This window comes from Gopherus evgoodei, chromosome 5 (genome assembly GCF_007399415.2).
Source record: "Gopherus evgoodei ecotype Sinaloan lineage chromosome 5, rGopEvg1_v1.p, whole genome shotgun sequence".
Lineage (NCBI taxonomy): Eukaryota > Metazoa > Chordata > Testudines > Testudinidae > Gopherus > Gopherus evgoodei.
Genome location: NC_044326.1, coordinates 127,278,681 through 127,388,671, shown reverse-complemented (window position 1 = coordinate 127,388,671; position 109,991 = coordinate 127,278,681). Strand labels below are relative to the sequence as shown.

The following is a 109,991-nucleotide window of genomic DNA, read 5'->3' as shown; positions in this document are numbered from 1 at the left end:
GAGCCACCACTGTAAACAGATCAATGGCATTATCCAGTTTAATAAGCTGGGTTTTCAAGGAGCAGAGTAGATATTGGTGAAGAAGGAAAAAAGTCTGAAAAAGGATGCTGATGTTGATGTTTTGGAGACTTTGTGGGATTTCACGGATGGTTCATGCATAGCTCTAGAGTAGAAGGAAAAAACCCCAACCCTACTTCTAGGAAGGCTTTCTTCACCAGTGGATAGTCATTGTAATGGCTAGCCAAACCTGGCATTACAATAAGAATATCATCTGCAAAAATTATTGTAAGGCAAGCAGGTTAATCAGTCCATATGCAGTCAAGATTGCAAGTGATCAAAAGTTATCAGCTGATTACTCATTTGTCTATGTAAAATGAACTGATGATGGAAGTTCAATATCATAATTGACATTCTTTATCAGAAAAGATGAGTGACAAAACCTGGAGAGGGCCGTTCTGTAACAAGGGCACATTGGGTTGGAAAAAGAAATGAGCTTGTCTCTGCCCATGCTGCACTAATTTTAGTTGAATAGACTTCTGTAACATTTCTGTCCTACCTTAATCTAGAGGAGATGATTCTGTGCTGGCTTCATTATGGTGACTTTGTGCTTTACCTAGGAATAAAACCAGGGTCCTATTTTCCCTCTGCTTGGAAACCCAATTTATTGAACTGGATAATGCCATTGATCTATTTACAATATAAGGTTGATAAAGAGTTGTAACTGACATTAAGACTGACACCCACTATACATTTAAAACTAAAAAATAACTTTGTAAAAATGTGTCTCAGTCAGGATGGAGTGCCCTGTGTGGGTGTCTAACTAGCTCAAGGTCACAGACTCACAGCTATCCTATATTAGTTATTTTAAATAATATTTCTGATTATCTGACAATTTAAACAGTTATTTCTTTACAAAACAAAACAAAACCACCCTTATAAGTTATGTCAAATCAAAAACAACTTTCTGGGTCACAAAAAAGAAAATGAAAAGATGAAATAGAATTAGCTATACAAGCACCGAAGGGTTCTGTACTTAAGTTTGTACGTCATGAAAACAAAGTTGCTCAAGCTCATCAAGTAACTGCCAAAGAAAAATGTTATGCAGATGAAGTTCAAGAAACTCAACAAAACATGGATCATTTGAAACAGATGCAGACACAAAACAAGAAATTACAACAGTTGAAACTGATTAGCATGGGATATAGATGACATTGGTGCATGGCTACAATCTTTAAACAACAAATTACGCAACATTATACTTGAGAAAGGCCCTGTGAGAAAAGAAGTTCTCAAATATCCTAAAGACATTAGAGGTAGGAAATTCACAGAAAACAATTACTACAAAAGACTTTCTAACTGTGAAATTGTCAACAGACAATGGCTTGTGTACGCTAAATGCGAGGATGCTGTATTTTGTTTCCCATGCAAGATTTTCAACAGTTGCAATTTTAACATAGCAACCATGGGTATTAATGATTGGCAAAATCTTAGTCAGGCATTACTGCAACGTGAAAAGGCACACCACCACATTGAAAGTATACACAAATGGTGTGAGCTGAGTGTAAGGTTAAAAAAATCAGACAACTCTCGATTCCCAAAAATCAAAGATTGCTGGAGTCAGAGAAGCACCATTGATGTCATGTTCTTGAACGTCTATTATCTATTGTTGAATATCTATTGACAAACAATCTTACTTTTAGAGGAAGCATTGACAAATTATACCAGCCCAAAAACGGCAAATTTTTTGGGCCTTGTACAACTGCTGGGAAAATTTGACACAGTGATGAACGAACATCTCCGAAGAATAACTGAAAATGAAATAATTAACCACTATTTGGGACCAAGAATTCAAAATAAACTGATCATGCTAATGAGTGGTAAAGTGAGACACAAAATTGTTTCATTGGTTTCTTTGGCAAAATATTTTACTGTAATTCTAGACTGCACTCCGGACATAAGTCATTAAGAACAGATGTTGTTAGTAGTAAGATTTGTCGACATTAGTGATTCAGCACAGATTCCAGCTAAGGAATCATTTATCACATTTTTTAAAGTAGAGGACACTACAGATTTTGCACTTCTTCAAGCTCTCCATGATGAACTAAAATGAATGGTATTGTCCGTAATGAACATTAGAGGACAAGGCTACGATAATGGCGCCAATATGAGAGGATGTATTTCTGGTGTGAAAGCTAGATTGCTGGTGGAAAATCCATGAGCTTTTTTTGTTCCATGTGCATGCCACAGCCTTAATTTGATTTTGATATGGGCAAGTCTTCTGTAGAAGCTATTTCTTTTTTTGGTTTGCTGCAACACATTTACCTGCTCTTTTCAGCTTCCATTCAACTATAGCAAATATTCAAAGCAAGTCAGTGGTATTATTGTTAAGCCCCTATCCAAGACACGCCGGGAAAGCAGAATAGAAAGTGTAAAAACATTGAGATATCAATCTGAGGAAGTTTACAAAGCCAGAGATCCAAAAGCTAAAAGTGAAGCCCCTGAAATATCCAGCTTCCAGTTTCTAACATCTGTCATGATCTAGTATGACATTCTTGTTAAAATCTCAAATGTAAGCAAAATAATGCAGAATCCAATGATGCAGCTTGATTCAACACTTACCTCACTAAACACACAGGACTTTAGTGAAATACAGACAAACTGGTTTCAAAGAAGCACAGGTTACAGCAAGATAGTTTGCAGAGGATCTCTGCAACCAAAATTTCCATATCCCAACGTGACAAGAGTTTTGAGATAAAAATGGCAAGTGGAATATGAAGGAGCAGATGAGCCCATAGAAGATCCTGAAAAGAAATTTGAGGTTGAATTTTTTAACATTGTGATGGATAAAGCAATATCTGCTGTTGATGAAAGGATTAATACCTTACGAGCACACCATGAACAGTTTGGATTTCTGTAGGACATAACTAAATTAACAAAATAGGAAAACAAGATCAGCTAATGACAAAGTGCAAAACACTAGAGAGCCTTTTGAACCATTGTGATAGTTTTGATTTAAATGGACTTGAAATGTATGAAGAATTGAGTACATTGTCATCAATGTTGCCACATACAAATTCAGCTGTGGGCATTTTTTCAGTTTATTCATATCAGCAAACTTGTTGATATATATCTTAATGTGTACATTGCCACTCATATTCTACTGACAATTCCTGTAACAGTAGCATCAGGAGAATGGAGTTTCTCAAAACTGAAGCTCTTTAAAAACTCTTTCTGCTCTACAATGAGTCAGGAACGCTTGCCTGATCTTGTTATTCTTGCAATCAAACAAGACATCACTTGGTATTTGTCATTTGATGACATTATTACTGATTTTGCAGCCAAAAAAGCCAGAAAGATTTCTTTTAATTAAAAACAAATCCTTGTTTCAATATCTCTTCAAAGTAATTTCCAATAAATGTTGACAAATTAAAAAAATTATATTATTTACATCATTCTGTCAATAAATCAGATTTTTTTCTATAGGGCTACTTCTTTACTGCAAATATAATCCATTGGCATTATAGTGTGCTTAATTTGTTTAAACTGTTTTTAATAAAGTGCATGTGGCAAGTTTTCCAATACTGTAAGCTTATGTTTGTGTTGCTAAGAGCAAGTCGGACATAGGGCACCAGTTTAATAATGCTGCGTAGGGCCCCATAAATCCTAAGGATGGCCTTGCTGAGATGCCTACATTCTGGTAGTTGTGGGACCAGCTGCCTGAGCTAGGGTTTTCTGTCGAGCTATGACTTATCTGGGGACACTAACATCACTGGTAAACGTGGCTTGATTTTTTGGAAAGAGGTACTATACAGATCAAGTTCAGTTACAAGAAAATCAGTTCATTAGTGTAGAAGGTACTCTAAAGCAGTGATTCTCAAACTAGGGCCGCCGCTTGTTCAGCGAAAGCCCCTGGCGGGCTGGGACCTTTTGTTTACCCGCCATATCTGCATGTTTGGCCTATCGCGGCTCCCACTGGCCGCGGTTTGCCACTCCAGTCCAATGGGGGTTGCAGGGCCAACGGATGTGCTGGCCGCTCTTCCTGCAGCCCCTATTGGCCTAGAGCGGCAAACTGCGGCCAGTGGGAGCCGCGATCAGCCAAACCTGCGGACGCGGCAGGTAAACAAACCTTCCCGGCCCATCAGAGGCTTTCCCTGAACAAGAAGCGGCCCTAGTTTGAGAACCACTGCTCCAAAGTCAGTAAATGTAAGACCAGTGTCATCCCAGAAAAAAGGAAGTACATGAGGAATTCAGCGAAATGATGATGAGTGGAAAAATGATTCACTACTTCCACACAAAGAAATTGAAGTAGGTGGCTAATTATTAGAATTAATTAGCTTTGCTGGAAGCTCCAAAAATCCCTAGATTGTGTCAGGCCCAACTGAAAAACAATTTTTTAAAAATTTCCAGCAAATCAAAAAGAGTCCAGAAAAATTGGTTTGGGGTCAAACAAGAGGTTTTGTTGCAACAAACATTTCATTTTGATTTCAATTATTTTAAAATGTTTTTGATTTTTTTTAAACAACATTGAGGAAATTTTGAAGTGAAAAATCATTTTGAATTTAAAAATCAAAACTTCTTGTTTCAGAAGTGTCCAAATAATCAAAACATTTCTTCTCTGAACTTTTTATTTTTAAGTCTTCTTTTAAAAATCACACAGCTTGGCAAAAACCAACACAAATTTATGAAATATTATTGCAACTTGTTATATGGAAGGGCCAATGAGTTCTGTGTAGGTACAACTCACAGCAGGATAAGGACCTCATGCTGTATAAGAAATTTCATATTGTATGATTATAACTCATGGAAATTCATTAAATATATCATTTCAAATTAACCATATTTTAAAAGCTTCAACATGGGAGCACAATTCAGCCTTAATTCTGCATATCCTGACTCATGAGTGCTTGTTTTCTTATCCTTAAAAGCTAAAGAAACAGAAAATAAGAGGGTTTTTGTGCTTCTTTGTGGTATATGTAAGAGGCCTAAAAGTCTGCCTCCCCTTCCCCAAAAAACAAACCCAAAGACACTTTATTCTGCTTGTTTTTTTGCATTAGAAATTTAGATCTTGTCCACACCCTTTTTTTTCCTGGAAGACTATACAGATAGCTAGAGAATTAGTAGTAGGCTTATGATAAAATAGATACCATGGATGTGAAACCTGATTAATTGCAGGCAAATGATTTTTACTCAGGCTATTCAAAATTGCGTTTGTTTTAATTAACATTTATTTAATTCAAATGCCTAAGAACAGTTGGGAGAAAAGCTCTCTTGTTTAAAATTTAACACATCAGCCCATTCAGTTAAGTACTGAGTGAGAACCCATTCCATAGATCTGGGTCCTCTGCTGAAGTCCTCCAACTAGGCAGAGAGGGAAAGAGGACTGAGGGCCTGATTACCTGCACTTATTTTACAGCAGTGCAAAGTAGGTATAAAATGAAGCCATTCAGATTTGGTGGTGTTTTATGTTCACTTTGCACTGATGTGAATGGCTGTACATCAGGGATTCTCAAACTGGGGGTCAGGACCCCTCAGTGCATTGCAAGGTTCTTACATGGAGGGTTGTGAGCTGTCAGCCTCCACCCCAAACCCCGCTTTGCCTCCAGCATTTATAATGGTGTTAAATATATTTAAAAGTGTTTTTAATTTATAAGCAGCAAGGAATCCTGTGGCACCTTATAGACTAACAGATGTTTTGGAGCATGAGCTTTCGTGGTTGAATACCCACTTCGTCAGATTAATTTATAAGGGGGGGCGGGTCTTACTCAGAGACTTGCTATGTGAAAGGGGTCACAAAAGTACAAAAGTTTGAGAACCACTGTTGTACATGGTGCAGGCCAGGAAAGGATCAGTCCCTTGATATTTCTAAGGAAAGGACAAGCAAAATAAAACAAGAAAGCTCATAGGCCTTCTGCATACATGATAAAACAGAAAGGGCACATGCCTAATTTATTTTAAATCTTCTCCAGGTCATCTTTGCCATTGTGTCAATTTTACTTTCATTCCTGTGGAATATATTTATTAAAAGATAGCTTTAACCACCTGACTTTTATGTCAGGTTCCCTCCTCTAGAAAAACACAGCCAAGTCTGGAAAAAATTGGCCAGCCAGCAACTCTAAAATAACAACATCCTGGTGTGTGTTACATCCTCATATGGCTGCCAGTAAAGCCTATCGTTTATGGTCTAGTGCAACTCCTGCTGAAGTTTGTGGAAAGTTTCCATTTGACTTCAATGGATGTTGGATCAGGTCTTTAGAGTGTACCCTATACAGGGCAGGCCTTCTATGTACCGTGTGTGAAGAGCTTCGCTCTATCCGAGAGAGAAAATCGCATTTGATTTCTACCCTCCCCTCGTATTTATTGGCTTTTCTATGGCACTTAGGACCATAGAATCTGAGGTGCTCAGTCATTAATTAATTTATCCTCATAACTGCCCTGTGAAAAAGGTGAGATTGTTCCATTTTATAGACAGGCAAACTAAACTGCAAGGATATTAAGGCCTACTACAGGAGTGAGTGGGCAAGGTTCTGCGACCTGCAATCTGCAGGAGGTCAGACTAGATGATCATGATCGTCCCTTCTGACCTTAAAGCCTGTGAGTCTAAAAGATTTTGAAAGGTATTGGTGTGTAACTCCTACTGAATTCAATGGGAGTTAAGTACCTAAATGCCTTTGGGGATCTGTATCTAAGGAACTCATCCAAGGTCACAGAGGAAGTTTGTGGCAAAGCAGGGAACTGAGTCCAACTCTCCTGAGTCTTAATGCAGGGCTTTCATCACAAGACCATCATTATTCTTTTACAGTTCTTTTCTAAGCTTGTAAGATTTTGCTGTGCTATAATGTCTTTTCTGTAAGCGTCCTCCTGTTTTCACACAGGCTTTTTTCCTTCGTATCTAAATCTTTCCCCAGAGATGCACTTTCTGCAAATGAGGAGAAAAGGTCTCACATGAGAACAGTTGACAATTGTCTCTCAGAGAGTTCAGTTGCATTTGGATGACCACTCAATTTCTATATTAGTTTCCTGGTGCGTGTCCTATCTCTTCCATAACACATTTGCTATTATCAAAAACAGACTGTTGATCAAATACATTAAGACTGTTTACAGTTCAAACACTTTTTTTTTAACTTGTCACATAAATTTTAAACCTTGATTTCCGTGGGACAATTATATCTCAGAAATGAGCAAAACACACTACATTTTATCAGGTCATTTGGCATATGCTTTTCTAATTCTTTACTGATGTAGTTTTCTGGAAGGTGGGGCATTGTTAAAGAAAAACAAACCCAGCCCAACTACTATAAAACAGTCTTAGCTAGTAATTTTACTTGGACTAAGTCTCATGCAATTTTTTTTCAATCTTCATGTAACTAGAAGTATTAATCTCAGTGTCTTCTTATGATTCCTTCTTTTCAGATCAGGTTCTATGGGAACAGTTGTCAAGGAAACCCACACCACGTGACTTTTCTAGTAAAGGGTTCATTCTGTTAGTCCCCAGTATAGACAGCATCACTCTTCTGTTTTTATCTTTGTCGCTTATTACAGTTTTTTCCCTTTATCTAATACAGCAAGAGTATAGAGGCTACTTGACAAAAAGATATATCCCTGTTTTGACAGTGCTTTAAAAAAAATCTACCTGTTATTTTTCTGTGACTGCATTTTAATAGATGCATCATCTAACCATTATTTTCATAATCCTTGTTTCTCTGTTATAAAGCATTCCTTTGCAAAATTGTGTTTCACTGTAATAATGAAATCCAAGACAAAACTGTGAGAAATAACAGGATTGCAAATACTTAGCACTAAGATAGGCCACCATTTTCAGCAGTGGACATTTGCTTTCACTGGTAGGTAGATCAGAACTGGGGTGCCCTGCCCAGTTAGAGACATGTTCGGCCTAATTGTCAGAACTATGACCCCTGCAACCCAACTCCCATTGGCTCCACTTGGTATTTGGGCTCTCCACGCTTCTGAAAGTAAGCCCTAAGACTAAGACCCTGAGATCCTCAAAGGTATTTTGGTGCCTAAATCCCATTAAACTCCATGGAGGTTAGATGTCTAAATATCTTTGAGAATCTGGAGGTAAGTGTCTCAAAAAACCAAAACCAGTGATTTCTTGAAATCATTGACATTTTCAGTGCATTCAGCTCCTAAAGGATGATCCTGCATCACTGAATTCATTGGATGCAAATTTCAGCTCCTACTGAGGGTGCTGGGAGTTCAGGGCATTCAGCCCATTGGGGACCCAGACCTGCAGGATGCTGGACAGAGATTGGCGCAATTCCTAGATGTATTTACTCATGTGAATAATAACAATCCTGTCTGGGGCGGGGGGGTCCTAATTTGTAAAAACAGCATGCCAAGGCACCTTGTTTTATAATATTATTACAGCAGAACCAAGAGGACTCAACTGATATAGGTGCTCCACTATGCTCGGTGCTGTACAGGCACAAAGATAAGAGGCAGACCACCCCAAAGAATTTACTATCTAAACAGACAAAAGGCTGGAGGGGATACAATCACAGTTGAAGTGCCTTGTCCAACATCAGATGACCAGAAGCAGAGCAGGATAACATAAGAATGGCCATACTGGGTCAGACCAATGGTCCATCTAGCAGTCTCCTGTTATGAGAGAATGTACCCGTGTTCACACCCTATGGTACAAAGTACATCTTATAAGGTATCATTTGAAAACTCAATTTACTAGTCATTATTGTCCTGGTAAAATGTGTGTGGCAACATTGTATGTTCAGTTATAAAATTCCACGGTATGGTGTTATTAACACATGTTCCAAACCACACAACCCTGCCCAAATTGAAGTTTGCAAACAGGTCTGTCCTAAACAAAGGAATGTGTGCTCTGCTTAATTTGCATTTAAGCAGTAAACTGAGTCATCAAGCAGGGAGGGAAACAGAAGCTCAAACAGGTGAGAAAAAAGGAGCAGGGGACATCCTTCCACATAGATTCAGTCTCCGATGCCCAGCTAGAAATATTTTTCAAGAAGGAAACTAAAACTATACAGGATGGACAAACACCCCAAGTGAACCCTATGTATAGTTGGGATTATGTTTTCCAACGTACATTACTTCGCATTTATCAACATTGAAATTCATCTGCCATTTCATTGCCCAATCACCCAATTTTGCGAGATCCCTTTGTAACTCTTCGCAGTCTGCCTGGGACTTAACTATCTTGAGTAGTTTTGTATCATCTGCCAATTTTGCCACCTCACTTTTCACCCCTTTTTCCAGATCATTCATTTATTAGAACCAAGATTTGGATTCCCAGTCCTGCACTTTATCCACTAAACTACACGGCCTTTCCTATTGGTATTTGCCAAATAGCCAACAGTTAGCCTTGATGCTCAGAGACTACAGAACAAGTATTTGATCCTACAGTGTGGCCTCTATACCCAAATGGAATCCCATTGACTTTAATCCTTTTGCAGAGCTGGAGCCTATGGCCACAGAATAAGTTATGAAGAGCAGAAGAATTTGAGGAAGATAGACTGCTAAAACCAGGCATGGGTAGCATATGTTAAGAAGGGATCTCTGGCCATTAGAAAGGTAGGTAGCAGCATGGAGCTAGTGTAGTGGGAGAAATTAAGTGCCCAGTCCCACACATTTTTCTGTATGGGGTTATTTATTAGAATAAAGGTTTGCAGGATCACACCCTGAGAAAGGCTGGTAGTTGGGAACTGGGCTAGGGAGATCTGGTGATGAGTGTCTCTTGGATGGGGTGAGAGATAATGCAAGGGGCTTCTGAGACTGGTAACACTGCACAATCCTGTGCTATTAACACTGTAGAGCACACCTGGCTTCTGACATGCTGTGCTATGGGGGCTATTTTAGTTATTTCGTATTTGTAACAGGTTTTAATGCATTTGAATCCACAAATACTGGTGGTTTGCTAGTTTGTGTATGAAACAGATCTAACGCACAGTTCCCATGCGATTTGGATAAGGATAATGTTCTTGCTGTTATCTGTCCATATTGCTTTATGTCCTTGCCATAAAGCACACAATATTCGGTTACCTTTGTCCGGTGAGATCCAAGAATATACTGTATTTGCAACATCTCTGTACACAGTTATGCTCCGGAGCAGCCCTTTTTCATTAGACTTTCTTTAATATAAAACTGACAATTTAAAATGCTATAAGAAATGAGCACATGTGACTCCATTAGCCTGCTACTGGGAAGTACTGAAATAAAAACGGAAATGAATCAGAGACTGAAGAAGCAGCAGTTTACAGTAATTACTAAAACATGTCCTAACTCTTTCCAGGATTCCCCTTGAGACCTTGGAAACATTATTACATACATACATATACTCCTATCCATTCCCTAGCTTTAAACTTTGAATCTCAGCCCTGGAATGGCTATAGCAGACCATCCCCTCTCTTCTATATATTTGTTTGCCATATCTTTTCTTAACTATATAATGAAGTGCTGATCTCAGCGGTGAGAACTTAGAGAAATGCTATACCACTTCCTATTTCTGGGAATTTCACAAATAGTTCATTGGTTGCAAAAGGCAACGCTAGTCACAGTTCCAACAAAAATCATATCATAAGCGAAAGTGTCAAACATAGCTGCTTAGACTTCTCTTTCTGCCCCAGCAGCTGGGAAGCTTGTGCAGTACTGTAGGCCTCACATGGCTTTCCCCACGCCCACTTCTACACCATTCAATCTAACTTAGCCCCAAGTTTAGGCTTCAGGAGAACAAAATAGTTCCATAACCAATAAAAATGCTGCTAAGGACTTTTAAAGCCTTCAGTGAAAGCTTTGTAAACTAACATACTTTCAGATCACACTTTATAACCCAACACTGCAGGTCTGAGAACCTGAAAATAAACCCCACTAAAATATGAAAACAACTTGATTGATTTTCCTCACACCAGCTATTTAAACAATCATACTATTGAACTGAAACTTCACACACACTGACGGACGTGATTTGTCTTCTTAGAGTCAGCCAGGCTGTCTACTGGTGTAAAGGTTGACAGGATCAAGCTCTTTGGTTACAAAATAGGAGTTAAAAGGGACTCTGTTCTCTTCAATAACCCCGAGAAGTGCTAGAAGTCAGAGCCCGCATCTTTCATGCTGAAACCACATCCTCTTTTTTTAAAGGTTTTTCTAATTCATCTACTGGTGCATCTGTCACATTTCCCTTCTATTGATTATATTTGATCTGTTATCCCATGACTACTGTCTTCCCTTTCCAACTCTCACTTCTCTCTCTTTAATTGCCTTTGTAGCCGGGGGATTGAGTATCAGGGTGGATTAGTTCAGCAGCTAGGGAGTGGATAACACTATGCAAATGGCTTTCGGGCCAGGCTGTTAAGATAACATTTTTAACAATGCACGGAAGAGCCAGCTAAGAGACTCCAAAATCAGCAAGGCAAAGCTGGAATAGCAGCAACAGAGGCCGTAACCTGATTTCCCGTTCGTAGGTGCTGGAACCAGGGGTGCTACCGCACCCCCTAGCTTGAAGTGATTTCCATTATGTACAGGGTTTACACTTTAGCTGAATGTCTCTCAGCACCCACACTATAAAAATTGTTCCAGCTCCCCTGTTCCCATGATTTGAGGAGACTGAGACATTTCGTATTGCTGAGGCCACAATTTGCAGTACCATATGCACTGCAGGTGCTGTTTTAGTTCTTGATAAAACCATGGAAACCCATGCCTTAGGGGTTTTTAAACAAACAAACCAACTAACCAACTCTTACCGGAGGATCAGAGCCCAAAACAAGGAAGAATGCACCCCCTTTGAGTTGCTCCTTATTACTGTTTTAAACTGGACACTAGGAAGTTTAGACTTGAAATTAGACGAAGGTTTCTAACCATTAGAGGAGTAAAGTTCTGGAACAGCCTTTCAAGGGGAGTAGTGGGGACAAAAGACATATCTGGCTTTAAGACTAAGCTTGATAAGTTTATGGAGGGGATGGTATGATGGGATAGCCTAATTTTGGCACTTAATTTGGCAATTGATCTTTGATTATCAGCAGGTAAGTATGCCCAGGATCTGAGTTACTACAAAGAATTCTTTCCTGGGTGCTGGCTGGTGAGTCTTGCCCACATGCTCAGGGTTTAACTGATTGCCATATTTGGGGTCGGGAAGGAATTTTCCTCCAGGGCAGACTGGCAGAGGCCTTGGAGGTTTTTCGCCTTCCTCTGCAGCATGCTGGAGGATTCTCTGCAGCTTGAGGTCTTCAAACAAAAATTTGAGGACTTCAATAACTCAGACATAAGTTAGGGGTTTGTTATAGGAGTGGATGGGTGAGATTCTGTGGCCTGCATTGTGCAGGAGGTCAGACTAGATGGTCATAATGGTCCCTTCTGACCTTAAAATCTAGGAGTCTATGAGATGCAGTTGTAGCCAGGTCCCTGGATAGTAGCAAAACAAGGTGCATGAGGCAATATATCTTAGTGGATCAAACATCTGTTGGTGAGAAAGACAAACTTTCAAGCCACACAGCAAGCGCTCTTCTTCAGGTCTGGAAAAGGTACAGCTAAGTGCACGATGGAACAGATTGTTTAGCATAAGTAGCTGGCACATTTCAATACTTTCCCAGACCTGAAACAGAAATTGGTCCAATAAAAGATATTACCTCACTCACCTTGCCTCTCTCTTTTATTAGATTTGGTTGGTTTCAGCTTCTCTCAGCATTGCACACAGTGGATGAAATTCTGGCCCCAGTGAAGTCAATGGGAGATCTTTCCTTTGATCAGGAGGTCTGTGGTACAGCCCTTAGTGTGTTTGCATTTTTATTAATCGGTATTTGTGTCCATACATCTACTCAGAAGTTTTCTCATTAGATTTTATAAGTCTTTTAGGTGCAGTTCTGTACCCTCACTCCTATGGTATAATCTGTCCTCCTTGTGTACTTTATTACCAGCATTTTTAGTATTCCATCAAGAAAGTTTAGTGTCAAGTACAGATTAAGAGTGATTCCATTAAGAATATGCCCCCAGAGAATGCTGCACAAGTGGGTCAGGCCACTGCAAATTAGTTTAGTTCCAGAGTACTCCCTCTGACCATGAGAGTAATGCTACTGGTCTTGCAAAAAAACCAACATCTTCCATTGTCCAATAACCCAGAACTTCCAAGCCTTAATAATACTGTGTGGGCAAACTTAGGGTATTTGTGACTCTTGCCTATGTCCCATTTATTCCTTTGTGACAGATTTACAGCTTGGTGTTTATTTGATGATAATCTAGACAAGCCAATATCCTGTAGCATTTCTCAGGCAGCTATCTTGTGTTGAAGGATCTGTTCACACTATGCCAAACAACAATACTTACCCAGCTGAAATAGCAGGGGAATTTATGTAGGAAGAATGTGATTACCTGAGTTGGAATTTGGCCTGAATAGCATTCCTACATTCGCAAGTTGTTTAATGAGATTTGTGTTCACCATAGTGGCCAGAATCTCATCTTTCAAAACACAACATCACAATGTCGCTCCAGCAGCAGAATGCCCTATGACATGTTGGAGCACCAAGGGAAGAGCACCACTTACTGCACCACCATAGTACAAATAAGTGATGGTCACGTTAACACCACCCAATACCTAAAACCCACCGACCGCTCTGCCTACCTTCATGCCTCCAGCTTCCACCCCGGACACACCACACGATCCATCATCTACAGCCAAGCGCTGAGGTACAACCACATTTGCTCCAATCCCTTAGAGAGAGACCAAACACCTACAAGATCTTCACAAAGCATTCTCAAAACCACGACACTCGTACAAGGAAATAAGGAAACGAATCAGCAGAGCCAGACGTGTATCCAGAAGCCTCCTGCTACAAGACAAGCCCAAGAAAGAAACCAACAGATCTCCATTGGCCATCACCTACAGTTCTCAGCTTAAAACCTCTCCAACACATCATCAGGGATCTACACCCATCCTGGACAATGGTCCCAAACTTTCACAGGCCTTGGGAGGCAGGCCAGTCCTTGCTCACAGACAACCTGTAACCTTAAGCATATTTTCATCAGCAACTACACACTGCACTATAACAACTCTTACTCAGGAACCAATCCATGCAACAAACCTTGATGCCAACTCTGCCCACATATCTACACCAGTGACACCATCACAGGACCTAACCAGATCAGCTATATCACTGGTTCGTTCACTTGCACGTCCACCCGTGTTATATACGCCATCATGTGCCAGCAATGCCCCTCTTCTATGAACATCGGCCAAACTGGACAGTCCCTACGTAAAAGGATAAATGGACACAAGTCAGATATTAAGAACATCATTATACAAAAACCTGTAGAACACTTCAACCTCCCTGGCCACACAATAGCAGATGTAAAGGTAGCCATCTTACAGCAAAAAAAACTTCAGGACCAGACTTCAAAGAGAAACTGCTGAGCTTCAGTTCATTTGCAAATTTGACACCAATGGCTAGCCAACTACAAAAGCAGTTTCTCCTCCCTTGGTGTTTACACCTTAACTGTTAGAAGAGGGCCTCATCCTCCCTGATTGAACTAACCTCTTTATCGCCAGACTGATTATTGCCTGCATATTCATACCTGCCTCTGGAAATTTCCATTACATGCATCTGACAAAGTGGGTACTCACCCACGAAAGCTTATGCTCCAATACATCTGTTAGTCTTTAAGGTGCCACAGGACTCTTTGTTGCTTTTAGCAGTATTATCCCTAGAGGTCTTGTCTCTACCGTGAGGCCTGATCTGGTCACAACACTCTTTTGCTTTGGAGCATCCACCCACTTACGGCTCAAGTTTCTTAGATGTGAGTTCAGATTTGTGTGCTTGTGTGACTGGTGTTCCTGATGAACCACTAAGAAACACTGAGACAATATCCTCAGTCCTTTTGTGACACTAAAAATAAGGCTTTGCTAATATGCTCTTAAAGCTATGACTCTTTTTGGCACTTTTCCTGTCAAATAAATTCTCTTCCACTCCGGAATGAAAACTCAAGTCCATCTGACACCACTTAGACTTGAATTCATCCAGGCAACAGAGTAAGAAAGATATTAGTTTAATGGGGCTGGCAGAAAGCTCAGCTCAGTTAGTAGTCCTTCTCTCTGGCATTCAGCAGAGCTACTAAACTAGTCTTCTACAAAGGGGCAGGGACTGTGTTACTGGAACACATATTAAACAATGCAAACTAGCACCCATAGGGATTCATCGATTAGACAATTTCCAATAGAAATGTGTGCTGTTTCAAGGCTGCTTCAATAGTTTAAGTGGTGGTGAAGTAGTCAGTCATATAAGGTCAACTACCTTCCTTCGGGAGACCTCCCAGAGATTCATAATTTGTGAAGTACAAATGTTTATTAATATTACTAGGTCCTGGTGATATTAGTGCTAGAAGCAGGTATCTAGGTACCCAGAGGTTTATTAGTGGTTGAATTTTAGACATTTGTATTTGAACATTGGCCTGATATTATTAGAGAGGCATGTTCTAGTGGGGTGAATGGAGGACTGGCAGCCAGGAACTCTCTATTTCTAAGAGCAGCTCTAACACAGACTCCCTCTTGACCTTGGACTGGTCACTTAGACCCAGATCCTCAAAGATATTTAGGCACATCCCTTCCAGTGAAATCAGTGGAGTACCTTGAAGACCTGGGCCTTAAGGCCTTTAAAATAAATCATGTTGAAGAGACTGGTTACAGGATGATTGTCCCCCAGCACATTTAATGCACCGTTCCGTGCTGCAGTATAGATAAGACCTGTGTTTCCCTGCAGCCTTGAACCTTGCTACAGAGCTGTATGTGTGTGGAGATATAGGTCCCAATTATACTGCAAGACAGAGCCGGACTTTAACCCTGTTAGGTTACAAAGGTGGAGGCAGAATAGGGGGTGGAAGAATTGAGGACAGGAATTTTCAGAATTGCTGAAAAAACAGAGGACAAAAGAAGTTCTGCAAGCTGCAGTTGTTCCCAGAGGTCCGGGCAGAAAACTAGAAACAAAAAAAGTAGTTTTATCTGCAGGATAGCCGGCCAGTGACTGATCGGCAAACTACCTCTACCACAGAAACAGGCTGCCCTGGAGGTCAGATAACACTTATTAGAAAGCTTTGCCTCATGCCCATGTGTGTCCATATGACACGGTCGCATTTACTTAGAAATGGTAAGGGAAAAAACTGCCTTCTAAAGTGTTCCTTGTAAGAGATTTAACTCCCCTTTTAAAACTGGGTGCTGAATCTCTTAGTTATTAAGCATGATCTAAACTGGATCCATAAAGTGTGCTCTTGTGTGTCTTTCACAAATGACAGGGTCTATACCACCACCAGAGGAAGGCAGTGTCTGCACTGAAGCACCTAGCCTATGACCAAACTGGCAGTTTTCCAGAGCACTAAAAAAATAAAAAAAAATTGAAAGTTCAGAACAAGCTGCAACCAGCAATTTAGCTCACAGGTACTTCCCAGAACTAGCCACTCCTTGCTGGTGCTAGTCAGTCTTTGTTGTTTTCGAATATCAGAGCTGTGCCCTTGAACAGTAAATTAAGAGAAAAGACATTTTTAATCAGGTACTTTCCAAGCTCAACTATAGTTTTACAGTATCTTGAAACTTTTCCTTCCTTTTCTCCATGATGTTTAAAGTCATTAGTCCACACTAGCTTCTCTCAGTCCTGCTAGAGGAGGATAGGAAAGACATGAGTGAAAGAGTCTTAGAGTTATAGACGCTACATGTTCTTGGTCAGAAAAAAGAAAAAACAACCCACAAACTTTTGATCATAATAAAGTATGACGTTTTCTTCATAAAGCTGAAAGAGTGTGAGGGAGTGGGAGTCCTGAGGGAACCCTGGAAACAAAAATATCGCTCTGTACAATTTCCTTCCTAAAGGAAGGAAAAGGAAGTCTCAGAATTCTTTGCTTGAAGCGCAGCTATGCCTTTGTTCAGTGCATCCTTTGCTCCAACACTGGGAATGTTTTTTTAATATTATCTTAGTGACAGCAGTAGCATGTGACTCAAGCCACATTAGAAAGGAGCTCTGCGATTGCCTCTACAAATGTATCTATATTGCCCGTACAGGAATTATACAAAACAGGACCCATCTTGCCATGATAATAATCAAGCACTGAAATGCAGGTTTTGAGGTCATGTTCTGGGTTCAGACACGTGCACAAGGTGCTGATTGCCTTCAAACGAAGCGCTTACTGACATATCCAAATCCAGAGATGGACTCACGATATATCCTGTGAGTCCAGATGTGAACTTGAATGTTGGTCCATCTCGATATTTTACAAAAGACTGTGTTCTATTCTCTTTGCACTAATTGCTTATTAGACGATACTGGGAGCGAGGACAACCTAAGCCTTGTCCACGCTATAGCATCTGCTGCTACTAGCACCAAAGGGGTGGCAGGCACCAGAGGTCAGCTTTGCTAGAGCACATAAACCCAGACTGGTGGAGTTCTCAACCCCACCAGTCCCCTCCAGAGTTTAACTATGGAGAAAACTGGTCATTCGTTTTCCACATGACTGACTTTTTAGATATTGCACATCTCATTTGAACTGTTCTCTCTCTCATTCAAATTCTCCCAGACACACAAGCTCTTTTAGATCAGATATTAGTTAAGGGGAAAGTCACAGATTTTCTAATACAATACCTACAGATTGAACTGAAGCAAAATTGTTAGTATTACTTTAAAAAAGCAGTGTCACAAATTGCAGATTTCTGGATTTGAAAAGCAATCAATACTGCAGAAGCCAGAGGTGATGGGTTCAGTTTGCATTGTTCTTGCTAGCTGCACAGGGAGATTCTAGATGTGGGTATCACCAATCATGTTTAAGACAGGAATGACAGGACTTTTGAAATGAATAGGAACTGGAGGTAATCTGCAGTGTGCTTTTACCTACCAAATAACTGATTGCTCTTCAGGGCAGTTTCCACAAAGTAATTCATCACTGTGATCCATTGCTTTAAAACATCTCTGAACAACATTACTCACAATGGGCCTGATCCTGCATCCTTTGCATGCCCATAGGTGCCACCAGAGTCAGGGGGAGGTTTGGGTGCAGAGAGACTGCAGGCTAAAACCCCATATCTAATTGCAAAGAAGAGTCAAATCACTAAGAAGCATTTGGGAGCCTTGGCTATATGTAACAGACATGAAGCCTTCACCTTGAGAACCCTAACTATGGAAGATAGCACTGAAAGGGGTGGCTTTCCTGTTACAAAGCATGGACAGTCAACTCATCCAAATTGTAATACAAGTGCTGCAATTTAGATTTGTGTGTGTCTGTCACTTAATAGCCATTAAACTGATTGTTCAATTAACCCAACAGTTTTAAATTCCAGAGTTTGCTTTAAAGAGTTTCTAATTCCTGCTATTTTTGAATTGCAAGTCCATTCCATTTATTAATTATTTGTATTCCAGTATTGCCCAGAGGCCTCAGTGAAGAATGTACATATGGCAGGAAACCAGCTCTGCCCCAACAAGTTTACAATCCAGGGTACTGACCCTGCAAAGTTAAGACCATGTATAATCCCTTGTACACTCAGGGTCTAAAGTGACTGATAGCGGGTGGTAGAAAGGAAGTATTACTCCCATTTTATACATAGGAAACTGAAGTAAGAAATGTCCCTGCCCGCAGGTATATGGGATCTTGGGGAGCAATTACCACACAGGTGGGGTGCCAATTAATTTCTTTATTAAAGGAAAAGGGAAGTGGTGTGAATTTAACAATGAAATACGATGGGATGGGGTGTAAAGGGTGTTCACAATAGACAATGACGGGGGGGTTCTTCTTATTGAACAGTGTAGGGCGTTCTAACAGTGGGGTGCAGTAAGTGGGGTTCAGCACAATGGGATACAGTACAGTCAATAAGCAACTCAACTTCATATAGGAACAACTCTAGATACAGTGTGGAATGCAAAATGTACCAAAAAGAAATGCAAAGTAAAATGGTAGCTTCTATATGAAACGGTCAGCAATCTCAGATAGAAAGCATTAAGTGGTTAATAGCTATATATATATATATATATAATGTAACACAGTGACATCAATGCAAATACAAAGTATATCAGAAAAGTGGAGGCGACCAATGGGGTGTTATAACCACAAGTAAGATGTCAATCACAGTGCAATGATACAATATGGGTGATAAGTGAAATTATGCAATGTAACAGCATAGAAGAAAATTAATAACTTAATTTGTGAGGTTGTAATAGCAGATAATCTGCAAGAGTGTACCTAAAGGCTGAGTCAAGAAACAGGAGTGGGGAGGGGAGTGAATGATCAGTGGTAACTGATGAGAGGAGAGTGCAGCTGCAAGCAGTGAGAGACTCTGAAGCCCTGCGGGGTGAAGCCCAGAGCAGCAGTCTTCAGGAGCCTGCGAGCTGGAGGTACGGGAGACAAGAGCAGCTGGAGCGCACTTAAGGGGAGTCTGGGAGCAGCAAGAGGGGAGGGCGCTGAACGTGCAAGCGATGGGAAGGCACGTGGAGAATGGGGGAGAGGCTGAGGGAAGAAGCAGGTTGCAGCAGCGGAGAGCACTTCAGGGAAGTTGCGGAGCAGCGGGGTGAAGACAAACGGAGCAGTGTGATGGCGATCGTCGGTAGGGGAGGGGCAGCGGAGAAGCGGGGGCACGAACACAGGGGATACAGGGAGAAGCAGCAGACAGGTGTAAGGAAGGGCTGGAGGGACACCCAAAAAAAAAAAGGGAGAGAAGCAGCAAAGGGTTTGGGAGGTTACAGAGGGGGAGAAGCAGCAAGGGGTTACAACAGGGAGACACGGGGAAGTACACAGAGGGAGAGATTGGAGCGGGGGAAAAACAGACACGGGAAAGTTCAGGGAGAGATTGGGACAGCGGGAAGACGAATTCAAACAGCAAAAACCTTATCTATCGTCTAACTTAATCAAATTTATATAAAATGACAAGCAGCTTATACAAAGTAACAAAACAGGTACAGAATATGACCAGGCAATGGTTTCTTAAATCTGTCTTAACCAATGACTAGGAAAAACAACAAATATCACAATTCTAAGCAAACTATAACAAGCAACTATAAAGAGCAACAAAATAGCAACTACAGCAAGGCAGGTGAAACTTACAAGCACTACAATCTTAGCAAACTATGACTTATTAAACTAAAAGCAAAACCTATGGTGCACCTTATGCTATGGGGAGGTCATAGAGGGCAGAGTAGTATGTGCCCAGGATACAGCTCCCAAGGCAGAACCCCAAGGAAGCCAAGGGATGGTGGCTGCAGCAGTGGATATGGCTGAAAGCAGTGAGCCCCGAAGCAAAGCCCATAGGAGCAGAGCTTAGCGGCGGCACAAACTTATTTTTAGCAGCAAAGCGCTGCGGAGTTTAAGAGAGGTTTTAAGACACAGACCAAGGTTTAGCTTGAGTCTGTGTGCTGGGGAAACAGAGCCAGCAGCTAAAATAATAAAATAAAAGTATAGAAAGTTTCACAGAGGGATTCTTACCAGTCCCCAAGGTAGCAGCAAAGGCAGAAACAGCAACAACATCAGAAGAAGCAAGGAGGGCTCGGTACGGTCTCGATAAAAAGGAGATCTCTCAGGCAGCAATTTGTTCTTCATGGGGGGGTTTAAAAAACGGGGGTACGCTCAAAAATAAAACAAGAGCAGAGAAAGGACCCCCCAGAACCCCTGGCTGATCAGACCAGGCAGCAATGCAGGAACCTTTCCGATGTTTGTTTTAAATATGCCTGTCTTTAAAGGCAGACACAGGCAGTTTCCTGCCAGTAATCCTGATAGGCTCCCTCTGTCACAGGGGAGGAGACCCAGGGAAAAACTGCAGGTGAGCACAGAGACGTACCTGGGCAGAGTCCTGAACAATAGGTGTGAGTTCACACCTCAGGACTCAAAAGCACATGAGGCCTTTGACTCATGCCCAGGATCTTTAAAACACATTAGGTCTTGCAGCTCTGGACATTGCCTACCCTACACAAAGCCCAGGTTTAACAAGGTGATAACAGGACCAACCCTTTGAACAGGGCAGTGGTCCCACTTAGCACGCAGCACAAGTGGCCATCCCTTTGAGAAGGGCAGTGGCCCTGGTAAACAACTTAACAGCCAGGGAGGGGCAGCCACAGGAGGAGAACAAAAACAAAATGGAGTATGGGGACAGCTGTAAGAAACAAAATGGAGTACAGGGATAGCTGTAACAGACAAGAAGTTAAGTAACTTGCCCACAGGGAGTGCCACCAAGCCAGGAAGTGAACCAAAATATCCTGAGTTCCAATCCAGTGCCTTAGCCACAGGGTCAACCTTCCTCTCATTCAGTTCTATTTTATATTATCAACAGGGGCATCTACTGGAAAGCATCACCGCTAAGGTGATAGTCCTAATAAAAGGTAGCTCCCCTATTCACTGAATGAGCTGCTGAAACACTGCTGGGAAGGTTTGAGGGGGGTTTTAATGAGTGCACTGATACAGCGGACACAGCAGCACTTATGCTGGCTACGTGTTTCCATTCCACTCCTTTGGTTTCTTTCACTTAATTTCTTGAAGACTTTCAAAATTGGATCTGAAATTTTCAATATGATTTTATGAAAAGTATGCTGATGAGTTTGAATATAATGTAACTAAAATGTGCTTCATGCAAAAGGTCTCTTGTAAGGCATCATTACAAAGCTTATAATCTACTGAGTGTGGTCATCCTATTTGTATAAATGTATCACTTGTATCTGAAACTAGAAATATTAAATATAACTCTGAGATCCTATTGTAGTTATACTCAGGGCTTCCGGGGGGAGGGGGGGAGAAGGGGAAGGACAAGTGGGGCAATTTGCCCCAGGTCCCCACAAGAATATAGTATTCTATAGTATTGCAACTTTTTTTTGTGAAAAGAGCCCTGAAATTGCATTGCCCCAGGCCCCCTGAATCCTCTAGGTGGCCCTGGTTATACTAAGTGTGGGCCATTAATGGTGGTTTGGAATCTTAATGGCTACCATTAAACAGGACAATTGACTGTAGATGGCTCCGTTTTACTTGTAAGTCTTCCTGTATACATGTGTGCTGGCAAGTGGATAATGAAGGCTTACAGTGAATGGAATCCATCTTTAACCTGGTGTCTTTCCATTGAGAAGGAGCGGTGGGAACCCAGAGGGACAAAGGATTCCAACCTTTTGCAAAAGATATGTAAGTGGGTGGAACAGAAAAAAAGGGAGCAGCCATCATGAGAAATCCCCTAGCTACCACCTGAGTTGGAACAAGGGCTGTACCAGGGGAAAGGATTATGTTCTGACAAGAAAGGCATCCAGTCTGTGAAAGAAACTTATTGAAATATCTCTGAGGGTGAGATTTTATCTGTATTCAGTTTTATTACCGTGCTAGGCTTAGACTTGCATGTTTGATTTTATTTTGCTTGGTAATTCACTTTGTTCTGTCTATCACTACTTGGAACCACTTAAATCCTACTTTCTGTATTTAATAAAATCACTTTTTACTTATTAACCCAGAGTATGTATTAATACCAGGAGTGGGAGGCAGCAAACAGCTGTGCCTCTCTCTCTCTCTCTCAGTGTTATAGAGGGCAAACAATGAGTTTACCCTGCATATGCTTTATCCAGGGTAAAATTGATTTATTTGGGGTTTGGACTCCATTGGGAGTTGGGCATCTGAGTATTAAAGACAAGAACACTTTTCAAGTTGCTTTCAGTTAAGTCTTTCGTTTTGGGGCATGTGCTTCATACCCTGGGTCTGTGTTGGAGGAGATGGGCTCAGCAAGACAGGATGCTGGAGTCCCAAGCTGGCAGGGAAAGTAGGGACAGAAGTCATCTTGGCACATCAGTTGGCAGCCCCAAGGGGGTTTCTGTGATCCAACCCATCCCAGGTCCCACCCAGAGATACATTATAAATCTGATCAAAAATAGATTCACAGTTTGAGATGGGGGGGAGCCACATATGTTTTTCCATTGAAAGATTCTTGCAACCTTTCTTGAAGTACTCTGGAGCCCAAACAGCTAAAATTAGATAGCTCAAGTGTAATAGAGAAACAAGCCATAGTGAGAAAAAGTGCTTTTGAACATTTTGGGGAAGATTTGGGTTTAATTCAACTGTTAGAACAGTAGTGAAGACACAGCAATTAATCTTAACTCAGGTTAGCAGCTGGAGTAAAAGCTTATAGGGATCTTGGGGTTGAACTTGAGCTACTAACCCAAGTTACCATGTTTTCACTGCCATTAGAACTCAAGTTAGCTAACCAAAGTGAAAAATACACACTTTTGTTTATTTAAATATTTAGTGCAGTGGAGGCATATTCAAAGTTATGAGCCTTTGGGAAAATAGGTCACATTTGATACATGCTTAATACAACCTTTTAGCCTTGTCTGGGGTGCAGACAGGAGAGTCTGTTCACACCTGGCTAATTTACTAACCACTCTCAGCCAGGAGCAGCGCTAGGGTTTTTGGTGCCCTAGGTGAGGGTCCTTCCGCGCTCCAGGTCATTGGTGGCAATTCTGCAGCAGGGGGTTCTTCCGCGGCTCCCAGTCTTCAGGGCACTTTGGTGGCGGGTCCCGGAGCAAGTGAAGGACCCACCTCAGAATTGCCGCTGAAGACCCGGAGCGCAGAAGGACCCCCCGCTGCCAAATTGCCACCGAGGGCCACAAAATGCTGCCCCCCCCCAAATCCTGGTGCCATAGGCGACCGCCTAGGTCTCCTAAATGGAAGTGCCGGCCCTGCTCTCAGCCAGTCATCTTCTCTTGAAGAAAGGCACCAAGCCTTCACTGGGGGTTCACAGGTAGATGCTTCTGTCTCATCTTGCTTCATTCACATCCATCTTCCTTCTTTGTTCCAATTAAAGGGGCATCTGCTGGGGTCTGCAGCCCATTGTAACAAAAGCCAAAGGACAAGGGGCCACTTATATCAGGTTGCCATGAATAGAAGAGTCAGTAAACAAGCTCATCAATGCTACGTACCACCTACCCCACTCCATCAGTTGATATACCCTCACCCCGTACCTTGAAACCTCTCACATACAACTCCCTAGCAGAGCCCTGCCAACTCCCCAGCCCACCCTAGTGCTTTGGGAGCAAAACCCATCTGTAAGTACAAGAGCTATACATGAGCCCAGCTGGTCCATCTCCTACCACTCCTTGGTCTTGCATTAACTCCTTCCTTATCCTCAGGGAGCATGGGATTCATACAGCCCCTCCTGGGCACACTGCAGCATTTAGTCCAGGTGCAGAGTGAATAAACCGGGGCTCTGCAGGAGTCCTTGCCTCATTCAGTGCATATTTGTTTGTAGGACAGTTAGCAAAGGGCTCACTGCTGTGGCAGGAGCAGGGATAGAGCGTTCCAGTGGTGTTTATCCAAATCAATCAATAGCATAGAATTGCTGATTCCTTTAAAACAAAAACCTACCAAGCCCACCTCCATAAAACTGCACTAAGAGGATGTCAGGGCAGTTAGTGAGCAACTCAAGAGCAAGGAAATGACAAGGCCTGCAACAGGTCTATGTACATGCATCATACTAAGCGTTGGCTTAAGCCCTGGCAGGATCAGGACCAGGGCAAGGCCTATCACACTAGGGTGGTCCCCATAGAATCCTTTCCAGCCTCTATCACTCACCACAACAACTCCAGATCACTGTCACCACCATCACCTTTTATTGAAGTCTTCCAGCAGGCCACAGACTGTAGTGTTAGTAATATGTATTTACCCATTTGCTGCTAAGAAAGGGAATCATACTAACAGTATCTAAACCTGTCTATGCCAGGCTCCCTTCCTGTCTGTTTGCATAATCCTAGCTGCTACAATGGGTGGGGAGGGTCCTTCCCCCTCAATTAGCCCTTCAGTGGTAGCTCTACTCAGTTAATTGACACCCTCTGTCAACTATCTGTCTTTGAATTAGGTCCTAATTACTATAGTCTGGTGGGTATTAGAGAGTACAGGGTGCTGATTTAACTCCTGATTTAGCACCCCCCACCCCGGTAGCAAGGACCCAATCCTGCAAGCTGGTGCTGCAGGGCCAGGAGCTCATGCAGAGCTAATTACAGGATGAGGCAGGGCCTATGTTTGCATTAGACCTGAGCAAAAATTTGATGTTTTTGGTTTGGGGGCTGAACCAAAATGTCTGAAAAATAAAAAATTGGTTCTGCTCAAACCAAAAGTGAGGCGGGTTTCTTCCAGAGTCTCAGCAAAACAAAACAGTTTGGTTTTGGATCAAACAAAATATTTTATTTGACCCCCAAACAGTTTTTTGTTTGTTTGTTTAGTTTTGGGACATTTTTAGATTTTTTTTCCTTTTAAAAAATAGCTACATTTCAAAATGAAACACTATTTCTGAACTAAAAGTTGAAACAAAACATTTCAAAATGGCTGGGATGAAACATTTCAACTTTATCAAAACACAAAGTATTATATTTGTTCAGCCTAAACTGTTGACCGAATTCAACCTGAATTCATGAGTCAGGTCAGTGCCCGACAAAATGAATATTTTGACAAATTTACTGTTCCCTGAAAAAATTTCCTCAGCTCTACTTTGCACTTGCAACATTGCACATTGTGTGTGTGCATTATGATTTGGGCCCTGATCCTGCACTGAGTGGTAGCTGGGTGGACCCCCTGTGCCCATGCACAGCCCCACGACTTCAATGGGACACTGTGTAAATCCAGAGTCTGTCCTTGCAGAACTCATTGCAGGATCAGGGCCAAAGCAATTCAATATGACACCATTTGTTTCCCTTACAAACTTCAGTGCAGTTTTCTAGCAGCGTGAAACATGGGCTCCATATGCCAGACAAATACAGCCATAAGAGTCAAGCACACAGTAGACTGTGCTGATACAACGTGTAACACAGACTAAGCAGAACAACATAGGCCTGAGCTACACAAGGTCAGTTTTTGACAACATTCCTACTCTTGTTTGCGGGTGAACTAGAATTAGCAATGGTGAGCAACTGCTCCAATATTTCCCTAGTATAGCCAAGGCCCCAGGGTAATGGAGGAAATGTGCAGATAGTCAAAATCCATGTTAGCTTGCCGATTAGTTATCTGCATACTTAGCTGGTTCATCTCTTGCGTGGCCACTAAAGAAGGCCGTGCTGCTGGTTAATAAGAGAATGTGTAGTGCACAGGTCCCAAGCCTGCAGCGAACTCCAGCTGGGGGACTTCATTGCAAAACCAGGCCAATGTTACAGAATAAAACAGAGGTTAGAAAAGTTATCAGAACAATTCTGTCTAGAAATCTAGTGTGGAACACTGCGACAATAGAATAGAGTGACCTCAAAAGGATGCAAAACGTGTCAAGCTGTCGCTCCTGTATTTAGGGTGGTAGAAAAATCCTGTCTCATAGCGCATTATCTAATAGGCCTAAACTTGCAAAAGTGACTGATTTGGGGTGCTCAGCCCGCGATACTTGAAGGGGCCCTAAACACTGAGCAGCTGCCCTCTGAAAATCAGCCCCCTTTCAAATGTCTGAGGGTGGACAACCTGAAGTTGAAGTACAAAAATCATTAGCCAGTTTTGCAAATGCAGGCCGCAGTGTGTAATCATGTAATGAAATGATTTGTTACTGTATGCAGAGCCCCATTTTGGTGTTTAGTTATTACAGACAGTATGAATTATTTCAAGAGCACAGCGAAACCTGCCTCACCCGCTAACCAGTCCCTCTGCCCTAACAGCCTGTAAGAGCTCAGGCCATCCAGATTAATTGCATCCCGCAATGCAGCCAATTATATGGCCAAAATAACTGCAGTGGCTGTTTTTCCACTGTTAGATCTAAGTGGCGAATGCAGTTGGGCCTACGGTGCTCCATTCGTCGTGGTGTACACAGTGCAAAGTGAGTGTATCTGACCACACAATTATGAGGCGATGGCCACTTGGGCCAATGGGTCTTCTCTTTAAAGTATTTTATTTCTCTATGTTTGCCCTTTCCCCTCCCAATGTGTTGATCTGTTAATAAATTGCAATATGTATGACATATGTCATAGCAGAGGTGTGTGTACAATCTGTCTGTCAAGCATAAGGTATTATAAGCATAATCCTGTCTGCCTGCAGATCTAAGCAAACAGAGTAAGCTGCTTACTGAGAGACCTGGGAGTTGAACTGCAGACCCACGGATCTCTCTCTTGCTGGGGTAAGTTGGCATAGCTCCACTGAAGTGGCTAAGGGATCTGGCCCGCAGTTTATGAGCTTGTGAGGAAGTCTGGCTGCCCAAACAGCATCTGGTATAGAGAGGAAACCATCAGAAAGGATGTTTGTAACAGGGTAGGCTGTTAACATGATCTCGGGTAAGACTGTGCTCTTAGCCACTCAGCTGTATAGCAGGCATAACTCACTTGAAATCCAGAGAGTTACTCTGGGTTTCTGATGGTGTAATTGAGAGCAGAATCTGGCCCTATGGCTCTGAACTACATGTGGGGGCCAGATTCTCAGCTTGCATCAATCAGCATCACTCCAATGAACTCCATTGAAGAAGCAGCAAAGGACTAGGTCTTTCGAAAATCAGGCACTCAGCATGAACATTGTATGAATACCAGGGGATAGTGGCCTGAATGAAGTCTATTGGAGAGATGGGGAAAATAAGAGGTTTAGGGATATGATTTGGGTGACTATATTTTAAAACAGAAAGCCCCATTGCCATTCCCTCCTAGGTTCTGCCTACCAGCATATTTTTCACCCTGTTCCCCCATACTCCTTTTTTGCTCTTCATCTCATCTCACCTCAAGTCAAGTCCTACCTTCCTCCTTGCTGCTCTGCTCCAGGCTTCTGCCTTTGAAGTTCAGTCCTAGCGGGCTGCATCACTGTTTCCACAGTGGCTCAGTAAGTCTAGTATGATGAATATTCAGGGGCACCCGGGGGGGGGGGGGGGCAAGTGGGGCAATTTACCTCAGGCCTCACTGGGGTCCCCACAAGAGTTTTTCCTTCCGCTCCGGGACCTGCCGCCGAAGCATCCCAAAGACCCGCAGCGGGGGGTCCTTCCACCCCAGGACCCACTGCTGAAGTGCCAGGTCTTCTGCAGAAATTCGGCAACAGGGGCCCCCCGGCCACTGAAGACCCCAGGCCCCCTGAATCCTCTGGGTGGCCCTGTGAATATTACAGGCCCCAGTTGAGGAATAAGGAATCTGCCACCAAGGGAGGAGATTTCTGTCTGGTATGACGTGTAGATAAAGCTTGCTCCTGCTCCTTGATCTGACCAAGTACGGCCGTTCTTATGTTTTTAATAGGAAGTAGTGAAGTTTTGCTCTGTAGATGTGCTTGGTGAGAAACGAACTCAATACAGTCCAGGGGTAGTGCTGGTATAATTCTGAGATCTTTTATTCCTAAGATTAACTGAAAGTTATAAACCCAGGTTTAGCTTTCCATTACATTCATGTTATTTCCCCAACTGGTAAACCGCCATAACAACAGGACTTTTTATAAAGGGATGAATCATTTGAGAGGTATATATCTCCCTTGCCACACTCCCTCACATACACCATCACTTCCAAACCCACCGGCCAGCTACATTTTGGACATGTGGGTTCCTAATCATTTTAGCCACTCTTTGTTGGGCCCAACTCAAGGAAGCAGGTGATGATCTTGTAGTTAAGACCCTGGACCAGGACTCATGAGATTTGGGTTTTGTTCCTGGCTCTGATACTAATGTCCTGTGCGAACTTGAACAAGTCACTTCCCATAGCTGTGCCTCAGTTTCCCCACTTGTCAAATAGGGATGATGTGAGGATGAATTCATTAATGTTTTGAGGTGGTAGATATTATGGCAATGGGGGGAGCCATGTTCAGACCTAGGTGAGACTTCACAAAGGATTGGAGTAACCACTGGTGACAGAGCAAGAGTGTAATATTTTTGATCATTCATTCATAAAACCACGATTTAATGAAAGATCTTCAAATAAGAACCAGGCCACAGGCTAATTCATAGCTGTTTATTGTAAATCACTCATGAGTTTACATGTCATTAATGGCAAATTAACACTGTTAAACACCTGCTGGATGAAGTACAGAATAAGGACAATTCTTTTATATTGGCATCATTTGAAAAACAAAACTAAAGAAAACCCGAACAAACCCCAAAGAACTGAGTTTGGTTTTAAAATTGTACATCTTTCCTGAAAATAACTGGTCCTGATTCTCATTTATATTAAGACCTTCTTTCCCTTCCTCCCTTTGCAGTGTAAATGGCCGTGAAAGTGGGCATATGCACATATGCATAGGGCAAAGGGAATCTCAGGCCTGGGCTACACTAGAAAATTAAACTGGTTTAACTATGTGAAAAATCCACACACCCCCAGAGCATAGTTAAGCCGACCAAAGCTCCCATGTAGCCAGTGCCAGGATGATAGAAGAATTCTTCCATCCTCGGAGAGGTGGAGTACACTATCTAACCCCTCCCATCAGTATAGGCAGTGTCTACACTCAAGCGATGCAGCTGTAGCATTTTAAGAGTAGGCAACCCTTAATGTAAATGAGAATCAGGCCCCCTGTCTTCAAAAGTGCTCCAGTGCAGACAACAAAGTCTTTCTCCTGCACTGATTACCATCTAACACAAAGGTCCCAAGGTTGTAGGTCCCAAGACATGCTGCTTTTAAAAGGCAACTGTTAAATCCAGAAGCTACATAACTTTTTTTATATATATTTTGCTCTGAAACCAGTAGAGGCTACATGCAGTTGTAACAGTAGGAAAGAAACTGTGATCTAGATAAAGGCCAGGTTTTAAAGACCTGATAGGGAAAGCTGGAAAAAAAAATGAAGATACGTACTTTGCAGAAGTAGCTAAAATATGCATGCAGCAGTGGCTGTGACCTGTTAGAATATAAATTAGGTCTCCAAACATTTAAAATCGAAGCTTTTTTTGGTTTAAGACATAGTTGAGCAGTATATCTTTACAAATTACAATGTTTGTGTGACAATGAATGAATCCGCTAAGCATGGCATCAGTTTGTATTTTGACTTGTATAATGTGTAGCTTTTAACACAATAGCCTGCTTGGCAATAAATGAATTTATATAAACAAAGACAGTGGAGCAAGGGTCTTGCAAACAAAAAGAAGAAAACAGATTTTCAGACAAACATCTTTTTTTAAAACTGATTTTTCCCCAGTATAGGGGATTTTTAAACATTCTTTTCTCTTTGTTTTTGTAACAGCATATCAGGCCCTATCCCGAACCACCCCCCCCCCCACAAATTATGTCTCAAAGCATGTTTGGTTGACTAGTAAAAACAAACAAACATTCACCTGAACCGCACTTTGAAAGGATAGTTAATTCCTCCATCTTGCCAGGGCTAACACGAACAAGCATATTACAGTGTACACAGGATTTAAACTAGAATGACTAAAATTAAAGATCTAGGATGTTTAACGCTAATATTAAATAATATTCAATATTTTTTACACTTAATAGTCTGGGATGCAGACATAAGACAGCTAATAGGAGAAAAAAATGGGACTAAATTCACCTCTGACATAAAGCCACTAAAGTCAACAGAGTTATGCCAGGGATTAAATTTAGCCCATTTTATCTGAAAAAAAACTGCTTTTCCCCAAGAAAAAATGCACACGCACACACATACATACACACACGACAGCGTAGATTTACACAGAAATGTTACATTTTCAAGCACTGCCATCACCAGTCCTCTCTTTGCGGGCTAAGATCATCTCCTTGGGAGCCTGTTTTCGGTCAGTAACCAGCCCCAACCAAAACATGAAGTCAATGAACCATGTGGTTGGGTTGAATTTCAAGCCAAGCTCGCTGGCTGAATAATCAAATGGAAAGGTATGATGGTAATTGTGGAAGCCTTCACCTGGAAAAACAAAAAGAGATTTTAAGTGCAGTGGTCAACATATGTCTTGTGATTAGATAGATTAGGTAGGTAGATAGAAGATACTTGATCCTATAACATGTTCTACTTTGGTATAACCCCACCAGGTGCATCATTGATTTAAAATGCAGAGAGAAAAAGTTGCAGGATCATGGCCTCATCTATCTATCTATGGCTTCCCTATATGCAAAAGTTGCACCAGTTTCACAAATATTGGCTTTTACGTTTATTTAGTTAAACTGGGCAAACTTGCGATGTGGATACTCATCTCAATTTACAACTGGTTTACATTGATGTAGCCTCATGTGAACTGAATTAAGCTACATCTATATCTATGCGAGATTTCTGTAGCAAACTTGGTCATCACATCAATAAAAGTGCATTGTGGTTTTGCTTCCACCATTGAGAGAGGATAGCAAAGACATTCGACAAACAATCCCCTATTGCTAAACCACATGATGGAAAACAAGAAGGGAATGGGGTGCCTACTTCACACAAGGTCTGAGTAGAGAGGAAGGGGCAATTAACCCTGAGACAGGCTGCACAGGGAGGTGGAGGGGAGAAGAATCAGGGCTGAAACTTTTAGTAGATGAAGCCCAGCTGAGCAAGAGGCAGGCTAAGCTGCTCTAAATCCAGGAATTAGAAAATAAGAAGGGGGCTGCAGTAACTTTCTGGGCTTAGAGAGGGAAAGGAACAAATGGGAGGGAGAGCTTAGAAGCCCTGGGATCTTAGCCCTGAGGGAAGGAAGTACGCAGATGAGGGTGGAGAAGGAGCCAGACAGAGGTGAAGTAGGATCCAGCTCAGGGAAACAGCAGCAAGGTCTGGACAGTGCAAACCTTGCCTGCTGGTTGTAGAGTCCCTGGGTTGGAACCTGGAGTAGTAGAGGGCGAGTCTGGGTTCTCCTACCAGCCACTGGGAAGTGGCACAGACTGGGCAGTGGAGCAGAAGACTGCTTGAGACAGTTTGTCCAGTAGGGCTTTCAGACCTCAGAAAGGAAGGACTACAATGACCTGGCAAGAGGACCAAGCCATGAAGAGAGAGCACCCTGAGGGGTGGAGGAGCAGTAACCTGACTCCAGAGAGAGAGAGAGAGAGAGAGAGACCATGGGGTGAGAAACTGAAGGAGGGGGCATCAGACTGGTCATGAGCTAACTCCCAGTTGTGGCCACAGGGAGGTGCTCCCGCAAACCCCATGACAGGAGTGATCCAACATGATTTTACAAGGATGCCCCCAGATGAGAATGACTGAAGAAGTTCCCTTTTGGCCCTATCACACAGGAGAAATGGCCTATTCCAAGGCTGTCACAAATGAATCAGATGGACCCACTGTTGAAAACAGCTTGACTGCTAGTGTAGACAAAACAAATCTTTTTTCAGCTCAACTGAGGCTTGAGGCTCAACCAGGCCTCTGTAACAGGGCAGTGCAAGGTTTTTGTCTCACACACACTAGAAGCTAAACTGGTTTCAATCCTGGTTTCAGCCTCCCATTCCTGACAGCCTTTGGCAGCATCCAGCCCAGCTATTAGACAGCACATGCTACCGTCAGCCAGAGCCCCACACATGTATCTGAAGCAGAACATTGGGGGTTGGACAAGATGACCTCCAGAGGTCTCTTCCAACCTGAATCTTCTATCATTCTATGAGCCCAAAAGAATAAGTTTAGCATTCTGAGAGCAATAGCTCAGGTTCCCCGTCAAATATCTCATTGCTGAATGGATGTTTCAGTTAAGGTAACAGAGAGGAGTGTAACAGGGCTTGAGTCATTTGTTGGTAGAACTCTTAAGACAGTTATAAGAGAGAGGGTTAAAAACTGTGCAGCAGCAGGGAGCCGAGAAAACCTGCTGTGAGAGAGAGTCAGGCTGAGGTGAGAGCAGAGATAAGCTCCCTAACTTCCTTCCTATTACAGAAAAAAATTGTACATCCCCTGTGGCAGCTAATAACCCTTCCTATCCATTTCATTGCAGCACTTGTTCAAGAGGAACATGGCCAGGCCCTGACATTTGCATTCAAGGGTGTCTGACATTCACGCGGTATTTACGTGTGGCAACGGTGTGACTGACTGTCAAAATAGCCACTACGTCTATTCAAATAATAGGGGAAGAGGATAATCGTATGGCGTGAGGCTTCAGGTAATGCTGGGTTAGCCCTGGGAAGTGGGAAATATCCATTTTTATTTTAGAGTAGCAGGTCAGAGCTTTAGTTTTGGGACACAGGTGTGTGCCGTCCAGTAGGCAAATTATTGTGATTAAAAGGGAAGGCGGAGGAGATGATAGATGGTCACAAGCTCAGCAGCACTGATAGCGGAAAGAGCAGAAGTCAGGTTCAGTTATGTATGATGAATATAGAGGCTAAGATGGTCCAAAGTAGGTACCTCATAGGAGCCTAAATCCATACTTGGAATCTAAGGGTGGAATTTTTAATGACTTCCCAACCTGTGCCAACCTCTACATCACCTATTACTGTTCTAATTGGGAGGAACTGTCCAAGGAAACAGAAAAAAGAAACCTGATTTTAGACATTTAACGCCGATACACTGTACAGGACCCCTACCTAGGCGGGCACCAGAAGCAGGCAACACAAACTAAAGTTGAGGATGATCAACGCAAGATTTGCTGCTAACAAATAATATACAACCTCATCAGTGACAAAGCACACAATATAGCCTGCATCCTCAAGACCTGGCTGGATGATATTGCAGCAAGCCCTGTGCTAGTGCACCTTGTTCCCCCAGGATTCTCGGTACATCACAGATCTAGACAGGACAAGAAGGCAGACAGCCCTGCATTCCTCTTCTCAGCAAACATCCAATGCAAGGAGATGTGCCTCACATAAGACAATTTCATTTGAATTGATGCATCTGGCAGTCGAAACCAGACCCAAAGCTAACACAGGTTTTATGCTCATTTACAAACTACCACAGATTAAATGATCCATAAAGTTGCTCATCGACCCCTTGTCAGTGATGGGGGTGAAATGCCGCTGACTTGTCATCCTGGGAGATTTCACCACACATATTTGACAAGGCCACTGATGCCAAAGCCCCATCTTCTCATTTGCCACCCTAGGATGTAAAAAGTTCACCTCTGATCCAACCCACGCGGCTGGTCACACCTTGGACCTGTTTTTTGGCCTAGCTGTCAAAATGGAGGACATCACAACCCAGCCACTGTCTTAAACGGATGATCACGTCACGAAGGCAGTGGTCAGAGACCTTCCAGCACCCCGGCAACAAGAAGATCCAGTGATGCTGATTCAACCACGAACACTCATGGACTCCAACCAGTTTCAAAGCCTGCCAAAGGACAATAGCACTCCATCCACAGGACAAGGGTTGAGAACCTAGTTACCATTCTACAGTCAGCCACTGACACACTGGCCCCCACATGACCCCTTCCTCCACATTGCTCACACAGATCTCTGTGGCTACTTGCACCTTACGCTGGGTGAAGAGAAAGGAATGGAAATTTGAGCACTGATAGAAGAAAACAAAGGCTGATTCAGAGAGGATAAAACAAATTCCTCAAAGTCTAGGCAGAGGCTATATTACAGGCCAAGAGAACCTTCCTATCAGCCTCCACTGTGGCTGCCAAATCCCTCCCCAGGCAGTTATCCAGAATGGTAAACAGCTTCATTAATCCTGAATGACGATGGCCTGCTGTGGAGCTGAGCACCAAGTGCTGTGAAGATCTATCATCCTACTTCACTGAAAACATCACGCACCGTTAGGAAGCCTTCTCAAACAGCTAGGATCCACTCCACCTCCACCCGCCAACCAAACAGCTCACCTGTATTTCCAGTGTTCATTCGTCAAGAAGATCTCGACACCTTAAAGGAGTCTTAACCCAAGAGCTGTGAATCCGGCCCATGCCCATCCTGACTTGTGAAAGAGTCAGGAACAACTAGTTCCACTCCTGACTGAAATGACCAATGCCTCATTCACAGAAGGAAACTTCCCTTCCTCCTTCAAACACACACTAGCCTAACCAGTGCTGAAGTAACCCACTCTGGATGCTTCGGTCCTAGCCAACTACCATCCACTGTCAGACCTCTCATTCCAAGCTCATAGACAAGCTAGCAAAAGGTGAACGACAAGCTCATTTAACTGAAGCCAACATCCTAGACCATCTCATTCTGGATTCAGGCCAGGACAAAACCAAAACTGCCCTAGTGGCACTTTTGGATGATCTCCTCCTGCCAGCGGATAGAGGAGAGAGATCCATTCTCATCCTCCTGGATCTTTTGGCAGGATTCCACAATGTTGCCTGAGATTCTCTTGTCTCACTTGAGAGAGATGGCAGGGATCCAGGGTAACATGCTAAACTGTCTTAAGCTCTTTCTGGAGGGATGCATCCAACAAGTAGTGCAGGGAAACTGCACCTCTAATACCAGACTACTCACATGTGGAGTTCCACAAGGATCAGTTCTCTCTCCAATCCTCTTCAACATCTACATACAGCCACATTCACACATATGACCACAGCACTACCACCAAGAGGGCCTAGGGCTTGGATAAGATCAGCTCACAGGTGAAGAGTAGCTAGCTGAAGCTGACCCCAAGCAAGACAGAGGTGATGCTAATGGGCAGAGGAAAGTATCTTGAAGAGCTTTCAGCTCTGGTACAGTCTTCATTGGTTGAAGATACACACCCACTCCTGCCAAGACTATAATAATTGTTTCATAACTGAGTGCCATGGGAGTGCCTGGCCAGTTGGTGAAATTGATTTAGTTTAATGCCCCTTTGTGAGAGGAGAGAGACAAGGCTCTGGTGTAATTAACACACAAGGAATCTTTACTTAGGATGCTAGGTACTCATGGCCCACTGTCTGGATCACAGACTGTGCAGCACAGAATTACTGCAGACAGACTCTCTAAATCCTGGCCAGGATTAAGCACACAAGGAATGGATTGCTGATCATCCTTTGTGCATGGTTCTGTTTGCAGTGAAAGGAAATCCCACTTCTAGCTAGAGCTCGGCAATGCACAAAGTAACCCAGGGTAAAGCTTCAGAGATACATTTTGTTTGGTACTCACCAATTGCTCCTAAAGTGACAAATGCATTCTGCCGGGGGCTGATGTACTTGTCATAGGGTCGATTGCCGTACATGTGAGCTGCACTGTTGACCAGCCAGGTAACGTTGAGAGAGATGGTGTAACGAAGGATGGAAGCAAGGAAGTAGGAATTCCACAGACTCTCCCCCCAGATGTACCAGGGCACCAGGGTGGGGATCACAAAGCACATTAGCACTACCGAACTCTTATAGTACCTACAGAGAGAGAAAGGGACAGGAGTAACATTACTGTGACAGGAGGAGGAGCTGCATGGTTACTGAACTGGACTAGGATTCAGGATACTTGGGTTCAATTTCTGTCTCTGCTACAGACGCCCTATGTGGCTCCCTGTGTAGCAGGTCATTTCATCTCTCTGTCTGTAAAATGGGAATAATAGTACTTCATTTGTCCTAGCAGTCTATTTAGAGGATAAGCTTTCTGGGGCAGGGGCTTTCTGTTGCTATGTGTGTACACAGTGGCTAGCATGATGGGACCCTGAGCTCATTCAAAGTCTCTCGGTGTTACTGTAATATAAATATTATTATTATTATTATTATTATTATATGAAAAATATATTTTAAATGAAAATCTGGCATGCAGTTCCTGTAACTCCTCCTTTTTCCCTAAGCCTTGTACAGAGCTATTTATTGGGAGATTTATTTTCTTTAAAAAGAACATCTGTATATTTCACCGGCTATTGGGCAGTTTACTCACTTGGTGCTGAACCATGGAGTTTTAACTCATTTCTGATAGCCATATGTGCTACCGTTGCCTAGTGGACAGAGCATAGGAGTAGCATTAAAGTGGTCTTGGGTTAGTCCAAGCTTTGCCACTGGCTTTCTGTATGACCTTGGACAAGTCACTTCACCACTCCATGCCTCAGTTTCCCCATGTGTAAAGTGGAGGTAAGATGCTCTATGGATGAGAAGCCTTATGTAAAAGGCAGGTATTATCATTATTATGCCAAAGAAAGTTCACTGGAACAGAACTGCAACAGAAGAGGAGCCCTGCAGATCATCAACTCACTCCAGCAGGGGAAAAAGTCTAAAATGTAACTCGTTTTCCAAACTGAAAAAAATAGCATTAGAGCAGATATTCGCTGCATTCAGCCATTTAGACCTTAATTTGTTTTTGCACAAAAAAAACCGGTGCTGACTTAAAGTAAAGTAAATGCAATCTGCCCTCAGTTGTACCTTCAAGTGCAGATTTCTGCTTTATTAACACATTTTTAAACCATTATTCGGAATACTCCGAAACAACTGCCAGCAACAATCATGCATTAGGAAGGTAACAAACAATTTTTCATTCTTAAAAGCTTGTTTCCTCCCTCCCTTTCTCCCCACCTTTGTGGTTATGTTTCCAACAGCCCGCTTCAAAACTAAAGTGTGAAGATTAATTACTCATGAGCGGTAAGGCCAATACAGCGCTTGTTAAATGTCAGGAGCTGTTCTGTTCCTCCACAAGAATGTTCGTAGTGGAGTGTTTGGTAGTTTCGTTTCAGCTCTCTCCTTGCCTATTTGTCAGCTGCTGTCAATAGGCTACATGGAAGACGTATCGGCTTTTAATGGTAAATTGCGCAGGCTGACTAAAAGAGGAATAATTAAAAGACTTTGCTGAAGGGAAAAAAATTACCATAAAATTGCAGCTGTTTTCTGTCAGAGTGAAAATTGCATTCAACATTAATCTGTCTACGGGGAAAAGACAAGTAATGTTGGCTAAGCCGGGGGAAGGCTGAACGCAGCAGGGGAAGCTCCAGATATGCATAACTCGCTTGTTGTGTGTTTCAAGGGGAAAAGGACTATGATTCAAGGTTCTATGACTGAGTATTTAAAGCTGTAAATTACAACTGATCAAAATAGAGATCAAACTGTACAGCGCAACCCCCCTGTCTGAACACCTTGGAACTTTGCGAAAGTTCCATTTTGGCTGCAAACTTTGCAACTGGGGCCTGTCTTTATGACATGCACCAAAGACCATTTGCCCTATGTCCCAGAATGGCAATTAAGGTATATCAGCTGGGCTGGACTGCCCAACTATGTGTGTGTGTGTCTAATGCGCTATTATCCTACAGCTAGTGAAGATTCTTCTTGAGCACCATCAGTAGGAAACTCTGGTTTTGGAGCTGGGATATTGGCGTTCTCTCCCCACTGCTGCATGAAGCACCAAACGACTGCAGCAGCAGAGTGAAAACAGCCATGAATAAAATTCCTAAGAGGCTACAGGTCTGTTACAATACATATGAAAGTTCTTTCTAGGCACATTGAGCCCTGATTAATTTCCCTAGTAAATCACAACTTGCACTGGCAGCGGTCCCATGCCCTTAGGTCTGCCAATCACTTTGATGGACTGAGATCTTTGATGCTAAGGAATTAGCACAGATTCAAAGAGAGGAGAATGATCATGCAGTTTCACGTTTCTCTATATTTTGGTATTGAAGCACACTGAGCATGTTGGCCATTGGCACGGTTTTTATTTTCACTTCCACTACTCAGATCGCAAAGGCCCAAACTCCTCCATGAAGGAAGAAGAAAATGAGAAGATGTGCTCTAGCTCAAGCAGAAGTAGAGGGCAAGAATGACTAGGAGAGGTTCTATGGCCTACGTTATAAGTCAGCCCAGACCATAATGGTTCCTTCTGGCTTCAAAATCTGACTGAAAATTCTGTCATTTAAGTGGGTAACACAGATGTAACTGCAAGAAGATTTTAGCCTTTTTACTTTTGGTTTTAAAATAATCTTCTGGCATCTAAGTTGATTTGATTGGGCACCAAGTCTCCATCACAGAACAAACCGCATTGGGCCTGAATTTGCCTTCCAGATACAGACCAAGTTTATGAAGGTGCAATTCCAGTGAAGGCCAGGGGTTCACACCCATTTACTTTCAATCAAGCCCCAAAATCTATAAGCAGCTGTAACTCTGACCGATCTATTTCTTCCTCAGAATTTCATGAGGGAAAGTAGTTTACAAAGCTCTGAAATGTAACAACTTGCTCCAACAGTTCAGCCAAGTTTGTATGATCAAATGTGGGGACTGGGGAAGGGGAACAAGACACACACACACACACACACACAGATGGAGGAAATAAAGCTGAATAGTGCAAAAGGCAAAAAGAAAGGGAGAGCAGGATGATAAGTGAAGCAGAATGCTAAACTAAGCCAGGTGGCAAAAAGGTGGTGGCGGGGGTTGAGAGAAAGGAGTAGGGTTCCCAACTTTCTGATTGCCGAAAACCAAACATCCTTGCCTTGCCCCTTCCCCCAAGGCCCCACCCCTGCCCTGCCCCTTCTCCAAGGCCCCGCCACTGCTCACTCCATCCCCTCTCCCTCTGTCGCTTGCTCCACTCCACTCTTGCTCAGGCGCTCATTTTCACCAGGCTGGGGCAGGTGGTTGTGGTGCAGAAGTGGGTGAGGGGTCCAGCTGGGAGTGCGGGCTCTGGGATGTGCCTGGGAATGAGGGGTCCAGAGTGTGGGAGGGGCTCAGGGATGGGGCAGGGGTTTGGAGCATGAGAGAGGGTTCTGGGCTGGGTCAGGGGGGTTGGGGCACAGGAAGAGGTGAGGGATGCAAGCTCTGGGCAGCGCTTACGGCAGGCGGCTCCCGGAAGCAGTCACCATATTCAGCTGCTAGGTGGAGGTGTGGCCAAGAGGTCTCCATGTGCTGCCCTCACAGCACCTCGTGGTTCCCGGCCAATGGGACTGCGGAGCCGGCACCTGGGGTGGGGGTAGCGTGCAGAGCCCCTATGGCTGCCCCCCAGCTGGAGGGACATGTCGTCACTTCTGGGAGCCACATGGAACCGAGTAGAGATGGAAGCCTGCCTGCCCTGCTGCATGCCAGTCAGACATTTAACGGCCTGGTCGGCAGTGCTGACCGAAGCCACCAGGATCCCTTTTCAACCGGGCATTTCAGTCAAAAACTGAACACCTGGTAACCCTAGAAAGGAGGGTGAATGGCAGAACGATTATGTGACAAAAGGAGGTAGCAAGCCATGTGGAATGATTCAACAGGGAGAGGAGCAAAGAGGCACAAGAGGTGGGGAAGATGAAGAGAGACAGATAGAAGATAATGCACAATAAGATGGAGAACAGGCCAAGAATAGCTGGATAGTCTGAAGATAAAACAAAATCAGGGGCAGGCAAGAGAATGTAAAGGTGCCACAGGCAAGCAGGGTAACGCTGTGTCGCACAAGGGCTCAGCCCTGGAGAATGAGAGATAATTTATCCTCTAACTGACAGGCAGAGAAAGCCCTGGCTCAGCATCCCTTGGTGCTTAAAATTGTGGGAGGAGAGTTGCAAGGGGTCACACACAGACCTGGCAAAAAACAATTTAAAAAAACAAGATGGGTCATTGAGGAGAACTCTACAGTCTTACCAAAGTTGCTGCTCCCAGATTATGACACACACAAAAACTTTTTTCAGGCCACTTTAAGCACTAGTATCCCTCTTAACTGGGCCTCATCAGACAGGGCACCTCTTATTTTTAACCCAAATTTACCCCCGTCCATGCTGATCTCACAATATCTTGCTTTCATTACTGTAAAACAGTGGCGCCAGAAATGCAGCTGTCACTGAGGCAATATTATTGTTAGACCAGGTCCAAAATTAAAATAAAGAAAAACATTTCAAAGTTGTTTTTATTTTGCCAAGATCATTTTTAATTTTTGTGGGTTTCTCGTTTGTTGGTTTATCAAGATGGCTATCAAAATGTTGATAGAAGCTTTTTATTTATCAACAATTTAGGTTTCAGCAAATGGAATGTGCCACTACACATTTCAACAAAAAATGCAATTAAATTTTCAGTTTAAAAAACCCCCACAAAAGTTTTAGGAAAGAGTTAAAAAAATTCAGTAATGGGGACAGTTTTTTGCAAAAAACATGGTTTAAAGTCAGCCATTTTACAAGGAAAAAAAGTTCTTACTCGAAATCTTTCGGTCAACTCTAATGATTACTTGTGCAAAATAAGTGAACCTCCCTTTTCTGCAATAGTGGAGCTTGATTGTGTGTGTGTGTGAATCCTTCATTCTGAGCTTTTGTCCCATGATGTGCTGTTAAGGGCCAGAGATTGTTGTACCTTTACTCACACAGAATTGTACGTTACACCAGGAGTTCTTAACCTTTTTCTTTCTGAAGCCCCCCAGCAGGCTATAAAAACTCCACAGCCCACCTATGCCACAATAACTGTTGTTTTGCATATAAAAGCCAGGGCCAGTGTTAAGGGGTAGCAAGCAGGGGAATTGCTCGGGGCACCACACCACTGGGGGCACTGTAAAGCTAAGTTGCTCAGGCTTTGGCTTCAGCCCTGGGTGGTGGGGCCCGGGACCCTGGGCTGCAGTCCTGTGCGGTGGGGCTTTCTGCACTGGACTCTAGTGAGTCTAACATCAGCCATGCTAGGTGGACCCCCTGAAACCTGCTTCAGCTCCCTAGGGGGCCCTGAACCTCTGGTTGAGAACCACTGAGTAGTTTCATTGCAGTTAATGGAGTTGATTATTCATGGACTAAGGTACTTCTCAATAGGCCAAGTTCTGCTCTCTGCTACACTAATGTAAATGTAGAGAAGCTCCATTGAAATTAACGGTTTTACTCCAGTTTTACATTAATGTAACTGACAATGGAATTGGACCCAGAGTGAGTAAGGATGTCACCTAATCTGGTCCTAAGAAATCCGCTATGGAGGTACAATTCAATATTACCACCACCAATCAGACTTCTTTGTTTTTCCAGGGAGTAAATAATAAGCTTCTGTTCTTACAACAATGTGGTGTCGATATAAACAGGTGCATGTTCCTGAGAAAAAGAAAATTTAAACTCTAAATTCACTAGACTAAAAATAGTCCAAAACTCAACTGTCCAATTCAGAGCAACATCACTTGCTAAGACAATCTTCCCTGCACAGAAATGTACCTTATGCCACAGTTATATAAGCACTACAAGAAATGCCTGTCTGAGACGGGATATGATTCACTCATGCAAAGGTGAGAAGACCGTGACGGAAGCTCAAACACACTGCAAAGGAGACTTTGCAAAATCCTGAGGAATTCTCCACTGCTCTCCAAAAAGCAACTAAAACAACTAGACCAATGCATTGCATCAGTTTCATCTCTGGTCCAGTCCCATTGACCAGCTATTAGTTCAGCCCTTCCTGGGGATTTTTGCAATGCAAAGACAGGCATAACTGCATTCTCTTCCCAGCAGAGTCCAAAAATAACACTCTGCTTACCAAACAGAATTGATCCAATCTGGCTTTTAGAACCCTCCTGTGCACAGATTCAATGCTGGGAATAGTGCCTACACCTGGGCAGGAACTACTCATCATAGAAAATATTATAATTTTAATATAGGTGGAAACATCCAGATCCGTATCCCCTACCATAGTGATGATAATGGACTGGGGAAGGCTGCAGTCTGGTCTGTACTAACCCAGCGGGCCAAGCTTACGACAACTTGTTTTATGCAGGAATTAAGGTACTAGGAGAGGCAGCAGTTCAGCTCAATTGGGCCCTGTAGGCCGGGTTGGTGATCGTCAGATAATTCAGACAGAGGGATATGTTTTATTCCCCACTGAGGCTGTTAATGATCATGTTTATTGCATTAATTGATATAATCCAATTAGAGATCCAGATGCAGACTTTTCTCCCTCCCCCATGACTACATGCCCTAGTGTTTTTGAAAGAGGGGAAGGTAAGAAAGGGGCACTTTGTTCCGGCAAGGGGGCCTGGAAGTAAGAGCTTGCAGGACTGATCTTCTGATACCCAACAGGTTACCACTGCATGGGGTGGGCTCTACTATTTCCAGACAAGTTTAGGGAAGGGCAAGTTGGGGAGGAAAGAAAAGGAAGTATAAAATAATGTATCAAAAATAGACTAAGTGGAACCCTCCCCATAACTCTCGTTCCCCCCAAAACTTCTGCTCAGATCCCCCCTTGGGAGCAGTTCCAGAGCTTTCACTTACTTTCTTTGAAACCGCACAACGGGGTCATCCAGCAGGTCAGTGAAATCCAGTTTCCTGCCTTTTTCTATGACATCGCGGTGCTTGCGGACAAAGAGCCAGCCGATGTGGGAGAAGAAGAAGCCACGACATGCATTGTGGGGGTCAGCATCCGTCTCCGAGTACTTGTGATGCACCCGGTGGTCTCGACACCACTCAAAAATGTCATTCTGTGCATACAGCCAGGGATGGGTGAGAGATACAGACTTGGCATAATGACTTTGGTAACACCTTATCTCACTCCCTCCACCCTCCAACCACACCCTAATATATTTGAACCACAGAATGATTCTCTGAATCGGTTAAGAAAAATAAATCACGTCAGATTAAATCAGGGATTGAAATCACTAGGGGAAATGTGTGTTTATATACACAGAGGGCTGGCACTCGTTTAGCCAGACCCTGCTGTTTCCTAGAATCATAGAAGATTAGGGTTGGTAGAGACCTCAGAAGGTCATCTAGTCCAGCCCCCTGCTCAAAGCAGGACTAACACCAACTAAATCATCCCAGCCAGGATTTTGTCAAACTGGGCCTTACAAACCTCTAAGGATGGAGATTCCATCACCTCCCTAGGTAACCCATTCCAGTGCTTCACCACCCTCCTAGCAAAATAGTTTTTCCTAATATCTAATCTAAGCCTCCCCCACTTCAAATTGAGACCATTGCTCCTTGTTCTGTCATCTGCCACCACGGAGAACAGCCTAGCTAAAACCTCTTCAGAACCCCCCGTCAGGTAGTTGAAGGCTGCTATCAAATTCCCCCTCACTCTTCTCTTCTGCAAACTAAATAAGCCCAGTTCCCTCAGCCTTTCCTCATAAGTCATGTGCCTGAGCCCCCTAATCATTTTTTTGCCTTCTGCTGGGCTCTCTCCAATTTGTCCACATCCTTTCTGTAGAGGGGGTCCCAAAACTGGACACAATACTCCAGATGTGCCCTCACCAGTGCCAAATAGAGGGGAATAATCAGTTCCCTCCATCTGCTGGCAATGCTCCTACTAATACAGTCCAATATGCCATTAGCCTTCTTGGCAACAAGGGCACACTGTTGACTTCATCCAGCTTCTTGTCCACTGTAATCCCCAGGTCCTTTTCTGCAGACAGTCACAGCTGCAGCAGGCCCACAATACTACATCTCTTTCATCATGGGCATTTTTCTTTCCCAGGATGCAGATTCACTGCCCTAGGAAGAAACCAGTGTTTGCAAGACCCGGAGCTGAAAGAAATCCGATTCACTTTCACAGGGGTTACTGCAGACCAGTGGCCTAACTGGAGCTCATATCCATGAGAGAGCTCAGAGGATATTTTCTGAAGATGTTTTTTCCTGCAGGTCTCTAAGTCAACAGCATCTGGCCTGGAAACAGGTAATCCTCACTCTAAAAAAACCATACTGCTGGAGGAGATGCAGTTGGGAGGATGTCTTATTTCTGAGTTCTGGTTTAGTTTGCTCCGCAATGGGGTCAATGTCACTGTACTGTCCACAAACCAAACAATGGTACTTATTCATTACCATCCCACACATTAGCCACTGCCTACAGCTCACGATCATCATCAACTTCTCTAGGGATGAACGCAGCACAGAAAATGGGTCAGATCTTTTGAGGTGCCAACTACCTTCTTCTCCCATTGAACTTAACAGAAGTTCAGCACCCTACAAGAGTGGGCCCAATATGTGACAACGGGCCAAAAAGACCTGGGAGAAGGAACAAACATCAGTGGCCTATCCCTAGGCCAAAACACAGCTTCAACAGAATTTTAAACTCCTTAGCTATCCGTAGCTTCAGCACCAACAAAAACCTGCCCATAGATATGCTGGAAAATTAAGGCTCAGAAAAGCCAAAGATGATTTTCACTCACTGTACTTTTGTCACTAGTTTTATTTTTATCTTGAGGTCTTTGTGAAAGCGACTTGGGAAGTCAGCTGTAATGATGGTTGTTGGAGGGAGAAGGTAGGGAGTGTACCCAGTTAGAGATTAGAGTGCCTTTGTTCTAGGATCTGGTTCCTTCATGGGCAAATGGGCCAGGACAAAAACCTGAGATCCAAAAACCCTCTGAAATTGGATCTCAGGTCAGGATCCAAATTACAGGTCAGGCTCATGTCTGCTCAAGCTGCCATGAGATATGAAGGTCATTTAAAAGTCTGATGGCAAAGAATGGCTGTTAACAAGCATACCTGTCCCATGGTCAGTCATAAATTCTAGAACCACAGTTTTCAAGAGTGGGTACTTAAAATGAGTCACTTGAAGGGACTGAAATACCATAAGTGGTCTGATTTTCAGTGGTCCTGAGTGTCCATTGTCTGAATGTCTCTGAAAATCAGGCCACTTATTTAGATGCCTAACTATAAATTTGGGCTCCTAACTTTAGGCCCCCGCATTTCAAGATGTTAGCCTGCGCTCTCATCTATAGCAGTGTGTTAAGCGAAAACCATTCAGCAGAGTGGCCTTTTCTTCCTTCCCCTCTTGGCATGACATGGAAGGCAATGCAGCATACGCCATCCAAAGCGGCAAGTGTTTCAGGAAGGGCAATAGAATCATTACTGTTAGCTGCAGCAACTTTCTTTTCAGCAGGAGAAGAGAGCAGACAGACACCTGGGCTTTTTTGTGAAACATCCAGAGAGTGAGGCAATAACAAAGACAGAGTGTATGTTTCACCATTATTGATGAAGAATGCAGTAAGTCCAAGAAGACAATTGCGTAGGTCCACATTTTGTGAACTGGGTAGCTTTTGTTGCCAGAGTTGGTAGACATCCACTGCCCTGTATATCAGCTGCCGACTTCTGAGAGACTTTATGGCGTGAATGATTAGTATTGCTGAGGGAGACTGAGCCACAGAACCAAAGAACCTGCCTCAAATCTGTAAATGAGGAAAATTTCATCATCCTAAACTTGTATCTGGAAGACTTCCAGGACTGCACATAAATAACTCTTTTCAATCTCCATTCTAGCGGAGAATTATAGAACAAAGAGACACTGGAAAAAACTCAGCTAGACTATTGTCCCCACACTATAGTAAGGTGAGACTAAGTGACATTTGTATGGGAATGTTAATGTAACAGTAACCACTGGAGTCCTGATTCCTGTCATGTGACAAGGGGATTAGTTTTTTTATAACATTAACCCAGACAAGTCTTGTTCCAGCATTCCTGTCTGTCACACCTTTATTATATGATATCAGAAGAAAACTAAAGCTTTGCTCAAAATGAAGCATATGAAGTCACCTGAATCTCAGACTGGGTGAGAACTATTGGAGATAGTTGCAGTGCTTCCAAATCAGTCAGGAAGCAAGTAGCATTGCAGAGAAACCACAGAGGCTGAAATCCTCCGTAATGCTACAGGGGGCAGGTCCAGAGGCACTGGAATTTTACATTACGCTCCAGTGGGAGCAGGACATGGCCTGAGGAGTGCTAGACAAAGTTATTTACAAATGATAAGAATGTGACTTGGGAAAGGCACCTATTCTTTACCAAATGAAACTATTGATCATTATGGGTACGTCCAGACTACCCACCGTATCAGGGGTTGGCGATCGATTTATCACGTCTCATCTAGACGCGCTATATCGTTCCCCGAACGCACTCTCGTCTTTTCTGGAACTCCACCAGAGCGAGCGGCAGTAGCGGAGTTGACAGGGGAGACGCAGCCATCAATCCCGTGCCTTGAGGAAGGGAAGTAAGTTGAAATAAGATACATCGACTTCAGCTACGGTATTCCCATAGCTGAAGTTGCGTATCTTACATCAACCCCCCTGCAGTGTAGACCAGGCCTCTGTTAGAAGCCTACATAATAAAGCTAGTTGTGGGTTAACCAACAACTAGGTCAAAGCAATGTTAGTGCAAGAAATTAACTTGGCTTTTCAAAGACCAATGGATATTTGCAGGGTTAGTGAAAAATGTGCTTCCCCAAATGAAAGTGTTAGTGAGCTGCAAAAGAGCTGAAGTGCATCTAATTAAAAAAAATGCATAATGACAGAATAAAAGGGCAAATAAAACAGCAGAGACCAGAACTGTTTGTAACAAATACTGAGGCAATCACAACGTGATATGTAAACGTGTCAGACACGAGGAGTGTGGTATCATACATGTAATAGCAGGAAACATTAGCACACATTTGAAGTAAATGCAAGAGTAAAACACATAAATGAACATATAGCTAGAAGACAAAGCCATGAGGAAGATGCAGACCAGATGTCTTTGTTGGATCTCTTAAAAAGCTTGCAAAGCGAGGTTTTCTAACACGCTGCTTTGTGACATAGGAAATAAATGAACTAAACTGAAATTCCAGACAGATACTGCAGCTGAGTTCAAGGTAATCAGAGCAAAAGATTAGTGACTGCCTGATGTTAAGTTCAAAACCAGCTTGTTTCATACAGTAGACACAAAATAAACTCATGCGGAGTCACAATGGCACATCTCAGTAAGAATAGATATCACTCAGTAGGATTTGACATAGGGAAAGAAAGGAGCTGAGGAACAGGAGTGTGAAGTAAATATGACTCAGCTACTTCCCCATTTCTGAAACAAAAAGGTGATTCAACCTTACAAGAGCTTGAGAAAGTAACTCTAGATGGATGGTCAAGAGAAAGAGTTCAGGTACCGCCAAGCATAAAAATCTATTAGGACTATAGAGATGAAATCGCTGCATCTGATAGGATTTGTGCAGGAGACATCATGCCACAATGGCACACAGTGTGAAGTATAATCCACAGTGCCTGTTGAGACCTGCTTATACTGAGATATTGGACATGGTGGGATGCTGTAGCTCCTCCAAAGCCAAAATAAGGCAATGGTCAGCAGTCATGGCAACCACAATAATAGTCCTGTCACTGGTTGGCTGACTCTTTAAGGGGAGTAGGGCTCAGCCTGGCCTCATCAGCTACCCCTCCGCCCCAGACATTTGATCCTGATTGGTTAGGGATCAAATGGCCCTGTCCAGTTATCAGTCCCAGCTGGGAAGTGGTCATGCAATGCCTACAAAGGGTTGTGAGAGCTCAGCTGGATGGCAGGGAGTTGTAGAAGGGTGGCTGGTTCCTCCGGGTAAGCCCTGGAGAAGGGACTCCCAAGCATGCCTGGGGAAAGATTAAGGAGGGCTGCATGAGGAAGGCTGGCTCCTGTGACGGCCGGGCTCTGGAAGAAGGGAAATTCCCAGAGTGGGGAGAAGCCCAGAGTCACTGCTCTGTAGGAGAATGGGGAAGAGCTGAGAGCTGAGCCAGGAGGAGAAGTAGACTCTTGTTTATGTTGCACATGGGGCTAGTGTCTAAGTTTGTTACGAGCGCTTCACCAGTGGTGCTGAGGGAGACCACTGCTGGGGGTGTGTGTGGCCAAGGCAGGGTGAGTAGTGTAGTGGCAAGTAGGGTGACCAGATTTCCCGATTTTATAGGGACAGTCCCAATTTTTGGGTCTGTTTCTTATATAGGCTTCTATTATCATTCCCATCCTGATTTTTCACACTTGCTTGTCTGGTCACCTAGTGGCAAGCCACATGTGGGTGCTGTGGAGGCTGACCCTGCCACAGGCCCCCCACAGCTGAAGTGAATTAGAACAGCCCTCAGGCTAGTATAACTTAAACTGGGTGACCTGGATGGTGCCATTGTGACTAACGAGAGGTGCAAAGGCAGTGCAAAGCCACTTTTAGGCACCCCACTTATCTGGATTTGCACTGTACGCTCCTCAGCCATCACTGATGACTGAGGCCAACGTATCCAAGTGGGAAATCTGCAGGAACACAGGAAGCAGAATTCAAAAGAACCACAACAATCCTGATCACCCGGATCCAAGGTGGAAGCAAGTCTACAGCAATTAACTGGGGAAGTTTTCTTCTGAATAGTGGCCAACTGTTGCATTGATTCTTTGTTGATTGTTCATTGATTCAACTTAAAAGTTGAACTGTTGTTCAACACACCAAGCAGCAATGTCATGACACTTTGCAGGGCTGCTTCGCATCAGTGGAGTGGCAGAAAACAGCCAGTGCTCATACAGGGAGCGAGGGCAGTATGATCAAGTCAAACATATCCTAAACTGCTTTAAAACAACAGCTCTGCTGTGCTCTTTTGTAATGAGAGGAGAGATTAAGATTAGTGCTATCTAGTTTAGAGAGCAGGATGAATAAGAGAGGTATACAAAATAATGAATGGTATAGATAGAGTTTAGTAGGGTGCTGTGATTCACCCTCTCTCATAATGCAAGAAGTAGAAAGTGGCCAATCCAAATGAAAGGAAACAGGCTGAAAGTATAACTTAACCTGTGGGACTCAGTGCCTCAAGATGTTATTGAAGCTGACAGTTATTTATATTAGTAATAAGATTATTTACAGTTACACTAAAGAAAGAAATTTAAGTGATACTATGTTGCCTAGTGGATAATGCACTGCACTAGGATTCAGGAGATCTGGGTTCTATTCCCAGATCTGCTACTTGCCTGCTGTGTGACCTTGAACAGATCACTTCATATTCCTGGGCCTCAGTTCCCCCCCCCTTCTGTAATATGGGGCTAATTATACCTCCTTTGTAAATCTGCTGTAGAAAACCACAGCATGTTGTTGTTTTATTAACTAAGACAAAAATATGCTTAAATGATATCATAAGCCAATCTCTAGTGGCCTGGTTTTAGGAAGAAACTTTATTATATGGGCATGGTAGCATGTAATTGTCCTCAGAAGCATTGGTACTGAGCACTTTCAGAGTTAGGGTACTGGACTACATGGACCATCGCTCTGATCAGGTTTTCCCTTGCACTGGATGGTGTGTACAAATAAAGAGGTGATCACTGCAGCCCTGCTTTCGCACAGTACAGAAACAGGTGGACATTTGGGTTTACTTAGAATTTTTAGTAGCTGGCCTCTCTTCACATACGAGACCCTTGACTGGCCTGGAGAGAACACTGCACAAAGACTGAAGGTCACACCTGACAACCTCATCCCTACCTGAAAAGCCATGGAGTTGGCGGCAGCCAGGAACATCCTCAAAGGCAGCTTGGCTTTGTAGGACCTGTGACTCCATAAACGATGTGCACCAGCTGTCACCCCCAGAGCCGTCATTAGGAAACACAGATATGCTGAAAGACATAAGCATATATAAATAGTGGATGTCAAGTGTCTGTTTTTATTCTTTTCCTTGGTAAAAAATTCCTTCTGCTGTCTATTCAACCCTACAGGGAGAGATAGTGTTACCTAGTAGAAAGGGCATGTTATGTCAGACTGGAGACTCAGGACAACTGGATTCTACTCCCAGCTCTGCCAGGTGCCTGCTGTGTGATGTGGGGCAAGTCATGTCACCTGTCTCTCTTCTCCCACCCTTTGTCCATATAGACTGTAAGCTCTTCTGGGCAGGGACCGTCCACACTGCCTAGCACAACAGGCTGACAACGTTGGTTGGGACCCCCGGATGCTACTGTAATTTAAATGGCATCTAAGAAAAGTGGATTAATCTAATGCATTCTATACTGCACTAGAGAAGCCATTAAGTTCCCTTCATTATGTTATGTCAGAAGGGAGGCAGCCACCTTTTTGATGGGCACCATCCTCCACACCCCATCCAGGTCTTTTGTTGAGTCTAATTTGTCAGCTAATTGAACAGGTGCCATTCACACCTCTGAGTTCCCATTATACAACCCACTATACTCAAAGCTTTATAACTTGGCAATAAAAATTCACTCTCTGCTGAAGCTAGGCATTCAAGGACTCTTAGCTTGCAGGTATTTTCTTCTCCCCCTTCAAAACTCTTCTGTATGCATTTTCCACTTCTGGCCCAGACAGCAACAAAATGGTCAATTTTAAAGTTTGATTTATTTTTTTTAAGCATCTGAAACAAACATTAATTTCAATGCTTTTCCTTTTTTTCCCTGGGGTAGGGGATTTTTCCTTTGTCTCTGGGCTCTGTCAAACTCTCTGTTTTCTTATATTTTCCATTATGGAAGAGGCATATGGCATTTCCCCTCACGCCTTTGACTATTTCGATTATAAACTCATTGGGCAGAGACTATCCACCTAGCACAATGGGGCCTTGAAATTTATTTTGGTCTCTGGATGATAGTGCCATACAAACAAAAATAAAAGTAGGAATAAGACAAGTGCTGAATAAAAACACATCCCTGCCCCTGCCAGTCCTGGAAGCAAGAGACCAACCTGCACACTTAACCATTAACATACTGCCTTAAATCATCACAGTAGTCGTCCTTTCTTCCTGAGGGGTCAGGCGTAAAGTTAGGCACATAAGTACAGTAGTCAGTGTTTACACACATCTTACCTGCTCGGCACCTAGCAGGATTGAGCCAAAAGCAGGTTAGGCTCTATGAGTTATAAAAGAGCCCCAGCTCTGCATCTTTTCTTTTCTTTTTTTTTGGTTAATTTAACAAATGTTTCATGTTGATTTCCCTGCCATTGCGAGAGCAAGCTGCAGCTGTGTACAGCGTATATGCTAATGGACCACAGTAGCAGATTTGTTTTCCAGGTAACAAGAAATATACAACAAATTTTCATCTGAAATGCCTAATTTCAAAGAGTTAATTTAATTTCCAACAGCACAGTTGTACTTGGTTGAAGTCACTTTTTAATAATTGTGTGTAGCGACTATTTCAGACTCCTGAAACAGGAAAGGGCCCTTTCTTGTGTCAGTTTGATTCATTTACTCATTCGTCCCCTGATGCCATACGCTTTGATGATCTTGTTATTAGCCCCAGTATTTCTGAATTCATTTGTAACAAACACTGCATAGACTGGGTTGTTTTGTTTTATAACAAAAGAGGGAAAAAAAGTCTGTGAGAATAATAATACAGCTGCACTGCTCATCTGCCGGGAGGAAGCTGGGGAAAACGCTATTATATACAATGCATACAAATTGGACCAGTGCTCAAAAGCAAAATCCACTTAAACCTTCAAAATTCAAAACTACCCTACTGTCACAATCTATGGCAAGTCTGTCTTTCTTAAACAGGAGACACTTATTGCACAAAACAATTTCAAAGTGTAGACTCAAACAGGCTTCCACACAGTTCCAGCATTGTCTGTGTTGTTCAGCAAGGACCTCACCATGCTGGGAATACATACGTGTCTGGTGATTATATATGCCTATTTCAGTTTCTGAATAATATTATTCAAGGAAAAAGAAAACCGATTCCATCTGCAAGAGATGTCTGGTATTAAGAATTTTAATTTTCCCTTTCAACATGGAATGTTAGACGTCAGTATGTCATGCATTTCTTCTCACCTGGAGTAAACACACATCGCTGAGGTTTCCTGTCTATTTGTGTTTATATCACACCCAACAGCAACTCCTGAGTGTGGTTGCAAGGAAATGATGTGAAATATTGGTGAAACTGATTAACTGCAAAACAGCAAAGGTTTGCACACACAACCTGAAAAAGATTGCAAAAGTATCTATGAATTCTATAATCACAGTGGGTGAAACTGTAGCATCAAAAGTTGTGACACTGCTCAGGGCTCCGGGGCTGTAAGTCATCTTATTGCCATCCACCTCCAGGGCAAGACTGTCTTGCCTTTGCCAGGTGGATGTTAACTCCCTAACACAACCAACCCATCAGCCACTCAGGTGTACCAGCCCAACCTTTGCCCTGCAGGTTGAAAATAGATGCATCCCGGCCCCTTCAAAGTGTCTCTTTGTGATGTCCAGTGTCTTCCCCCACCTATGACATAGTGTATCTGTTTTTTGCCTTTATTCACAGACATGCCACTCCCTCACGGTCATATTATTCCTTTTCACATCCAAGGGGTTTCAATGTTTATAGCTTGTCTTTAATGGCTTTCCATTGACTTTTCTGGGTTGTTGGAATGGGGGATGATTGAGCAACACATTACATAATCAGCTAGTCAAGGAGGGTTAACAATTCCCTCATGCTTGAATGGGCCATTACCAAGACATGATTTCCTGGTGACTCACTTTCACTCCAAGACCCTAAAGGTACGACTGTCAATACTGTTACATTAGTCCTTAAATATATTACCCGTACACACATCTCATAAAGATTATGAGTATCTATGAGTCACAGACTTTCAGTAGAGACCAAACATGCTACCCTTGATGGATAAATACCATGAAAGTGGTGTATTAGGTGGAATGAGTTTGTCAGGTCTGAGATAGGAGTTGCTTGTTAAGAACTCTGAACCCTTTGCCATTTGGCACTAATGGGCCTGTGTCATAAAGGTAAATTGCAATAAAAAACTTAATTTGCCAAAATGCTTTCAGATTCTTGTGCTGATTATCACCCAGGTAGCCCCATTGAAGTCAAAGGACCAAACAGACTTCAGAGGTATCACACCAACAATGGATTTAGCTCAATTTATATGCCCACTGTGAGTCACCATCATACTGAATTTGGCCCTAAATTAGTTCCATTTTCCATGTACCAAACCAACATAAGAGAAAGCAAGCAGAGTTTTTGGGCAAAGGGGGAAAGCTGGCAGCAGGGAGAGGGTGTTGAATATCTGAGGATACACTGCAGGGAGTACTGAGGACTGGACTACGATATTGAGACAGTGACACCCTAGCTGACTTTCAGACATCCTCTAATGGGGCCTAACCTGAAGTCAACTGGAAAACTCCCTATAGATGAGCTTTGGATCAGGTTCGCGATGCGTAAAGCTCTCTCTGGGCAGCAACAGTAGATAGTGCTGCAACTGTCTTCTAGACTACAGGGCAATCCCTGGTGCACCCTTCCCCTCGTCTAGCCTGTGCTCGCGTCGTAGGATTCATTGAGGGCTGACACTTGTTCAGTGGCCTCTTACCAAGGTTTGGTGGGCACTGTTGGCAGCAATGGTTTGGACCTCTAAGATGGGGTGGCAGCTGCTGCGGTGACTCAGGGCTCTTTGAAGGCCCTGATTCTGCAAGGTTCTTAAGCATGTGCCTATCTTTAAAGGCATTAGCAGTTCTGTTGGCTTCAATGCTCAAACTAGGGGTCATCCAATGAAATTACTAGGCAGCAAATTTAAAACAAACAAAAGGAAGTATTTCTTCACACAACACAGTCAACCTATGGAACTCCTTGCCAGAGGATGTTGTGAAGACCAAGACTGTAACAGGGTTCAAAAAATAACTAGATACGTTCATGGAGAATAGGTCCATCCATGGCTATTAGCCAGGATGGGCAGGAATGGTGTCCCTAGCATCTGTTTGCAAGGAATGGGCAAGAGGGGATAGATCACTTCATTACCTGTTCTGTTCATTCCCTCTAGGGCACCTGGCATTGGCCACTGTCGGAAGACAGGATGCTGAGCTGGATGGACCTTTGGTCTGACCCAGTATGGCCGTTCTTATGTTAAAATCAGGCACATGCTTAAGTATATTGCTGAATTCAGCCTGTCCTCTGATTCCTGAGAATGGGATTCAAATATTAATTGAAACTCCTATTATCCTTCCCACACCTCATTGTAATGAGAATAGCTGCAAAGTATCAGGTAAGGAAAGATGACAATGTGAAAAAGAATCCAGACTCTAATTCTCACTCTAGCTTCTTTGAAGCTGGCTCTCCAGCCTCATTCTAATTCTTTGCACAAGGCTTTTTTAAATGAAAGGACTGGGATGCCTATCAAATTAGAAAATTCATTCTGTTATTGATCATGTATCAATCTGACAGAGCTTAGTATCCAAAAAAAGGAAAGCCTGGCACAAGTGTCTCTAAAAGGCAGCCTTCCAAATTGCTCCAAAATGCAATTTTGAGAACAAATGTGTAACGAACCAGGACATATGGCATATCCAGTTTATACAATAAATAATAATATGTTGCACAGGATTGTGTGGCCCTTGTATCATTGCGAAAAGATATTGGACAAGGGTTTTTGGACATGAGTGTTTGGTTCAGCCCTTTCTACAAGAGAGGCTAGTCACGAAATTTGGATCTAGATCCAACTTCTGAAATAAGAGCCATGGCCCTCCACATTTCAAGATCAGTTGACTTGGTGTTTTTGTTTGGACCTGCCTCTAGTATGTCATTCATGGGGGCAGAGGTATTGCTGAAAGCAGTAGCTACTGGGACCTCTATCTAACACAAAGAAGGGTTCCCACAATTGCAGAGGATCAGATCATTTCTGTATCCAAGAGCAACATCTTAATGCTGCTCAGTTGTACAAAATTAGAATGAAAGATAACTGGGTTCAGAGGGAATAAATTCGTTACACTAAAGGATCACTGATTTTCCTTGTCAATTAACTATTTATTTCCCTTTCTGTCCTGGGTACTGGGGCAGAGGGAGGGAGTGAGGAGAGACAGATAGAGAAACAGAGACTAGACCAGATTCTTAAATGGTGTGTATTGAAGTAGTTCCATTTAAATCAAGCGGTCTGCACCAGCTGGAAATCTGGCCCTTAGACTTTATTTGACACAGGGGTAGCCAGCAGCAGGGGCCCTGAAGAATGTATGTGATGCTGAAACGTGACCAAGAACATGAATTTTGAAGCTGAAAGAATGCAAACATAGCGCTTGTTTGTTTTAATGTGGGAAGTGCCATCAACATGCTTGGGCACTGTCCATCCCTTTATACGGTGGCTTCCATTTGGATAGTCACCAAAATACTTAAAAGCTATCGGCCTCATTCCTTTCCCAGTTTACACCCAAATGACTTCAGTAAGAGCCAATGGGTATAAATGAGAGAAAGATTTAGCCTTAACATTTTTCAGGAATTACTTTACCCACCAGAACGTGGCATCTCTGGAGCAGTGACTAGCAAGGCTACACAGCAGGAAAGGACAGGAAGTGGCTAATGTAGTATCCAGCTGAAACTCTAAGGGGCATTTTTAGGTAGTTTCACAGGCAGGGATTTAGCCAGGACCCTCAGACTCTTAAGACGTGCCATGGGATCTTTAGTAGTCACAAATGGTCAGGACTTCACTTTAATCTGTCATCTGAGTTGTCAAAGAAAAAAAATGTGCATTAAGGGCATGATCCTGACAGGTGCTCAGAGCCCATATCTCCCAGGGACATCTATGGTGGTTGAAGGCCGACAGCACCTATCAAAGTTGCTCAGCACCTTCCAGGAACAGGCTGTGACAGAGTCCAGTTCTTGGTCAGCTGAACCAATTGGAGATTTCCTATTGGCTTGACTGGGACCAGGATTTGTCCCTACAAAAAGTAGCCCGGGAAAAGCAACCTTTTTTCTCTCTCCCTTTTCAAGCTCCACAAGGAGCTCTCCAACGTGTAACCCGCAACCTCCCATCCCCAGCGATTAGAACAGCTGATGAGAACTGAAGGGTGAGATGGAGGAACTATCTGTACTGGGGATACAGGTAACGATATATAGGTGTAGTGGCTATGATGGAGCAAATCCAGTCTTACACCTATACAGCCCATCTACCCTGTGGGATTTGCAGTGGGGCAGCTACACCAGCATAAATATTCTATACATAAGCCTGAGAGCTGAAATAGCCCAGCTAAAAGTCCCCAACAGCTCTGGGACCAGAGCGAAAGCAAATCTTTTCAATCAAATGTATTTCACGGTGAGATTAGATGTGATACTTGTGGGAAATCAGTTCCTTGCAAATTTTACTTCACCACAGCCATCTCCTGATTTATAAATAGCTAATAAATCATCGCAGTTCTACAGTGAGAAGACTCTAATCCTCAGCTTTCCTCTGCAGAATAAATTACAAACTCAATTTCAATTAGTTCACCAACTATTTGATTTTAAATGAACTACCTAAAATAATCAGAGTTGCCACAGTAATTACATGAGTAGATAGCGGCCATTTATATTCCTGGCTCGTTTTCAGAGCACGACTGTTCTGACCTATAAAAGGATTACTTTTAGAGCAAACCTCTCCTACTAGCAATTCCCCTGTATTCCAGAAGCTCCGTTCTGGATGTGTAATTGACAAGATCACATAAGCAGCAGCTAACAGTAAGGTCATATGCTTGAGTAAGGAAAAGAGCTGGCCACTGCCCAAAACACCTGGAATAAAATGATCACCAAAACATTAATGCTGTGATCATTTTATTTTAATGGATCTGTTAGTGCCTGGCACATGGTTTAGCTCAGAATGCTGGCAATGAACTACCTAAAATAATCATAGTTGCAAGTTGGCCTTTCATGTTTATTTTACTGAGCTAACTTCTGAAATGCCCTGTGCTGATTTACAAAGCAAAGCTATATATATATATATATATATATATATATATATATATATATATATATATATCCCACAAGAATGTGCAAAGTAGAGAGAGTGAGCTAGCACAGCTGGATTTACTGATACTAGGTTAAACTGATATTTAGAGTTTAATCTAATATGAGAAAATCCAATGGTGCACTCTCTCTGCTTCACACATTATTGCAGGTCATCCCCAGTATTGGAGATTCTGGAATCAGAGCACGGACGACAATTTTATAGACAGTGCATAAAACACGAGAGCCCAGCTGGACTGGCACTGCAGTGCTTGGAGCAGTAAAACACAATAGGCGATTGCAATGAAGGGGGCAGCTTGTCACCAAATGAAGATGATGGAGAACAGGCAATAGCAAGTGGTCATAAACACACTTTGGGCCATCCTCTCTCCCACCTCTGGGGGAAAAAAAACCTGAACAGAAGGAAGGATTTATTTTCAAAAGATGCACAATTCCCAGGCAGAGCCTTTTCCAACACACTGTGCTAACTGGGAGGGAGAACCAGGAGTGGCACTGAATAAGCTGGGAGCATTGCCTGTGAAACAAGCAGAGGTCAATGATCCTGGAGGTTTGCAGAGGACAAACCAATGAATCTTGGGCCACCACTACTCCAGACCCTGCTGCCAGGCCAGCCCGCTACTAGGCAGCCTTCCTTCTTACCAGGCATGTGTAACACTGACAGACCCTGGTCATCAGCAAGATCCAACCTGGGACCTCCAGAGCTTAATGCATGAGCCTCTACCGTGTGAGCTAAAAGCCAGCTGGCCGGTAGCTAAGGCTGTAGAGCAGACTCATTCATTCATATTCTCTCTCCCTCCCAGCCATATGGGACAGAACACCACACCACACCCCGGTGGTGTGTGGGTTACACATGCACGTCCCTCTCATGGTAAATGTGGAGAAAGCTGGGCTGGGGGGAGTGGTGTGACATCCCTGAAATCAGCAATCACATATGATGCATATTGCACTGTAAATTATCCTGCCATATGAGAGGAACATATGCACTGGGAGCTAGATTCTTCCACACAGTTCAGTATCCCCAATCGGGCCCGGCCAGAGGTTCGAAAAGCACTCTACTCCCTTTAGACACCTAAATAAGTGACTTGGCACGTTGGATGCTGAGCACTTGGAAATCCAGGCTTGTGTGGCTCTTCCATCATTCTTCATCCCATCTGGCAGGCAGAGGGCAGGGACAGAGGTGGCTATGTACAGGGCCGGCGCTTGCATTTAGACGGCTTAGGCAATCGCCTAGGGCGCCAGCATTATTAGGGGGCGGTATTTTGCCGGAGGGGACAGCAGGCGGCTCCGGTGGAGCTGCCGCAGTCGTGCCTGCGGACGGTTGGCTGCTCGCACGGCTGCGGTGGATCTCCCGCAGGCACAACTGCAGCAGCTCCATCGGAGCCACAGGAGCAGCCGACCGTCGGCAGGCAGGACTGCGGGCCTGGGGCACCAGCGCTCAGGGCAGCGAAATGCCCGTGCGCCTAGGGCACTCAAACCCCTAGCGCCGGTCCTGGCTATGTAGAGCAGTGTTTCTCAAACTAGGGTTGTCGCTTGTGCAGGGAAAGCTCCTGGTGGGCCAGGCTGGTTTACCTGTCTTGTTCGCTGCTCCAGGCCAATGGGAGCTGTGGGAAACAGCGCAGGCGGAGGGACATACTGACCGCCGCTTCCAGCAGCTCCCATTGGCCTGCAGCGGTGAACCACGGCCAATGGGAGCTGCGATCGGCCGGACCTGCGGATGGGGCAGGTAAACAAACCGGCCCAGCCCACCAGAGGCTTTCCCTGCACAAGCAGCACCCCAATTTGAGAAACATTGATGTAGAGGATGGGGAGGAGCTAGTGCTGTGAAGCTGCCTTTCCCCTCCAAAGAACCCCACCACCAACCCCATTTGTGTGGCACTTCTGTGCTTCCTCTCCACGCAGAGCCCTTCACCCCAAACCACTTCATTCATCTACCTCCAACAAGACATTTCCTCTATTCACCAGCCTTCCAAGACCCCTCTCCTTCTCTCACATGCACTCTGCAGCACACAGCCCTTCTCACCAGCTGGAGAAGGAAATGAAGCAATGAATATAAAGCCCTTCCCAAGATGAAGATACGGTCAACCTGAGTTCGTGAAGCACTCCAAGGCATCAATAATACCACTTACTCCACGGGTGTGGCAGGTGATGAAACCTTCCCTTTCTGCAATCAACAGCAGCTGCAGTCTCAAAGCCTCATAATCAAAAATCAGTGTTTTAAATCTGCCTTAAGTCTTGCCTGCTTTCTACTAGTGCTGTGCAGATGATATCCTCATCCTGATCAACAAAAATGATGGACTGAGGAATTAACATACAGATTTGATGGAATTAACATACAGATTTGCAGAGATCACCGTTACTGTAGAGAAGGGGGATGAGGGTGGGGAATAAAGAGACACAGATCCAAGGCTCCCTTTCTGGAACACCTAAGTTTCTCTGCAACTTATTGAGATGGGCAGTGCTTCAGATGAATGAACGTCAGTGAGCGCTCAATATCCCTCCTGGCTCTCCTCTCATGCACAGTTCAAGTGGAATATCTGCTGTGGTAAGAGTTTGTTTTAAAGAGGTGACAGGCAAATTTGTTATAAATTATCACTATCCAAGGACAACATCTAAGTCATGGTATCAAATAGCAAAGGAATTCAGCCCTGAGGGATGAACCTGCCTTGGCATTTTGTTCCCTGTGTTTCACTGAGCTTCGGGCGGGCTTCATCTCTGTGTTTGAGCTCACTTTGGTATTGCTAGGGACATGTCTCACTTCAGAAGTGTTGGGCTGAGATAACCGGGAAGACTAATGAGCTAGGGGATGGGGATAGCTCAGTGGTGTGAGCATTGGCCTGCTACACCCAAGGTTGAGAGTTCAATCCTTGAGGGGGCTATTTCAGGGATCTGGGGCAAAAATCTGTCTGGGGATGGGTTGTGTTTTGACCAGATGACCTCCTGAGGTCCCTTCCAATCCTAGTATTCTATGACATCAGGAACCCTCTATGACTTGTCTCAAGGCAACTACTGCTCTGCTGGAGACTTCATCCCTCTCTTTGGGGTCAGGGGGTGCAGTTACAACAGGCCTGAATTATATCATCACAAGGGGGGAATTTTTTAACTAACAGTCATATTTTCTAGAGCAGCCTTTGGTTTTGCATGCACAGTGCGAAAACAACTGACGTCAAGTTTTCAGACGAATTGAAGACACACAACTCCCATCAACTTCCTCAGCACCTCTGATTATTGGGTAAGGTGTTTAAATATGAATAGAGAGTACTCCAGTAAAAGAAACAATGAATTCACACGGCTGTGACTCTTTTCACTAATTTGGCTCCTGAACCACCGACGTCTGAGTATCACTGATCTAAAGCAAGTTTAGGTGCTTATCTCCTAATGAAAGTCAATAGGAGTGAGGTGCCTGGGTACTTTTGAAAAATCCCACCAGGGGCCCATCTGGATTTTTAGGCACCTAAATACCTTTGTGAATCTGGCCTTTAGTCTCTCTGTGCGTCAGTGCCCCATTTGTAAATGGGGGTAACAGCACTGCCCCGCCTCTCAGGGGTGTTGTGAGGTTAATGCTTTAAAGATAGTGAGGTCCTCAGGTACAATAGTGGTGGGTGCTATGTAGATAGGCCAAACCCTGCAGGCTTACTCAAGGAGTTGGAGTTTGCCTGAAAAAATAAAGTTAAAGAAGGTCTTTTAGATTTGAGCCACACGCAAAAGAATGAATGGAGATTACATAACTGGTTTTTGAAGGTGGGAAGAACAGGCAATGACCCATGTTTTTATGCAGTTAGACAATGAGTTTAAAAGGGCTCCCAGGATCTTCTCACTAGTCACAGGACTGATGCTGAGGAGAAGCTGACAAATGAGCAGGATGAAACGCAAAAGTCAAGGTGTGAGAATGCCAGGAAGCCAAGGCCTTGACGTTTCAGACCTGGCCTAATCCATAGCACAGCAACCAAAGCAGGAGCTTTGAAGCCATCGGACAATGGGTTGTCTCTTGCCAAGATTCAAGTCTACACACAAAGGATTTAAAAGGATGTGAGTGTAGGGGAGAAGAGATGCTGGGAAAAGATGTCTGAAAAGAAATCAGGGGAGAGAGTAGGAAACATTCATATGCCTTGATCAGTGAGCAAAGGGCCTTGTTTTGTTCTATGCAGGAGGCAATGGCACATATAGGCATGCTGAAGAACAGCTTTGCCGGGGAGGGAGAGATACCTGTGTGTGGGGATGAGGGTGATGAAACAGTCTTCCTTTAGTGCAGTGAAATGAAACACCAAGCCAGGCAGCTACCAGTGTAATGTTATTAAGGCCAGGGGAAGAGAAGAAAGATTCCCAAAGCCATTTCCCAAGAGCTGGCATTAGCTCAGAGGAGTGCTCGCTTTGATCGTGGATTCAAAGCTGCAGGCTGCATCTGGTTCACTCAGTCTTTGGCATGGCGCCAGGCCTCAGGCTCTGGCATAGAGGGAAAGTGTGTTACTGTGGCTGTGAACGCAGCCTAGCATTCACCCCAGCCTGAAAACTGTGCCCAACTGCAGCAGATTTTTCTTCTGCCTTCGTATGGAAACCCAGCAAGCCATCCAAAAGGAAGACTCTTCCTAACTCCAGGCTCCGTTAGTAGCTGGCTTGTGCACTGAAGCATAAGAGTTTATATCCATTCTGTGGAACTATAAATGTATTCATTATCAGTCATATAAACATCCAAGCCTTTTTAAAAAAACCCCACCTGTAAGCTCTTTGGACCCAATGACATGTGAGTTTCACAGGTTTATAATGCATGTTGGGTCAAGGTAGGGATTGTTTTACTCTCCTGTGTCACAGGATAGCTATTTTTGATAGAAGGCCTTCACAATAAAGATTAGATTACCTTCCTGGGGGAAAGAGCCCTTGCTTAGGGGCTGTTTCTGTGTGAACACCGAAGTGCTGTGTGCCATGTTTGGTGGTTCTCCAGATCAGTAGTTTGCTTGGGGCTGTGTAATGCAGATAGACCCCGGTTGTCAGTGGGCAGGATTGAACTTGGAGCCTCTGGAGTTTAGTGCATGAGCCTGTACTGCATGAGCTAAAAGCCAACTAACTGGCTGTTTAATGGATCTGATCTACAGTGTGTGTGTGCGCGCGCGTGTGCGCGTGCGTGCACGCCACTAGATGGAACAGACACCAGAAGGTATGTGGGTTACATCTGCAAGCCTGTGCAGGCTCTGCGATTATACAGGCCTGATCTAAGATAATGAGATTAAAATGGCTTGTTCGACCTTGGATATTCATACTGTTGTGTGTTGAGTTAAACCCTGTTGGTGGTGTAATTCTCACCCTTCATTTAAGATAGTTGTAAGACACCACTAAACTCCTCTGTGAAAACCAGGGCCTCCAGCCAAAACACAGGCACATGGGAGGCTGCTCAGGAATGTGAGCTGTATGGGTGAAGGGGCTTTGCTGGGTATTGTTTTGAATAGAGGTGTTCGCCTGCATCAGAGAGGAGATCAAGACCAAGACCATGAGCATAGATGCTGAGAGAAAAGCAGCTGAAAGCAAAGGACACAACCTGGGCAAACCCTGGCAGCACGGCCCTGAGGAAAATCCTAGAGTAAGAGCTTTTGAGGCGGAGAGCTGACTGAAAGAGGCTTGGAGCTCTGAGCAAAGATACGATTTCCTCTTCGATTCCTGCTGCTTTGTTCAGAAAACCAGGACTTAATATGTTCTAAATAAACAGGATTGTGCCAAAGAAATACCCAATTCAATCACCAATTTCTTTTTCTGCCTGGAACAACGCACAAGATCCCAAATTTCTGCCTAACTGCTCGGGTCAAAAGCAGGATTTATACATTTAAAGTGGAGGGGGCAGGTGACAATTCCAGGCTGCTCTTGCTTCACCCCAATGCCCTTTTGCTGCTAGCAGAACACTCTTTAGGGGTCTCCTCTTCAATTATTTTAACAAGGTTATGGCCTCCGGACCGCCCCTTTACATAATCTGGTACCTGTCCACATTAGCCCTGCCCTCTGCAAATATTTACAGCATTAGCACAGTTCTGGCTCTCCGTATCCCTGCTGTAGGTCACCAGCCACAGAGCCTGTCTGCCATAGCACGCACATGAGGTTCTCCAGCACCTGCTCTTCATTCCCGTCAGGCAGTTGCATGGTGTTTGTGCTGCTCCATCTATGTGTGCAAGAAAAGGCTGCAGCTACCAGTGCTGCTGGTGATAGATCCTACCAAAAAGTGCAGGACCTGGTTAGCTCTTCAGCCCTCAGCAGCAGGGCAATAGAGCAGTATTGCTGTTGTAGGCAGTGCCGTAAGGCTCACTCTTACTAAAGTCTTCCTTTTCTTCCCTCTCCACATTTTTGTGTCTTTCATTTTCATGACCCCTCATTGATCCCTGAGTGATGGAACTACCACATAGCTCCTTGCCAGGGAGGCTTGGGAGCGGGGTTGTAATATACCTCCATATGACCCATTATGGGTTTGGCTACCAGGGGATCTCTCAGCAGTTGCTGTGACTGCAGGCACCACGAGCCTTCTGTGCTCATAGAACTGGAAGGGATCTTGAGAGGTCATCTAGTCCAGTCCCCTGCACTCGTGGCAGGACTAAGTATTATCTAAACCATCCCTAACAGGTGTTTGCTTCTTGTCCTGTCCTCAGAGGTTAAGAACAACAATTTTTCTCCCTCCTCCTTGTAACAATCTTTATGTACTTGAAAACTGTTATGTCCCTTCTCAGTCTTCTCTTCTCCAGACTAAACAAACCCAATTTTTTTCAATCTTCCCCCATAGCTCACGTTTTCTAGACCTTTAATCATGTGTTGCTCCTCTCTGGACTGTCTCCAATTTGTCCACATCTTTCCTGAAATGTAGCGCCCAGAACTGGACACAATACTCCAGCTGAGGACTAAATCAGCACAGAGTAGAGAGGAAGAATTACTGCTTGTGTCTTGCTTACAATACTCCTGCTAATACATCCCAAAATAACGTTCACTTTTTTTTTTGCAACAGTGTTACACTGTTGACTCATATTTAGCTTGTGATCCGCTATGACCCCCCAGATCCCTTTCCGCAGTACTCGTTCCTAGGCAGTCATTTCCCATTTTGTATGTGTGCAACTGATCGTTCCTTCCTAAATGGAGTACTTGACTTTTGTCCATATTGAATTTCATCCTATTTACTTCAGACCATTTATCCAGTTTGTCCAGATCATTTTGAATTTTAATCCAATCCTCTAAAGCACTTGCAACCCCTCCCAGATTGGTATCGTCCGCAAACTTTAAAAGTGTACTCTCTATGCCATTATCTAAATTATTGATGAAGATATTGAACAGAACCGGACCCAGAACTGATCCCTGTGGGACCCCACTCTTTTGCCCTTCCAGCATGATTGTGAACCACTGATAAGTACTCTCTGGAAATGATTTTCCAACCAGTTATGCACTCACCTTATAGTAGCTTCATCTAGGTTGCATTTCCCTAGTTTGTTTATGAGAAGGTCATGTGAGACCGTATCAAAAGCCTTACTAAAGTCAAGATATACCATATCTACCGCTTCCTCCCTATCCACAAGGCTTGTTACCTTGTAAAAGAAAGCTATCAGGTTGGTTTGACATGATTTGTTCTTGACAAATCCATGCTGACTGTTAATTATCACCTCATTATCTTCTAGGTGTTTGCAAATTGATTTCTTAATTATTTGCTCCATTATCTTTCATCATCATCGTCTGTCAGTCAGTCTTCCTCACGATCATGGCACGTACCAGTTGTCTCCACTTATTGTTGAATACGTACAGGCCACTTTGAGCCCAGCTTAGCCAGGGGTACAGTAGCTAGTTTGTTGTGCTTTCATTGTGGTGAAGCAGTTCAGGGGCCGTCCGCCTGTGATTGCATTTCAAAGGCATGGTAGCCTATTTCAGCCAATTAAAATGAGCACTTTTATGCTGAGAAGCGAGACTGAAGGCTCTGTGCAAACAGCTCTTTGCTCTGGAGTGTTTAAACGCTGTGATCTAGTGCTGCCTTTGTTTGGTTTTCTTTCAGTCTAGATTTTCAGAGGGGAAAAACAGCCATGAATATAAGCTACTAGGATGCAGTTTCAGTTGGAATCCTCGGGCCCTCTATTTATTTTATTTCCTCTCTTTTTTTGAGGAATTGCAACAGCTCTTTCCTCTTAGACAGGGATGTTGGGCTAGGTCCACACATAGTTTTAGGTACTTACCTGCCAGTTTAGATACCTGCATTCAAAATTTAGATCCTCAAAACCTCCGCGAAGTTGCCATCTAACACTAAATTCTCTACGCTCCTAAATTTCCACTAGTTAAGTCCCCACATTTCTGCTAGTGGGCATGTGCAGAGCTGCCTGTGTCCTCAGCCGCTCCGCACCTCACACCTAAACTCCAGGGAGATTCTCAAACTAGGCACCCCACACCTAATTCAACCACAGGGCCTGATCCGGTAGGCGTGCTCCAAGCATGCCTAACCCACACAAAAGACAACCCCTTGCATCCCGGTGGTTACAGCACCTGAGATGTGGATAACACAAACAACACTCTGCCTAAGCAGGTACCCAAACCCAGGTCTCCCACCTGAGTGCCCTAATCACTGGGCTATAGGGCAAGTCTCCCTCCAGTTCTCCCACTTTATATAAGCTACTTAAACATTCCTTGGAGCAGGGACTGGAACTTGAGTTTCCCTCAGGAGTGCAAATGCACGAACCACTGGACTACGGAGTAAATCTTACCTCACTTGCTAGCCCAAGGTTGGTGGCTTAGGCCCTGCCCCTCAAAGGGCTTAGTATTTCCTACTGGCTAGTTTAGGCAGATTCCTGCTCGGCATGCTGGCGTCTGAGTTAGGCACCTAACCCACCCAGTGCGTTGTACAGGAACCTGAGTGCCTCAAGCTTGAGCTGTGGATTCCACTGGCACCTAAGCCAATCAGACACTGCAATGCTGAGCCTACGGTCTCTTTGTGGATTTAGCCCTGTGTCTTTCTACAGCACTGTTTTAAAGCTACTATAGTATACAGACTTGATGCTAATGGAAGAAATTGGTGCTAGATTACGGCAATGGGGCTTTGGGCTACAGTCCTGCCATGTTGTCCTTGCGGCTGGAGCCTTATGCCCACATGGGTATAAGTCAGTGCACAAGTATAGTGACAAATTGCAGGATTTCAAACCAATTGCAGGATCACATACGGTTGCCCTAGATGGCTTCCAAACCAAAAGTCCGGTTGTCATGGGATGGGAGGAAGTGCCAGATCATGAACCCACGCCAACTGCTGCTCAGCCGGGGCAGCTTCCTACCTGTAGGCAGGCTCCTAGAGAGGATCCAGGGAGCAACAGTGGAGGATGGGAAGAGGTGCAAGCAACAGGGGTGGAGCCTTGGGGAAAAGAGGCGGGGCAGGGCGCTGGAAGGAGGAAGAGATGGGGCAGGGGGAGGAATCATAGGGGGGTCCCGTTACCAGCAATTAGAAAGGCGGCAACACTGGGATCACAGCCTTACTGTCTAAAATGCCTTTAAATGGTAGCAGAGGGAGAGGCTTCCTTAAGGGACATACCAAGAGGGGAGACAGGGGAAATGCTGAGATGGAGAGATGTCAGCCAGCTGTTACACATGGCAGAAGCTGAAAGAACATTCTTGCACCAACAAGTAGTGACACTGTGCAAAGGCAAAGAGGAGAATAGTGGTACACAAGGAAAGGGAAGTGGGAGAGGATGAGAGAGAGTTTAATTTCCAGGATCTTTCCTAATATGCAAACCAGAAGCCAGTGACTTGCCAGGCTCTGAGTTATGTTGTGCATGTGTGCAGATGCTATTTATGGGAATATTCCACAATCAATAGACAAAGTGTTTTTGTTTTAACATCTTTGTTAACAATCTAGAACAAAATTAAATGACATACGAATTAATAACTACAGAAGATGCTGAATTTGGAGGTGTTTTAACAGCAGGGAGGACAGAGAAACGCAAAGGAACTTGGGCAGGATAGGAACATAGATAATGAAGAATAAAATGAGATTTAGTCTGAAAACAGAAAGCAAGGTAATGCATCGGGGAAAATAACCCCAGACTGGGATATTCAATGGGGAAAAGAAACCTGGGAAGCAGCAGCAGCCTGGAAGAAGGCTGAGGGATGATCATTGACAGCAACTAAAATATTCTGAGCTTGCAATGTGATACAGCAACAAAAGACATCCATGCAATTTCGAGCTGCAGACATAGGGCTATCATGTCACACACCTGGAGAAGCAGCATAAACCAGATCAGGTGAGTCCTTTAAAAATGGAGTGGATTGGAGGTGAATAGCCTAAAACATTAGGGCCATATATTTCAGGGGGTTGAGTGCCCATGATCAAGGCCTGATTTTCAAATGAGCTCAGTATATTGGGCATGGGGCTCTTAGAGTTATAGATTCATAGAAGTGGAAGGGACCTCGAGATGCCATCTAGTCCAGTCCCCTGCACTCAGGGCAGGACTATGTAATCTGGTGTTGTGTCCACTGAGTTGGGTGCCAAGCATTTGCAAAAACCTGGGGTGAAATCCAGGTTCCACCAAAGTCCAGAGCAAAATTCCTACTGACTCCAGTGGGCCCAAGATTTTACCCCTGGCCCTTAAGTAGTTGCCTGAATGGAAGCGGAGCTCTTTTGAAACAAATCTGGCCTCTTTTGTGGGTACTGATCTCCTAAACTTCTGACCCTGGGCTCTTCTGAAAAATCTGTCCCCACCTTGTCCAGTTAATAGGCATTTAGTATTGGCTGAACCTGAACATTACACAATGAATGTAATGAACATTACACATCAATTGGGATCGTTAACCTAGTTCTAAAATAAGCTGGATAAAAATGTTAGTGCTTTCACCATTCTACCCTATGCCAAAATGGACAAGTATCAACTATGCTGGCTCCTGAAACAGATGAAATACCTGAACATCCTTCTTAACAGAGGATTACAAAACACTGTAACAGATAACATCAATCCACGCACTGCCAAGAATCAAACATAACCTAGTTACGTGGAGGAAACCGCAATTCTCTCTCCAAGGGGCAAAACATAGAAGTTATAAAAATAGGAGTTGTGAGACAACCCAATTATGCATTCACAATGTTGCCATTGATAATCTGTAAAACATGTTTTAAAATAATGAGTAATGTCATGTGATCTTTCCTGTGGGATGGTAAGAAGCCAAGGCTGCATTAACTATACATCAATTGCCTGCAAACTCCCTCTTCTGCTGAAAGATACAAGTTTGCAGATGCTACAATAGGAAGATACGGAATATCAGTACAGGAAAACAGCATCAGAACCTGCTCACCCACTCCCATGACTCTCTTTGATAATGTTTTAACAGCTAGATCAGTGGTCTTAACCTTTTCCGGGTGGTGGGCACCAGATGACGAGCCACTGAGGACTGTGGCCAGTGGACAAGCATCTGCCGAAATGCCGTCGAGAAGCAGCAACGTCAAGAGGCATTGTCGCCAAAAATCAGCAGCATTTTGGCGGCAACGCCTCTTGGTAATGCCGCTTTTTGGCAGCATTTTGGCGGATGCTTGTCCGCTGGCCAGTACACAGGAGCACATAGATGCCCTGGCGGGCGCCCTGGAGCTCATGGACACCGTGTTGGGGAACACTGAGCTAGATAATAACCCTAATGTTGCAGTACTACAAAGGGAGTGGGTAATATTTTCAAAGCATCTAAGCCACAAGAGGCACCAGTCCCATTTTCAGCACTTCAACTCCCTAGTCCCAAGGAGTTGAACTGTATGCTTGGCATTCAAAAGTGATTGCAGCACAATCCCATTTTCAAAGGCGACTTAGGCCATGTATACATCTAAAATTTTGCAGCGCTGGTTGTTACAGCTGTATTAGTACAGCTGTATAGGGCCAGCGCTGCAGAGTGGCCACACTTACAGCAACCAGTGGTGTTAGATGTGGCCACACTGCAGCGCTGTTGGGCGGCTTCAATGGGGGTTTGGGGAACGAGAGAGCAAACCGGGAAAGGAGACCAGCTTCGCCGTGGTTTGCTCTTGCGTTCCCCGAACCACCCTGCAAACCGCAGGGAAGGAGACCTGCTTGCTCGGGGGTTCGGGGAACGAGAGAGCAAACTGGGAAAGGAGACCAGCTTCGCTGCGGTTTGCTCTCGCGTTCCCCGAACCACCCCGCAAACCGCAGGGAAGGAGACCTGCTTGCTCGGGGGTTCGGGGAACGAGAGAGCAAGCCGGGGAAGGAGACCAGCTTGATTACCAGAGGCTTCCTCAGGTATGCTGGGATACCTGCTTATTCCACGGAGGTCAAGAAAAGCGCTGGTAAGTGTCTATACTTGATTACCAGCGCTGGATCCTCTACACCCGAGACAAAACGGGAGTACGGCCAGCGCTGCAAACAGGGAGTTGCAGCGCTGGTGGTGCCCTGCAGATGTGTACACCTCCTAAGTTGCAGCGCTGTAACTCCCTCACCAGCGCTGCAACTTTCTGATGTAGACAAGCCCTTAGGCACTTCTGAAAGTATTACCTGGTAAGTTTATATTAGGAAATTGAACAACTATCTTTTAGGCTCTGATTCAGTGAAGCACTTAAGCATATGCTTAGTTTTAAGCACATAAAATAAAGTCAAATTACTTTAAATCCTAGCTAGCCAGAGATTACATATTATTTATTATGGAAAAATGAAATAAACTCACTTTAATCAAATGGGAAGAAAGATTAGAGGAACAAAAACAAATAAAGGCTTATTAGAGAACTGGAGACCCTCCCTTCCTAACGCTGCACACAATTAGCATCCAAAGCAGCAAAATGTAGCAGAAAACAAATCAGTGCAGAGGCTAAGGATTAATTACTGAAGGCATTCACAGTAGCAAGGCAGACATTAGCTTTTCTGAATATGATAGTTATTTATAGGAGTAACTGAACTGCATAATTTTAAAATGCCAAGCACACAGTTCAGCTCTTAAGAAAAAATGTCATTTCTTGACACAAATCCAGTTAAGTGAATCTTTAAAGCTCTGAAACGGACTCTACCATGTAAAGGGTAAGGAGGTGGGAGAATGCTCTATGATCTTTCCTGAGGTCGCTGGTTTATGGAGAAAGGGAGCTATCTGTCCAAAGGAAAGTGTACTCAGGAGGCAGAGAATATTTTTCACATTGGAATCCACAGCACTGACATATATTTCAGGCACAGGCACATGACAAATCTTTTGGAACATGCAGCGTCATGAAATTGGACAGGAGTACAGCATGTCTGATGCACAGAGAGAAACTGACAGACAAACCTTCGCTATATGGCATGAAGCTTATGGCTAAAGCCAGGAGATGCAAAGGTAAGGCTCCCACTCTCATCCTTTTGAGCCCTGTTACAGCACAGGCAGTACATTGTGGGAAGGGCCTCAGATCAAAACACACCTGAAGCAGGCTCAGAGCTTTCGCACTAAAACCTCTGGCTTTTATCAGTGGGTGGGAATTTCTTTTTTTGATCAAAACTGCTTAAAATAAAATAAAAAATAAAGAGAATAATTCCTCACAACTGATCTCGCCTTAGGAGCCATTGACAGTCCCTTGTTTCAATCATTACAATAGGCTTTAAAAACAAACCAAGGACCAGGCATATGCATGCGGGAGATTGAAAACCACACAGTGGGGACAGAGGAGCTGTTATGCCATCATAGAAGTCCAGTGGCTGCTGCACTCACCACTGATTTGAAATACCCAAACCTACTGACCTGGAGGGTATGCTGCAAACCACGGGCTTGTGGGACCTGGGCCACAATGCAGGGGGCAAGTGCGGCAATTTGCCCCAGGCCCCCATGAGAATATAATATTGCAACTTTTTTTTTTAATGGAAGAGGCCCCCAAAATTGCTTTGCCCCAGGCCCCCTGAATCCTCTGGGTAGCCCTGCCTCAATGAGCGTTGGTCAAGGTGGTTTTTTTTTCACTGATAGGTGTTCTTAAGGGTTAATTGTGATGGGGGAGGGGTGGAATTGGTGAGCTGGATTTGCTTCTGTTTAAAATACAATCCATGTAAACACACTCACATTCCCCCTTTCCCTAAGGGGAGAGGCAGTGAATAATTTCACCTGCCATCCTTTGTCTGTCTTATCTATTGAGCCTGTCATTTCTCTGGGGGCAGAAACTGTCTTTTACTGTGGTGCCAATCACCACCTCAGTTCATTGACTTCTCCCCACTCCCAAGCCTTCACCTGCTTTTGTGCAGAGCCCCATGGGCAGCTTTGCCATTTACACCAGTGGGAGCAGGATCTGGCCCATTTCCCACGCATACCAGAGGGAGCGGCACACGCCTTAAAAATCAATGTAAATTGTAAGGTGCCTGCTGCAGAGGCCCTTCTCAAGGGCAGCCGTGAAGATAAACATCAGTTCATTAGCTTGCTGCTGCAGACTGCACCACAGAATGCAGTTCTGTTACTGAGAATGAGAAATACACAGTGCCATCTACCACTGTCATCTGACCCAGTTATATTACACCGCTCCAGCCCTACGAGTCTGTCTCACACATCCCCCGCAGGGCTGGATTACCCAACAGGCAGACTAAGCAGGTGCTTAGGGCACCAACAAAGCAGGGGGCACCAAAAAAAAGAAGGGTTTTCTTAAACAGTTATTGAGTTATTAGCGTTACAGCTAGCCTAACTCTTGCTAACATATACTGTTATGCATTAAAAACCCCTGCAGATCCCAGTCAGTTCTTTCTCTACTTCCACAATGTGATATTTGATATTTCAAAAAAGCACGGAAGTAGTCATCATGGGAAAAATCAGAACTTTGTTAGACTTCCTTACACTCCACTACACACTCTTTCCCCATTTTTCCGTTTTCTTTTTTATTACTTATCCCCATCTACACCTGGGGGCATTCTACTAGCGTAGATCAAAATAATGTGAGGAAATCAGATCCTGTCATGTATTGCAATAAATTTATGTTTTATTATTGATATATTCTAGTATTGCTTTTATTTTGAATTACGTATGGGGGTGCACCATAATCTTTTCAGTGCTTAAGGTCTCTAAAGGTCTTAATCCGGCCCTGCCCCCGCACGCACCCCGCTACTTCATCTAAAGCTTTTCAGCTTTGAGGACCTGATTCTCCTTTACTCTAGTACCCCTGGCACTGCTCTCGCAGCATCGAGGAGGGTCGTTAAAGTGTCTATCAATGAGATCCTGATGCCCAGCTTCCCACTGAAGCACCGTTCCTGTTTTCCCCTCCCCGTGCAGCTCATGATCAGACAGCGACTTCAAAACACGGCAATGCATTCAGAGGACAGCGCTGTCTATGGTCAGGGCACAGGCACAGAAGTGAGGGCACCTGGGTTTACTCCCATCTTTGCTGCTGAATCTGTGACACCTTGGTCAAGTTACTGAACTTCACTGTCTCTGTTTCCCCACCTGTAAAATGGAGATAGTAATGTTATATATACACCTACCTCGCATTGGAGTTGCAAGGGTTAGTTAATTAATGCTTCTAAAGTGCTTTGAGATCCCCTGGTTAAAAATAAAGACTATTTAATGCACAGTTGGAAAGCTTAGGTGGCTATTCCTCAAACAGGATGTAAATACCTGCCTGTGTGGCATTTTGTGCACCATTCAACACTAGGGGGTGCTACCACACAGGTGCACAGTGTTAGTTTTAATTCCTGCTGGACAACTTTAAAAGAATGAAAATGATGACTAGCAACACCTAATGTTTATACGGCACCATTCATCTCAAATACTACTACTACTACCTAGTTCTTACAGAGCACCTTTCCTCCATAGATCTCAAAGCACTTTACACAAAAGGTCAGTATCATTATTCCCACTTCACAGAGGGGGGAAACTGAGGCACAAAGTGATTTGCCCAAGGTCACCCAGCATGGCAGTGGCAAAGCTGTGAATAGAACCCAGGTCTTGAGTCCCAGCTTAGTGCTCTATCCATCAGGCAACACTGCCCAAAAGGATCTCAACACACTGTGGAGCCTGGGTGAGATTTTGTGGTGTGACACCTTCAAGGCCCAGTACAAAACTGGCAGCCTGAGCATATACCTGCCATGTTTTGTGCCACTCCATGGGACTTTTCATTCCAATTATTTGTAAATGTGCAAAATATCCCACGAAATAATAGGGATATTTGCACATAATTTGTATGAGGCCATAAACTTAAAGGTCAATACTCTCTGCCCCAAACAGTTGCGGGGTCAGGGCATAGAGCTGCCCCAAACCTGGAAGCTGTAGCAGGTGGCTAGGGAGTGGGAGGGCACTGTCAGGGGAGCTGCATTTGTGAGGGGTGTCCGGGCAAAAGATGGGTGTAGTTGGGGGGTTGCTGGATGGAGCAGGTGCATGGAGGTGGCTGGGGAGAGCTAGGTTTGTGGGGTGTACAGGATGCATGGAGGGGAGGAGATTAAGCAAGTTCAATGGCTGAGGGAAGCAATGAACAGCTCATGTGCGGGAGGGCGGTGCGGGGGGCAGGCTGGGCAGTACCTAGGGTTGGTAGTAGGGTAGCTTGATGGAGAAAAGTGGGTCCGTGGAGGCTCCCAGGAGGACAATTGGGGCAGGTGGGTGAAGGGTCTCTGGGCTGGGCGCAGGCTGGCAGGTTTCTGGAGCCAGTAATGGCCATGTCCCTATTGCCTCCTCAACTAGCAGCTGCTCACTTACTCCTGCCAGCTGCATTTTCCCTGCTCAGAGCCAGCAGGGAGAGCAGATGCCATGGTGACCACTGGCAGCAGAGCCCCACAACTCTAGTAGCCCATTCCTGTAGCCCACTCAAAGCATGACATCGAGTCCGGGCACTGGGAATGCAGGAGTGGTGGCCTGGACAGGTGACCCTGCCATGCCTGCAAGGATGGGGAGGACTAAGGCAGCTTTGGGCCCTCTCAACTCTGGGCTGCTTTAGAGACCAAAATGGCCTCCAGACATCTTGGGGGTTGCTTTAAGTTACAGCAGCACCATCCTGAGCAGCCTGTGGGCAGGAGCACCACCCAGAATCCCCACTGTGCCAGTTGCTATGGCCCCCAGCTTACAGTAGCCCAGTGCAATGCCTAAGCTTGGGAAATCTCCTCTTCCCCCCGCCTTCTGGTTGGCTTTGACAGCTCCCACATGTCACCACAGCAGCATATAGCCACCGGAGCACCAACACAGCTCTGCGAAGTCCCACTCATGAGCAATATGCAAAATTCCTCCCTTGCTTGGTATGTCAGTTTATGAAAAAATATTCAATTTTTTTTCCTAGGCAGCCATCCTGATAAAGGGCAGACAAGTCATTTTTCTGGCTAGGCCAGTACATTTTTTGAAGAGTTTCACAGGGCTGCAGCACCTGTGTTTTACCGGAAGTCTCACCTCCAAATGACAACAGGCCCAACTGTGCTTCGCTTATGAGATCTGATGCAGACACAGCTCCAGGCAATACAGCTGCAGGCATAGATTTCATAAAGGATAGTGTTTCCTATCCAACACTGTAGGACTCTAACCATTCATTTGAACTGCTAACGCCTCTAGTAGTTCAAGGATCAGGAGGTGAGATCCCATGAGTAAGAGACAGAGCAGCTATTTATTTTGCTTCTTATGAATAAAAAAGTTCTTGATACATATAGAACCATGAAAGATTATCTTCCAGCTCTGAATGATGATATTGAAAAAAAAAAAAAAAAAAACGACACATCCAGGGGTTACACTTCACTTGTAATGATAAAAGCGACATCTGTAACCTTTTATACAAGACACCAACCGAACACAACGTTAGTGCTGTTCTAGGCAGAAATTGTTCCTATGCTTTACTTTGTTTTGATGGACAACTGCAATGGCAATTCAGGCATGATTTTAATAAGAAATTTTATTTTTTTTCAGTTCTAGGAGCTGTAGATGGAACCATATATAGGATGTCTTGAGTAAACCTTAGTACGATGAATCATTTCAAGAGATTTGTGCCTTCATCACAAGACCATCCTTCCCCACCATTTATGAGAAGCCTAAGTAGTTACATGTGTAAACGGTAGGGGTAGGGATGCAATCATTTTAATTTGTAAACACCAGTGGGGGTTGTGTGTACATCTTTGTAGATTCACCTGTCGACATATTACCTCTACTCATAGAGCCAGAGCAAAATTGCTTGCCCATGAGTTCTGAAAACGTAATCTGTAAAGTTCTTGCTTTTGAGTCAGGCTAGAAGAGTTGTATTAAACATGACTTTTCTAAGGACAAAACAACATCTCAAAGGTGATTGAGACAACCATATCTTCATTTTGAGCCTTCTTTTTCTAAATCAAAGGGTAGTGTAACCTGTATCCCCCTCAAAAATAAGCTTCTAGACAGATTTTTTTGGAGGGGGGGAGGGTTGAGTTTATGGCTCATGAAATGTACAAGATTATTTGACCCAGGTGGAGGCAAGAAGGGGCTTTCCAGAAGTGCTCAGTATTGGCCTAACTCTGCTCCCTCTAAAGATGATGGAGTATTTTACCAGGGACTTTACTGACGGCAGAGTTAGGTGAACTGTGAATGCTTTTGAAGCTCTCTCTTGACTTTAGAGGGAGGAGAGTTAAGCCAGCATTTTTGAAAATCCACCCAAAATGTACTGACGGAGATCAAATGCCAAGTTAATAGCAGAGCCAAGACTAGAACCTAGATCTTCTCTACCCAAGTCTGATATGCCACCTGCCACACCAAGCTGCCTCCCTCCAGGCTTGTTCTGGCTGGGGAAGGAATTTTCCTCCGGGGCAGATTGGCAGAGGCCCTGGAGGTTTTTCGCCTTCCTCTGCAGCACGGGGCATGGGTCACTTGCTGGAGGATTCTCTGCAGCTTGAGATCTTCAAACCACGATTTGAAGACTTCAGTGAGTCGGACATGGGTTGGGGGTTTGTTGCAGGAGTGGGTGAGTGAGATTCTGTGGCCTGCATTGTGCAGGAGGTCGAACTAGATGATCATGGTGGTCCCTTCTGACCTTAAAGTCTGTGAGACTATGAAACCCTCTACCTGAAGAGCAGGTGGACGATGGGTAATATAGTGCAAGCTTCTTCACACTGTCCTACCAATAAGCCTCACCTGGAAGTAGCAGTTCTAGGGAGTATTGGGTAGTTCAGTCTCCAGGCCCCATTTAGTGTTTGGTTTGCTGTGAGATTGCTGGCCAAAAAGAAAAAAAAAAAAATCAAGTGGGTTCTAGTTAACATGGTGATTCTTGTGATGAACACATGTTGCCGCTAGCAAATGGATTGAGGTGACTGACCTATTTCACATAGGCCACTGCACAGCCACCAAAGAACAGCAAACATTGACATCAAGGTGACTTTGAACTGAGTTCAGACTAGCAACCGAGAGGCAGAAGGCATCATCCTATCCTAGTAGCACCCACTCACTCCCACCTACTTCCTATGTCTCAAAAGGAAAAAGCATATTTGTTTGCAGGCCAAATGCATGAAATATCAGAAAGAAATCGATTGAATCTAAAAGGAGATCTAAACATTCTTTGAACAGCTCTAAATTAAGCTCTGAGAGACAGAAGTCACAGCACATCAAAGCAGAATGGGAAGCAGAATTTCAGACAACAACAAAAGAGGATTCTACTGCAATTCCTGAATTCCAAAGAGAAGCAATCACACACTTCTTCTGCCCCAGCAATCACCAGCTAAATGAAATTGAACAGTCCTAGTCTCTGTGCACACACGCTTTCTGGAATGGTCCACAGATCAAAGCCTTTTGGTTGCACATACATAAAAGCTTATGGCAGATCCCAGGGCAGGAATAGTAAGATGTCTTAAGTTGAAGATGAGTCATGATTCTAAATTCATCAAGCCAAATGGGGAAAATATCATGGGGACAGAATAATTTTCGGTATCCATTGGTTCAGGTTCCTTCTCCACTTTGAAAGAAAATGTCAGGATCCGGGAAGGTGACTCCTGCACTTACTTCTGCATTCCCTGCTGAAAGGACCGTATGGGGAATGGACACGGGTGCCGAGTTCTAGGGCCAACCCATGTCTTCCACTCAAGAGTCTCAGAGATTTTCATGGGAGTTGGGTCCCTAACTCCTTAGGCCCCTTTGAAAAGCCCAGCCGTAATAAATTCCTACATTTCACAACCCTCATGGAACAAAGGAGGGATGATATTACTTCCCATTTTCCAGTCAGGCCAACTTTAACACAGAGGGCCAGATTCTGATCTCAGTTACTCCAGTGTAAATCCAAATGAATTCCACTGAAGTCAGTGGGAGATGCTCCATATTTCTACTGGCATACCTGGCATCAGAAACTGGCCCAGATGCCATTAGCAACATACCAAAGGAAGTTAGGGACAGGGGCAGAAACAGAATCTTCCTGATATTTTTTTTAAAAGGCTAAACCACACTGACAACTAGAATTTGCTCCAAAATGTTGACCAATGTAAGGATTTTTGAGGTTACAAAAAGCAAGGCATGAACATTTTCTAATTTCTCTCAAGTTTCCAATGTTCCCTTCTCTCAGTTCAATAAAATAACTCCCCAAAACACCGAACACACAGGACATGGATTTTACTGATTCCTCAGCCTCACTTGTCCTTAACCAGTGCTAAAACACCACAGTGACAAGTACTTTATAAATGCCGATAGGTAGGTGAATTAGGTCCTGATACTGGCTCATGCCACCAGCCATTTTCAAGGGTAGAAGGAAAGACGGTCTTGTGGTTAAGGCATTAGACTGGGACTGTGCAGACCCACATTTAATTCCCAGCTCTACTAAGGCCTCTGTTTGTGACCTTGGGCAAGTAACTTAATTCACCTGGTGATTTCAGGGGTAATTCTGTGTTGCCTTGCTCTATGTGAGGTATTTGTGAATGTCCCGCTTGCTTTGCACAGGTGCAAATGACAGCATGAGGTGGAGGGCCCTGGAGAACCAGTTCCATATATTAAACGTCATTACTTCTTACATCATTTGTCTTTTTAGACTGTAAGCCTTCCTGGGCAGGGATTGGCTCTCACTCGGTCTATGTACAGTGCCGAGCACTGGGCACTACCGTAACTGACGAGGGAAAAGTAGAGGTTGGTCTCGAGCCATTATTAGCTCGCCCAGTGCCCCTCGCTCCAGCCTATTAATTTAAAATACATGTCTTCATACACAACATAACAAATGAAATTTGTAACAAAAACAAAAAAACCCACCAAAACTAATCCTGGAAAAATATACGCACACACTCTTGAGGTTGCTAAGTAATGGCCATGTAGCCATCTACCGTATCATTTACAGAACCCAAACCCTTCACAACCATAAAGGAAATCATTAAAGGCATTATCAAGCTGACACTAGCCACATGATAAACAGAAACACAATGGATAGATTCTGTGCTGCATCTTCTGACAGGCACAGCACAGAAGGCTAATGAGGGTGGGGCAGTGGGGGTCACTTTACACCACCTTTGGGCCACATGGATTACGCCTGCACCAAAGATGAACATAGCTCCCCCCACCCAACAGCTGCTGTGATTTGCAGAAGTTCCCGATGGTTGCCCATGGGCTGCTCTGCAGCCAAGAATGCCAGTAGTGCTGAATGCTACAGTTGTTCCTCCTCCCCTGCCCCCCAGCACTCACCCTTCCACATCTGACTCCATACCTGGCATAAACCCTGGAGTGGAATATGCCAGCGTGTGTACGAACCAAGATGCAGTGCAGTATCTTCCCAGTCATGCTGATCTGTTGTCACTTAGCAACCTAACTGTTTTTTGTTTTTTTAATTCAGGGGTTTTAGGTTTTGAGCTATTTTTATATCTAACAATATAGCACCCAGGTCCTTCCCTCTGTGGGAGGACCGCACACCTAAAACCTGTAAGCCTACCTGTGTATTTTACATACATAGTGTATTTACCTCCCTCGGAAACAGAGCCAACAGATGAAAAAGGCAGCTCTAAGCTGCTTATTTGCAAGATTTCCTATCTTCGAGGAGAACTTCTGACACAAATGGGGTCTCCCACTTCTCCATCCTTTTGCTCTTTTATCCTAACAGACAAACTCAGCACGATCTCACTCATAAAAAATTGAAGCTGCAGCCTTTCACCCAGAGTTGAATGCGTATCAAGCAAGGCCTATGGTAAATTACACTGAGCCATCGCATGTAAGAAGATTAGAGAACAGAAGAACTCTTTTGTCTTAAACATAAAAGCCAGCCCACAGAAGCCGAGAAAGCTGAAACAGTGAGTGCTGGAGTTAAGTTTGCAGCATGGTTTCAGATATAAAGCCATTGTCCCTTGCTCATAACTTTCTGAAGCACTCCCCTTTGAGCCTGTCATAAACAGATAGTTAAGGGTTAATGTCTCTTTTACCTGTAAAGGGTTAAGAAGCTCAGTAAACCTGGCTGACATCTGACCAGAGGACCAATAGGGGGACAAGATACTTTCAAATCTTGGTGGAGGGAAGTCTTTGTTTGTGCTCTTTGTTTTGAGAGTTGTTCGCTCTTGGGACTAAGAGAGATCAGACTACAATCCAGGCTCTACAAATCTTTCTAAACCAGTCTCTCATGTTTCGAAATTGTAAGTAACAGTCAGGCAAGACGGATTAGTTTTATTTTTGTTTTCTCAACTTGTAAATGTCCTTTTTTGCTGAGAGGATTTTACCTCTGTTTGCTGTAACTTTGAACCTAAGGCTAGAGGGGGTTCCTCTGGGCTATACGAATTTGATTACCCTGTAAAGTATTTTCCATCCTGATTTTACAGAGATGATTTTTACCTTTCTTCTTTAATTAAAAGCTCTCTTTTTAAGAACCTGATTGATTTTTCCTTGTTTTAAGATCCAAGGGGATTGGATCTGGATTCACCAGGGAATGGTGGGGGAAAGGAGGGGGGATGGTTAATTTCTCCTTGTTTTAAGATCCAAGGGGATTGGATCTGGATTCACCAGGGAATGGTGGGGGAAAGGAGGGGGGATGGTTAATTTCTCCTTATTTTAAGATCCAAGGGGATTGGATCTGGACTCACCAGGGAATGGTGGGGGAAAGGAGGGGGGATGGTTAATTTCTCCTTGTTTTAAGATCCAAGGGGATTGGATCTGGATTCACCAGGGAATGGTGGGGGAAAGGAGGGGGGATGGTTAATTTCTCCTTATTTTAAGATCCAAGGGGATTGGATCTGGACTCACCAGGGAATTGGTGAAGTCCCTCAAAGCCACCCAGGGAAGGGAGAGTTTTGGGGGGACAGGAAGTGCTCCAGACACTGACTTCTGGATGGTGGCAGTGTACCAGATCTAAGCTAGTAATTAAGCTTAGAAGTGTCCATGCAGGTCCCCACATTTGTACCCTAAAGTTCAGAGTGGGAAAGGAACCTTGACAGAGCTGAAATTGTCAAAGCTTGAATCCTGATGCATTGCAGTGCGTTATGAGTGGGTGCACAGCTCAGTGCAGGATCAGGACCTCAGACTCCACCAGTGGGTGGATTTTAATGTTTTTGAGGGGGGCAGAAAATTTGAGCATATGATGTTCAGCCATCTCAGTACACAGAATGCATGAATGGGCCCAGTTTTACATGTGTAGTAAAAGGCAACAGCCAGTCTGCCTATGACTGACTTAAACACATGCTTAAGCCTATCAATAGTTTAGCAACGGTCTGATCCAAAGCCAAGTGCAGACAATGGGAGCCTTCAGCAGGCTTTGGATCAGGCCCCAAAACACTCACGTACCTAGAATCATAGACTATCAGAATTGGAACGGACCTCATGAGGTCATCTAGTCCAATCCCCTGCTAAAAGAAGGGTCAATCCCCAGATGGATTTTTGCCCCAGATTCCTAACTGGCCCTTTCAAGGACTGAACTCACAACCCTGGGTTTAGCAGGCCAATGCTCAAACCACTGAGCTATCCCTCCCCCCTGCTTTACTTTAACTACATGCTGTAGTTCTAGTCACTTTAACAGAGCAGGAGCAGGCCAATGATAAAAAATTCATCCTACGGCGCTTGCTACTAATTTAAACTTGTATTTCTTTATTTTTTAAATATCATATTTCCATACTGAGAGCCAAATGAGCACTTTGAAGAAGTTATGACAAATCTAGTAGAGTTGACTGAATTCTTTTTTTTTTCCTTCAAAAATACACGTTTTTCTACAGAACACATGGAAAGTTTCCCACAGATTTTTCCATGGGAAATTTTCCAACTCGTACTATCATCTAGGTACATATATGGCTTTTATCACCAGTGTTTGACTAACATTTGCATACTTATCCTCACATCACCCTGTGAGGTAGAAAATAGAGTGCTTGAACAATAGCAGTTAGTTTCTGTATTAGGAAGAGAGCCTGAGACATAAGGTCTTGCATCAGAGGCCTGGTCTGAGGCAGGACCTGCTCACACAATCTGGCAAGAATAGGGTTGATATTGCAGAAATACACATTCCTAAGAAGGGCTAGTCACAGAGTATGCACACAAACACATCCCAATGTCAAGAGATACCAGAACATCTCAATATCAAGAATGGTACAGAAACATTCCCCCAAGGATAGCAGGAACACGCTGACCCCTCCTAAAAGATAAGGTCAGGATGACAGTATGTAATAGAGATGTTTTGATTGAACCAAGGTGATAACTAGCCACACCAGTGGGCAGTACTAACTTGTTTGTATCAGAGTATAAAGATGTATCTCAGAGGGATTATCTTTGTCCAGCCAAGGCGGGAATGGAAAGTCCCACCATTCACTGATCTGGTCCACTGTCATGGGCATTCATGTCTTAGTATCCTCATAGAGGATGCCAGGTGCTATTACCGTGCTTTGTTGACAATAAACTTGACCTTCTTACCTTAACGGATCTTGTGGTCATTGGGCGGTTCGCTCAAGGTTTGCTGTGCTGGTTGTCTGTGCAGAGCTGAGGCAGCACACAGGGAGCACACACACACACACACACGCAGCTGAAAGTCTAACCACAGTTTCCATGAATAATTTCAAAGGAAAAGAAAAATTTTCAAATGCCATAAAGTTTCATTGAATTTTTCAATGTTTTGTTTAAATTTGAATCAAAATTAAAAGTGATGGGGTTTGGTTTCCTTTTTTCGTTTTTTCCCCCACTGCTTTCTTGCCTCCTCTCTCCTCCTTTCCTCACAGGATATAACTGGAGGGCATGGAAAGAGACATGCCAGCAGAATGAAAATCCAAATCTTAAAGTTTAATTTGAACACACAAACCAAACTTTTTCATTTCAAACTGAATCAAAACGTTCCTTTCTGTGAAATACCAGAAATTTTCAAAGAATGCAAACTGTTTTCATGAATTTCAAGAAGCCATGTCAATGATTTTTGGCAGCAAAAAGTCTTATAATCTCCATTTCACAAATAGGCAAGAGAGACGAAGTGATTTGTCTTCTGCCACATAGTAGGTCTGCAGCAGAAGCAGGATTTGAACCCAAGTCTCCTGACTAGTGCTTTAACGACAAAGCCATCCTCCCCCTTGTTAAATATACCCCCACCTCCTACTTCAGTGAAATATTATAGCTGGGGCAATGTCTACACTTGGTGCTAGGGATGCGATTCCCAGGTCGCATACCTCTACTCCCTGTCACTCTCATGGAGCTAGCATGCTAAAAATAGCAGCGTAGCCATGGTAAGAGAGACAGCAGCTAGCCGCCTTGAGTACAAGCCCACCTTGATCCTGTAGGTACATAGGACAGTTAGCTCATGCTGCTGCTCATGTTACCATGGCTACAATACTAGTGCACTAGGTGGATGAAAGCTAGAGGGAGTATGTCTATGCCAGGTGGGAATTACACCCCCAGCTCTAAAGTGTAGACACAACTTAAGAGTCCTACTTCAAAATGAATGACTCAGGCTAAAAAGTTACTATCCGGCTTCCGCAGAGTTCATTGAATTCTCAGTCATAATTCTCAGATATGATTTTTCTCATTCTATGGCAGCCTCAGTTACAAAACTTACACATGGAAGAGGTGACGCATGTGTCTGTTAGAAAAGCAGGATTTTCCCTCTGCCTAGGAAAAGGCCCATAATTGCTTTATGTAGTTCACTACTGCCTGGGCAAGGAAAGAAAATGCAAGATTTTTCCAGTCCAAGGAATGGTCTTCTTAGTGGAGCTTCCAGGATTAATCAACAGACTATTCCCAGGTACGAGTCTTCATCTAAAAACTATTAAATATTAGCTCAGTCAAGCAAGCCTGCAATAGACTGGCTAAAATAACAATCCCAGCCCTGCGAGCAAGGTTGACATCGCCTTACCTTGGAAGGAGATTATAGCATTTAAGACGAAGATACAGTGTTATTGCTGCTTCTCATAATAATGGACCACATCTCCACCATGAGTTATGCCAGAGGTGAACTTATAAAAACTCGTTATAAGTACAGCAGGCCAGCAGACTAGTCCAGTACCTCACGTGTCACAAGGATGGGCACTAGGGAAAAATCTGAGCTAGACCAGAACAAACAGGCAAACTGAAGGAGAACAGAATACCTGCCTCTGTTGTTATTTGCACAGTAAGATCAGGGCTCCAGCGTGCCAGGCACTGACAGTACATATCTGCCACAGAGATCTTACAGTCTAATAAATGAAGGGTGGGAGGGGAAGAGGAGGTGTAGAAAGGCAAAATGACCTGCCCAATGTCACACACCACATCATTGGCAGACTCAGGATTGGAACTCACAGCTCCCAACTGTAAGTCTAAGGTCTGGTGTGCTAGGCCCCATGGCAGGGCTTTGATACTAGTTCTTTTTGAGTACACATGTTTACTGCCAGTCCTGAGTGCTTAGAGAATGTGCCTCCACCCCACCCCCCTTGAAGCTGCTCTCCATGTAGGGTGCACCTCCTCCACCCTCAGAATGGCTTCCCTTCCCTTCAAGCAGCTCCTTTCATTGGCGAGGGATACCCCTTTCCCCTCAATATGGCTCATCCTCCAAAACAACTTTATAAGTGGGGAATGTGGGAGAGACACACTGCACATCCCAAAATGGCTTCCCAAATAGCTCGGTGCATAGATTACTCTCTCCACTCCCACTCGACTCCCCTTTCCAAAAGATAGATAGATAGGTGACTGATTGATTGTTTTTCTTAACTGTAAAAACCTCATGATTTTAAAGCAGGCGGCGCTCCAACTCCTCACTCAATAACAGCTCACCTGAGCATTCACACCCCACTGATTCCGAGACTCTTCTTAACTGCCTAATTCCTGAGAGAGACAAGATGGGGAAGGGAATCTATTTAATTGGACCAACTTCCTTTGGTGAGAGAGACAAGCCTTTCCATCCACACAGAGCTCTCCTCCTTCTTCTGTGTGGCTCAAGAAAACTTGTCTCTTGCCAACTGAAGTTGGTTCAATAGAAGATACTACGACATCCTGGCACCCCCTTATTCACCACTGTCACATAATTAGGATATGTTTTGTACAAAGCGTGCCTTGTGAGGGATCATTCTGAAAGTCTCAATCTGCTAGATAGTAATATCTCATTGGATGGTATGTGCTATTGGCGCATGTGAAGTTAGGCTATGTTTGCGTTACTGAAGCATGTTGTAAGGTTAAAAACCACCCACAACCAGCCTTTCAGGTACAAGAGTAAAAAGGCTAAACAATGTTAACAGCTTACTGAGGAAATGCACACAAGCACCCGGATTACCCCAGGAACTATGTGCACTAGAAACCTCTCAGAGATAGCACTACACAGTGGGAACTGTTTGACCCAGGTCACATAAAAAGAGCTTTCCAGCAAGTGGAAAGAAGATATAAAAGGGGGGAAATGACATCATTATGATACCTCACTCTCCCTACAACCACACACCTGGAAACACCTGAGGAATAAAGACTGAACAGGGGTGAAAGTGATGGACCCAGGCCCGAGTATGAAACCTGGGAAACCCAAGCTGCAAAACCAAGGCATCTTGTGCCTTAAGAATCTGCCATCCTGTTTATCGCTCAGGGTGAGAATCTGAAAATTCATACCCTACCTATCTAATATGTTAAGCTCAGTTTGCATTTTTGTTTATTTTCTAGGTAATCTGTGTTGATCTGTTTGCTACCACTTATAATCACTTAAAACCTATCCTTTTGTAGTTAATAAACTTGTTTTATGTTTTAATCCAAACCAGTATACATTTGACTAAGGTGTCTGGGGAACATCTCAGCTTGGTTACCACAAGTGTATATGGTCCTCTTCACATTGAGGGAGAGGCAAACTAGGTGTTAAACCCACATACTGGCTAGATTTGACCAGGGCATGAGAGTGCTGCTCTAGGGTCCTAGGCTGGGAAGCTGGTGGTCAGAGATCCTGCATGTAACTGCAACTGGGTGTGTCCCTACCTATGTGAATGCTGGTGAAAGTGCAAGCTTGGAGGGCTTTGCAACTTGTCACAGCAGCAAAGAGAGAGAGAGAGCGCCCAGGCTAGTGGGTCAGAGGACTCAGTGGTATCCTAGTTCCAGATGGGACCCCAGGGGGAACCTGTCACAGTTACCTCACCCACCTTGTCTCTCTAATATCCTGGGATCGAGATGGCTACAACTAGTGTGTGGAAGGACAGAGAGTCAGGTCTCTAAGTGCTGTGTAACCAGGATAGTTTTAGGGGCTGAGGTGGGGGGGTCACAAGCTAAATCTGGAAGTGAAAACCCCTGACTAGGCAGCTGGCCAGTCATCCATTTAATTACTGACTCCATCTAATTCAATTCTGGTCCATTCGCAAGCAACATCTGCAAGGGTCAGTCGTCTAAGGATGGATGGAAAGTGCTCCTTGTTCTAGGATTCCTTTTGTTACTAAGGGTGAGGTTCACTTGGAAAACAAGAATAGTATATCCGTTTCCTGATGCCAGCATCTGACAGATATGCTTCTCCTTCACGCGTGCCCTGGCGCTGTAAAGCTGTCTGTGATATCTGCTTTGGCTCTCAAGCAGCTACATTAACTGTGTGTGTGCTGGCCAACACGCCTCAGGTAGGTGGGACAGAACTCAGGCCAGGTGCTGCTTCATGTAGCGGAGTCAGGTTGACGTGGCAACTTTCCAGTGGAGCAGGGCATTATACGGTTAGCCTGGATAGTAGAAAATAAGATCTACTGATTGCTCATCTTTAATTATGACATCAATGTTAGTTACAAGTGCAATTGTAATTGCAGGGAAGGAAGCTCCAGCCCCATGGCTAGGGGGACACATGCTGAATCCTATTGATTGAAGCAGACCTTTTGCATCCCAGTGCTTTGGTTGTAGTTGAGGGTAGACAGCTATTCCTCCCCTTACTCCTACCCCAGAGCATCTGCCAAGTCTAGAACAGCAGCACAGCTCCAAGCACCAGGCAACCTGAATCCACACTGCCTCCACCTGGCGGAGGAGTCAAATATTGCTCCTTTTATCATTAGTTGCATGAGAATCTGCCTAATGCTGATAGACCCAGGTACAAATAAACCCTCTTCTCTGGCTGAGAGTCCCTTTCCAGTCTCACTGCTGGAGGTTCGAGGTACAAGGGATAAGCTTTGGTCAAATCGCCCTGCCCCTCATAGCTGGTCAAAGCCAATGGGGAGAACTTGGGTCCGTTATTGGTGGGAATTGTTTATGCCTCTTTCCATGAGGGCAATTTGCCTACCATCCTAAAGCAAAAGTGATGGTTAAACCCTTGCTTTAGGAACCACCTCTTGTCACTTCTGCCTATGTCCAGCCTCTCTGAATCTCTGCCTCTTTCAGGAAGGTTATTGGGAGTTGATGGAGAAGAAAAAAATAAAATAAATATATATGGATCTATACTTATCTCATAGCACTGGAAAGGACCCCCTGTCTTCACTAGCAGGACCAAGTACTGATTTTGCCCAAGATTCCCTAAGTGACCCCCTCAAGGGCTGAACTCACAACCCTAGGTTTAGCAGACCCATGCTCAAACCACTGAGCTATCCCTCCCACCCTGCACCAACTCTACTGTGGGATGCCTCTCACTCTGGTGTTAGCACCTGCCATGGTACAGAGATGGACAGAGGTCTAAGGCTGATATTACTAGATTTCTTAGCAGCCTTTAGGGCTGTTGACATTACTGACCCTCTTTGAGAACATCTGCTTAATATCACCAAGAAAGAAATGTGCTCTGGTGGTGTAAACACAGCCCTAGGAGCCAGGATCACTCCACCTGGAACACTGCTTCCCTCTCTGGTCTGAGACAACTCACGTAACCATTTTGCCTCAGTTTCCCCATCTGTAAGATGGATTCTGAGAATATCTACTTACCCACTTTACAGTGGTATTGAAGCTTAAATAGCATGTGTATGAAAAGCTTATGAAAGTGCCCAAAGATTGATATTCGTAGCTGGCTGAGGGCACATTTAATGTGCTTCAGGTTTCAACAGGTAGCAGCTAAGTTAAAACTGAGGGGACTCAGATGAAACCCAGCCACCCCCAGATCCCATTTTGGATCAGCAAAAACATTTTAAAAACAATGAGTCTCCTTTTTAAGTTTGAAAGAGGCGCTTTGTCTGGAAGGATCTATCACAGAATCACATGCCATAGAGCTACCACCAGCTGAGCACATCTAGTCACAGATCACCACGAGGCACCAGTGCTATGGAGGATTCTAAATGCTGCTTGCCAGGCATGAAGCATCGCCCATTGAGTGGCTGAATTAGATAGGTGGGCAACAGTGGCTGGGACACCTACATTTGTGGGAAGCAAAATTTAAAGGAGGAAAAAAGCAAAATGTCACCATCTCTTCTCTTGCTGTTATAACAATGAGCTCTCTTCCCACCCTTCCTTTTCTTGCATCATGTAATTACCTTCCATTGTTTCCCTGCAGGAGCACAGCATCTGGGGTCAGGGGATTTGTGGAGAGGAAAAGAGGGGGCAGGTCACTGACCTGCAAGGGTTGCAGACTAATTATCCCCTGCCTCCCCACCACACACCCCCTACCTATTGCGCTGCTGCTGCCCCCCATCTTTTATAGTGTCAATAAAGCCTGAAGTGTTGATTCACAAAGGTGAGGTTCAATATCACATCACATGCAGCTCCCTGCGCTTCTCTTTTTCTCCGGTCTCCTCTGCTGGATCTTTGGCAGGGAGAGGGAGAGCGAGAGAGAGAGCGTGCATGCTCTGCAGGAGGCCTAGAATGTTACTATCCAGCTGCTGCTGAGGTCATCCCTACTTTCGAATGAGGGGGCATGTCTTTGAGAGATTGGTGTTTGGGCTCCAGGGGAAGGAGCTGAGATTCTCAGAACTGCAGCCAGCTCAGTGGGAACATGGCAGGCACTTGCCATGCCCACCTTCTCAGAACTGCTATAGAAAAATGGCAGCAATAATGAGACCCATATAGTGGACTGATGTCCTTGCTGCAGGAGGACGTTTGCTGTCGGATATGTGGGACTGCAGGATTATTAGCAAACGTGTTCCTCCTGCTCATTACCCAGAGGATATGATCTTTAAAGGAGGCTTCCAAAGGAAAACAAATCATTGTGTGTCCTTTGGTGCCGCTTTATGACAGAGGAAAGCCTGAAAGTCTTGGCTGGGTTCTTTTGAAGTTATTTCTGCTCATTTTTACATTGGAAGCTCAGAGCTTGCCTGCCCAGTTTTTATTGCAAGAATCTGTGGATCACTAAAGAGCCAGGCAGACTGTGACCTCAGAGAGACCTTGCAAGTGAAAACTGATGAGGGGCTTGATCCAAACCCCACAGAAATCAATGGAGAGATTCCTATTGACTTCAGTGGGCTTCAAATCAGGTACTAGCTGAGAGAGGGAGTGATTTCATTCATACTGTTGAAAACCTAGTTCCAACATCTGCCTGAGCTGCACTTGGCACAGGACCAGAGGTCAATGGCAAAGATGGCTTTATGGTCTTAGCTCTGTTTTGTTTAATGTGTCCCAGCTAGATTGGGAGGTGGGCATTCCCGTATGAGAAAGGTTGAGGATCACTGGTCAAGATAGCTTATAGTAATAGCAGCAAAGAATCCTGTGGCACTTTATAGACTAACAGACGTTTTGGAGCATGAGCTTTCGTGGGTGAATACATGCATCCGACGAAGTGGGTATTCACCCACGAAAGCTCATGCTCCAAAACTTCTGTTAGTCTATAAGGTGCCACAGGATTCTTTGCTGCTTTTGCAGATCCAGACTAACACGGCTACCCCTCTGATATCTATAGTAATAGATATTCCATCCCCAACTTTAGCGTTCTGATTTCCCCAAGCTCTATCCGTAGGGATAAAACCAATATGGAGACCTATGAAATTACACACACGGAGTTTGATCTTGCTCCTGTTCACAAAAGGAGCTTTGCTATTGATTACAGAGGGAGCAGGAACAGGCCTTATATCCACATGTATCTGTTAGGCAAAGACCTGTCACACAGCCTTTTGAATTAGACAAAGGTTGAGAAAAGCCTAAATAGTCCTAGTTGTGGGCAAAATTCAGTCCTGGCATAACAGACACTATGGAGTTGTGACCACTTATCACAGGGGTGAATCTGGCCCCTTAGTTTTCAGATTTCAGTTGGCTTCTCTGCTGAGCTCTAGTAGAGATAAGAACCTTGTTTGGCCCTGGGTCAGTCGAGTCTGTGACTAATGAGACTGGCCTTGTTATATGCTTGTAAGTGCACAGCGTCACTTCAGGGCACCCCTGTGCCTCAACACAGTATTGCAGGGAACTTCACCTCTCACACACACCTTGGTGGCCAGCCCAGACCACATCTTCTCCCACCTCCTGCCCTGGGTCTTCCCTGGCTCAGCTCTCCAGCCAAGTCCCATAACAGTTCCCTCCCCTTGCAGTGTAACTAGAGGTCCCACATAAAGTTAACAAACAATGTCCACACTTACAGTTCTTCTGCCCTTCTCAGGCTTGACTGAAATCCGCTGCTTCCTGGTCCCTGCAGAGATTTTCTTAAACCACTTCTTCCCCAGCAGGATTCCCCCCTACTTCCCAACAACTCTAGTAGTTTAGCTCTGAGGAGCTCAGTGCTCATTATGAGCCCTATCTCACAGCCCCCAGAAGCCTACCCTGCTTCCTGTGGGTAACACAGCCTGACTCCCCTTGTTTCTCTCTCCAGAGTTCTCTTCCTTCTACTGCCTTTGCAGCCCTGTTTCAGCAGTGCTCTTGCTGCTTCACTGCCACAGCTGGGCTCAGTCTTTCTAATTAAGCCCAATTACATCCAGTGGGGCTCACTAATTGACCCTTCTATTGCCAGCTCATCCTTGAGGCTGAGGGATACCTACTAAATCATAGGCAAGACTGAGCCTAGCTTGGCTCAGAGGGCCAGTTTGCCAGCCCAGGACAATGCTGCACAATCATGGCAGCTTTTGCTCAACACTGATTATTGCAGTGGTGTTAGTGACCCTTCTGGGACCTGACTGACAAGAGAAGACCTGCACTGAGACTAAGGGCTGGTCTACACTGAACAGTTACATCAGCATCACTACATCTATCAGGGGAGCAAAAAATCCACACCACTCAGAGACACAGTTAAGCCGACATAACCCCTGGTGTGGACAGCACTAAGTCATCAAAAGAATTCTTCCATCAACCTAGCTGCCCCATCTTGGGATTAACTACAGTGATGTGAGAACCCCCACAGGGATGTGCTGGCCACCACTTCCCGCAGCTTCCATTGGCCACTGGGAGCTGCAAGGGGCCATGCCTGCCGTCGGTCATCGTAAACTAAATGTCTCGCGGCCCGCCAGTGGATTACCCTGATGGGCCACGTGCCGAAGGTTGCCAACCCCTGGTCCACACTGAAGTGCTGCAGCTCTGCTGCTGTAGCCTTCTCAGTGTAGGTGTAACCTAAGTTTGATTAAACCCTCCTACTGTACATTTCTGGAGTGTGTGGATAAGTCCGAAAAGTACTATCAACAGAAAGCATTTGTCACCAGTCTCCTGCCCTCAAGTGTGCGTGAAACCCAAAAGCCTGTACAATGGTCATTTGAATCCTTTTGCACTGATGGAACCATGGTCAGATCCTTTTTGCAGTGACAGTTAGGGTGTTGGAAGGGGAAAGGTTTAGCCAAGTGCCTGTTATATTGCCCTTCTTCACAGACAGGAAGGATGGTCCTGTGATTAAGGGTCCTAGGTTAGGACTCAGGGGATCTGGGCTCAACTCTTGGTTCAGGCACAGGTCTTCTGTGACTTTGCACAAGTCAATTATCTCCCTAGACTTCAGATCCACATCTGTAAAATGGAAATATTTCTTCTCTCGTTCCTCATTGCGCGTCTTGTCTATTTAGACTGAAAGTCTAGGGGGATGGACAGTCTTTTCCCCTGGATATGTTCAGCATCTAGTGTTACAGGAGTGCTCAAAACATACATATACTATATAGTTGGTAGATTAAAATGCCAGTAGATGGCACTGAAGAATACACAGCATAGTTCCTGGGTTTTATCAGACCAATACAATACAGCTCGTTGTTGTGTACGGCAAATTGTTTTGCATCTGCAGCTTTTAACACTGAGCTCTTAATTCCTGGTACCATCAGGGCCATATCTTGGTTGTGGCCTCTAGGCACTATTGTAACACAAATAATAATGCTGCAGTTAATTTAATCTGTTTTATAGACAGATCCAAGCAAGAGTTTGGCTCCAGACCTGAACTCTCTCGAAGTTCAAAAGTGCTTAGCTGCTGGGTTTTAGCTCAAATGCTGTTGGGCATGTCCATCAGTCAGGCTGAACTCCCAGGCCTGCTCTGCACCTAAACCTTAGGTCAACCTAGTTACATCGCTCGGGGCTGTGAAAAATGTCACACTCTATGCAACGTAGTTAGGTCGACCTAACCCCCACCATAAACTCAGCTAGGTTGATGGATGAATTCTTCTGCCAACTAATTTCCACTTCTGAAGGAGGTGGATTTACTATAGTGATGGAAAAATCCCCTGTGGTGTAGCGGCACTGCAGCTGTAGCCAGGGGCGGCTCTAGACATTTCGCCATCCCAAGCACAGCGGCATGCCGTGGGGGTCACTCTGCCAATCGCCGGTTCTGTGGCTCCGGTGGACCTCCCGCAGGCCTGCCTGCGGAAGGTCCGCTGGTCCCGCAGCTCCACCGAAGCCCTGCCTGAGGGCTCCACCAAAGCCCTGCGGGAGGTCCACCGGAGCCCTGCCTGCCACCCTGCTGGTGACCGGCAGAGCGCCCCCCGCGGCATGCCGACCCAAGCACGCGCTTGGCGTGCTAGGGCCTGGAGCCGCCTCTGGCTGTAGCACTTGTAGTGTAGACTTGAAGTGAGTTGGGAGAGCTGAGTGGGAAGGCCTGGAATGGCACAGGCCCTGCTTAGAGCGAGCGCTATCCATCTATCCCTTTCAAGAGCACTAACATGCCTCCTAAATATGGTTAAAACAAAAGCAACCTCCCACCTACACAGGCATTTTTATAACAATGAGGTTATTCTAACGATTCTGGGGTCTAACTACAGAAATAATCACTTGGGCTGAAGTCCACTCGGCCAGGAAACATTCTTGTGCTGTAAGCTGTTAGGAGTCTGCACATCCTTAACTGTGAGAAGGGTGCCTGTCTGCCAGATAGAGCTGTGACAGGATTGAAAATGGAAGATTTTAGTATTGCTAATGCCAAGTGTTCAAAAATCATGAGTCAGTTGCCCACCTGCCCATGAGATTAACTTAATCATGAGATTTAAATAATAACAATTATAAATGTTAGGTTGTCTTTATTAGCTTTCTTGCTTTTTAGGTTTTAGGGTGCACTCAGGTCACATTTTTAAGCTTCTCTCCCTAAATATAGGGGCTAAAACTGACTTGTTAAAAAAAAGTAAGCTGAGATTCTTATTAATCACATGACTCCAGGAGCTGAGGCTTTAAGTAAAACATCACATATTGTGAGCATTCCTATAAAAATGTGAGTGTTGGCAACACTAGATTTTGGAGTCAGAGAGACACTCAGCTCTCTCTCTTTCTTGGAGATTTTATATTTGTTCTTATTTTGTTGTTTTCCTTACATTAAAATAAAAGGCACATAGATGGAACTGTATGGAAAACATAAAAGACAAGTGATTGCATACAACAAGGAGCTCAGGGAGAGAACGACCAACCAAAAGACCTCTGGGTTAAGAGAATGACAATAGAAACTCTAGCCAGTAATAGAAATATGGGAAGGGATCCCATTTAATGACGAGTTGCTTCCATACTCAAATTCAGAGACACGCTGGTATTTTCCTGCCAATAGTAGTGCAAAGAAGTGGTTGGGAAGGAAGGTTTTCTGACCCTGGTGGGAAGCGTGGCATTTGTTGCACACAAAAGACAGAATCACAGCAGCATCCACCATGCTGCTGTCTGGCTTTAAGGGGGTGTGGTTTATATGCACAGCTTTGAGCAGTACTGAGACAAAACTAACAACACACCAGCCTATTTCACACCAGGGGAGTCCCTCCTGTTTTCAAGAGCTGGCGCTGGGAATGGTCGGGTCCCCAGGCTGCTTCCTGTTTTCTGCTCCTGCTGGGAGAGTGAAACTCCCTTCCCACCCTAATCTGCTTTATTGCTGCTTTTACTTTCCCATTCTTAGCTCTGCTGATCCACTTCACTGGGAGAGCTGGGCACAAATCCTCAACTGAGAGTGCCCCGCCCCCCATTACCTAGGGAAGTTCTCAGGAGATGGCAAAGGGGAGGCTGGAGCTCTCTCCATCTACATAGCCATTATCAGGTAGGCAAAACAGACCCATGAAGGTGCAATTCAGAGGCCATGTGAAAGGTCAAACTCATACCATAGCTGAGGATAAACTCGGTTTACAAGTTCTTTGGGTTGGAGCCCCCCTTGTTCCTGTATGCTTTACACATTGACTGTCACCGGCAGGATCCCATCTGGGGCCTCTGGGCACTCTCATAACACACATGTTAATAACAACCATGCTGCTTCTGTGGAGCGCCTCTTAGCTTGCATGCCAAGCAATCCTGTAGTGATCAGAAAGCAGTGGGAGCTGTTAGGGCACTGAGTGACAGCTGACATCTAGTGCCAAGACACAGAAGGATGAGCTCTCTCTCCTACCTGCCATCTGTGGAGACAGCGAACCAGACTGGCTGGCCGTGTGTGCGGAATGCAAGAGGACAAGAGAGTGCAGTCCCTGCACTTTGGCCCCAGCCCTCCCCGCATTAGACAGAGGCAGGACGGGGCTCGTGGGGGCACTGGCTTGCATGCTGCACCCCTTAAAAGGGTAGTGCTGCAGCTCCCCCTTGGTCAGTGCATTCCCTGGCTCAGTCACCCAGAATGCCTCTGGGTAGCCCTTCTGCATCCCCCCTCCTGCACTGTGAGCTGTGGTTTACAAGCCACAATAAAGCTCTCTAAGTGCTGGTCAAAGCAGAGAAAGGGGAAGTATGGATGATCCAGAGTAAACAACTGACTCTGGCTTGTCCTTGGCCTAATTTTTCCATTGTCTATTATGTGCAGCTGGATGCATTTCAGTAAGTTACCAGTGGAAACGAATCCTGCGGAGGGTTCGTTTTGGCTATAACTGCTGTTTTCTAGGTAGCATGGTGGCCCTCTTTCATCTCCGCTTAGCGTGAAGCAGTGACTCACTGATTAACAAGTTAATTGGGAGCAGTGGGAAGCTGTTCAGTAGGGGGGGGCCGGGAGGGAAATCCTGCCTGTGTGGGGAGGGAAGTGGCAGCCCCAGACCACGCAGGGAGAGACTGGCTGCATTTGGATGTTGCAGGGGAGAGAACGTAGAAAACAAACAAACAAATTGTATGGAAAACTCTCTGCTCATGAAACAGCATTAGGAACATGTCCCACGTTAGTGCTGGCCACTGGAGAGCCACAGCTGTGCATACCTCTTACCGCAGTGGCTCCCTGGGGTATTACATGCACTTTGGACATCATTTACAAAGTGCCTTGGGATGACTTCCTGGGTGGGGGGGAGGGACAGAGGGAGCTCCCTGAGGTACACAGATTCCACTTGCCTGACTTATCCAGACACCGCTGCAGACTTCTCTGTCCTGGCCTTTATACCACCTCCACCACCAGCGTATCCAACCACCTCTCACTTAACCTGTTTGTCATCGCCACACCTGAGTGAGGCAGAACTGCCGTATTAGCCCCATGTTACAGATGGGGAACTGAGGCACAGAGAGACTCCTGGTCACATTTTCAAAGGAGCTCAGCGTCCAACATAAAAAAAATCTGGCCACTTCTTTTGGGGTATGTCTACATCTAAAATTTTGCAGCGCTGGTTGTTACAGCTGTATTAGTACAGCTGTATAGGGCCAGCGCTGCAGAGTGGCCACACTTACAGCAACCAGCGCTGCAAGTGGTGTTAGATGTGGCCATACTGCAGCGCTGTTGGGCGGCTTCAAGGGGGGTTCGGGGAACGCGAGAGCAAACCGGGGAAGGAGACCAGCTTCGCTGCGATTTGCTCTCGCGTTCCCCGAACCCCCCTGCAAACCGCAGGGAAGGAGACCTGCTTGTTAGGGGAACGCGAGAGCAAACCAGGGAAGGAGACCAGCTTCGCCGCGGTTTGCTCTCGCGTTCACCGAACCACCCTGCAAACCGCAGGGAAGGAGACCTGCTTGCACGGAGGTTCGGGGAACGAGAGAGCAAACCGGGAAAGGAGACCAGCTTTGCCGCGGTTTGCTCTCGCGTTCCCCGAACCACCCTGCAAACCGCAGGGAAGGAGACCTGCTTGCTCGGGGAACGCGAGAGCAAACCGTGGAAGGAGACCAGCTTCGCCGCGGTTTGCTCTCGTGTTCCCCGAACCCCCCTGCAAACCGCAGGGAAGGAGACCTGCTTGCTCGGGGTTCGGGGAACGCGAGAGCAAACCAGGGAAGGAGACCTGCTTGATTACCAGACGCTTCCTCAGGTATGCTGGGATACCTGCTTATTCCACGGAGGTCAAGAAAAGCGCTGGTAAGTGTCTACATTTGATTACCAGCGCTGGATCACCAGCGCTGGATCCTCTACACCCGAGACAAAACGGGAGTACGGCCAGCGCTGCAAACAGGGAGTTGCAGCGCTGGTGATGCCCTGCAGATGTGTACACCTCCTAAGTTGCAGCGCTGTAACCCCCTCACCAGCACTGCAACTTTGTGATGTAGACAAGCCCTTGGTGCCTAACTGGGAGCTGAGCTCTTTCAAAACTCCAGCCTGAAGTGACTTGCCTCAGGTCACGTGTGAGGTCTGTGGCAGAGGAAGGAATGGAGCCCAGCTGTCCTGATAACCAGGAGAACCAGATCATCCTCCTGCTCAACCGCTCAGGGCTTCATGGTAAGAGGTGGTGACTGTAACCTTTTAATGACGCAAAAAGGTTTCAAGTAGAGTTGGGCCTGAGTTGCAAAGTTCACATCCAAATCCAGCTCCAAACTCTCCCAAAGCTTGGGGAAGTGGCAGTTTAGTTCTGGCTCCTTTCTAGTTGCAATCATCTACAGCACAGCAGGGACAGTTTGTCCTGGAAAACTTAGTGAATGAGGTAGCTGGAGGGTCCTGTTCTGCCATCCTTGCTCCATGAGTCTGGAAGATGTTTGACCAGCACAACCCAGGGTCTCTCTCTTTAAGGAGTATGTTTGCTGCTGACATATTCTAGGAGAGCTCATTGTTCCACATGCACCATGCACCTGCTGCAGTTCTCTTGTAGCACCACGAATGCTAGATATATTTTGTTTAAGCAAACATGGCTACCTCAGGCCCAAAGAGAATGCTCTTATCTCTTCTTCACTTTTATAAAAACCCCGACACTTGAAGCCCCCCGAAGCATTCACTCAGTTATTCAGTGTAAATTTGTGTTCCTATGACTGTCACTATTGTCTTCCTCCCCTGCTCCCCACCTCATTCCAGATCCACTTGTCATGCCTTGCATCTCTTTAGCTTGTAAACTCTTTGGGTCAGGGTCTGTCTTCCTTTTTTAAAGAAGATACATTCGTACAGCACCTAGCACAAAGGGGGTTCAGTCCTGAGTGGGATCTCTGGGTCCTACTATGATACAAATATTAACCTGTTCATGATTCATTATTCATAATACGGAAGCAGGGCCAGCTCCAGGTTTTCTGCCACCCTAAGCGGCAGAAAAAAAAATAATAAAAAACCAAAAAGCCAATCGGCAGCACTTCAGCGGCAACTCAATCGCACCACTTCATTCTTTGGCGGTAGGTCCTTCACTCCCTGTCTTCCTCCTCGGCAGCAGCTCAAAGAGGAAGAGGGGGACTGAGGGACCCGCCGAATTCCCGCTGAAGACCCGGACGAGCTGCCCCAATAGTGGCTGGGTGACACCCCTTTGTATTGGCCGCCCCAAGCACCTGCTTCCTTAGCTATGTTGGAGCCGGCCCTGTACAGAATAGATTCCTCTGAAAATGAGGGGAAAATGCTGGATGAACATAGTTCTTTTCTCACATGTTTCTGTCAGTTCTTGGCTCCAGTATTCTGCTCTCCCTACATCATTCTTTGTTAACATAAACGGGGATTCGATTTCCCTAAGGAGAGCAGAACTTCTTACGTGAGATCTTAGTGCAGGGTGACAGCAACATTTAGTCCTAGGGTTGCAAACTATGGGAATTCAGATGGATGTGGAGATACTTCTATGTTGGATGGAGTCACTGGCTGGAAAAAAAGAGAGGTAGAGGAGTAGAAGAGGACTTCCCTCCACTTCTAAAACCCTTCCACATGCACCTTCCTACTACCCAGCCTAAAACCCGCTACCCATAGCCTTTCCTGTGCATAGCACATGCCCTGGGGCTTCATTTTAACAGACTAGTCCCCATAAGGCACTAACCCTTCATACCTTCCTCTGCATCAGAACAGAAAATCCACATCCCCCTCTAAACTGGTACAGCAGAATGGGGAGGATGCAAAGGTCATACCCCAGTTCATTGAGATGTTAATTATCTCTCACCTGTACCAAGCATTGCTACCCTTCACCAGATGTCTAGTTAAGGCACTTGTATGGCCCCTCATTACCCTAGTATCTGAGAATGTCACAGTCTTTATTGTTTACCCCCACAACATCCCTGTGAGGCAGGGCAGTGCTATTAGCCCATTGTACAGATGGGGAACGAAGACCTGGTGACTTGGCCGAGCTCACACAGGAAGTGTGGCAGAGCAGGGACTTTAACCCAGGGTAGACCAGACTTGACATCTCTGATATTTCTAAGATTTGCAGGGGTGGGGAGTGGAAGACAAGGAAAACAAAGCTTAAGAAGAAGAGCTTCCCAGCCCTTCTTTATACACCACAGAGCAACAAATGAAGGATGCAACCAAAATCCATTTCAGGTCACCTTTAGCACTTTTGACAGCAAAGCAGAATACTTGGCTAGTCAGCTCTTTGAGGTCCTTTGGTTCTGTGCTAGCACAAGGAGGTGCTGAATCCAGGACTGGGGCTCCTAGGTGCTCTCACAATACAAATTAATAATAATAAATTTCTCCCTTAGCTCAAAACTCCGCTACAGATGTGTAGCCCTTATGCCAAAGGAGACCTTCATTCAGCTGTCAGCAGTAGTGAGGATTTTATCTCCTTGACTAGCCCAGAGGCGGCCAAGCAGGCACTCACTCCATCCAGCAGAGGGGCAGTGGTAAACCCACATATAAGGCAGATCCTCAAACACTAAATCCAGTCTTTTCTTTTAGCATCGTCTCAGTGGAGGAGATGGGAGGGAGAAGATAAAGGAAGCTATACGTTAGGCTCTCTTTCCTAGTGCAAATCTCTGCTTTCTCCTTCTCATCATGGCCAGCTACAGAACAGACAAGAGAAGCCATCCTAACTCAGAGAGCATAGCTGTGCCCTCCTCTTTTATTTTCTCATTGCTTGGCTCTTACACCTGTTGGTTTTCAAATCTCCTCTCCTTACGCTGTGCGCAGCATTCCCAGAAAGATGCAGCTGGGGCTGGTTTTCTAAACTCTCCCACAATAGAATGGGTAGGTACCTAGATATCAGCTAAAGGGAGGGCGGGAGAGAAAACAAACCTGTTTTCCACATGGATTTTAAGAGAGATCAGCCGTTTCGCTCATCATGTGTTTCACTTAAAAAAGGGCAGAAAAAAGAAGAAGTTATCAAAGAAAGTAATGGATGTCATTGAAAAAAAGTGGCCCTGTTCTGTTTCTACAGCAACTGAAATACCAGGAATTACGCTAGCAGTGCTGTCTAAAGAACTGTCACATTGTTACAGAACAAAAGACTGGGAGATTTATGAACAATTAGAGCAGATTCTTTTCCCTTTTGAACTTTGGACAGCTCTGCAAAGCCTGACTCCGAAACACGTTTGATTCCAAAAAGCTGATGGACCAGCTCAAATATCCCAGGCTGTTTTCGTTGTTTCCACTTGGGGAGAATGGAGAGGGCTAAGCAGTAGGCAGGTAACGCATGCTTTGACTGTTTCATGGAAGGGTTTGATCTACTTCTGCAGCAGGCGAGATCGTCGGCTTTTGATTTACATTTAGATTTGATATACTCTCCAGTCTCAAAACACAACCACCTCTGAAAGAGTAGGGCCAGCCATGAAAATGCTCATTTAGAGACTTTGGAAATGTTGCAGAGGAAAGAATAATCTGACTAAACCCTCTGGGAATTATTAAAAGGAAGTAGGGGGCGGGAGATTGCAATCAATGGTAATCAAGGCCACAGGCAGCTGACTCAGCACAGAAACCGCGAATGGGTGTCCAAGGTAACAGAGACATAATGAGGCTTCTATGATTTGTGAGGGCTACAGAATCTGTCTTTGAAAGACCAAGCATGGAGAACACCTTTATATGCCTCAGTGATGCTGTCCTCTGCTAGCAGCACTCAGTCTCAGCCTGGGATATAGGCCACCTCTTGTGAATGCTGGAGGGGAGGAGGATGTTTCTTTTAAAAGACACAGAACTAATGAGGCCTCTTTGTTGTGTATCCTTTGAACCAATGCTCTGCCGATGGAGCTGGCAGTCCTATTGGGCAGGTTTTGGAATAATGGATCTGAAGTAGAGAGGAGTTACATTGACAAAAAAAAACCCAGGTCAGGTTCAGCACGGCCAAATCCTTCCCTGCCCCAGCCCTCTCTTCCCTATTTTGAAATGGGTGGCTGGGGATGGGGAGGCCTCTACTGAGTGCCTACACTGCAGTTAGACACACCCGCTGCTGGCCCACGCCAGCTGACTTGGCTCGGGGCAGTTTAATTGCGCTGTAGATGTTCAGACTGGAGCTCGGGCTCTAGGACCTGCAAGGGGAAGTGTCTCAGAGCTGGGGCTGCAGCCCCAGCCTAAACATCTGCATCACAATTAAATTACAGCCCCTTAGCCCGAACCTGCTGGCACAGGCCAGGCGTGGGCATCTAACTGTAATGTGGACATACCGTGAGAACCTTCAGATAGTGTGTGTGGGTGGGTGTGGCTTGCTCATCTTGCTGCCTGCCGGATGTGACTGTTGCTGGGATCCGAGTGGTTAGAGACAGAAAAGGGCTATCAGAGCATTAAATACTCACCTCTCCCCTACCTGAATATGAGGGGAGTGCAAGCACCTCCTCCCCAGAAGGAGGTGCCAAATATCGAACACATTTAACATTTTTATTAAAGCTAATGTTTAAAATCAAATTTACACAGGTTAAGAGGGAAAGGGTCAGGCTTGAGTTATGAGAAATTACAAGTGTCGGTTACAAGGTTCACAAGATACATACCTAGTACATAACCAGCATAGACCCAGACTGGGGTGCAGGATTTTTAAAGAGTCAGTGAATAAGTGATCTCGGGTATGCCACCCATTGACTTGAGCTTTCATCCCCTTTTATTGTCCTGCCGGCTTGAATGCTCTCACCCGGCTGAGATCTCTCTACAACTGCTCTAAAAAGCAAACCTGGAATTCAGGAAGGAGACAGAGCAACTTCTGATGAACATGGTCTTGATCTAGAATCTTTATCACCCCCTCTGCCTCCCTCCTGCCTGTACCATCCCATGCCACTCCTGCTCTCACACTTGTGGCTTTCAAGTTGCACAATCATTTCTTTTAAGGCCGAAGAGTAAAAGGCTAGAGCTGGCATGTGGGAACCAGGAGACCTGTGTTCCACTACCTACTCTACCACTCACTCACAGTGTGACAACCTCCCTGTGCCTCAGTTTCCCTTTCTGTAGCTGTGGGCTAACAGCGTGCTGAGAGATGCTCTGATGAGCGGATGGAAGTGCAAAGAGCCCTTATAATTGTCATTAAGGAACACAGTGAGTACCAGTATAATAGTGAATATATCGGGAGGAGGTTGGAGAGGGGGAAGGGAGGAGATTGGGAACCTGAGGGCCTTGGAATTAAACACCATTCCTTGCATACCATGTGTTATGCAAACCCACGTATCTACACACAGCTCCCCCAAACCAAACAGGGAGTGGAAGGGCTCTTGAATAACTCTCCACATTCCCAGCATGCACTAACTCCATACATCTTTACTTATGGCCCCTGTCCTGGGTGGCATCAAACCCCTTCAACTCCCATCAGATTCAGTGGTGCTTGTGGGAAGCATCAGAAGCAAGTCGTGCATGTGTTGCAGGGGGCTTGACACTTGGCCACAACACAAGGTATTTTGGGATTGTGCTTTGGCCCCAATAGGCTTCCTAAAAAAAACCCAGTGACATCCCACCCACAGAGGGGTCGACCTGCATCCACTCACATAGTAGGGGCTGCGTCCTTTGTCTCAGCTAAACCCAGGGGAAAGGGGCCAACAGAAGTTGCTATGATGACGTACCCATTGGAACACATGCAGTTACGCTGGCCGTAAATGCTGTCACGCAGGAACAAAGATGATTTGGGATGAGTTGCACGAGCCTCAGGATTTCCTGAGCTGCAGCCCTAAATCATGGCTGCCCCCCAAAGCCCCTGGTGCAGCCACAATGCCCCAGCCAGAGCTGGGGAAAAGGAGCCGGAGCCCTATTCAGCGTATCTCCAGCAGGTTTGCTTTATGCCAGGGGGATTCTTCGATAGTGACTCTAGGGATATGTAAGCAGGCAAATAGCATCTACACGTACCAGGCATTAAAAGGGGAAGAAACTGGGAAGTGGAGCCCGTAAGGAGAAGAAGTAATGACAGCCTGGACTGTATATGAAGCAAGGAATTAGAGTGGGAAGCATTTTAGGCTGCTGGTGTCTGCTCTTGCTAGGTACTGACTGCCCTCAACTCCCATTGACTTCAGTGCAACTGGGGAGATGCTCAGCCCCTCACAAGAGCTGGCCCTTCAGTGAGATTTCATCTCCCCCCTCTCCCTCTCATCCTCAGTTGTTTTATTAAGAGTGCTGTGAGCTATTGGTTCAGAAAGGAGTCAAAAGTACCAGGATCTGGGAGACAGGGGAAGGGACTAGACAGAACCATCTTCTATGGGAAGGTGCTTGAAAACAGCCAATTGATGTCCTCATCGATTGAGAGGGATGAAGTTTCTAATCTGACTATTTCTGTTTTCCCACCCCCCTCCAGCACGGGAACAATTCTGATCCTGTCGCTCATGGGAAAAGTACGGGGTGGTTTATCATCCTTTTGCTCTAGGGTGAAAATCATGTAGCAGAGGAGCTGAATGGAATGATTCAAGCTGAAAGAGGACTTTGAAATATTAGACTCCAGTGTGCGACCTCCCCCTCCTTCCAGTTTTAAAGCACAGTTGAGAACACAGGACTAATCCAGCCTTCAGAAAACAGAAACAAGACCGCCCGCACCCCCCACAGAAAGGAGATGTCTCCTACAAGGGGATAACAATGCAGACCCCGATTGTCGGGGAACTCACCCCAGATCAAAGTAAGCAGCTGGGCCTTGGGGATGAGGCTGAGGGAGTAGACAGCGCCAATGTGAAGCAGTGTCATTAGGACAACATTCCTCCAGACAATCTGCTGGCGATATCTGGCGCTCCCCTCGCTGCTCTCGGCTTTTGACTCTAATGGGCTTTCTTTTCTCCCATCAGCGAAGGGGCTCCTTTCCTCTCCATCCACTGCACAGCTGGCTCCCAGGCCCGACATGGCTAAGAAAGCGAGGTCTGCGTGTGCGTATGCGCCCGAGCTTGTGCGGTACCCCACGGAGCAGGGTCTGAGAGCAGCTACCAGTCAGCCAGCGAAGGGGAGTAGTTGCTTGCTTTGGAGGGTTGATGATTTATTGTAACAGATGACGATCGTTCTTCTTTTTAGGTTTGGGGATTTTTCCCCCCCTTCTTTCCCCTCCAGACCAGTTTTAAATAAACCCTATGAATGCAAGTCCTGGCGCACAGCATCTGTTGCTAGCATCTCATCCATGATGCTCCTGCTGTGCCAGGGCTGAACTCCGCACAGCAACAGAGGGAAGAAAAAAAAGAGCGGGGGGGAGGGAAAGAGAAAAAGAGAGTGAAAGACAGACCTGCATAGCTACAGCCAATCAGAATTACATGTGGGGCTCTTCAAGAGAGCGAGCGAGAGCTGCTCTGGCCGCTGTTGCCACATATTGGCTAGACTGAATATTCACACACACACACCCCGAATGCAAACACTGAGAGGGAGGGATTGACGCATCACCCCTGGCCAGATGCAACTAGTCCTCCCCAAAGGCCGCCAAGCTTTTGTGAGGTTGCTGCCCCTCGCTTGATGGGAAAAACCCCTCCTTGCACCAAATCAGCCTGCACTCCTTCAGTACAACTGTGTCTGCTTAATAGCAATTGTTGTCAAAGGACATATCATTTAACATCAATTGAAAATCCCTGCTCTAAATAGGATTGAGGGCCCAATCCGGCCCCCACTGGAAAATCAGGCCCCTTCAGGGCCAGCTTTAGGGCGATTCCACCGATTCCCGGGAATCGGGCCCCACCCCTAAGATGACCCCGCAGCTTCCAGAAGAGGGGCCCCGCACTCTCTGCCAAAATGCTGCTGGAAAAAGCAGAAACCAATTGAGCTGCCGTCGAATTACCACTGCTATCTTCGACAGCAGCTCAATCGCTGCTGCTGTCTTCGGCGGCATTTCAGCGGCAGCTCTTTTGAATCAGGCCCTGTACGTCCTAAAGCCGGTCCTGGGCCCCTTAACGATAATTACTGCACGGGGTACCACAGGGAGAGGGCAGTTTTTCAATGGATTGAACTACTGAGTGATCTATTTGCAGCCTTGTTGCCTGCTATGAATGTGCAATAACCAGACTGTTAACAATGTTATGGGCAATTTGATGATAAATGGGCCTTCACCTTTACCCTCGTCATGAGCTCACTGTAAAAAAGGTGGGAAAGTGGCGATAGGTGTGTAAGGTGTCATGATAAGCTATAACAATGCACACTGATGGGGAAAGGAGCTGCAGCTGCTGTTAAGATTATGCCTGGTAAACGAGAGACATGTGGGACCAGAAATCAGTGAATCAAAATTGGTGGTGAAAATTAGGTCTAATTGGTGAACCAAACAATGAGGGAATCCACAGCTCCGCTTTGGGGCCCTCATGAAGAGACTTGGAGGGAAAGCTGGCTACCCCAATGCTGGCTGACTGAAAGATGATAGAAGGGGAAGGAGTGAGCTTCACTGTCATGGCTGCCACCCCTACTGTCTCCTGGGTCTCCAGCCCCACTTCATCCTAATCTTGAGAGATGTTCTGAGCTGGCTGGGCCAGATGATGTCACTATCTCCACTGGCTCCAGCTAAATCCCAAATACTAGCTGGGAGGTGAGGCTGCATTATGGTTCCCTCCCACCCCATGTGCTCTTTTCCTTCCCACCTTATTACTTTTCTTTATTAGCCCTCTCCTTTTTCCTCGTGTCTAATAAGAGCCTGGCTTGACCAGCCAAGCCTGTATATTTAACAACGTTGTTGTAAGTGGTGACCAGAGAGGCAGTTAAATGCAATGCTCTAAACAGCCCCCTGCTGGTATGAGTTTGCCAGGTCTCAGAGGTGCTAATCAGACCATGTGCTGGGCCTGTGTTTTTTCAGCAATAAGAGTGAATAGTGGAGTCAAAAGCTGCATTTTCTGTCTTTGCTTTTTTTCTCCTTTGGTGTGTTTGTACTCCAACCTATCTCCGCTAACGTCTTCTCTTTTCCCCAAAAGGACAGTTCGTACCATCTCTAATACCCTCTCAGGCAGGGCTGGCGCTTCCATTTAGGCGGCCAAGGCAATCGCCTAGGGCACCAGGATTATTGGGGGGTGGCATTTTGCCGGGGGGGGAGGCCGGCAGGCGGCTCCGGTGGACCTGCTGCAGTCGTGCCTGCGGAGGGTCCCGTGGTCCCATGGCTCCGGTGGACCTCCCGCAGGCACGGCTGCGGCAGCTCCACCGGAGCCGCAGACTAGCGGACCCTCTCCGCAGGCCAGCGTGCGGGGCGGCGAAATGGCCATGCGCCTAGGGCGCTAAAAACATTAGCACCGGTCCTGCTCTCAAGGGGATTTCCTTCTAAAAACTCGCTAAAGGAAAAGGGAACAAAGAACATTGTTCAAAAAGAAAAGCCTTATTTAACAGTGCGCATTTCAAATACATTCAGACTGGCTTCTGTTTTCTTCGGGTATCTTTAATAAAAGGTGAAAGGGATTTTTAGTGGTGTCTTGGTGACAGTACCAAGCAGGCTGAGGTCTCTGTATAGCCAACCCTGAACCTTGTTTAATGTCGCAGGGTCATGCTAACACCTTTGACGTTTTGGGCCCATATATTCCATCAACAGTAATATAACAGCAGCCAGTGATGACTCTTTCTTTCTTTTTTTTTTTTAGTGGAGGGGGAAGGTGTCTGTAGAAAATGTCTCCACTTCGGTTTTACTGTCAGTGGGTGGCAAGTCAAATCCCTTGTTGGGAAATCCCAGCATATGCCATTAAGTGCTGGGGTAGTCATAGAATCATTAGGGTTAGAAGGGACCTCAAGAGATCATCTAGTCCAACCCCCTGCTTAAAGCAGGACCAATCCCCAAATGGCCCCCTCAAGGATTGAACTCACAACCTTGGGTTTAGCAGGGCAATGCTCAAACCACTGAGCTATCCCTCTCCTACAATATGTACCGCTTCACGAATTTGTGTGTCATCCTTGCACAGGGGCCATGCTAATCTTCTCTATATCGTTCCAATTTTAGTATATGTGCTGCCAAAGCAAGCACTAAAGAGATACCCCAGTGGGTGGGGCTTACTGCCGCTAAAGGGAGTGAGCCGCAGTTGGTGGAAGTAAGTGTCGCTGCACTGGGGCTGCACCAGTCACACCATGGCCATCGTGTCTGGGTGGGCCCTGCTCCAAAGCACAGTGACCCACAGCAGATTTAAGGTGCTGTCCCACTCCTTCCCCAAAATCCCCTTTTCTGCAAGGATTGGGCTCTACGCTTCACAACTATTCACTGCTCCACAGAGAGGCAAAACAAGACCCAGCTCTCTGCACAGGGGTGAATTCCACCCTAAAGGCCCAAATCCCACAGTCCTTGCTCAGGGCCATGATGCCCTCTACTTCCATGGATTAGCCAGCAGGAGCAGACCAAAGGGGTAGGGAAACTCAGTGAGGTGAATCCATGGGCAATCCTGTAAATCTTCCCCTTGAAAGGCTTGTGGGGGGGGGGTGTCACCAAACCTCCTAGATCACATAATTCTGCTGCAGCAATAGATTATAACCATCCTGCAGGCACAGCTGACCCACCTTATGGTCCCACTGGCTGGGTCCCCCAGCTCTAAGGTGGCATAGCTCCACCCATCTGGCTTTCACCAAATAAATCAGGCAGTTGGGTAGGGGAGGGTGCCATGAAGAGAGATCTCTTCCATGCCCCTCCCCCAGTCACACCCCTAAGGCCCTACTCAGCCACTTCGAAGGAGTCAAGAGTGGGAAGATAGACTGGCTCTACTAGGCTTTTCCATCTCTAGAAGCTGCTAGGAGCCTGGCTCCTCCTGCCTTAGCCCTTAAACTTCTTGTCTTTGGTTGCCCGGGTAATTATGATTCTTCAAGATGCTTTGGGGGGCCATGCATTGAAAAGGGGGCCAGCTAATTCTGAGATGTAAGCTTTTAAATAGCTGTGTAGAGGGAGTGTGATGTGCTACCAGATTTCACATTGTGCAGTAGGGATTTCTGTTTATAGGTCCTCATTTAGCTATGTGAATGCCTCTCTTTAAGCACATCCCACTGATAGATACATTCAGCCCAACTTAAGACTTGAATGAGAGTTGATTTTTTTCTCTGTGTCTAAAGAAAATCCTCGTAAGTGATTGGCTGATTTGAGGATAAGCAACACCTCTATTAGACTGTGTTCCTGTTTCATTCCTCTTCTTAAAGTTTAGTTCTGCCTAGGGCCTTGATTCAACAAGGTACCTAAGTACCTGCCTAGCTTTGAGTATGTGATTAGTCCAATTGACTTCAAATCAGTCAACTATCTAAGAGAGAATTTCCTCTAGATATGGACAGAAAGCAAATCTTAATGTGGATTATAGCTATAAAAGCTGTATTCTTTTCCCCTCACAAGGTGTGTGTGTGGGGGAGGGGACTAGCAACTACTTTTGTAAGCAACAGCCCTTAGTGGTGCTAGAAAAATGACAAATATTATCTTCTCAGTTCTTAGTGTCTGAGCTATTCTTTCACTAAGTGACCTAAGCACTTTATTAAGGCTGCTGACTTTCAGATATCTTTGTTCTGTAAGCCAACTTCTGCCACCCAAAAAGTGCCTCGAGCATAGGCAGCAGCAGACATTGTGGACGGAATCAGCTAATAAAATTTACTCTCCTGAAAACAACAAAGAAGCCATTGAAGTAAAAAGAGCAATAAAGAGTACATCAGTTTTGTCCCCTCCCCCAAAACATTATTATTTTAGTTTTCACATGTGCTTGCATCTAATCTTCCAGCCATTTTTTTTCAAACTCGGCCTTGGCCTTTGTTTCTCGCTGTATCTGCAGCCTCATTTTTGTGTGCCATGTCACTTAGTGCAGGCTGCTGTTTGAAAGGCAGAATTCTGTGGTGTTCTAGATCCCAGAGTGGGATTTGTTAATAGAGAGTTCACCAATGTCCAGAGGATGACCCAGATTCACAAAGAAGCGGGGGGTGGGAGGTGTAGTTGACTTTTAACTAGAGCATGGCTTCAGATGCTGCTGATACAGCGCAAGGGAAGAGAGTCCTGAACAATTTATGGTATTCTGAAGTTATTTAAAAATCAGATGTCAAGATCAAGTAAAATATTTGCCTGCAACTCATTCCTTAAATTCTTGAATGGTTCCCTCACTACAAATGAAAAATGGTCTCTAGGGGTTTGCAACACACGTTGTCTTCAGTTAATTGTTTTGGGGTCACTGGGTTTAGTAATTTAACATGGATTGATGGGTTATCATATTTTATTCCTTCAGGGGCTCAAATATTTAGGATGTTCAAGGTCAGCCTTTAGGCAAGATTCAAGTGTACTCAGTGTCAGGTTAATAGCAGATACATGCTTTCTGGTTGGGTTGTACTGCATCCTCAGAGGGGGACAGACTCCGTTATTTTAATGAGTCTCTTCCACCTCTAAGTCCTTTGATCTGAGGCTCCACATTGGTGCACTTACACTGTAATCGTTGCATGGCCACAACCCTCTAATGTAGATACACTCCACCCACAGTGGAGTTCACAGAAGTATAACTTCAGCTAGGGTGACCAGATGTCCTGATTTTATATGGATAGACCCAATTTTTGGGTCTTTTTCTTATATAGGCTCCTATTACCCCCCACCTCCTGTCTGATTTTCCACACTTGTAGTAAGAGGAAGCTGTGAGATATAAACCTTGGTATCAGAGGCCTGAGGCCTGAACTAAGGTAATGGTCAAGGCTTTGCTAACACAAAGCAAAGTGAAGCTGTGAGCCAGAGGCAGGCCCTGCTCACAGAAGCTAGCAAGGAAAAGGCTGATGCTGCAAAAAGAGACATACCTAAAAGGTACCAGACACCAGATATCAGAACATTCACATACTTGTACACTGCACACAGATAACAAGGAACAGGTTGATCCATCCCAATGACGGGGCCAAAAGGGTAATATGACGGATAGAGTTGTTTTGTTCGAACCAACATGTACAAGGTGAGAGGCGGCATCTTACTGCGTCGAGGGGTTGCACCTCAATACGTCAGGAGTGATATGTAACTTATTTGTACCTCTGTATAAGAATGCACCTCTAAGTGGATGTGTCTGTCCAGCCTAGGGGGCAGTGGAAAGTCCCACTTCTGACTGAGCTGAGTCCATTGTCAGGGAGTACATATGTACTAGCTAGCAGCACCTTGGCCTTCTATGCCGGGGAGCTGGAGACTGGGTTTCTCTTCAACAATAAACCTGTCTTGATGTGCCTTCGTACCTTACTAGAGTCAGTGGTCATTTGGGGTTCTCTCGGGGTCTGCTGTGCCAGCGATCTGCAGAGCCGGGGCAGCACACAGAGGGAACATGCACGCAGCCGATTGATGATAACACTGAACAGAGCACAACATCACACTGGTAGCATCTGACGACACTTGCCTTCTGGTCAACCTAACTTCAGCTGGTAAATCAGAGTGAACTGTACTCGTGGAAGGTAATTTTGTGCTGATGCAGGGTCTCTGCATAAGGGGTTTGTGCCCCGGTGACTGCATTGATGCAGCTACATGACTACCAATGTCCTTAATGCAGACAGGATCTTCTAAAAATCAACTAGGTAAACTTTTCAGCAATCAGTAACACATGGAGGCCAGGCGTGTATCTTAATGAAAAAATCTACAGCAAAACCATTCATCCAGACCTCAGTTTAACAAGGTACTTAAGCACATGCCTAACTTTAAGCACATGACTTCAGATGGACGTCAAGTAGTCCTATTGACGTCCATCTGCTTAAACAGATTAAGGTGTATTTCTGTAGCGCGACCTACAACACTAACTCTTTAAAAGCCTTCTGGAACAAAATCACATAATACATGCTAAGGGGAAATTCTGAAAGATCACCCAGTAATTTTATTCATTACAAACTGCAATCCAGCTACACGGTCCTCACCTCCTCGTTTGTTTGTTCCGTATTCTGTCTTTGATATGTCCCCCCTTACACTGCAAGCTCTTTGGAGCAAGAATTTTTACTAGTTTGTTACAGTTTAGCCACTATATAAACACCACATATGTCAACTAAACATACAGAAGGATTCTGCTTGTAACAAATACTGTATTGTGATTTGATGCATTCTTTAACCTTTAGCTGCTTTAAAACTCACTGGGTTGAAGGGTTAGGGTTAGGGTTAGTGATCGGTTTAATGGTGACACTTTTAGTGACTGCATGGAATTGGGACATAGGAGAATTCAATTTTTGCAGAGGAAAGCTACAGCATTCTTCCTGCAAATGAAGATAAGCAGGGATGCCTGTGACACTGCAGTCTATATTGTTTTATAAAAATATGCTAATGAGTCAATATAATGTAACTGGAATATGCTTCATGCAAAAGGTCTCTTGTAAGGTATCATTACAAATCTATAATCTGAGTGTGATCATCCTATTTATATAAATGTACCACTCTTGTATCTGCAATTAGAAATATGAAATATAACTCTGA

The 109,991-nt window shown here is 44.9% G+C and overlaps 1 protein-coding gene and 1 non-coding gene across 2 annotated transcripts; both read right to left on the bottom strand.

Annotated features, from left to right (window-relative positions):
* Positions 1-28,812: 28,812 nt before the first annotated feature.
* Positions 28,813-102,916, bottom strand: SCD5 (stearoyl-CoA desaturase 5). The gene is made up of 5 exons (XM_030565042.1): positions 102,310-102,916; positions 49,661-49,791; positions 42,709-42,914; positions 35,754-35,986; positions 28,813-30,705 (listed from the first exon to the last, which is right to left on the bottom strand). The coding sequence occupies exons 1-5, from the start codon at positions 102,536-102,538 to the stop codon at positions 30,515-30,517; spliced, it is 990 nt and encodes a 329-aa protein (XP_030420902.1). The 5' UTR covers positions 102,539-102,916; the 3' UTR covers positions 28,813-30,514.
* A 2,573-nt stretch (positions 102,917-105,489) lies between these two features.
* LOC115652983 lies at positions 105,490-105,596 on the bottom strand. Its single transcript, XR_004000802.1, has one exon. It is a non-coding gene; the product is annotated as a U6 spliceosomal RNA (small nuclear RNA).
* Between the last annotated feature and the right edge of the window lie 4,395 nt (positions 105,597-109,991).

Coding starts and splice junctions, on each gene's coding strand:
- SCD5 (XM_030565042.1), bottom strand. CDS start 102,538: ATGTCGGGCCTGGGAGCCAGCTGTGCAGTGGATGGAGAGGAAAGGAGC. Junction 42,915..49,660: donor CCAACTCCATGGCTTTTCAG/GTAGGGATGAGG, acceptor CTGTATGCACAG/AATGACATTTTTGAGTGGTG. Junction 30,706..35,753: donor TGTCACTTTAGGAGCAATTG/GTGAGTACCAAA, acceptor TTGTTTTTCCAG/GTGAAGGCTTCCACAATTAC.